We start from the raw sequence: 144,179 nt of genomic DNA on the forward strand, positions 1-144,179 counted from the left end.
GAAACAATTCCTCCAACCTAAATGGCCACATAGCTTGTTTCTCTCTGCCCTCTGATATGACCAAGTGTTCCCTCAGTCAGCATCTGTACAATAGCAAGATATGCCACAGATAGACTAAAAAACAATCATTTGTGAATAATAAATAAATAAATAATCCTTTTATTATGTGACAATGATTTATATGGTAATTGTTTGTTTAAGTGTAAGCACAAAAACAGCTGGTTAGGTTTAAGAAAAGATTGTCGTTTGGGTTAAAATAAGTACTTTGTCAAGGTTTATCATTGTGGTTACAGGAACAAACACTTGGTTAAGGTTGTGAAACAATCATTGAAACAGGTCTGAAACAGGAAACAAACAGCGGTCTCCTGTGTTAAAGTCCAGTGTTTTGTCAACCTGTCCATCCACCCTGACCTCCTCCACTATCTAACGACACCTCACTTTCTCGTTTGCTTCTGTCATAATTACTACTAATTACCATGAGAGGTCTTTGTCACTTGAAGATAAACATACTGTTTTGGGGCATTTGCTGAACATGTTGATGCTGTCTTACACAGTTACTAGATGTGATCTCATGTTCATAAATAGCACTCCACTTTCAAGGACATTTTTGTCTATATTTTTTAAGCTTTTCGCATGTCAATTTGTCCCATGTCTCATTTGACTCCATTTTGGTCAGGGGGTTGTCAGTAGAATAATAATGCTGATGTGAAATGACAAACAAAAAGCAATGACTCACAAAATGACTGAAGGAAATTGGTATGTTACTCAAACAGCATTTAGTGATACCAGGCTGCACTTAACAACAAAACATAACCATGGGTTATGATAAGCTGTTTGTATAAACGACCTGTGAGGTCATTTTTTATTGGAGGACAGTGTTGGAGGAAACACAAACTTACTGATCTAAATGACTACTTATACACATCAGCAGACCATACAGACAAAGAAACAAAGACACACAAATATGGACTGACAAAGGTGGACCTTAAAAGACGTAGTTCAACAGATCCTTTGAATCTTGTGCGCCTTCACTTGCCCCACCTCAGATTATTGTTTGCAAACTTCTGTGGCAACCTACACTTTGCTGATAAATGTAGCTATAAGTATGGCTTCTTTGCTGTCACAGCCTCACTGTGACCTCAAGTTTCCTAGTGGTTCCAATGTGTTTTCCCCTGTCTGTTTCCCTTGTGTCTCCTCCCCCTGTCCTTGTCTCTGTGCTTATTGGCAGAGGTGGAGCCTTACCTGTGGCAGCTATAGCACACCTGCTCCTCATGACTCATCACTGGCAGTATAAGAACCCAGGCTATTATCCCCCCCCCTGTCAGATAGTTCTGCTACACTTTGTGGTAATGCTACAAGGCACACTCTGGTGTTTATCTCTACTGATAACTTACCTTGTGTACTTACCTGGGTAAGTTGCCTGACAGTTGTTCTCCTGTGTTCCTTGCAGAGAATCCACCTGTGCCTCAAGCCACCTCTCTGCCTCCACCTAGTCTCCAGGTGAGACTCTCCATTCCTCTCTGGAAACTCATGTTCCTGCGGTACCCAGTCCCTCCTTCTCCACCTGCCAATTCCACACCACGGAGTCAGAACACTTCTCCCTGAACTCCACCTTCCTGTGCCTGTACCCTCCTCATCATCCCCTCTCCATCTTGACTCATTGTTAACATTAAAGATTCGTTAAACTGCTACTGTTAGTGTTGGTCTCTGTTCTGCTCTGGGGTCCTGTCTGTAAAGCATGACATTTGCCTTCTTATTTTGCAGTTAGTCTAAACACGACAGGAGATTTTTGCCATACTGTAACAACATTGTGCTTCTTCTGCTCCTGCTACTTATAGACGGCATTCATTATTTGCACAACTGCTAGAAATTGCTTGTCAGGGAGACATTAAAATACAATCATTGTAAGTGTTGCAGTCATTTTCTGGAGAAGATATGGAGTCTGATATAGGGAGTGTTGTTGGCTTTAGTTTTCACAAAATTGTAACTATAATTGAATCAAATTAATATAATTCTAACTGAGTAAAGAGCATTTAGTCAGCATTCAAAAACCTTAAGTGAGAAAACTCATCTGGCTTTGTTCACTGAAAACAGCTGCCTGCACACAGTTTTTTTTTTTTTTTTTTTTCTTTACACACCATGGGTGTGTAATGTGAGTAGAGGAGGGCAGGGTTTCTGCAGCACTGTCATGGCACTGAGCCTTGGCTGGGTGGTGGTAAATCACAGTGAATGTGGGGGATTGTGGCATGACATATTTTGCAAAGGCAGTTGCTCAACCTTGATGAAATTATTTTTTCCAAGGTAGGATGATTTTGTGATGTAAAAATACTTTCTCCTGAATTGTCTGTATACTTTATGCATAGCTTACACACACACACACACAAACACACACACTAACAAGCTCTTAGCTCAGTCTGTGTCTGCCTGGGGCCTCCAAATCACTAACACTCTCCTGTGCTTTGACACCGGAGAAGTCATGCTGATCCTGTTTATGTGAATGAGATTAAAGATATACTGGGTCACTGCATCAGAGAAGGCTTATTGCATTGGTTTTATCAAATTGAAAAATATACACCATATGCATCAAAATACATAAACCATCTCACCCACACTCATCAGATACAACAAGAACAATCTTCTTTTGCTGTCCTCTCTCCCTCTCTCTCCCAGAAACTCCAGATTATGTATCATGACTCACTCTGATAATCAAGCTGTGTAATTATCAGCCTCCAGTCGTATTGTCTAATCTGACACTTCACATCACAGCACATGTACAGATGCACATTTGCACTTGTGCACACTAAAACCCTCCACACACTCTTGCTGACACAAGAACTCACACACACATATTTATCACACACGTCTCTCACTGAGGACCTATCATTAACTTTTGGTGCATTTTCTAAACACCTACCTGAATACAGTGGTGTAGTGGCTATTGGGGCAGTTTGGACTTTTCCCAGGGGGCCACTTCACAAAATGGACCAGTGGCTCAATGTGGAAAAAACATGAAACATCAGAGAAAGACAAAGAGAGAGAGATCTTTAAACACCGAGGAAGCCAGCTCTGGACTCACTTTACATGAATAACAAAGTTTTAAAAAAAAGAATAAAAGATGTGGCTTAAAAGCTCAGAGAAGAGAAGTTCAAATCCTTAGTTTTGCATCTAACAGCACTGACTCTGCAGACAACAGAATGGAGGAGCACAATCAAGTCTTACAGAATAAGTCACAAGATAACATAAAGCTACTCTGGTTTATACTCAGAGTACTCAGAGTGTGTGTGATTAGCTCAGACCTACAGGATTTTATCACAGAAAATGAAACCATGTCTGGTGCTTTATTTACTGCTGTACTGTCCAGCTTTGAATTTTAATCTCACTTTGCCTATACCTGTTAACTTCGTAGTTGTAGAGGGTAGAAAGTGAAAAGCAGAAATACAATTTATTACAACTCAAACTATACAGCAGTAAATACCAGCTACCTGACACTTACTTCATTTTTGAGATTGTCACCACCTTGTTTTAGTTCTGTTCTGTAATATGAAAAGTTGTTTCTGCCAGTGTTTTTCTCCACAAACTACAGTAATTAAGTCATCAAAGAATCTGTCATTGAGTTGTGCAAATAAAAACTACACTATAACATTACAAAGTTATATAAATAGAATTTGTGTGCCGAGTGTAAGTGATGGATGCAAGTGTAGCTCTGTGGTCTTATTTTTAAACGTATGCTGTAATATAATTTAGGTTGCACACATTATTTTCTCATCATACATTCAGTTTCCCTTTATGAGCAGGAAGTGTCAGATGGAAAAAAAAATCAGGGCATTCACATGAGTAATTAAAACCCTCTGTGCACTAAACTAAAATAATTATTCTGGGTGCATTCAGATACTACAGCTCCACCCATTCAAATTCCTCAATGTTTTTTGCATTTTGTTGCATCATGACCTACCATGTACCAAGAAACAGAATGATAACCAGTGCAGCCAGCTGTGTTACATATTCGCCAATGGTACAGTTAAAACCTCATCCATTATGTAGGCTACGCTCATAAAACAAGTGCCATATATAGAGAGACAGAGCTCTAAACTATACTGTTACTATACTATACTGGTTATTTGTTTACACAGAAACCATTAATATGAACAATCTATTAGAAACAGCAGATATTCCTCTAAATGTGAAATATTTACTATATTTTCAATTTTCAATTTGTCAAACAGACAGCAAAGCATCTATTAAAAATCTCATTCTGTTCATGCATATGTCATTTCTTTTTTCTATCTCTTAAATACATCCTAATACTATTTTGCTTTGATCAGCTGCCCTCGAAATCCTCGAGGCACTGTAGCAGGGAGATCCTTTTCTAGCCTCATGCTACCCCCTCCTGGAAGAAGTCAGTAATTACAATGCCATGCGGAAATTACACTAAAATAAGTAGTAGTAGTAGTGATACATTTATCAAGTCAAGTCAGTTTTTATTTATACAGCACCAAATCACAACAGATGTTATCTTACGTTGTGTTATTTTGTTTAATCTTTTAAAATACACTGCCCCACCTGCTCCCTATTCTATCTGTGCAAAGCATTTAAGGATCTACATATCACTATCAACAGCTGTTTTCTCACACAAAAGGTGCAACTACAGGCTTTTTTTATGCCAAAAGAAACAGGTGTAGCGGGATAAATTTTTACCATGCTAGGACCTCTGTAACCTTGGTTTAGTATCTCTTATACTCACAAGTTTTTGGTTGTAAAATTTTTCTTTCAAAAGAGACCAGGACCATAATCAAAACAGTTGAACGATAAACTTTTTATTTTGGGAAAATAATTTTCAGGATTGTGGATACAAATGAGGAGGTCTGTTAAGGGGTTAAGCGCTAATGTGTTTAGTAAAATGCCCTACATAGACTAAAAAAAAATCAATCATTGGATGAACGTTTCATTATGCTACTGAAATCCAACCTAAGCAAATCAAGTAGAACCAGTCTCTTGACTTAATATCTCAATTCATTTTTTTGTTTTGTTTTTTTGTTTATTTTGTTTTTGTTTTGTTTTTCCTCTTATTGGATTAAAATGTTTATCCTTAATTAATCTAGTCATATTCATACATTCATACATACATACATACATTCATTCATATTTAACTAATGTCAGTCTTACTGAATGATCTAAGGTGATTTTTTAATTTGTTTTACAAATATATTATTTGTATTGTTTCAGTTGGAAAATGGATAGACGGGGTAACCAATTAAAAATTATTACTTGATGTAAGTTTTTGCTTGTGTTGACACTTGCCCATTGTGACACAATGAGTCTCATAGCTCCTGCAAACCAGTCAAGAGTGTAATACAACATGGAAGTGAAAGCTGTCCTCTGTTTATTTAAAGTGAAAGTGCAATAAAAACATTTTGTCCCTAAGATCAATGAATCATGGTGAAACATAATCATGATCTCACTATTGATCAAAATAATTGCAATTGTCATAATTTTCATCATTTTGGCCATAATCAAGCAGCCCGAGTGGTGGGATACTAAAAAGTTATTAATGCTACTAATATTCATTTTTTCCCCTCTATTTCATAATAAAGATCTGTTGAATTGGAGGAATGTAAATGTGAGCTGGAATAGGAGAAGGCCACTGACAGGAACAAGAACTTAACATTGCAACAAAATGGTGATGGACTGCTGAAACAGGTCTTTTCTCAAAGTGAGTACATTTGTTTTTAATTAGCAAATGAATTATTTTTAGTGTAATGGTAGTTTTTGGTCACTTTAGCTTTTCTGTTTCTTTTTATCAGGATCCTCACACACAGAGAGGATCTGCAGTGGGCTCAAATCTGTACTTTTGTATTTGTCAGGATGGGCCCAAATCAGACCTATTAGTGTAGTCACATTGAAATGTACTTTCTGTTCATTTCAATGGAGAGGGGGTGGGGGGTGGGAGTGTTAAGACCACTGGTTTTATAACATACATACATTTACACCATGTTTACACAGAGTTGTGTGGACATAGAATGATATCATATCATAGTCACGTTCTAGAAGTGTCATTGTCATCACAGAATTTTGTTAGAATTCCTGTAGTCAGAGTGTAATACAGAGAACACATCAGAGTTTACCAAGAGTTCACCAAATCTGGATACAGAAACAATTTACTCACGATCTCATTTTCAATTTCAACCATTTCAACTACCTTTTACATACTACAACAACTAACATTGAAGATGTTTCGCTTGTGCTGTGGGAAGGTTTGTTTTCTAGATACACTGCACTTTCTATGTCATTTCTCTACTGTTTGTGTGACACTGTGAACGGTGAAAGGTGGGACTATTTCCACTTCACACTTCTCAGTGTTTAGTATACACTGTCTGTGAAGCTATGTTATATCTGCTGTGAAGATACATGATGTTCCATTAATTTCCATCCTGGTAACTTTTTCCTGTACAGTACTCAACAGCAGTCGTTGAACTGGTGGCAGAGAAGATCAGAGAGTAAAGAAATTAATAACTATTATATATAACTATTATATCACTATATCACTACTATATATATCATAGTGTTTTCCTGACTGCTTCTTCATCTGTCTGACCGTTCTATGGTTTGTTTCTCTTTATCACCAGTGTCCCTGCTCCCAGCGCTCCCTTTGCCATCCAGGACAACGACAATACAGCCCACGTTGAGGTATCGCCTCTTCGGTCGGCCACTGGTATGTTTGACAGACAGCGTCATGGCTTCATATTAAATAAATTTATGTTGTTTGTAAGTTGTAAATATCATCAAACATCATAATATTTGACAAAGTTTATTCTAATTAATGTCTTTTTTTTTTACAGACAAAAATAAAGAAGGAAGGAAAAGATCAGGAAGAGGACAAGGAAAAGTAAGAACACTCCTCCTGACTATGTTTTTAATCTTTCAGCCTTTTTGTTAGCCCCATTAAGGGCCTTCAAGAATTTGAGGAGTTTTGGAAATTAAAACACTATGCTTCTTTGTCACCAGCGTCACCACAAAGAAGAACAAGAAGGCCAAGAAGTCAAGGCGGTGGCGTTGTTGCAAGGTATAGATGTGTGACCCAGAGTGTAGAGCTCAAGGTGAATCACATATTGTTTATTATTGTCTTTGCATCATTTAACCAGAGTATTTCTTTACTTCAACAGAATAGATGTTGCGTGTCCCCAGCCCCCCAAGAAGAAGAGACTCCAGAGAAGTGCCACTTATCAGCATCCCAACATGAGGTGGTGGCTACCAAAAGACCAGTGGAGAAAGAGGAGGAACCAGTGAAGGACGACAGGTTTCCTCAGGCCCTGCTCACCAAAAAGGACAAAGTAGCTGTGACCACACAGAAAAAACTCAGGAGTGACCACATTAAGTGTCTTGGGTGAGTACATCTGCATATACACACACACACAAAACTGTAGAGAAGTAAAGTAAGTAAAGTGAAGAATTGAATGAAGAATTGATGATATTGACATAAGACTTGTTATGTTTGTGTGCCAGGTTTCCCAACCCAGCACAGATATGTTATATTAACTCCAGCCTGCAGAGCCTCCTCACACTGGAGGACTTTGTGACAGCCATCAGTCACCAGGAGCAGGTTTGGAGTCTAATACCTGAAGCGGCAGTCCTAAGGTACAGCACCCCTCAGACATAAACACTCATTTTATCCTCATGTTGTACCTGAACACCAAAAAAGTTTAATGTCATAGACAATATCTCTAACAATTTTCCATTTCCTCCAGAACATTCAAGAACATCAGCGAGCATCACTTCTCCAGTGATGCTCAGGAGAAACTCCGCCTTCTTGCCGCATTCAAGAGGGCGGTGGCTCTGTGGGCTCCAGAGTTCGGGGACCATCAGCAGAAAGTGAGTGAGCAGGTTCAATGGGGTGTTTTTTCATCTGATGGTTTCTCCTTTGTGTTTAAACTCTGTTCAATTGTTTGTGTGTGTGTATCTACAGGACGCCCATGAGTTCCTGACAGTTGTCTTTGACCAAATAAGATATTGGGGCCCACAGCTGCAGGTGCTGACTGCCGGCATGGGCATGGCCTACAGCTGTCCAGTGGAAGACCACCTGATGTTTAAAATGCGAAACACCAGGACATGCAAGAGGTAAAACTAGACAGTTACCTGCATCACATACATATTCATAACCTATGCAGCTGAAATATAACAGTACTGTTTGTATTGGTTATATAAAGTTGCGGAGCAGGTTCCACCAGAGAGGAAGACTTTACAAATCTGTCTCTGGACCTTCCAGCTGGAGGTGGTACTGTTGAAAACATGCTGGATAATTACCTGATGGTAAGAAACACCTCTCCTCATTCAGTCACAGTAGAACCCACTGATACAATGTGAAGATATGATAGAAAACATTCATTTCATCACACTATTATTAAATGTGTTAGTATGTGTATGTATGCTGTATGTAAATGTTTGTAACTGTGCATGTAAATCCAGTACAGAAGTGAAAGCATGTTGGTCTTGTGCTGTTCCGCAGGAGACAGAGTTGGAGTACAGGTGTGAGTGTGGTGCCACCAAATCAGGCCAGCGCTCATCATTCGCCACCCTGCCAAGGTGAGTAAAATCAAACTCCTGACCTTAGTGCTCAGCGATGATACTGGTTCACCCAGTGGTATCAAACTGGGTTCTGCTCCTTCTAAGGAATAATTGTGACGTATTTAAAATACCAAGAGTAAGTGTCTCTTTCTCTGACACCTGGTGCTCATATCTGTTCTTTCCATCAACAGAGTGCTGGTCCTGCATTTGAAGCGTTTCCGGTACACTCCAACTTTCCAGCTAGAGAAGATCCATGACGCTGTCAATCTACAGAGGGAGCTGGTGGTGTCTTCAGGCCAGGTAAAGAACTAGATCACCTGACAGCAAACAGAACCATCAGACTGGGGCTGATATAAGTAAATATTTGGACTATATGTGTGGACTAACTCTGATCAACTTTGTTCCCTCTCAGCATGGTGCATGCTACAGTTTAGTGAGCACCATAAATCACATCGGCGCCACAGCAAGAAGTGGTAAGATGAACCATTATTTTCAATGATGTACACCTAATGAGTCCTAAGACAGCCCATGTAACAATGCTTCTCCTGCTAGGACACTACATCTGCGACGGAGTGGACCCCGACGTTGGACCCGTGGACCTGACAGACCGCTGGTTCACATATAATGACACAGTGGTCACTCAAACAAGCGGCGTCAATGTGTGCAACCAGCGGCAAAGATCATCTTACATCCTGTTTTATCGGAGACACGTAAGAGGGCAGCAGTGTCACATGTGCACTGCAGTTAAACATATTATGTGATAGTTACACACACAATGTGAACACTGCTCTTTCAGACAGATTACAGTTGAGAGGACGGATTTAGGAATACATCTGTATTCATTTTGAATGTGTTTCTAGCCAGAGGACTAGACAGCAGGACAGCGGATGAGGACCCAGCGGCAGGGACCAGAGGACAGGACTTGGACAGATGACCTGGAGGCCCAATAGACGTGTCAAATGGAGGGAGCTGAAGGACACAGCCCTCAGGAGGATGGGCCCCCCCAGAGAGCCAGGTTCCTCCCAAGGTTTCTCCCTCAGAGGGAGTTTTTCCTTGCCACAGTCGCCCAAAATCACAGCTCTAGTGAGCAGTGACAGGACTAAATATTTTAGCTCCAGGTAAAAGTTTTACTGTCCTGTCATCCTGTACAGTTGATTTAATCTTCTCTGTACAGCTCTGGCTTGCTCTCTGGGGAGATGGTAAGGTGATCATAAAGGCCTTTGATACGTCTAAACTAGGGATGGGTGATATGGACTTAAAATTTTATCACAATACTGTTTTTTATGGCGATAACAATATAAATGACCATTCAACACCATGTTATCACAGTAATTCCCTTATGATGACTGTTATGGTTAGGGCTGCAACTAAAGACTATTTTCTAAGTCAGTTAATCTGGAGATTATTTTTCCAATTATTATTTCTGTCACACCCTCTATCTCTGTTCTGGGAGGAGGGGTGTTAGATGTCTGTGCAGAAACTTACAGCACTTGTATGAGCTTTTCTTGCTCACACAGAGATGCACAAGAAACAGGAAGCTGGGAGAGAAATGCAAATGTAAACGATCTTTTGATTTTTACATTTTTTCTTTGCTTTTCTTGAGAGGGCGAGGGGACTCATGTCGTATTAGTAATTACATTCAACGGAAGTGATACTGCACCCCAGCACCTCCTGTGCAGATTTCTTTCCCGGTATATCGCCAACAATAGTATATCGCCCATCCCTAATCTCCACATACAACACAAATATTTCAGAGATTACAACCAAAAATAACAGTTAAATAAATCATTTCCTACTCAAGATTATTTGTCTTTTGTATTTTATTTTGTATGAGTGTTATTGTATAATACATGAGTTGTTATGGTACCTGCAGACACTGCAGTGTAAAAGGTGTAAAAGGTAAGTTTGCTCAGGATAAATGGAAAATGAAGCAGTTTATTCTGCTTACATCAATGCAGATACTTTTACAAGGTGAAAAAATGAAGAGATGTTCAAAGTCTCTGATCCCAGGTTCTCAAACATGAATATTCCTCAAAGAAAAATCTCTAGTATAAATAAACTAATATGAGGGAAACACCCCCATTGCTCATTCTACAGCAGAGACAGAGCGATACTGCATGTTCTTGTGACTGGTTACTGCTCAATGTTCCTCCCAAAAAAAAATTATTTAATAAAAAAAAAACGATAAGAATCATGGTGTAATGTGTTTGAGTCACTGATACAAACCACAAACATCTGAATTCACAGTGTAACATATAAAAAGCAGGTGGAAAATAGAACAGAAATTCCTGATGCACCAGTAATTCAGGCAGTAACACTCTGACCTTTTAGTATTGACAATGTAACAATGGCTATGTCATTTTATTGGGCTCATTTTAAAGTAGACATATTTGACTAATTGGTATTCTACTCCATATGACTTGCATGGATAGCTGCCTTTGGAATTATGATTTACAGTGAACTGATGTGATGTGGAAGCATTAATAACTAATTCTGCTAATTCTGCCAAATGATGAGAAGTAAAGTTGCAAAATGACATTATCTATCAAAAACAAAAATTCAATCCAATGCCAATCTATCAGTATGGGAGACATCAGATGTAGTATATGTAAGTAAGTATTTGGAATTTGTGTTATTTTCTCACAGTTACAGTACCAATAGAAAGTATTCACTCTCTTGGATGTTTTCACCTTTTATTGCTTTTAGAAATGGAATCATGGTCAGTGTAATTTGACTTTTTTGACAAGAATTTACAAAAAAAAAAACCTTAAATGTCAAAGTGAAAACAGATTTCCACAAAGTAATGTCAATTAATTAGAAATATATAATGTAAACTAAGTGAAATAAATACCCATCCCCTTTAATGTGACTGGCCTAATTCAACAGAGGTCCAGCAAATTGGTGCTAGTTGTCACACAATTAGTGAGATGGAGATCACCTGAGTGCAGTGAGTGTGTCTCAAGTGATTGTAGTATAAGAACCCCTGTGTCTGGAAGGTCCAGTCACTGGTTAATCTTTGTTCCTGGCTACATTTACACCACGAACACAAAAGAACACTCCAAGCAACTCAGGGAAAAGGTTATTGAGAAGTCTAAGTCAGGGGATGGATACAAAAAAATCAAGTCACTGAACATCCCCTGGAGTTCAGTTAAATCCATCATCAGGAAATGGAAGGAATACTGCACATGTGTAAATCTGCGTTGAGCAGGCTGTCCTCACTGCTGAGTGACTGTGCAAGAAGGAGACTAGTGAGGGAGTCCACCAAGACACCTATGACTCCTCTGAAGGAGTTAAAAGCTCCAGCAGCTGAGACAGGGGAGACTTTATCCGCTCTCTTCTTTAGGAAGCATTTCTGGATATGTTTGAGTTGGAGTATGTGCAACTTTTTTATAAAGTCAGCACTCAGGAAACCTCCACAAGCCAGAGCCTCAAGTGTAGATAATTATACTGTTGTTGCCTTCAGACATCATTGGGGCATCATCTCAGTTTTTAATATCTTTTAGTCATGTGCCGTATTAACAACAAATCTGCAAGTAAATAAAAGCACCTTAAACTAATTTAGATACGAGGCTACTGAGATGATGTCAATCAGCACATCTCTGAACAATATAACTTTCTCACAGTCCAGTGTTGTTGTAAATAATCACTCACTGTGTTGTGAAAGTCTACAGCTGCACATCGGAAAAACAAGGTTTTAAAACCTCCTTTCACAGGAGAGTATGATGATGGTAGGAGTAGGCTAAAGAGACTTGTATCTCTGCATTTTCTGCTACAGGATTGTTAAACAACAGTGTAAAATGGAGGCCCTAGAATTAAGTCCTCACTCTGTGATGTAAAGAACAACAAAATACACTGCAGCTGCACAGAAAATATCTCTGCACGTCTCCACATCATCTGTGTTTAGTCAATTATCTTCCAAAATATGGATAATACACACAAAAAGTGGACCTGAAATGTAACGTGCATTGCTTGAGTATTTTATGGTGCATTCAAACTGCCTGGGCTGTTGGTGGCCTGAGGCATCGACTCATGTGATGATACTTCACAAATGACTGTAGACTGCCATTTTTCTATCTTTTTGTTTATTTCTCTCTGTCTGCTGTCTGGCTGATGACCTCTGACTGTGCAGTGTCTGGTCACTGCAAATCATCATTCATGATGTCACAGCTCCTGGAAGTGCAAAGGTCAAACTCTGACCTCACAGGAAACCTGGAACTAGCTCCATCTACTACACACACACACACACACACACACAGAAACTCCTCAATTTGAGGGCAATCAGGGGTGATCAGACATGACCATTGAGTTTGTCTGAGACCTGGAGGCAGAAACACACAAGCCCCAAAAATAGAGCTCAAGGGATTTTCACAAACACTGAAGCTTTGCTATTCTTTCCTTAACCAATACTGATCTTGCCTATGTGTTGGTAATTTTGCTGCAGTTTCTGCATGAAAATATGTCTGCTGTTGGGAATGTTTCAGTGGTTCATTTTAAGTGAAGGTTGGGGCTAGAGTAATTTTATTATTTGATGACGCATTTCTAATTTCATTAACAAATATTATTACACAAAGATGCCAAATGCTAAGATAAAATGCAGTCCTTGACAATTTTTTTATGTCACCAGTATCACTTACACAATGTCCCTGTTAACATGGTAAGGTTATAACACCTTGTTGTTGACGCTGTCATTAGGGTGCACTGGATTGTACAAGGTGTACCTGAGTATGTGGTGACTAGATGTACATTTGTGTGATAAATTCCAACATCAAAACATGAAATATAAGCTAAGAATGAGCTTACATGCTCAACCCAAAACTTTTTCATGGGGGCAAAAAAACAAGGACAATAAACACAATGTGTTGAGTTGAATGATTTTTATCTTGTAGGCACTTTCCATTCACACAAATAAAACAACAGTGGAAAAACTAAGGAATAAATCACATCCTCTTCATCGTTATGTTCATGATTTTTTGTTTCTGTACAGAAGAAAAGCTAGATCTGGATTGAAGATACACCAATACATTTCTTACAAGCTTCTAAAGTTGCTTTGGAGGGGAAAAAAACAGCAAACCATTTGACCTCAAAGTTCAAGTGGAGTCCCACCTTCTGAAAGGCAGCCATGTCACACAGCTGTAAAATCCATACCCAACATCTGTCTATGGGTATTTATAAATGCACAGTGATACATGGAAAAGTTGACCATTCTCGTGGAACAGTGCTAAAGGTATTTTTTGGAAACTCTTTTACATTTAACCCTGATGTCTGATCTTCTGCTGGAAATTCATTAAGAGTTGTATTATTATCATCAATATTTTCATTTAATCTCTGCAATACTTTAAGTGTAAAGGCTCCATGGTCTGTTGAAAACAGACAGACAAAACAGACAAAACATCTTTACTGTGGTTTTAGGGAATTTTGGAGCTAGCCATACCTGGATACAGTCAAGAACTCCCATCCTAGGATACTTTATTTATGTGCAATTGACACATCTTAATCCTTCAATGGACTGACTCCTCTGGACTCCTTATCAGCAGCATGTAACAATGTACCAGCAGCAAACAAAAGAAAGAAGAACAGGAAAAATGGAGGGACATGTATGTGATTATTAAGCAGTTTTTAGCTTCTCAGAGAAGGAATGAAAGAAAAACAGGCAGAATGTACAAGATGAGATAATGCAGAGACAGAGATGTTATTTTCAGTCCTTCAAGAGCTCTTGCTTTCAAAGTAGCTCTGTTCAATACGTCTGCAGAATGACAACAGGTTGCTGTAGCTCTTGATCCTCTCTGCCAGCTCGGTGCTGGTCAGTCTGGTTGTCAGTATAGTGAAAAGGTGACCAAACACCAAGGCATCCAGCTCTGTAGGCCTACGACACACACAGTATATATTACTGATTAAATTAATAATGTAATTAATATTTCTTTCTGTTTATAATGCACAAAGATTTTTAATCATTATTGTGATCATGAACTATATTTAAAATGTATGATATCATCTATGCTTATACTGAGAAATGTACTCCTAATAATCATTTCATCTACTTGGTTAACCCAGCCTTACATGAAAAATAGGAACTGACTGGTTAAAAGAAGACATGACATCAACATAAGGCCTTCTAAGATACTGTACATTCTTAGGAGGTACGGAAAGAAAATCTTTCAGACAATAATAAGAAGTCTATACAGAATTACACCACAAGATGGTGCTAAAAAAACTGTCAGCTTCCAAAAATATTTGTCCATTTTGGTTTGGGCTGCTTCAGGGTCAGTTAAAGACCACAATCTGCAGGGATTCAGGATACTGCTGAAATACTTTAGTATCCCCTTGCACTATGCCACCCGACTGTCATTCAGCTGTTATGACAGAGAATTAGACAAACAGTCACACACACGTACAGACAGGTACATACTGTTTATTAAAGAAGTATGGTTGTGTTCCCAGCCTCTGGGAGAGAGCCTGGCAGCACTGACTCACATCTTCATAAACCTGAAGCACATGAGGGGAAAAAAAGATTTTTTTCTCTTTGATTTATGTCAACATTTTGTAAGGCTACAAAAACATAACTAGTACCCACGGAAATCTGAAAAGAATTGTAAAACTTGTGAAACATCAAACGCTCATTCCCAGGAGGTTGCTAACCTGCTCGAGGGTTTTCCCTCCCCAGCCAATGGCATTCATCTTCCTACGAACTTCCCACTGTTTCTGATAGGCAAGGATGTTACTCAGAGGCCACGAGTAAGGACTGCTGTATCTGGGACGAGAAATCTACACAGAACACGTACAAGTGGTTAATACACAATGAATGATCACTGTAAAATCTTTTTTTTTTTTAATCCAAAACTAAGTATACAGACCTCAGCAGCTGTAGCGTCATCACACCACTGAATGTACAACTGCAGAGAGGAGAGGAGACTTGAATGATAGTATCCACAAATATTGCTAAACATTATGTGTAATTGTCTTGTGGTTCTAGTATCAGTATTTTTGTTTGGGTTCTGTTAGCATGTATGTGTGGGTGTGGGTGTGTGTGTGTGACTGTGTATACCTCAGCAGTAAGCAGCATGTTGTTGACTAGCTCCATGTATGCTTTCATTTCAGCTCTTTGAACATCATCTAAACCATCACTCAGAGAATGTCCCTGAAAATCCAAAAACACAAAGAGAGAAAATTTGTTGTTCTCCAAGCCTGGATGAATCCTAATTTCCAAAAAATAAATAAATAGATAAACACACTAACAGACTGTGAGTGAGTCCTAAAATATGTCTCTGAGCAATAAGCAAGCAGTGAAGATTAAATTACATCATCAGTGTCAGTTCATGTGTTACTCACCTTAGCTTTAGTGAATTGTACTATTGGCCCAAGTTCGGACACCACCTGGTTCCCTACGTGAATAAAGGGAATCTTACCTACAGAGAGACACATTAAAAAAACAGAGAAAGGGGGAGAGAGACAGGTCAATAAAAATCATTAGACTTACTTTTGAAACACCACAAAAAGGTCCTTGAATCTGGTGCAGTCAAAAATGCTATCTGTTTCACCTTGATCTAGACAAAATCTGCCTACAAAGGTAACACTGTAAATTCTGGACAAATATTATGTAATTTCCAAACCAGTAACAGTATAGAGACAATGATATCTTAGCTTATATGTACATGTTTCAACTGGATCTAGATCCAAACAGTTTATGTGTGAATACAAGATGCTGGATTGGGACTGAAAACAGTTAACATTAATTCTACAGTGGGACAGACCACACCACAAACACTAGGAGGCTGTGACAATGTTGTAATTCAAACTTTGTATTCATTGCATGACAAGAAAGAGTCAAGACAGAGAAAATTAGCCTCTGAAGCAGCATGTGTACTAACCAGAGGGTGACATGTATTCAGCATTTGCTTTGCAAACCACCTGCACTGGTAAATCACACATCCTGAGGTAGGCCTACACAGTAGAGAAACACAACATGGTCAGTTAGTCATGAAACTTTACTGAGAAGCGACTCAATCAGCAAGAGACTATATAAATGTTGATGACCGATTAATCATCTACGTCATCTGTAAATAACATACACATTCACAGAGAGGTATCATGCATGCAGAAATAAACATCCACATAAGATACAGTGATAGATACAACACTATGCAAAAGTTTTAGCTACTTTAATTTGTTTAGATTCTTATCCATCACACAGTAATGTTAGGAAAGTATCTGATCAATCTCAGTTTCATTCTGCAGCTTCATCTCAACATCATGGAGTCAGTCTGGCATTACATGAAGAGACAGAAGAGACAGTTTAAATCCTCAAAGGAACTGTGACACGTTCTCTATGATGTCTGAAACAACCTTAAAAAACTGAGATGGTGTTGTTTTCAATGCAGAGTGGTCACACAGAGTACTGCACTTTAGATGAGGTTAATTGATAATAAAAAACTACTCATGACATTATTTTTTTGAAAGCATCCGCTCTGTACTTTTAGTGGCCTTAACCTTTTCCACAGTACTGTGTATATTTACTGACAAAAAACACAAACAAAAACTCACCTGAACAGCAAGAGATGAGGCGCAGTCTGAAAGCAGAATCTGATCCTCTGCAGAATAAACATATATATATATATATATATATATAATAAAAATAACAGAAACCCAATGTAAACAATTACATTAATAGTGACTATTCATATTGTCTTTCCATTTCAGATTAACACTGATTTACCCTTCAGCGGTTGGTACAAGGTTGCATTTTCAGGCCAAGGCTCAGCAGCTGTCAATGTCACACAACACATACACAAAATTATAAGGTGATAAGTTAACAGAGTTTTTGTTTTGCCTATGAATTTTGCATTTCATATTCAGCTAATTTAACTGTGCAGGACAGTCATAACTGATCAATGTAACATTAATTTCGATATAAGTCATAGAGGTACAGACACTGTACAGAATATCCTCATATTTGGTCTGGCCTTGGTGCCAATCCATTTCAGATATTCAATACAAATTATGTTGCTTAACGTACTAATATTAAAAATGTAAGCCCTTCACGGGACAGGCGGTTATATAAGACGACTAAAATCCAAGATGGCACATTTCTGCTCTCCCCAGAAGGAGTGCTGCTCGTCCTGGACCGTTGGTGGCTGCATTTCATTGCAGTAAATCATGTTTTTTTAACTCGTGACAAGGCTGCCATCTACGTGAAACCTCCTAAACTGCTTATGCTTCCATCCGCTGTCCTCCCACGGGTTTGTAATTTTTAACCTGAATCGTTTATACGCGTTATTTGTCTAAAATGGGCGCCATACACACACAGTTAGCCATCTAGGACAAACGTTAGCGACGTCAGCTAGGTGGCTAAAGCTAGCTAAATAAACAATAACAGAAGCACTGGGCAAAGTCAGCGCATTACCTGCCATCTGCGACACGAATGCATCTGCCGCGAGAGACATAGTGCTGCTGTGATATCCTTATTGCTAAATGATAATTATTATAATAACAATGATGAGAGATGAGGTCAATTTCACTGCCTGCAAGTTTAAGGGCAAGTGCTGCAGTCACCGACTGGTCCGCCCGTGATTAACGTCCCGGGGAGAAACTGCTACTCCAGTTTTCAGTTCCAGAGCTGGAGCAGCAGTTGCTTGTGGCGATTATTCATCTCTGTTGAGTCTGTTTTAAATGATATCCTCGTCAGTTTGTACTGGATGTGCAGTGCGGATCTCTCCATACTGGTACAGTACATAGATAGACCGGACAAAATAACAGAAACACCTCACAATTTATTCCAGTACAGCACCACCAGTGGTCACACTTCTACATCATGTACAGTCTGAACAACTGGACATTGTCAGCTTTGCTAATATCAGTGTTTAGAGCTAATCTGATTAATGAGTAGTTGTTTTCACTCCTTCAGGTTAATTCAGTGTTCTTCTAATCTTATGAACCACAGGATTTGTTATGCCAAGAGATTCTACAACTATTCCCTAATGTTTTCATGTAGGTTGTTTTCTCTAAGTTTAACAGTGATCTGACCCTAAAACTGTAAGTTTACCAGAGATTCTCTTACATGGTCGCTTAAATCTCTTTTTCTTCCTCTCAGGCTGCAGTACTTAGTGAAACCAGACGGTGGCCTCGCTGCTTCACCACAGACAGACTGGAGAAAGGCAGGTTGGTGTGATATACAGTTGCCTACATGTAGACCGTTCAGCAAGAGCAAACACATACATCTCGGGCACTATGAAATATGAAATGTTAAGAGACAGCACAGACTGACAGACAGATGACAACGACGTTTATTGGAAGAAGCCTGTTTTTGCACACTGGCAATGTTCATACGTGTACTGCTGACAAGTTCATTTGTAATATTTTTGTTCATTTGAATTTAGAGAAAAACTCTGTCCGTGAGCATGCAGATATATATTTTTATTGTTTGTGTAAACCTGAAACTTTGAATATTAGGGGCAGAATATGCGATCTAGCACATGCACAGAATAGGATTAGATTTAGTTTGACATTGTTTAGTGTAGGCTATTTTCCGCAGCAGAGCAAAACAAGTGAAGTTTCCCTCATTTTTTGTCTGTAGTGTAAGCTATCAAATTGCAGACATGCAAACCTTCAGAAGCTTTTCGTTTCTAAGTGAATATTTGGGAATTGTTGGCCTGACTGGTCAGCTGTGTGGTTACCACCACCATGTGATAGATATTCCAGGTTGCGCTATGCCTTCCCCGCAGATTTAACCGAGGTCTCGGCCGGAAGCCACCAATTAATGGTTCTTGGCGCTCACTTCCCCTTCATCCTTACCACACGCACACACACACACACACACACACACACACACACACACACACAGGATTTCTTTATGTTGTGCCCGCGCTGTGCGACAACGACGAGTAAAAGGCATAAGAGCTTCCAAATGGCTACATGTATTATTTTTGAACCATATTAAGAAGTTGATAGTCCGTGTGAAATGCAGGCTTCATGTCTGCTATGTATAAACTAACAAACGAGAATAACACCTCAGACAACATTAAAGTCTGCTGTCATATTGTAACATTTTATATGCGACTACAGAAAACGAAGGCTACGTGTTTTGACTTAACATCAGCTCTTGTGTATAATTGTGAGACAGCTGCTACTATATCTCTCTGTCTTGGCTTCAGACAGCGTCTGAGCAAACTGTCGGTCTGATGATAAAATGTTGAGGATCACGGTTTATCTGCGGAATAATTCGAAGCACATTTTAAATCCTCCCACGGGGAAAAATTCGTCACATTTAAAAAAGCATCTCAGCCGAGACATCACGGACTGGATATTTCTCTGGCGGGTTGACACGTAAATTATGACTGCAACGAAGATCGTGTATGATACAGAGGATCACTCTATTTCAGTTTGTTAATTATTCATTCGCCCACTTTTCCCTCATATATGAATACATATTGACAGTGGGGGGGGGGGGGTTCTTTGTTTGAGCTCAAGGTGATGATTATGAATTCATCTATCAGTAATCAGTAATTATACGTCACTTCCGCTGACCCTCTCAATATCCCGTCACCCTCCACCACAGGGGAACAAATCTATCCTCCGCTTAAATACAGTCACAACACAGAGATCGTGTGTGTGTGTGTGTGTGTGTGTGAGAGAGAGAGAGAGAGAGAGAGAGAGAGAGAGGAGAGAGAGAGAGAGATAAGGAAAAGTGCTGACAGCTTCGACAGTTTGAAACATTTTTAATTTTTATCAAAACATTTGCACATATAAAAAATTTTACACGAAGTTTTACTTGTTTTTTGTTTTCAAAAAATGAACACATACAAAAGAACAGAGATGATGCTTGCTACGAAGAATAAAATATGCTTCTAAATAATACAATAAAAAAATAAGTACTGGCGTAGGCTAAAATACAAATCAATAGCATATTAAACTGGAATCAAAGAGAGAACATATTCTTTGAAAATGCAACATTATGCTATTACAGAGAGGATTATTTTAAACCCCTCGGTGCTGAATCACACAAAAACCTTTCAGAAAGTTCTTTTCGTTAAAACCCTGTAACCCTGAGAAAATATGTTGGATTTACAGGCAGTTTCATACATTTAAAAAACCTGCACATCCAATTTGGCTGTAAATTCTCTATTTAGTTCCCCGTGCGTATAAATGTTTGACTTCTCCCCTAAATGAATGGTGTTTATTCACCTTACGGAGAAAACAAAAATCAGCATATGGCTACTTATCCTACTAAATATGCATTGTTTTTGGATGCCCCTCTATGTACAAAATAAAAGCTAAAACATTTGTCCAACCATTCTGCAGGTCAGCCGCCGAGCAATTTGGTGTTTCTGGTCTTCTGTTAATTGTTTTTAGTTCCAGTCTGTGGAAACAACATTTTGGTAATGTGCATATTCATAAGTTAGGCTATTGCATCTTTTAGGTAGCTATTATAAAAAACCCTGTATTATGTTTACCCTGTAGAAATAAAAACCCTGTTTTCTCCAAAAAAAAAGACACAATCTGTCCTCGTTCACGGCAGATAGGAAGAGTTTGGCAAGACTGCAACCAATGATGGGCACCATGCTTTTGTGCCTTTTTCCAGGTCCCTGATGTCACCACAGATGTCAGATCGTGAGTCTTGTAGTTTACCTAAATATATGTAGAGCTGCAACACACCGATTAATCAAATAGTAGAGAGACAGTTGACAATTGGCTAGTTTAGATATTTTGATAATGATAACTTTTTATGCAGCCTTGAGAATTGCTCCTTATCTCTGTTTAATATCATATTAAAATGGATATCTTTGGGGTGTGGACCGTTGACAGGACATTTGAAAAAGTCATCGTGGACTGAGAAACTGAGATACTTTTTAAAACGCTTTTCTGATAGTTCATATTTTTCATATTTCAACTAAACAACTAACCAATGAATTGAGAAAATCATCGGCAGATTAATCGATAATGAAATAATCATGAATTGCAGCCCTAGATGTAAAACGCTAAAGACTCAGGTGAATTACTTAAATATAAAACTGGATGCAACCTCTGTACAACAGAAATATTTAAAAACAATTAAAATAAGAGGTAAAATACGTCAAAGTATTTCTAAAAAAATTTTGCTGGTCTATCGATGGATAATTTGAAAACGGTGAAGAAATGTTTCAGGACCGCAGTTATCCTGGATCAATTCAGAAACATCAGTTTTGGAGAGTGAAGGTGCTAACGTGGCTGCCTCTGACGGCCAAACTGCTCCTACCACCGCGTTCTCACACAGTTATCACCGCCTTCACATTGCTGTCGCTGCTGCTGCTGCTGCTGCTGCTGCTGCTGCTGCTGTTGTTGTTGTTGTCCGTCGCTTTCTTGTTTTTGCTCCGTCCTTTTGTGTTCGGCAGCTTGTTGTCCTTTTTCCAGCGCATGCGCCGGTTCTGGAACCACACCTTCACCTGCCGCTCAGATAGGCAGAGCGTGTGAGCCACCTCGACTCGGCGGCGGCGCGTGAGGTAGCGGCTGAAGTGGAACTCCTTCTCGAGCTCAAGAACCTGCTGGCGCGTGTAAGCCGTCCGCAACCGCTTTGGCTCCGGTCCCACGTGGTTCGGATTAACTATAAAGACCAAAGAAAGAAAGGGAGAAAAAAAATTAGAGCCAGAAAATGCATTTGATTTTACTGATTTTACTTTATTCTATTAATATTAGTGGGCTATTATTATTATTTGGATATATAACAATAGTGTATTCACTAAATCAAATTTAGCCTGAACGTCTAGCATTTAAAAATCTTATTTAAACGTTATCGCAGTTATTATCGATGTTTTTTCGTCTTAATCCTCATTTGTGGTTGACTGGGAAGAAATCCAAGAAACCATTTTTACATTTAACTTGCAGCTTTTTGTTCAGCCCCACAGTAGATGCACACACACACACACACACACACACACACACGCTGCTGTTGGCAGGGCCATAAAACTTTATAGGGGTTGTAATTCTCCCTGACTCTCACTGAGATCATAAATAACTCGACAACAAAAAACGATGCTCACAAATGGACAAAACACTAGAAAGAAAGGGGAAAGAAAGAAAGAGAGAAAGAAAGGAAGGAGTGAGAGTGCATCTGGCAGATAAAAATATAATGAAGGGACTTGGACAAACTTAAATGATGGAGAAATGGAAACAAATGAAATGGAGAGGAGTGTGGAGTTGTGATAGGAAGATGTAAATCTTAAGGCCGTCTCACCATGAGCGACATGCACTTTCTTCATCCAAGGGTAGACAACAATGGGCGGCTTGTCTTTGCTCTGGCAGGCCGTTTTCCTCTGCACCTGAACCGGCTTTGCACAGGTCATCCAGGCCTGGCACTGCAGGTCACCCACGGGGAATCTCTCCTTGCCTGGAGCGTCTGTCTCTCTGTAGCCGGAGAAGGGCGCACCTTGGTGCTGCGAGTGGTCCTCTCCATCCTCCCGGTGATGCCCCTGCGAAGAGTGTTGATAGCCCGTTTGTTGTGGTGTGTATGGAGGTGGAGGGGGCTGCATGGGCTGATAGCCCCCTCCATAACTACCACTGTCCTGGGGGTTGTTGTAATACCCCCCTTGGTCACTAAAATTACTGTAATCTTCTTCACAAGGCGGGAACTGCGGCTCAGCATATTTACAGCTCACCACGTAGGACTCCATGATTGATTTATAGCGAGGCTGGTAGGAGAATACTAATTTTTCTTTCTCTCCCCTCTCTCTGTCTCTTTTTCCCCCTCTGGCATGAAGCCATCCTGCGGCTGTCAAATAGACGGACGGCCGCGCGGGCCACGTGACCCTGCGGCCAGCCAATGAGAGACAGCACTTGGTGTTGTTTATGTCAGACGTAATGGGATAATTTGAAGGGGGGGGGAAAATGTTCATTATAGGACTAATGAAGATTTGCAGGTGGGGAAAATGGATTAAGAATAGATGTTTGTGGACTTTGAAAAATAACGATAAGAATCTTAAAGACTGCTGCCATGTGTAGTGTGATTAAAAAAGAAATTACTGAAATGATCTATCCATCCATCCATCTATCTATCCATCTAGCTATCTATCCATCTATCTATTGTCTCTTCATCTGCACACTCCCCACCCCCTCCCACACACCTATTGAAAATGCTCGGACTGTAGATTTATGACTTTTAGCTGACTGACTTACCCCCAACACAGATGGCCGGAGCTGAAAAATTAATCTCGCCCATATTGAGGGACGGTGGGGCCATATTTGGCCTTGTGGCGAGTCAAAGGACGGACAACAAAACGTGACCGGTCAGAGAGAGCTTTAATAAAAGAATGGGATAAATGGTTCCCAGACAGTGACTAGTAGTTGGCTTTGTTAGGGCTGGGGTCAGCCCGAGGTGTCCCGTTCACCACCATCAACTCGGCTTTTTTAAAGGGGGGGATGCATGCATTGCTAGGCTTAAAAAATGATGCTCGAGCAAAGCTGGACGAGAGAAAAATGCGACAGGGCTAAAAAATGAAGGTGAATTATGCTGGGTGCAAAATCGAAGAAGGTGAAAGAGATAAGTGAGAATATGATAAATTTAAGCCCTCACACGAAGAAAAAGTCATAAGTCACAATGAGGATGCTAGTATTTACTGCATGCCTGAATATTTTGTCCTTTGCTAAAACTCGTTTCTAGAAAGCTAAATCACAAATGTCAAGTTCTAAAAAAAAAAAAAAAAAAATCACCTTTGCATTGAGGAGGCTACACCATAAATCTGTGTTACACCCCTCAGGATTTCATGAGGATTTTCTTCTGCGGCTACAGCTGCTCTCTGAGGATGCTAAAGGTCTGATGCTCAGCCAAAACCTCTTAATAACTTCTGTGATGAGCCATTACTTCTGCCGTATATAGCCTGTAATAATACTCTAATAAAGAGAAGAGGAAGAAAATGTTTTTGCTTGGCTGGGGTATTAAAGGAGCTCATGTGGAGTGTGTAATGGGGTCTGAAGATTTTGGCATGGCTGACAGAGTAAGTGAACTAGAGATTATATTAGCCCAATCTATATGATCTAATGAGTCATTTGTTAAGACCAGCTCAATCTCTGGTTAAATCTCCCTTTTTTGTTAGATTACACAATTTAAACCTTTATTTCATAAGCAGTTTTGAAGTCATGTCATCTAACTAAATAAAAAAGTACATTTTTTTAAATCATTTTTTTTATTTATAGAAAGCAATAGTTCCATTCATTTTGCCCCCACAGGAAGATGTTCAGCCATTCATAAATTATAATGTGTTCAAGCTTTAAGTCCAATCAGACCACAACATTAAGGTATAAGCTGAGATAAAGCAATTTAATTACACCCATGCCGTCCATTTAAATGGGTTGCAGAAGTGATGTAACTCATTTTGGTGAAAATCTTTGAGTTTACACATACACCCTGCAGATCAAGGAATTGCACTGATGTGTGTACTTGTGATGCATCCAAATGTGTAACTGTTCTGATCTGTCAGTTGAGATTTAACTGAGCAGACCTTAATGCTACCGACAAATTAGATCCAGTTGTATATGTGCAAACAATCCTGCTCTGTCTGATCAGTTTGGACACAAACAGAATGATGACTTCACTTCCCCATCACCTAACTGCAGCATCTCTATGCATAACACCATACAAATGTCACTCAGGTGTAGCTTCTAATGTAGGAAAGTGTGGATATGTAGAGTTTAAAATGGAGAACTGAAGAAATACATATCCTTTGTTGAAGCAAAAGCAGTGTAAACAGTACTCAGCTTTTCCTTCCTTTCCATGGATTTTGATGGATGGTTAGTCATCACCCATAGACTCCCCTAGAACCCAATCTGTGACTGAGGCAGCTCCACACACATTCGGTTCTACAGGGTATATATAGGCGAAGGCTCAGTTCACGGCTGGCTGCTGATGACTTCTTTTTGTTGTTGACTTATTCAGAAATTGTTTTTTTCATTGAAAACATATTCTGCTCCACCTAGAAAGAATTACAGTACTTAAAATCACCACTCAAACCATCCCTTAATTTTCCAGAGGTGCATTTATCCCTTGTTCAACATGTGATGTATCAGTGTCTTGTATAATCTATTGAAACCATTAATGGTGCTGTAGTATGTCCTTTTTTGACATCAATAACTCATTGTGGGCATACAACATTACTTTTGATACATATGTGTAATTACTGTGAGCAAGTGAGTCAATCTATAAGACTACAGCATGGCATTGCATGACAGCTAGTGCACTGTGGACAAGGAAATCTGCATGAAATCTGTCTTGTATCACATTAGCAGAGTGATTTACAGAACCAAATAGCAGGAGGGAAAAGCTGCTCTTCCACTGGAAAAAGAACTAAAAGTTTAATGACAATGAAATAATAATTATAAACACCAGCATTAACAACACCAGTGGACAGGGGTGTGACACAGATTTAGCCACCTTTACCCAGTATCAGTCTCATTTGTTAGTAATAATTATACTATACCATGGTGAGATACTTTGAACTCATGCACTGATGTTGTCATTGAGCTCTACTCTTCGATACAATCCAGTACAACAGCTCAGCCACATATACCTTTACAAAACTTATAATGAGAGGTATTAAGTCAGCTACATGGTTATTATTGAGGTCATAGCGATGGTGTTGTACTGGACTTCATTGTATTGAATTGTGTTCCTAATATTCTTCCCCTCATATTAGAAAGACATTACCTTTCAATATAATGCAGTCTAGTTCAACACCACTGCAGACTACAGCCTCAAGAATACACATAGATAAAATGAAACCTCTCTGACAGTGTCAATCAAAACTGAATTTATTATTATTTATTGTTATCATTGTAAAGGTAGAGTATATGGCTTAGCTGCTGTATTGGATTGTATTAGATTTTGCAGGTGTACCTAATAAGTGGGAGAGTGTATGCTTATTTTAGATGCAAAAATGCCAGAATTACAAATACAGTTGTGTAAAAAAAAAAAAAAAAAAAAAAAAAAAAATTACAGAGAAGCCTAATTCACATTAAAATGTTAACACAGTTTGTTGCTGATGCCCTCACTTAGTTGAAGAAGCCTTGTGCATTCTGTTATTTTAAACATTTGATAAACAGCCAGGAAACAATCTATGTCACAGGCCACAGTAGTTTTAAAATCCACCTCTTTCACAATTTCACAGGCTATCCAGGCTTTGTTGATATAGAACAGGATTCCCTAATGACAACTGGTCACCCGCCAAAGTTGGTGGTAAACAAGCTACCAGCCACAGTGAAAACGTGACCAGCATTTAAATGGTGGCTGATGGCAATTTCCGAACTTGGCCTGGACCTCAGATTGGACTGAAATGAGGATCGCGGTGCTTGAATCGGCACGGCCCTGAGGGCAAATCTAAATTGTTTCATTTGAATCCTGCTGAAATGCATTTATGATGGTTCACAGCCCCTATAGATGTTTATAATTCGACATCTGCCATCAGCAAGAGTGGAAGCACCACAGGTTATATCCAAGAATGTTTGAGTTTAAATTGTAATCAGGCAATCTGCAGTGATAGGCAGTTTTACAAGTGATATCAATGACAGCATAGCCATTATAGGTATTGTAATTATCACTGTTCTTGTCTCTTTGTACACTGGTTTTGCTTGGGTACATATTAAATGAAGAGTAATATATATATGTATTGATTTTTATCCCACTCTGTTTATCAATGCCCATGCTGCGCTGAAGGCAACATTGTCCCCTTCTTTTTCCATTCCCACTGTCTTTATTTACACATGGTAATGTGTAAAAGAATACTGGTGACATTTACTTGCAACACATGCACAAATAATAACAGAGGTGTTGTGTTGTGTGTATTTACTGTAAGTTTTTGTCAAGATACCAAAGAGATTTTCTGTTTCCATTTCTAGCCCTTGGCAATTTTCTGTGCTCTGGCAGAGACTCATTTTTGCTGTTTACCTTTACTAAATTCCCATGGCCATATGAGTGAGTGGCTGGTGAAAACTCAGCTCTGAACCATTTGTTGCTAAAACAAAAAAGGCTTGGGTTGCATGGAGTGAGAAGAACAGCAAAACTTTACGTAAAGCAAGATTGGTTTCACATTAGACAGAGGAAAAGGTAAACACAAAAGTGTTTTAAAACTGAGCGAAACATTGATTCTAAACTATTCAGATTCATTTGGTTGAGTAATGAAACTGCAGAAGTCAGAGCACCTTTCTGCAGATGTAGAAAGTACAAATGGTCAGAAATCTATTCAGTTTAAGGCTATTAATCCATGCCTTGAGTAAAAAGGACTTTGACCCAAAACTTTCATTTTTCACAATTATTCCAGCCTAAGTTCTTCTGCTAAATAGGGGGTTTGAAGACTGGAGTCATTAGCTCACACCTTTTGAATGGGGTTCCCTAGCTCTGAACTTTGGTGGACTCTTTTAAGAGGCAACAACAACAACGGAGTGATGTTTCGGTTTTTGAAAGAGCATTCTTCTTTAAGAATGTAGCCTAGCTGCCGTCAGGTCGCCAGAGGGTCAATCAGAATCGTTGACCGCTGGTTCACCGTTTCATTAGTCCTCGCGCTGGACAGGGCCAGGCAGGGGCTCGAGCTGGGGACCATCCAGAGTTCACGCGGCCTGCGGGAGTCGCGAGCCCCATTGTTTCACTGGGTTCTCCCTCCACTTGATTATTGTTGTGCAAAGGCAAACGCTAGTCCCAAATTAAAGGGTTAAAGGGTGAGAAAACGAGGCCATTTTTATATTGAAATATAATCGACTCGTTTAATTTGAACAGATGGGATTTGATGTTTTGTGCTGCATCACTGGCTAACTGTTCATCTAGCGGTAGTTTAATGATCTCTCATATATTTCAGTTATTAGTAGAGCATTGATTAACGTCAGCTCATAGGTTGCAGGAATAGCCTATCTCAGCAGGACAAAGAATTCATCCAATAATCAGCTGTTGTGCACAGATACTTCCTATATAATAACTGAACTGTGGGCCAATTTCCTTATTTTAAATATTTCTTTGTATTTCTTTTTGCATGCAGACCACGCTCTCTATATCTGAATACAGCACTCAGCTCATTGCCACAAACAGCTCAGCAACATAAGCAGGTACTCATATAAACGGTTTGATGCCTTTTAGTAAAACTCTTAAACAAATTCTCTCCTCATGGGTTTGTGATATAAAGCCATTCAGATGTGGCTTTTCTTTCTGGGGTCGTTTCACTTTTTCATCTTAGACAGGCTGACCGCCGGCTCACCCCTCCGCCCCCGGCCCTCTGCCGGGTCAAAGCCGAGCTGAGAGCAGCCTTAACCAGGTTTAGACATTAACTGCGACCTCCAGCCCTGCAACGGGAACCCGCGGCATGCACCGTCTCGGACTGACCAGTGCGAAACGCGCGGGCAGATGAAATGCTGAGGTCTGTTTAAATTGAATAAAACGCAATACAGACGGCCTGCACCGAGTTTGGTTTAAGATTGCGAAATTTTAGACGTTATTGTGACAGCAGTTTCAGCACAAACTTTTTGGAAATGATCTTATTAGTCTACAGGCGTGAGCGAATTGTGATTACAATTTCATCCGATCTATTTAATGACTCTGAAACTACAAGAATTAACGAAATCACGTTACCTCAAATTATGATATTTACAATAAGGAAAAACAAATCTGTTATATACATTAAAATAAAGATTTTTTAAAAATAGAGGTAATTATAGGTGTAGTTGAATGAGTAATATTATTTTTAAAAATTATGTTATTTGTGTATTCGTTTAGTTCCAGAAGTATTATAGACAACAAACTAATAATTAATACATATTAGAATACTTCACCGTGAAGTGTTGAACAGCACGAAAGATATAGACTACTAAACAAAATTTCGTCGCAAAGGCGAAATCTGGGCTCAGAAATATGTGGATGTCTGAATATAGATCATAAAGTCTTTAATGTTGCCCCAGTTCTACAGGGCAGTTTATTATTATCTACATAGAGTAGGTCATAATATAGAATAAAATTATCGTAGTAATTTTGTGTGGTTTATTGCCAACATCAGTACACAACATTTAGCAATGTTTGTGCAGAATCCAGCAAAACCAAAACCAAAGGCTATCTTTAATAAAAGTAGCATATGTTGCAGTATTTGCCAGCAACTAGGAAAATCCCTGCACCAAAGTATTGTGCAACCCTGAACGTTATTTTTTTAAAAGGTTGTTTAAAAGATTAATGTCACTGTTGTCATGTATTTTTGTCTGTAGTGCAGTTATGGAGCAGGGTCCCCAGCTGTGACTATAATCAAAATTTTCTCCTTGTCATAAACCGCTGCTATATTGTTCTCTGTCTCCTCGCCTGTCTTTATAGGCTGTAGAGGAGTGAGGCCTCGTGTCATCTGAGATAGCTGTAAAATTTAACATCTCAAGAAAGTGCCATAACTCCTGATAACTCAGACTGTGTTTACATATCCACACAAACACCAGAGTGAGAAATCATTTTGAATGCTGCTGTAGCCCTCAATCTAACGACAAGTTTTATTGCTAAAGTTGCCAGAGTGAAAACTTGCAAACACACAGCCGCTGCCTGCAGACATAAATACATGTCGTTAGAGCTTCGTCCAAATTATTATTATATTACTATTATTATCATTGTTATTATTATTATTATTATTATTATTATTATTATTATTATTATTATTATTATTATTATGCACAAACATTACATTAGCCTGACAATCCTGAACATATAGAAAAAGGTTTTGCTGCTTAAGAAAATAAAGGACTTTATGCTCACTTAGGAACACACATGCTCCGGAAATTGTGCATACACATACGTATATATGTGTGTGCGTATATATGTGTGTATATACGCACACACATATAAGCCGTAGCATTATAACCGGTAACTGGTCTCAGTGTCGTTGCTGATCGAGGTGTACTGTTTTCGTGTTACGGGCTTCCTACAAAACACGTTAAAACACGGACTTATAGTATCTTACAAACAGAAATCCAAGGATCCAAACACAATCACGGTGATCTGATACTGGTATAAGTCACTTCTACGTACTGTGAGGCTGAGTGCAGACAACGACATTTAACATACAACATAAACAGTCCTTAAAAGGGTTTTTCTGGATCTCAAAATCGGACTAATATTGCTTAATAATAGGCCTACTGTATCTCCAACATTTTTTCTGTATTGAGTAGTGTTGATGTAACAGCAAATTTCAAATTATTTCACTTGACAAGCTCAAGATAAAAAAAACAGCCACAGCAACAAAAAAAGTAGTAACTACAGTGAGTGTCTTATCCATAAACACACCTTGAATTTCAGCAAATCAAGACCTTAAAAATCATTTAATGTAATGTTGAGTGTTCAAAAGAATATGAGCGCCCTTTCAGTCAAAACTATAACCTCTGGAGTGTGGTAATTAGATTATATATTGAATTACAGGTGGATCTGTAGACCCCTTCACTCACGCCACCAAAGACCCTTGGGAGGTCCCCGGACCACCGCTTTAATTTGGGGAACACTCTACCCCCCACCCACCCACCTCTGGTTCTCCATCTGCCCCCCCTGCCCCTTACAGTCATAACTTCATATCTGCGCCAAATATGAAAACAAGATACACTTACTTGTTCTTGCTCTGATCTCGCGTTAAAACGCGATCGTTCGGTACTGTAAAATCCCGTCGGATCGGATCGAAGCTGATTATCGGAACTGTCTCCGTTGTTTCTCTCAGCGACACAAAGAGCATTCTGTTGATTTCGGACAAATATCGGCTACCAATCCCATCTGGCCGCCTGTCGGCTATTCTCTCTGAGTTATATTTTGGGGCTTGTCAAACCGCCGGCAATAAAACACACTTTATTACCGTCACGTGCTCAGTTTTTTTTTTCTCACTGCTCCCACGCGGGTTCATAAATTATTAGGCCCTGCACCAAGAGCCACTTTATTCGATAATGGCGCCAAAGAAACAAAAACCTTTAATCACTGGGGGTTTGTGCCGTTGGAGATTTGAAAATGATGCGTTTTGAGGTTATTTTAACCAGTTCACATAAAGTGGTTTGAAAGGTTGAGATGTATTTTTCCTCTTTTCAGTTTTATTTTTAACCTATTGTTGAATACTGATTTCTCTGTTTTAGGAGATACCAAAGAAACTTGTTTTTCCTTTACTTTAAATAGAAATATTTGTCTTATTTGGTTGAACTGGGATTCTCTGGTTGCTATAATAATGTAGGGTAACATGTTTTTTTATAAGAAGTTGTGTTGGACATTTTGTGAACGGAGAAAACACTGTGCGTAAAAATGATATTTTCTGTGCGTAAAACAGGCAGTCTGCGTGCCGTCACCCTGTTGAGACCCCTTGTGAGGTTTCCACTGCAGCGTTTTCCTCCAAAACAAGCTGAGTCTAAACGCTGTTTGCATTTTTCCGGATGTTTCTGGAATGCTGTTTGGAGCATTTGTTTCCTGCTTTGATTTCCGTAAATGGGGAGCAATAAAACCATAAACGGGCTCTGAGAAAACAGACCACCAGTCTGTGTGTGTGGCTGTGTGTCAAACTGGACACCGCTTTGCTTGTTTTAGCGGCTCTGTGGCTGCAGAGGACATTTAAGTGTCAAAACAATATTAAACCAAAACCTGCACATAAAAAACGAAAATAAAATAGTCCTACTCATTAATGATAACCTAGTAACAACAGACATTGATTAATACCGATAAATAATAATGGTGATGAAGCCAAAAACAGCTGGAATTTACGTTAATCAAAGCAAATTAATTCAGCAATTTGTCTTTAGAAAAATAAAGCTTAAATAACACCAATATCAAGCCATAAATAATGTTTTCTCGTCTTTCTGTAGCCGGGTTTTAGTTTTTGATTCATTGGTGTTTTCAGAAATATTGCAAAGCAAGATGCACAATGTTCATGGACTCCAATTCAAAACAATACGTTTTCTATTATGTTTAGTTTAATGGACAAAGTGCCACCGCCGTTTTTTTAAAACCACAAGCCATTTGAGCCCATGATTTATGGCGTCTTGGCTTGGCGCCCTGCCTAATAACGCCTCCTAGCTGCTGTAACCTAAAATCACATTCAGACCAAACAAAAAAAGGTCCCGGGACAGCAGAGGGGGGATAAAGTCACTCTGTTCGAAGTGCATTCAGGGTAACTGGGAGAAAAGAGTTCTCATGACCTCCGAGCTGAATGAACCCCGAGGGGTGAGGTTTGGTGCTGATGACTGTCTAAATTATCATACTTAAAGCTGTGGCGCCATCTAGTGTTAACAACATACAGACCACAGTGCCTTCTCTGACTCAGAATACAGTATGAAGACAATGATGGATTGAGCACACTGCTGTGTTAGTCTCATCTAAGGCGTTTCTCTACCACTTATGATGATTTTACTAAGAGACAAGGACGATGTAGCAGTATTTTCATTGGTGCTAAGAGCTTTCAGTGGCAGCTGATGGTGTTAGTATCTGTGTGTTTATTACCAGGCAAATGTGTGTCCATGGGCAGGTAAAATAGAGGAAAACTTCATCATTATAACATATCTCGAGAGATGTGCAGCTCTGATTGAGGTCATTTGCTTTGTGCGTCCTTTGTTGAAGCATGTGCAACGTGCACCGCACAGTTTATCACCTGTTTCCTGACTCTTACCACCCCCTGGTGGCTCATAATGATAATAGCACTCTTGGCGTATCACTTAAAAATGGCACACGGTAACCTGAACGTCCATCAACAGTTTCACCAAAGTCAAATTTTAAAACCATAAAATCAAAATGGTGCGATGTGACACAAGATGCGTGTTATTCATCAATCAGTTAATTTGTTTGATCCAATAGAAAACTGGTATACTGTTGCTATGTAAATCTGATGACAGAATACCAGTCATTACCAAACTGATAAATGATTAACTTTTTAATCTAAGCTTTTTATTTTTGTTAACCATATTCTTAAATTTTTTGTTACCTGTATCAGATGATAACAGCCCACTGCCTCACTTTACGCCACTGCTCAAACAGTGAGTTCTGAAAAATAAGTAAAAGAAACATGTTATCAGTTAAATGCATAAAACTGAGCTTCTGAAAACATTGAAGTTGATAGGTAAACATCACAGGGGAGTCATGACAGAAAAGCCTTGAGAACAGTAATGATCATCATGATCTTTTCTTAAATTCAACTGTGCTTTATTTTGTGGCTGTTTTGTGATCTCTGTAAAAATCCAAGCTCTCAGGACAAACCTGCAGGTTGTTCTTTTCTCCATAAATATCCAGCTGAATCTGAGGTTTCTGTACCATCCTGCAGGGATAGAGACATGTATGTTTTGTAATAAACTGACAGAGAACAGAAACACATTTCTGTCTTTAGTCTCTCAGGCTCTGTTTCCGTCTGTCCTGTGTCTTTCTGTCTGTCTCAGGCTTTAATTCAATGTTTGTCTCGTTCTCTGCGTCACTGTCTTCCCTATCTCCCTTTGTCTCTTTGTTTCTCTCTCTCTCTCTCACACACACACACTGACACAGAAATATACAAGCATACACACCACACACACACACACACACATAGATTCCCTGCCGCATTGCAGTGGGTTGTAAATACTGAGTGCCAGCTGAGTTCAACTGAGCAGCACCAGTGAAATACTGTCTTTGTTTCTCTCTATCTCTCACACCCCGCCTGCTGCCCTCGTGGAAGGAAAAAAAAAAGAAATGTAAAATTCAAAAAAGGGAGAAAATACTGCGTTTCAGCCTCTTTGTCTCTCTGACACTCGGGCTGCCCTCATAAAAAAAAAGAACGTCAATGAAAACAAAAACACAGAGGAGAGGATTCCTTCTGTCTTGCTCTGTCCATCTGCCCAAGTATGTTTTGTGGAGGATGAACGGGGGAAAATTCTGCTTCTTTTACGCAGACCTCAAAAGACTTCATATAAAAGCAGGATGAAGAAAGAGGAGAAAGCTAGAATGAAAAAGGATTATTTTTTCTGTTCATCAGCAGATGATGCTGCGATTTGCACTGAGACAACCATTTGTTTCTCATTTTGTTTTCCAGCTGAAGAGACACTTTGTGATAATTAATTTACTGGTGAATGAAACACCTATTTACACACGTATTTGTGAAAATAGCCAAATTCACTTGCATGTTCATTCTGAAAATATTGGTGTCTTATGACCTCATTGAGGACTGCTAAAGACTCAGGGCTGCACTTTGAAAAACAGTCCTTACATCAGCATCATTCATTCTCAAACAATGTTTATGAGATGAATTTGTCTTGAATACATGACATCTGTTAGTTTGTGCACAGACGTATTTAACGTTTTCTGCTGTTCCCTCTTGTATTTCCTCCACAATAGTCTTGTGACTACCTAGGAGCATTTGGAAATCCAGTGAAACAGGACTCCTCTTAACATGAGAGGTGGGTTCCTTAAACTCAACATTCTGCAGATCTGTTCTTTGTATCTCCAAATATGCAGTCTAGTCAAACAGGATTTCTGTTCATATGGAGCAAAAGCCTGAATCTGCTGCTGAAAAATACACATTTTGCTGGTGCCAGTGTGCAGACACAATGGAGCCTACTGTATAATTACAATTACAAATCCACATATCCTGCAGACAGTGCAGTTCCATTGTAAAAGCCTGCTTACTCTGTAAAACTCATCTATTATTTAACACAGAAATTAAAACCTATCGATCCATGGACATTAATAGCATCAACAGAGCAAATCTACACACACAACAAGCATCAGAGTGGAGCAGTGATCCACCTTCACACCATCGTGACTGTTAAATGACAGTTCAAATGTCAAAACTCGGTGCTGGTACCTGATGTGAGCGGTCTGTCAGACTCCATTTTCCTCTGCAGCATCCTGCGATCAACAGAACAAAATAGAAAACACATTTTTTTAAAAGCTCAACGCGGATACTAACGAAAATTCAGTTAGAAAATCGGTGAAAAGTGCATTTGTGCAAAGAATGTTTGAGGAAAAAACAGGCAGAGGAAATGTCCGCATCTTTTTCTGCCTATGAGCAGACAGCTTTTTGTCATAGCCTGTCGGTAATAACCGTTAGTTCATGTCTGATGTGTGAAAACAAGGGAGGTTTATCCTTTAACATTAAAACCATTAACGAATAAATTACACAAATGCAGCTTTTTGTTGGGGAAATACTTCACAGAGATAAATACGAAATGTTGAGAGAAGTTGTTTACCGTATATGGAGGCGCGCGGGTGCCGACGAGCAAGTTCTGTGCTACCGAGAGCGCGCGAGGTGAGGCTGCCCGTGAGGGTATGCGCTGCACGCGCACACATGACCGTTAGCGTCCAATGGCGGGCTGCGTCTGCTCGTAAAACGGTTTTATGGCCTGTGTGTGTGTAAATCGTGCATCAGAAGAGGGAATTGATGGCAGCTGCACTCAAGAGAAAGCTGTATTTCTAAACAAATAAACACACACTTATACGTACAGAAACACGTACACACACACACACACACACACACACAGACACACACGCACACACAATATCTTTGGTAAATGCAGCATAAATACTATCTGTTTCCAAGGCCTTTGCACATTTTTGGCTTGTACTTGTTTTGAAGAAAACGATGCCAAAATAAACTGTGTCAGTATAAACGACGTGTCATTTGTATCCGTCATTTTGGTAACAGTAACCGGAGCCAAAATTACGTTATCCCCTAAACTTTTCAACAATTCCATCGAAACCCAACCACCATCCACAAAACGGAAATAAAGATAAGATATGGCAACATATTCTGCACCCGTGGAACGAAAACACATATGAAGACAAACACATTTCTGTTAAGATTAGACTAAAATACAAATGTATGTAATACCAAGAGAAAAAGGCCATTACTCATTGTAGTGTATTAGAAAATTTGACATCACAAATTTCTACGATTTTTTTTTCGCCACTGAAGTAAATTCTCTTTGCATGGTGGGCCCTGCCACACTAACAAAACGACAACAATACAGGTGTAAGAATCAGAGTTGAACCTCGGCGGTCCGTGGATAGTGAAAACAATCAGACTGACCTTTTCCTTTTCGAAATGACTGAATTTAAGGTGCTTTTCATTTCTGAACATTTATTGAATTATTATTGCACTTGTTTTAAAACAGATTAAGAGCTAACCTCCTCTGAAATATCAACATAAGTTTTAACAATATAACAATAATATAACAACAATATAATATATATATATATATATATATATATATATATATATATATATATATATATATATATATATATATACTTCTTTTTTTTTTTTTTTCAAAATACAGTGTTTCTTCTTCCTGAATAATATATACAGTGCGCCTCACAAACGGCCTTTCTTTTGCGAACTGAACAGTTGACTGCAGAGCATTCGTGCTTTTGTCGTGGGGATTGCTGGAGGACAATCTCGGTAGAGGACTAACTGAGGTAGCATATAACTTAACGAAACTAACACATTGTTGCAGTATTAATTGCAGAATATCTCCTGGACTCGCTGTCTGATTTTTCCTCCAGTACTAAACTTTTCCATGACTCTTCATGTTCGTGTAGCCTATTGCAAATTTAAGATGAAAATATGATATGAAATTCAAAGGTCTTGTATTTGTTAATTCTGGCTTTCTCTATGACTTTAAACCCTTTTTCTGCCCCCAGTGGCCACTGTGCTCTGTAGCAACAAACACAAACACTGGTTTGTCAACAGATGATCAGATCCCTTATCTTTTATCTGGAGCATCTCATTGAGGCATAATAATAATAATAATAACAATAATAATAATTGAAATACACAAAACAATATTTACATTAACACATACATACTGATGCAGTTGCTCTCCAGGTTTCTGATTTTATTATCTTCACCCCTAAGAGAGGTCAAAACACACAACTTTATCTCTTCAAATGAGTGAATGTTAACATATCTCCACTTCTTATTGCATTTTACAAAATAGCTGCAATAACAAAGACTATTGTGTTGTGCTAACCTTTAAGGTCTCAGTCATTTCCATCTGCACTTAACTGAAGTTTTAATAACTGCTGCCAGACTCCTGTGCTCATAATGCATTTACAATGGCTTTTTATAAGTTATTATGGCCTATGTGCTGCCCAGACAACTTTCAAAATGTTTTTTTTTTTCTCCACAAATCATATCTAATCAGAATCAGAATCAGAAATACTTTATTTATCCCTCACGGGAAATTGTTGTAATTGTAAAATTGAAATTTTTAGGTAGTTAAAACAGACACCATAATCTTCTTAGGCACATCTACCATTTTAGTTCAAAAGGAGGCTTGAAAATATAGGACAAAAATAAAAAGCAGAAATCATGCAATCAAGTTTTCTCTTTCCTGAAGCCTCTCTATTGCTATCTGTTTAATCCTGCATTTGTCACCTTGTCCCGAGGAAACACTCAAACCATTTACATACAACTGCCTGAAACTGCAGCAATGCTACACAGCTGGTTGTAACAGAAGATGGCAGTGTTACCTGCAAAACAACATAATTTGTGCCTACCGCTGCATAAGATTACTCAGAATATAACAATGGGACACTGCAACATTTCAAGGGTTGCTGCATGTAAGACAAAAATTCACAATTAATTCCACCTGGTGATAGTTGTGTTCTGTGTTAAGGTCTGTGGTTTGTCTTTTTATAGCCATGCAAACATAAGCAGGAAGCTCTGTGAACAACATTATAATGTTACTATACTACTTTTATTACTTATATTACCTGTTTTAGCCAAAAATCTTCTGAATGACTCCAGACTGCACAGAGCTCCACAGTTAGAAACAGATCTTGCTGACTGCTTTTAAGCTTCCTAATGGCCTTTCTCCCAGATACATTTATGACCTTGTAGCACCATATGAGCCAGTAAGTAGTTGAGATCCCAAGGCAGAGGTCTTTTATCTGCTCCTGAGACCTGGTTGAAAACTAAAGGGGACATGGTGTTTGCAGTCAGGGCCCCAAGGCTCTGTAATGACCTGCCCTGAGGAAATCAGGCTGACTGAGTCACAACTTTTAAATCCCTTCTGTATCACTGAGTCTTTCCTGGTTTTATTTGAGTTTTTACTTTGTTTTATTTGTCTTTTTTACTCCATTTTAGCCCCTCTTTATAATTTATTTTATCTTATATTACTAAGATTGGTTTTTATCTTTTTATCAGTTATATTATGATGTGGATTTTAATATGCTGCCCTGTGTGAAGTACTGTGAAACTTGAGTTTTGAAAAGTGCTCTACAAATCAAGATTATTATCATTATATTATTATTATCATAATACCTTTATTTGAAAACTCAATAAATATTAGTTTTATGTCATACTTCATCAGAGGTGGAAGGAGAGTGGGCTTTTTAAATGACAACTAGAGTAGACTTTCTAGTATTTATGCATTTTAATGTATTTTCTGCATGACATTTATCATGACAAGTTTTATACCATTTTGTAGAGATTTTTTTTTGTTCATGCTTGCCTGATTTTGTTATGAAGTCTTTGCAATTTTCTTGACTCAAAGCAAATTGCTCTAACAGCCATAACTGACAGTTATCTATTCAGTTTTATTCCATGTTTTACAGTTTTATATTATTTTATTTCCCTGCACTAGCTTCGAGGTTGTGAGTGACAGAATGGAGCTCAAGGTGACTGTAGACTTTAAGGTATTGGTTGAACGTTTTATTTTGAAGAAGAGATAGAAAGCGGAAGTAGCATCACACACCCCTCTGACTGCTCCCAGATGCCTTTATATATTTATAACCACTCTTTTCAATTATAAAGGATTGTACAAGATGTGTTTCTTATTTAGTATTAAAATTATAATTCATTTTTATCACTTAATACTGCTCAGTGATGCTTTCCATTTTATCCCCGCAGTTTAATATCTTTCATACAGCCTGAGAAAATGTATTCTTTAATAATAATAATGAAAAATCACATTGTGGCACTGAACAGAGTATGCTTATTTCCTGGTGTCTCATGTTGAATATTTAATTTGAATCTGCAAGACAGAATGTGTCGTGGAGTAACAGCGACTTACTACATGCAGTGGAAACAGATTGTCTACACTTCCTGAGTAACCGACCTTTGCCATTTTAACATTTGCCATGTTTTCAACGTCAGTAGAGAAAGTTAAGGAAGGTTCTACTGAGATTTGAACTCAGATCGCTGGATTCAGAGTCCAGAGTGCTAACCATTACACCATAGAACCACTGTTTGAGAGCAGCTCCTGAAAGACAACACTTCCACCCAGCGGACAGAGTCAGTAACTACACATACAAGCAACAGTGCTCTCTCTCTCTTTCTCTCTGTTGTGTTGTGTTGTGTTTTTGAGTTTTTAAACTCAGTATACATCTTACATTACAAATCCAGAAGCGTCACTTTGAGACAATAAAATTAGCAGGGTCAGCTTGTTGGTTTTCAGATGTATTTTTTTAAAGCCAATTATTTTATTCCACGCTGTGATTCATATAAATTGTATCCCTTTTAAGACGACGCTTACCTTAAAGAACAAATCATGCTATAGCCCGTAGGCCTACTATTTTCTGAAACAATAGACTGAAAAAATGCTGCTGTTCAACAGCGTAACTTCAAACTAATAATCTGAGCCTATAACCTGGGAGGAAATACGTCCCACTGACTAAACAATCACTTCGTCTGTAACTCTAACTTGTTATTATTGTAATAATGAGTTACTGTACTATTGTGAATACGTTTTATCTTGCTGCAGAAATTGCATTGGGAACAACATTTAATCGGGGGCAATAATTCGAGCATTACTCGCCGTACTATTTAATTTCTGCAATACAGTAAGTATCCCCTTTGTTGTAGTTGAGTCTTAATGCGGTTGTTTCGTTCGTTTTATTTTATGGCACCTTATCACATGTTAACCAGAATTGTACAGGCTCTTATTTATTTATTTATTTGTGTATTTAGCCTATATAACCCCAATAATAGAAATAATTTCACATTTACCTATTTTGCCTATACTAAGGGCCTACAGTCATTTTGCTGGGTGTATCAGTATGGTGTGGTTTAACTGACTTTATTTTTGTTATTCTGGTAAGTCAGTAATAAAGAAGCAATATATACTATTTCTCGTCTCTCCCAGCTTGTCCTGGGACAGATTTTTCTTAGTACTGTCCTTCTGTGTATGCCAGTGCTCAGTCAATATCGCAGGATCTATATGGAAATAAGTCACGGTCTGTGCTTAATGTAATCACTGATTAGATTAGTGATTTTATAATTAGGAAATGAGAAGACGTGTTAAGGTTTTCTTATTATTGATCAAAAATAGAACAGAAATTGTGCAATAAAGCATAAAGTGTTACTGATTGGATTAATACGAGAATTTGTACTATTAAGGTTCATTAGGGTGTGTTTCTTATCTTGGCCTCAGACGGCCACAATGAAGTGTTAAATTATCTACAGCCTCTAATCCGGATTTGTCATTCTAAACAGGCCTGATCACGATACAACCAGTCTGAAGTCGGATTTTTTGAAAACAACAGCTAACACTAAAATCCAGACTCAAACACTTTTCGGGCATAAAAGCCTTTGTTTTAGGTTTTAATTCCGTGTATAAAGAAATTTCCTGTGTTTTGTGGCCTTGTTGTGTGTAGAGATGTGATTGAGGCTGTCTGGTCTCATCTGCAGACAATGACTTTAACATTTAGAAGGACAGTTGAGGCTCCGAGGGAGGAAAGAGTGTCCAATAAAACCATATAGGCACGATGACTGTCTGGGCTAAATGACTTTATGGTACCTCTCTCTCAGTGTCTCTCTGTCTTGAGTTGGGGGGAAAGTCACGTTTATTCTCCAAATGCATGCTGTTGGTTTATGACCCTGCAGGATGAGCGCTGAGCAGATTATATGGCCGCAATAAATGAGGGGACCTATGAGGCGCTGCACTGACTTTGACAAAACAAGGAGTCAGAAATGTCTCTCTGTGGACTGAAACTCACACTACATACCTGAGAACGCTGAAACACCTTGACGTTTGGAACAATATAATCATAATAAATCGACCTATAATCCACTAAAACGGTAAACATGACGTATAAATATTATATATATATATATACAGTGAGAATAAAACAAATGTATTATTCTTAGTGGTAATTTTAGTGCAGGAGCAACGATTATTAAATTATATTAGATTGTCTGTAGTTATCAACCAAACGATTGCATGCATTAAATATTTTTATTCTTAATAGTAGTAATAGCAGTATTGGTAGTAGTAGGCTGGTATTATTGTTATTATCATTAGATTATGGCTCAGTAATGTAATAAAATTATACTGCTACGGCTACTACAACTATACCAACTATGACAGACATGTCAAATAAAAGCCTAAAAACTAATGTATACTAAGGGACTATTCGACATAAAATCATCAAAATCCACTGGAAAGCAAAAAGAAAAAAAAACACGGAAGGCTCATAGTTAACAATGGTGTTGTAATCCATCTTTTATTTCATTTTTAAAAAATCACCACGAGCAGCATATTTAGCCTAAATGAGCAGATGAAGGCCTTATTTCTTCACACCTCGACTCCAGTTAAATCACAGCACAGGCCTGCCGCTGTAGGCTAACATAGCCTGTTGTGTTCCCTTTTCTCGCAGAGAGAATGTGTTGTTTGTGAGTCCATCTCATCCTCGTGAAAAAAAAAACACTAAAATCCCTTTAATATTCCTATAATAGTTTAAAGTGATGTTATCGTACTTTACATTCTAAAATGAAAATAGGTTGTGCGTTGTTTCTGAACGTGTGGTCCTTGCAAAACGTCTTACACGGACTGTAGCTGTTTATTCTGACAGGAGGTAACGGCGAAACGTGAAAATAACCATCAGACTGCTGCCACACCATAGCTTAGCCATGACTGGTGTGTGTGTCTGTGTGTGTGTGCGCGCGCGCGCGGAATACAGGCATGACCATATCTGGCATATAAGACCCACAGTAACAACACTTACACATAGCAACGATGACAACAACAGCAACAACAACAACAATAACAACAAATATGACTACATGCACAGTTTATAAAAACAAGGAGAAGGAAGGAAGCTCATTCTGTTTTGAGGAGCAAAATGTTTTAAGTCCCTTCTGAATGTTATTTTAGGGGAGACCAGGGCTGGTTGTAACACATGCCTCTGATACAAAGCACAGGCCTCTCAGACACCTGGACATGCCTGACATACATTCTTTGTTTGTGTTTGTTCATTTATTGGTTAAAGTGACACTGATGTTAGAGCTGTGAGCTGTGTAATAATCTGCAAAGTTGTAGATAGACATATTTTATTATAAGACATATTTCAGCAGGTACCTCAGGTTACAGCTATTTAGCAAAACTATTTTCAGTCCCAGGACCAGGGAAAGACAACAGTACTCATTAAAACTGAAATTGTACTCTGCAGTGAAAAGAGGTAATTTAAATGCAGTATTGGAAAGACAGCCAATATGGCAGAGTATCCAGAGTCACTGCAACATCTCACGTTGTTGTTGTGTGCATAATCAGATACCTCGTGGAAAGAAAATGTCCATCGATCACTTGCACATTTGAGTTGCATGAAGTTGGATGTTTCACAGTAACTTCCATTTTGACACTCCTTCTGTGACGACTTTGGTTTGAACAAACTTTCCCTCACAAAGGAGTGCACATTACATTATCACATTTTGAAATGTGTTTATCACATGTGGAAGACCATTTCACATTTAGGCACATGTGGTTAATCACACGTGGATTTCACGAGTTTCACACGTGATGATTTCAAATATCAGCATATGTTCTTTTCAGGTATTTCACAGGTGAAAACAGCAGTTTCACATGTGGTTTTCTGTGTAAGGGTAATGGCATTGTAAACCAGAAGTTAACCAGAAGCAATGAGACTGAATAGCAGTACAGAAAATAAGTCCAGCCACACTAAATGTGCTTTGTGCACCATGCAAATGACTTACAACTACTGCATTTTAAACAAAGAATATTAACAGATTTAGTCTCTGAACCAAAGCCAACAAACATATCAATAGAGTACATCAATTGCTCATGTTGGTGTACATCAGTTCCCACTGAAACTCATCTTTTCTCCCCAGTTTAGTCTTATTGTCTTGTCTCCATTAGGTCGTTACTTTGTCCTAAAGTATCAGGCTCCTGTTTGTTTAGCAACCTTTCCCACAAGTATTTCATTTTAATTTCACATAAATGCTCTGCGACTATTTTCGGACCATAAAAGACAGGTGCTCAGTCATAAGACCCCTCATGGGGTTTATCTTTGATAGTAGTACAGTCTTGTCTGGCTCACTGAAAGCTGTTTTTATGAGGATGATAGTTTTCGTGTTAAATCTTAAAGCACGATTCGCGTTTTGGCAGAAAGCACAGGCAATTTATGTGAACTCAAGTATGTGTCGAGTGTTTCCAGTTTGGTCATGTGAGATATACAACCTTATCAAAAACAGATGTGTTTTAAAATGAGAAAAGTCTTTGATATCAACTTGTTGTTATGGATCTCTCTCTGTAAATGTTAGCACTTAATTCTTTATCATTATTTACAACTATCCTAGGTTACAGGTTGACTGTCTTCATTTTGTCACATGCGGATGGAAGAATTCTACAACATGAAAAGGTCAAAACACGATCTGATTTGAGGCATTTTTTTAAGTGTTACAACACATCTCGGTCTCCCCCTGCAGAGTTTCACCTCTGCAGTTTTTCCAAGGCAGCCATGTTAGCCCCACAATCCGCTGCTCAGTAGCAACTGATCATGCCAGTTGATGTTAAAGGTGTTGGCCATCTTGGAGCACTGCGTTTCTTTTTTCAGCTAATAACCTCACCACCCCCTCCTATCCTATCCTGGAAAAAAACAAGCCCAGCTCCCTCTCCAAATCTATCATTCATTAATACTCCTCCTCTCCCGGATCATCAGCTTCTTCATCTTCATCCGTCTGTTCTGGAACCAGATTTTGACCTGTCTCTCTGTCAGATTTAAGAGTCCTGCCACCTCCAGGCGCCGGTCCCTGGTCAGGTACATGTTGTAGAGAAACTCCTTCTCCAGCTCCAGGGTCTGGTGTTTGGTGTACGGACACCTCTTTTTCCGGGTCGACTTGGCGTGGATCCAACTAGCTGATGGATTTTCTGCAGAAGAGGAGACAGGGTGGCATAGGTTTCTACTTAAACCACACAGCAATTTACTTTGTGCAAGTTGGTGTGTATCTGCGTGCCTGTCTGTGTGTGTGTGCTGTAAATAGTTCAAAGACTGACATAAAAGTCAAAGAAAATATTCTCAGGAACAAATTTTATGAGCCTGCAACTTTTGGCTCATTAGAAAAAGAAACAATACCACATGCTTAAAACACAGTTCTACAAATATAACAGTGTTTAAGATTCTCTTTCTTAAAAACATATTGCTCCTTTGACCAAAGTTATAATGGTCACAGAGTTTCAGGACTGGGGCTGTTTACGCCCTCATTTTACCCTTGCTTCATTTCAATAATTTAACATAATGTGACATTATATAAAATTAGTGTTTCTGATGCAGCTATTAGACCTTTTAAGATGAAAATGCTTTTGGAAGGACAGCAAGCTGCAATAAATAAACATGATAAAAATAGTCTAAATCTGCCTGAGTGCAAGCTGGCTTGATAAACAGCCAAACTGAGCCTCATTTTTAGAATTATTAAACTGCAGTTGGGGAGGGAAATTTGAACCTTTGACTGATATGAAATGTTTTATTAGCCACTTTAAAAAGTAAAGCAGCCACAGAGTGCTGTGAAATTATAGTTCCGACAGACAGCCAGCAAGACAGCAACAAGTATTTGGTTTGGTAGCCAAACACTCACTCCACTTTACAACACAGAGGACATCTTAGCTCGCTTTTGAATTATTTATTCATCATTCATTTTTCATGAAGTGGACTTTCAGGTTGGCCAGGATCTCCTTGAAAGCTTAATTTAACAATAACTACTATAATGACTCCTAACCATTTAAAATGAATGAAACCTAATTTCTGCCACAAAAAAGTGAGTAGAAGTTCATACAGTTTTGACAATAAACCAATAGCCTAGATTTGCAAAAGAATAAAGCAAAGATAAAATTAGATGTAGTAAAGTATCTAAGAAAGGCAAATTACTCTGTAATAAGATAAAATTGTGTGATACTATTATTATTATTATCATTATTATTATTATTATTATTATTATTATCACTGCTGTTGTTGTTACAGGCCTAGTTGTATTTGCCATTTTCATTTATTCCAATTCAAACAAAAAAAATACATTCACATATCTTAAGTAATAATACTACTAATAATAACAATAAGAAGAATAATGATTAAGATAATAATAACGGTTAATTGTCAGGCTGTTTGACGCATTCTGCATTATTAAGAATTTTGAATATGCTTATACGACACGTTGGCTGTACTGACTATTGGCTGATTTTTGGAAAAAATAATCTTAGAGCGTTAATTGCAAGAAAAACAGACTCACTGTACAAATCTCATCAGAGAAATACAGTGTAAGCCTACCTGCGTTTTCCTATGGTGACAAATTGCTAAATAACAGCAATAGCACCTTAATTATTTTAATGGACAATAAAGTTTTATATTTTACCGTTTACAAGACATTTATAGGGCTATAAAAGTCACACACACTTACTTACTTAGGCCACATTCTCCCTCTCTTTTACACACACACACACTCACACACACCTGTGTAATGCCACTTCTTAGGCGCTAATAAACATTCCTGAGTTTGGTATATCTGGCTTTACCCGGGTCAAGCTGCTGTTGTGTTTTTCTCTCGTCGTCCTCTTTCTTGGGCTCAGGCTTTCTTCCCAGCTCCTCCACGGTCCCAAGCCGTTCGAGGACCACCTCAGCCGGGCTGGCGAAGCTGGAATCCCCGGGGCTGTCGTGTGATGGCGGTGAGCTCTCGGGTTTAACCGCCTCGTACCTCGGGCTCGGATTGGAGAGGTCACCCTGAGCAGAGAGACACCCGGGAAAACTGGCCGGAGCCTGTGACAGAGCGGTCTCCGAGCTGGGAGTCGCCCCCTCCCAGCAGCGGACGAACCTGCCCTCCGACGCGGCCGAGGATGCGAGGTGTTCGGCGGGACTCTGCGTCTGTGGGCCGTAGTAAGGGTGGTGGTGGCTCAGGAGGTGATGTGGGTGAAAAAGGCCGGGAATGGAGGCACCGGGGGCGGACTGCAGCTGCGGAGAAGAAGGCGAAGAGGAAGTAGAGGTGTTTGTCCAGGGAGAAAAGCCATTTAAGCTCGTTTGTTTGTTGGAAAAATGTGAAAAATCCGGAATGTGTGAACCGGGGGTCCCCTGCTCCTCCTCCGCTCCCCGGGTTGGCTTTGCGCAGCCGGCCGTCGAACCCTGCAAGCCTCCCGGGATGAAATGGGCACCGTACGGCTCCTCGGTCTGGAGCCCCATCATGGAATAATAATTCGTTAGCGACATGTTTATTTTATTATTTCAATAAAAAGACACTTAAGTGCGACTGTAAAACGTTAGATGGGCTGGTATAGTGGCTTACATCCTCCCCTAAAATGGTAGTAATTTTTTTCCTGCCCTTACCTTCTTCTCGGCTGCCCATTGGTTACACCGTGGACCACATGGTTAGACTGTATTTACCCAGTATGGGAAATAAATCAAATCATTCTTTTGTGTTCAGAAATGTGATAGTAAGTCTACTAGCCTGCTGCCAGATGGGCCTGAGTGTAGCATATAGGTTTTTTAAAGTGTGGACTTGAACCACCGTTTTACAGGCTGAATAAAAAGTAGCAGGGAGCCGTTTACAAGCTTGTTTGAAGAGTGTGTGTGCGTGCGTGTGTGTGTGTGTGTCAGGACTTAGACTCCTGACTCTGCCAAAAACACTTTCTTAGTACAAAAATGAATAACTTGTAGCCTTCTGAATTTCTAATAAGTGCAGGAACATCTCTTTGCAGCCTGTAGCCTACTGGACTGAGATAAACAAGAGTGGACGTTTGCTTTGACCTTTCCTTGTGTGGACAAGTGATTTCCTTGATCTGTCCATCTTAAAATGAGAATATTGTGTATGTAATTGAGAAGACAGCTCAGTTTTGTCAATGACATGACAAAACTCACGTCATGTCATAGATTTTTTTAAAAATGTATTTAAGCTATTTTCCTGACTCACTTCCTTTTTCTTAACCGATAAATAAAGTCCTACTGGATATTTGTTCGAGCACAAAGCCGCATGAACTTTACATTTCAGAAAGTTTATCTGTCGTTGTTGTTGCTGCCGCCTCAGTAAAAAAGAGATTTTTTTTTAGAGAACTGAAGGATTAAGTGTTCCCCTGAGAACTATCAGTTGTCAGTTTGTAAAATCAACCGGCAGTTATACTGCTGTTGTTATCTGGGCATCACCCTTTATGCAACAATTAAGCAATTAAGTCTATGCGGCTTGTAGAATCTCTCATATGTATATAAAAATAGTCAAAATACCACGTTAAACACCTTTTCTCTCTTCACATTCTTTGTGTGTTTGTGTGTGGAAGTGAACTTTCATTGGCTAGAGAGTGGAGACACAAAAAAAATGTCTCTACCTTCTAACATAGACCTTGATCGCTGTCTCTTGTGCACTGTTAGCGCCATCTACTGGCTGGATGAGTTCAAGCAGTGTACTGGTTTTCCAGGGTAGGGATTCCCAAACGGATCATGTTAAAGATCCGTAAACAAGTCTGCATCACTTAGTGATGGAAAGTCACTTTTGCTCGAGTACTGTTAAACACAGTTTTGAGATATTTTACGTGAGTATTTCCGTTTCATGCTGCTTTATAGACTTACCTCTACTCCACTACATTTCAAAGGCAGATATTGTACTTTTCACTCCACTACACTTGGTTACAGTTTACAGCTATGGTAACTTTTTGGCGAAATAATTTCGATACAAAGAATATGATCTGCTTCTTAATATAAAAGATTTTGCACTGAACAATTTCTTATATTAAGACATTTTAGTCCGGAACTTAGTTATTAAAGTCATATTTTCTTTAATAAAAGTGAAAGCAGATCGTGTGGTAAGAATATTTATATATATACATATATTATATAATTATATATTTATGTTATACATATGACCATATATTTATCCACTTCCTATTCCACATATTCCAGCTACTTCTTCTCTGTATATAAACAACTGTATAAATTGCTGACTGCATTTCACTGGCTTTATACTCTGAAGTGAACTAATAATGTAGTCAGGGTCTTGCAGATAAAATTGCCCAAAAGTTTGAGTAGTAGATAACAATTGTTTCACCTCAACCAACTACAACAGTAAATTACATCACACTACAACAGTAACATTAATAACATGTTGCTGTATCAGTAAAAATAATCTACAATATAATATGTATGTATATATGTTTGTATACCCTTTTATGCATCAGTACTTTTACTCTCTATACTTGAAGTACATTTTGCTGATTATACTTTGCTAATTTCTCTTAAATAAACTGTTGAATGCAGGATTTAAATTCTCCAACAGCCGTTGTCATAGAAGATCCAAGTTTCAGCATAAAGGTTTAATATTTAGGCTGCCAACCCAGAGGACCACTGGTTTGTTTCAGCATGCAGGCCATTTAATACCTTTTTATTTAGCACATTATCCAGTTAGAATAAGTTCTGGAAATTGGTTTAGTAATAAATGAAGAAGCACATGAATCAGCACTTATAATTTAATCCAGTTGGACCCATAAGGATACAGGCCAGTAGGGACAAATTAGTCAACGACTGAAAGAAATCTGCTGTAACTACCTTTAGGTGGCAGCATCATCATGGCTGCTCTGGTGATGGAGTATTTTGCTGTTAAAGAATCTGAAGTGTTTGCTGTGTTAAAGTCATGCAGGCTGCCATTTAAATTTATATGACAAACCATAAGAAGTAATGGAAAGATGCTGGAAGCGTTTTCATAGTGCATGACCACAAGCTGATGCCAACAAGTTTTAGAGATGAGCATAAGAGATGAGCATGAAAAAAGCAATTAGTGAAGTATTACTTTTACTGCTCTTTATCAATGCAATCACACTATATATTGCAACTAATATTATTCACATTACTTTTCAGTATTCTTATGATTTTTTATTGACATTACTTTTACTTTACTATTACATTACTACTTTTTTCTATTTGCTTGTATTTAAGTTGCCCTATTTTGCATTTATAAGCAGATACAAGTTTTGTATAAATGTTTTATGACACTGTAATGTTAGCTGTTGTAGGCTGCTGTAAGGACCTTTAGAAGAATTAACTGATGTACAGAATTTGCCAACAATTATAACTAACTTCTTTTTACAACTGTGTTATAACTATCATTAATTATCTACACCAGCCCTCCCTGCCTGAGTGAGTTATAGTACAGTTACATTATAGTATGTTATAAACCATTTATTAAATATTTAGATAGTGGTTATAAATACTAAAGGGGTGTTGGGGGTTTGGGAGGGGGAGTAAAAGAAAAGAGTTTCCTTTTCACTGTCCACTGTCTACTATGACTGTTTTTGCAACTACTACAACACAAGCTGTTACTGCTAGTACAACTAACTGGTGATTGCTGCTGCTGATATTAATACTACTACTGTTAAAAATTAAATGTCAGTATTACTACCAAGACTTCAACATACTGCTACTGTTTCTACTTCCAACAAAAATGTTGCTGCTACAACTGCTGCATGCCACAAATACTGCTGCCGCTGCTGATAATGACACTTAGTATTGCTTCTTCTACTACTATTGTTAGTATTTTCAATACAATAACTACATGAATGCAATTGCTACTTCTTCTACTAGTTCTGTTACAAGGTCTAATGTACTTTTTATTAGTCTACAACCACTATTGTGATATCCATTTCTTTAAAACTTTACTTAAAAACAAAATGTATATTAAAAATACATAATTCTAATTAAAATTAAAACAACACAATGCTTAGCAAAAGTAAAAATATATGTATGTAAATAAATCTTTTTGAAACATGTCAGTGGCTCAACAGGCCTGTAGTCAGGTTTATTGAGGGCCATTAGGTTGAATGCCTTTAGTTCCAACCAGAAACACAATCTCTCCTTTCATCTCCCTCTTTCCTTTTACGTCACACACAAATACACACTCATGCACAGTCCCGCTCACACACAGACTGAGTGAATGTGTGAGACAAAGAACAGGGGAGACAGCAGACTGTCTGTATTGCCCCAATAAAAGTAATTTAGCTGAGGGAATGGTGGTTTTGTGGCGGTGTGGTGTGTTGTGATCAGTTTGCGGTTCAAGGTTCATTAGCAGCCTTGGACTCACTGTGTGTTTCTGCTGTCTGGTCCCATGTTGTTCAAAGTCTGGGTCGGGACCCCAGAGTGGAAAAAGGAGAGGATACATACCAAAAAAAAAAAAAAAAAAAAAAACCTGCTCTCTGGTTTTACTTATTTTCTTCTTTAGTTTCTGAGTGTTGCATTTTATAGTATTGTAACCTGGGGGCATAATAACCTGCTTTTCAGTTTGTATGGTTGTGTTTACGATTTAGGCATCATCCAACTAAAATGTGAGCCTATTTAAATGTGCTTCTGGGTGTACTTTTTTGTTTGCAGAAGTGATCACACATGACATTCATTTCATTTTATTGCTATACAAAAACATTAAGAGAACATCATGTGTATGGCTTCGGATGCCATTTTAACAAACTGTCATTTGAGTTAAACAACGTTTGTGAAGCTTGTGTTTTTACTAGTTTGTGCCTTTCACAACTTTAATTTATTACATCACATTTAGGTTTACACACTTTCTGGCTGATTTCAAAAACCTCCTCTTTTCAGGTTGTCAAATTTTTTAATATACTCTCTTCATTTATTAGGTGTGCTTGTATATAATAATAATAGATATTGAAATTCAAATTGTGTAATCTTGCAATAAATGCAAGAACAATGTCAAAGCACACACATGACATCAAGAATAGTAGATACCATTATCAAATATCAGAATGATTGTCTGTGCTTGCCTAAAATAATTCATGCTAAATTGAAAGTTACATTTAGTTTTATGAGTTAATTGTATTGTCAAAATGTATTAATGCATGCCAGTTATAAACACATTCACATGAACAGCAAGCAGATTTGGATAGACAGATAGATAGATAGATAGATAGATAGATAGATAGATAGATAGATAGATAGATAGATAGATAGATAGATAGATAGATAGATAGATAGATAGATAGATAGATAAGGAGCTATATCTGTATTTGATGTTTACCTATTTGCTTTCAAAGAATGAATGTCCCCATCTCTGAGTGTCTAAGGCAGAGAGAGGGTTAATTTATTCACAGTAGGCCACATGACTTCAGAGGGAAGTTGGGTTCAAATGAGGAAAGAGGAGCATTTTGAATGTTTTCTTGATGAAAGAGAGACAGAATATTTAAAAGAGAAGTTGCTGCTTCTGATGCTGTGTTGGTGCTCCAGAAAAACAAGGGACCTAAATCTGAGCCTTGGAGTTCTCCTTTAGAAGGAACAGGGTTTATTTATTTGTCAACCTGCCTATGTGATTGGAATGAAATAGTGCTGGGAGGTGTTTGCAGAGTTGGCACACAGTTTAAGGGACCATCTCGCACTTCCTTCACCCTCATCCATCCATCAGAACAGTTGGTATCGTGCGTAGTACTGCAGTCTCTCTCTTTTCAGTTTCTTCTCTTTCATTCTTCTGTTCTGGAACCAGATTTTCACCTGTCTTTAAAAGTATAGCACAGAACAGGAAATGTTTTCCTTTGTGCTGTTATCGCTGAGACAGAGTTCATTTAAAAACAGATTAGCACAGAGACACAAGAAACTGCAACATGAAGTGATTCTGCATCAGCAGGATCCATTTAGTGCAAAACAAGAAGCTGCCTTTGTAATTAACATACCAGACAGATTATTCATAGAGAATGTAATTTGCATGATGTTCACCGCCTAGAATTTATGTGCTAAATAAATATGTTATGGTTAAGTTTAGAAACTAAAAAATGTGGTTATGGAAACATCATCAGCTCTCTTAAACTACCCAGTATATATCACCTGATCTACCAAATAGCCAAGAACCAACCAGAATGTTTTGAATTTTTGCATATGACATGACTAAATAATCAACTGATCATCAGAGTAATTGCTGATTAATTTTCTAATTGTTAATGTCCTAAAACAAGCCCTAATTTACCCTGATGGAGCAAAGTTAGATGTGTTCCTGTGCCCAGTCAGATGTTTTCCTGCATCCCAGTCAGCAGCTTGTATTTTACAGCTTTTTCATTTGTGAGTCAGTCAATCAGTACTTGTATCCAGACATACTCATTTTACAATCTAGCAGATAACTTTCATAAAATAAATATCAATAAGGAAAATATTCCAGCATGCACGCACCGATCTGTGAGGAGCAGAAGGCGGGACAGCTGCATGCGTCTGTCCTTGCTGATGTAAATGTTGAATAGAAACTCTGTCTCCAGCTCTCTGATCTGCTGCTTTGGAGTAAGGACAACGCTTCTTCCTTTTCACAGGAGGCATTGCTGGAGAAAAGATGTAAAGATTAACTATGAAATGGAAAATAAAACATTAAGTTTCTATATGTAATAGAAAACTGTTACTACTAGCACTAATATGATTACAAAAATAGGCCCGAGAAATAAATCCAGTAGAATAAGCCCATCACAAAATCCAGTGAGGGTTGCAGGAGGCCCATCTCTTCCAAACATCCAACAGAGATGAGCAACAATTTGACTTGACTTGACTTACTTTAATAAATGAATAAAATCTTACTGGCTTGAATTGGAACTGAATTGATTAAAATTTTTAATTTAAGGTGAATGTCAAGGTCTAAGTCAAAACATTCTCAAGTCAGCTCATTTCCACACATTATTATTACTATTACAGTATTAACCAACCTTACCTGGTAAATTGATGAGCACATTTACCAGCACTACGTGGTTCATTAACATAAACACAGAGACACACAGACATGTACAAGTAAAGAACGCCCAGACACTTATTTTTTTTCTGGATTATTTGTTCTAAAACAGTTACGTTGTAATATTAATTCCTGTGTCCAGAAAGGTTTTGTTTTGAAAAGACGAACCTGGTCAGATTAAATCAGTTTGACTGAACAAACACAGGAGAGTGGGATAGAATAGATAACAGAATAACAGATAAATAAAGACAAGCTTTTGTAGCCTTTAGACAAATGATCCCTTGACTGTCCATTGTGGCCCTATTCTGGCTCTTGGCTGCATTTTGTGTTCATCTGTGCGAAGCCTAAAATTCAAAACGCAGATATGATCATATCTAATGTATGCTTTATTTTTAATTATACGCGTAGGATATGTCTCGTGACCCTCAAGAGACCCCAGGTGGAGTCATGACTCCACAAACTGTTGGATTATTCAAACGACTCCGTGTCGTTTCATTAGGAATTTAACTATTAATTAACATTTTCTTAATAACATCATAATATTGTATGACTTCCACTTACTCGGGTCATGCTTGCTGTTTCCTCCACCTCCGCTGGATGACGGCGCATCCTCCTCGTCCTCCTTCCCAGCCAGGAGTGACTCTGACCCCGCCCTCACCTCGCTCCTCTCCCCGCTGTGACAGTTCGTCCACTCGGACCGAAGCGTCTCCTTTTCACGTTGGTTCCCAGCTGCAGTGCCCGCTTTCTGATCCTCTGCGTCTTCTGCGTAGTTCTCGAAAAACTGGTCGAAAACTGGCGGCAGGATTCTGCTTGGGCCTGCCGTGAATTGTGAGTCCGGGGTGTACGTCTTGTATCTTCCGGGGAAACTCCACGGGTCTCCGGCAAACGCATGAGCGTGAAAACGGGGATCAGATGCGCCGTAAACCGTTCCACCGTACAAAAAGCTGTCTTTACTGCGGTTGAATATCGTCTCCGACTGGGACCGTAAGCCCCGGTACTCGTGATAAACAGCTTTCCCCGGCAAGTTTAACGATGGCGGCGGAGAGGTGGCCTGGTAGAGGGTCCATTTGCCTGGCGGAGGATACTGCTGTCGTGGCTCATGGTAGCAGTAACCCCGGTACTCGGACAGTCTCCTCGCTGAAGCGGTGTTATGGTCCGGCAAAGCTTTGCCGTTCTCCGTTAAAAACGGCGAAGTAGTGGAGCCGAAGTCAAACTTTGACGGATATGTGCAGTTTGGTAAATACATGGATAATTTAAATACAAATTTTAAGAGAATAAACCTAGAAAGAGTTTTAAAGTAAGGCAGGGTGTAAAACTATTCCCTATTTCCACACCGGGGACAGCAAACTAGTTGTTGCCATGTAACGTCACAAATTCAGCAATTCTAATCAACATAAACTTCATGCAAACTTAGTTCTGCACCGTGATATAAGCACTGAAAGTTAAAGCAAGAAGTACCAACAGGATATAAATAAAAAGCCTATCTCCACATCTCTTCATGACCCCCCAGGCCACAATGAAACCTCCTCTCAATGTCCTTTAGAAAGTCAGGAACGCTTAGTCTTTGACCTTGAGCCTGCCCAAACTGGGTCTGTTACAATTAAACTTAAAGGCTGAGCTGCACGTTTTTGTAGTCAGTTCCATGTCAAATCCAAGCCTGGTCTGCCCCCCCCCCCCACACACACACACATGCAGGCACACTATCAAAACTGCATGATAGTACTACAGTTAAGCCTTTATTACATACTGCACACAATATAGATACATTGCCAGGATATTAAATTGAAATCTAGCCCTTACATCTTGGTCATTTCCTTATAAAGTACAGTATATAAGGAAAGGCTTGTGCAAATGTTCCTTGTGGCATTAATAAAGTTAATCTTATCTTAAAGGGACTTTCCCATTTTCCTAGTTCATGCATTCACTGATCATGAGGACATTTTACAGAAACACATCAGTCTGATGTCCTGATAAGAAAGTCACTGACACTTTTCTTTTTGATGTTCTTGTTATATAGAGACCATATAATGTCTTTAAGTCTAACATGCCCTCTCATCAGCCTGTAGGCCCTGCTGATTATATAAAAGTTGCTGAACATAGAGGCATGTGAACTGGGATGACTTGTTACAGAGACAGAAAAGAATGTCTCATTGAGGTCGATTAACATGTGTGCACATACACACACAGGCCCTCACAAAGACCATAATTAAATAGTTAAACTTGCAGTCTAGGCAAAAGAAAGACCTTAAACTTAACTATCCCAGAACACAACCCGAAAACAGGACTACCAACCAAAATCAAAATAAAGTATGTTAATTATAAGTCTTTGTGGTGATGGGGAGCTCAGCTCTCTCTTTCCTCTCCACCTTGTGTAGCCTGTCGACATATTTAATTAGAGACTGTAAATGTGTTGGAGATGTAAATTATGGCCTGAGGTAGCTTCTTGATGTACTGTTACAGGACACCACTGTCATGAAATATAATACAAAATGATGGCATGTATGTTGGTTTTTTATGACTGTCAAACTATACACATGTCCCATACCAACTAACTGGTCTTTGTAACAGGAGACATTTTAGATTGTTACAGTAGGAAAAGCACTGATGTAAATAATAAAAGTATGGCTGCTTTTATCATAGCTTACTGGGACACCGGTATAGAACACGACTATTGTTTATGTTGTTAGCAACATGACAAGTCTACTGCTAAAAAGGTTATCTTCTTTGTCTTCTTTGTCATTGTGTTGGATGGTGTGAACTGACACTTGATTGCCATCTTATGTTGTGTCGGTCAGTGATACATTGTGCTGTTACAGTTCAGATCTCCATGACTGGTCTGCACAGCTGAGCCACTTGTGGCATCCTACTGTGCAGACATTGGTGAGTGTAACATTAAAAGTCACACTTGTACAGTGTTAAAATTAAATAATGTTAAAAATGACTGCACTCTGCAGTGCTTTGGTTCTGGTTACATTTGGGTGAAATGACAGTGCAGATGAAAACAATGCAGGGCTGTAGCAGCCACAGTGAACTTTTCTGTGTCACATTCAACCAATGAACAAACCAGATGGAGATGTAAATGTGCATTATAGCTATATTTAGGACATTGCATATCATAGGCAGATGGAAGTCTTTAAATGAGAAACACCTGAAACCCCTCAGGAAAAATGAATACAGGCGCCTACAGGAATATAAATATCTTAGTGGTGCATTGGGTTTTCCCCATTTATTACACAATAAATATTTATATCTAATTAAAAGACTTGGGCTATTTAATGCTCAGCAGGAGGACTGCTGAATGAAATATGCACTGTCCTAATGGAAAGGTCATACTTCAACACATTCAACAACGCTTTTTTGATCTCATTATATGCTGAACATGTTATGCACTTAATTACTGGAGCACAACACTGTTGTTCTAATGTTTAACATCCCAGAACACACGTGATGGCCTGCAGTAAACATGCTGTTTGGAAGGCTGAGGTCTCTGCCTCAGCATGACGGCCTAGAGCCGTCACGTGAGCTTTATTTGTGCATATGTTGTATGGTAGGTTATATCAGGTTCTGTATGTTTAGATAATTACACCACCGACATTAAAGTAAACTCAGTATGGGCTTAAAAACGCTAACAAGATATGTTCCACTTTATGTTTTATGTTTAGTTACGATAACCTAGAGTGACACAGGGTAAATGACCGAATGAAGGTCATGGTTCAAAGTATAGGTTAAAGCACGCGGGTCTTCTCCTGTGTTGTTTGAACTTATAAGTCATTTTAGTATTAGATCTAAATCGACGAACAATCCGGATTTAGACCATAGGTGCATTTTCAGACGGTCTTGTACCATCTGAAAAGTCCAAACGTGAAAGGAAGCAGATTAACGTCCTTGTCCTTGATCCTTGTCCCTGTTCATCTAAAATGTACACCATCAGGAAATAAATTACTTCAGGCCTGTAGCAGTCCTGAATGTATTTAGATCAATAAGTAGGTCATCTTAATTTTTCCTCCCATGCAGGGACAATTACTAAATCTTCTTCTTCTTCTTCTTCTTCTTCTTCTTCTTCTTATTATTATTATTATTATTATTATTAGTAGTAGTAGTAGTAGTAGTGCAGTGTAGTAGCGCGAGATTTTTTCAGGGATATCGCTGAACTCAGCCTCAAGTGAGTTTCCCTATTCAGATATTACATCATACAAATTATCAAATGAACACACATCAGCTCCTATCAATGCGCGCTATCCTGTAGGATAAATAGGCTAAATAGCCTGTATAAAATGCAAATAATTTGAATTTGTAAATAGGTCGAAAAGTCAGGCTCACTCTGGTGTAATTTCCTTATTTAAACGTTAGATTGCTGTATAGCAATGATTATACTGATAGTTAGAGGGCCACATTTTCTCATTTAAAGTAAACGGATAAGACCTTTTGAGCCTACATTAAAATTCATTCATTGCTTTATACTGCGTTGAAAAGTGCAGGCCAAAACGTACAGCGAGGAGTTAATGAAAAATTAGGCTAAGTGATACGCAGGGCATTTATGGAGAAAGTTTAGGTGCGCTGAAAGCGGAATACAAAAAGAACAGAGAGCACAGGGAAATAAGAGCAGACACACAAACAGAAATGACTAAAAATCACTACATATTCTCAGTCCTGACTGAATGTAAGAAACTGAATGGCGAAATTAACTGTGCGGACCAACAGGTCCTTATAAATACTTGAGCTCAGCAGAATAATATGAAGGCTTACCTTGTTATGTGGGTGAAAGGCCGAGCAGCACCACGTCCAGACCAAAATCACTGACTGCGAGTCCACGTGGACTTCTATCCTAAAGCAGGTGTCTCGTTTTTTGACAGCCACACACTGATTGTCAAGTCCAATAAATGCCCCCCCCTCCAGAAAAACTAAAGCGTCTTTGAACCATGTGTTGTCCACTGGAAATGCGCAGCCAACAAAAGAGATCCAGACAGCAAATGGTGGCTGCGGGCCTCTCACTCTCACTGCAAAGACCTATGCGTGAATTCTAATAACAGATGGAGGGAGACAATACTGTTATACCACTATTATAATCATACCATCTTACCACAGTTCTAATAATATAAATGTTAGAGGTTTTGAATTAAGAGAAAGTAAGACTGCACGAAAACACACACCAAGACATCAAGATTTAATTAAGCTTGTAGGCCTGTAGACTATGATCAGTATAAAATTAGTGGATATATCTCAAAAACATTTGCAAAGATTTACCCCAGTGTTTCATTTCTTATAGAGTTTTAATGGATCAAGGCCAATTACACATTAATTTTTTGCCACACAGCGGAACATACCTGCTGAACTTGCATTTATACGTGTATTTTAGATTTATCTGTAGCTTATAGTCTCAAGCACATGAAAAGTGCTAATCAAATCAACGAAGGCTCACTGACTATGTTTTTAAAAGTAAGTAATTCCTGTTGCCGCTCTGAATTTCAAAATCATTTTAAGATTAAAACACACAAACACAATTTATTTCATGCTCACACATTCCAAAATAATATCCACTTAATAATTCATTTTATTTGTATTTTATTTTCAGTCAGATAGTCTACATGATGTGATTACTGTTTGGTGTTGTGCGGCTTTGCAACCATCCGTTTGTCCCACTACACACCCAACACACACTCAGTGTATGTGCGCATCTGTGTGTGTACTTTGTGTAAGTGGGGTACAGGAGAGTTGGAAAGATCCCTGCTGTTCATTTTCATTCAGTGTTTAATTTATTACGGGTTAATGAATCGGAAATAACATCAGCATCAGGATTACTCATCAGCTATAATATACATCAACAGCATATCGTGTGTATGTGTGTGTGAGAGAGAGGGAGAAAAGAGAGGGAGAGAGTTTTATTAGGCTCATAACTCTTGAGACTCTAGAGGAAGCTGTAAGCATTAAAGCTGAAGGCCAAATCTCTGTACACTGCAGCCTAATCTGAAACAGCTCAGATGGGAGTTGAGAAAATGCTGCTGAATATTAGAGATATGCCACAGCTTCACAACATTTTCTCCGATGTGATAATAGTGGAAACAGTGGAAACACTTTTTTTGCACTTTCAACTGAATTTTAATACGAACATGTAAAATGATTAATTTCTCCTGTAAATTTATATATCTGCTGTACAGTGCCTCACTCAGCTCTTGTTGCATGCAGAGAGGAAGACGGGTCCATTATTGTCAGAGTAAGTGAATTCGACCTATTAAAATAAATTGTGATTGAGATTAAATGGGAACGTGTGGCCACACGTGAAAATGGAAGAAAATGCATGATCACTAAAAACATATTATTCTCTGTCTATTTGATCAGCTCACAGTGAATGCGGCACTGAATAATGAAACACCACGTGAAATAATGAAATTGCGACATCTAGGGGTCAAACATATAATATCAAAATATACAGAGCATGAAGCTGCATTTGTGTGGGGGCTCTTTTAGGGTTTTACTTTTGTTTTACTTGGTTTAAATTCTTTTAAATCCCATTCATGTGTTTTTATATATTACTGTGTGCTTCTGTTCTTTGTTGTAATTTAATGACGTTAAGTCTCATGCAAACCACCGTGAATCGCTTTGTTATTGAAAGGTGCTTTACAAATACATTTGTCTTATCTTGCTTTTTTTCATCTTTCTATATTTAAAGACTAGCTGTACACCTGTGTATTTTTATGTGATCGCTGACATTTGACCTGTTGATTTTTTTTTAAACTGATGTTTGACTTTTCTTCATTAGATGTGAACATTCACTGTCTGATATTGGTTTCCCCCCCTTTTTAAAATGAATATTCGGTTATTCTAAGGTGTGTGGGGCTCTAGTGGCCCACTTGCTGTGGTGGAAGAAGTACTCATATCTCTTAGTTTAGCAATGCCACCGTAACAGTCTTGTGTTCAAAATTTTACCTAAGTGTAAGAACAAAAGTAATATCGTCCAACCACAGACTGTATAGGCCAGAGAGACCAGTCTGATAAAAAACAAACCAAAGACCAAAGAAGACTACAACGCGAAGGACTCTGGGAAAAAAATCAGACTCGGCGCCCTTACTTACGTCATCCATGGGTTACGTCTGTTACGTCTCAACGCCGCGCCAAACTCTCGCTTGCTTGGCAGTTGAGATGTCAGCTCAGGTGACAGCGAAAGTCTGCAGTTTGCTTGTTTCTACGTTAACTTGACTGAATGAGCGGCGAACAATAACATTTTAACGGCGCATAATGTAAGTATTTAGTTAACCTGAATACTAATTTGAAAAGGCTAAATGGAGATAACCAACCATAACGACAGCGTGTCTATCTGCTGTTGACGTCGGTCCTAGCCATTCTGTTGTTGTTGCTGTAGCTAACTAGATGTCAGTTAACAAACACTTAAGAAATGGTTTCGTTTATTTCACTACAGAGGTATTTGAAAGTTTAAAACTTACTTGGATGACTAACTGTCTCTTTGTCTGGTACAGTAACCGTTATGCAACGTTACTTTCGCTTGCTTGCAGCGGAGTAAATTCTCCAATGTTTTAAGATGCAGCTAACATTAGCCCTACTGGTCGCTAACATCCAGTGATGCCACATGTGGACTTAGGTCAAGTCATGCGTAAAGATTACTGAGTCATGTTCTGATATATCTAGTCCACAGGTAAATCAGTCCTGGATGTCATCATTACCAGTGACCAGATGCTGCCCTTTATCCAAAGTGATAAAACAAGGACTGTTCATAGTGGGTCGTTATCGACCAAGCCGTATATGTGACGAAGCATATGTCAGTCCATAGGTGCTACGCCCTACGTCACTGTCAATTTTCAATGAAAGTCCAGCCTTATGGCACATTTGTCAATACTGTGAAGCCTTATGTATAGTGTATACACTCAGTTTGCCGTTTATTAGATACAGAGAAGTGTTGATTCAACTGTATGATCATTTTTGTGGATGTAGCTTGCTGCTTTTGAAAAATACTACATCATACAGAGAAGTATGAGATAGAATAATAAAAAATGACCATAAAGTCAGAATCGACACCTCTCAAAGACATTTTCAACAAAAACTGAACACTATAACCCTCAAAAAGCAAGGATTTATTGCAGGACTGTTGTATTACACTGCAAATAGTTTAAGCTGAAGTTGTACTTAATAAACTGCCAACTGAATGTAGTTATATAAGGAATAAGTAAATATTTTCTCAGTAAATCCGCAACAACAACAGCAACCATTGTGTCCAGTGATTCTATAGGCAGCTTGCTAAATCCTCTGCTGATGTAAATGTTGTGTAAGTTACATAGTATAACATGGGGCTTAATTATGGTGTTAAACATCAGCACACATTGCGTAAGTGTAACAGTAAGGATTACAGTGCATGCTTCTATGTTTAACAGAGATTTCTCTTTCTGTAGTAAACCAAACGGAGGCAAAGAGGAGACTGCTTTAATTTAGAGACATGGGGGCTTTGATATCTCGGTGGAAGGTAAGTGAATAAGGGAAGAAAGAGTTCAAATCATAAAAGCACATTAGGTTTAAGGACAAACATGAAAAGTGAAGTAGAGGTATTAACACAGCAAATTAAAAACAGGATGAAAGATAGAAAACCATACTACTCAACAATTATGAGACAAGACTAATACATCTCTCATTAATTGTTGTTTTAAGAAGGGATTTAGCTAATAAAAGTTAACTACAAAGTCCTGGGACTGACATTTAAAAGGTTTCCTATATCACAGATATTTAAATGGTTTGATATACTGTGTAATGTGGAACCAAACCTCACCCAGAATCAGTATAATCTTAAAATCAATTACAAAACATACAGGCATCGATAGACAAATCAAATCTCGCTTGGCTAGTCAAGTTTTTATGAACAGCAATGATAACCATCTAACAGCCAGAAGGTTATTTTCTGATTCAAAGTAGACTTTTTGCTTTTGTTCACCATAAGTGATGACAGTATTTGAGACAATTTGGGTGTGTTAGCTGTCAACCCACTGAACCCTGTGCCCATGCTAGATGAAATTCCTATACTATTTTTAGACATACTAGAGAAGTCAAAGGGAAAGAGAGGGTGGCAGACAGAGACAGCAAGAGAGATTCAGCAAAAGAAAGCACAACTCTTGAATTCACATTATCTTTGCATTCATTCATTTTTCTGAGAGTGAGAGAAAAGTATACATAGAGGAATACATGTAGGTATGTGAAATTGTACAATACATTTGCTTGTATTTACATGCTGCTGATATTTCTCAGTGAAGCAGGAACATACCCATTAATAAGTCACAAGTAAGCATGTGTTTACAGGAAGAGGGTTGATTGTTTACTGACAAATCAATCAGTTCTGAAACTGTTGGATGTGAGTGACACTGTGAGGACTGGTGTTAATGCTTCTGATGAACACAATAATGATTTGCCAATCTTTATCCTCAATCCAGGCAAAGCCAACCACAGTTGAGCAGCTGGAGAACTTGGACAAGGTACTGTTTAATCTTTGCACAGTGCTTTAAGCAGTAGTAACTTCTCATAATGGAGATATATAATCAGCTGGGACCTTCTTATAAACAGGATTATTGAAATAGGATGGCTGTAACAGAACATGAGAAAGAAATTCTGTGGTTTACTCAGCATAGTTATTCAGCTAATGTCATTAAACTTGCTTCATCAAAAAGGTAATTGTTTTATTCAAGTTGGGATGTGGCATTTACTTGTACTACCAAAAACATAAACTCAGACAGCACTTCAGTATCCCAGATGATATCATGACATCAAATAACCTTTAACCTCCATGTTTCCCTTATAGGACATTAAAGATCTGGAGGAGTTTCGAGCCAAAAACCAGCGTTTGCAGAAGGTAAAGTTAGCAAAGCATCAACGATGTGCTGTGATATTCTTAAATTGTAGTTACTTTTACCTCATCAATGTGTTTGTGTGTATCTGTCTGCAGCTGTGGGTCGGTCGATTGCTTTTCTACTCGTCAGTCCTTTACCTGCTCACCTCAGTTCGTTGTCTACTGGCTCTACCTGCCTGAACAATGGTTGCACAGACTAGCCATGGCCCTGCCTTTCTTCATATACCCTGTGCTGTGAGTGCCCACATTGTTTTCTTAGGTCCTTCACAATCATTTGTGTTATTTCTAATCTGGACGATAGCACCTTAGAAGTGTCATCCTAAAATATTATTTTGACAGCTTGTTCCTTGTATAAAAGGTGTTTTTGCATTTTATTTAATTATTTTCCAAGTGCTTGTGTTAATTGACAAATTTGAAACTGAAGCTTATGAAGAATAACCACATTTCTCACCTAGCCTCTCTTTTTCTTTCTACTTCCACAGAGTATGGTTCATCAGGAAGTTACTGATTTTCCTCTTTTCCAAACGCACTGAGAGAAACAGTAAGTTTTCTATCAGTCCCTGTGGTGACTTTTGTGTTGTAAACATCAGAAATCAATCACTGTGATACAGTGGTATTTTTTTACTGCACAGCTAAAACCACAAATCTACCTCAATGATAATATAATGATACACACTGATTAGCTTAATAGCATGCTAAGTATACAACATTTCCAAATACAGTATATTTGTCAGTATATACACTATATTTCAGTGACTGATTTAAGATAAAATAAACTGACTAAAATTGTTCATGCTTCTGTTTTTAGATGATAAGCTAGAAGATTTAAAGGCTGCCAAGAAAAAGATTGTAAGTGTCCATCTTTCAACAGTGTTTGGATGTTCTGAGTTGATGCTTAGTCATTGCAGCGGCGTCCCAACATTTAATTTTCTTAGCTTTTTTTGGTTTGTTCTTTTATATGTAGTGTTTCTCCTCAACTTTTAGATTTTGCAAACTCCAGAACAATCACTGGGGCTTTGTTTATTACCTCTCCTCTTTTGTCTTTTAACCAAGAGAAGACAATTCAGTCTGCATGATACAACTAAAGTTTCCCTGGTTTGTGTTTCCAGCTGGAGGAAGTGATGGAAACAGAGACGTATAAAAATGCCAAACTCATCTTGGAGCGCTTTGATCCAGAAGCTAAGAGGAAAGCTGTGAGTGACGTCTGGATTTTAGTTTTATCTGTATGTTTGTTAGGGTTGTATAGTAAGTCTGTCTTTGTTGTATCTGACTTTTGTTTGTTTTGTTTGCTGTTGTGTTGTAGGAGCTGGAGTCAACTCCGGTGCGTCCTCAGATGACTCCCAGGCCAGGACAAGGTACGGCACACATCAATACAAAGTAGAAAGATAACGCATCACATTTGAAGTTATGCAGTGGTACAGGATGGGCCTCTGGTCAGAGTGAGACAAGAGCTACAAACTGTAAAGTTTCAACTGTAAAACAATACACAGATCAAATTCTTGCCTTTGCAAAAGAACAAATTCTGTAATTAGTTCCTCTCCTCTATGCAGAGATTCGACAAAGAGGGGTGGCAATGAAACCCATGCCAATGGGCACCCCGGCTGCCATGGCAATGACACCCCTACCTGGAGCAAGACCCCCATCAGGACCAGGGGGCACACCTGTGGGTAAGGGGAGACACAGAGATACTTAACATTAAGTATCACAGTTTCTAAGCATCAGATATTATGCTGGATCCACACAGTTGACTGTGAGGGCTCATCAGTTGTGATGATTCTTCAAGAAATAATTCAAGACAAATCAAAGTGTGTCTACAGAGATTCTCAGGCATCCAGATCATGGGCGAAGAAGTCAAAGGCAATTGGAATGGACTGCAATTCCAGTTACCTTGGACTTGGTTCTTTTAGACATTAGTCTGTGTCTTTATCCCATGTTGCTCTCCCTACAGAACCTGTCCCTCTCTCAGCTCCAGGAGGACCACCGGAGAGATCTGCTCTGTCTGCCTCAGTTCTCCAGGGAGCAATACCCAGGACCCCCTGCTCCCCTATACCAGGTGTAGGTAGGTTGTCAGGCCTCTGAGTGCATCTTAGCATAAATGCTTGTATGTGTGGAGCTGGTTTCTGCAACTTGAATTTGTGGTTTGTAACACCCATTTACCCTAATTTAGGCAGCGCCAGTCTAAGTGTATGTTGTATTGAAGCAAGCAGAGCTCAGGATGGTGGCAAAATGTGAAACACTGAACCTTTTCTAAACCACACAGATTCATTGATGTATTCTTGCATTCTTCCTGCTCTCTGCAGGTATGCATCCCCCAGGTCCTCCATTAGCAAGACCCATTCTGCCCAAAGACAGGGGAGCTGTGGATCGAGTCATTGAGTACTTGGTAGGCGATGGGCCACAGAACAGGTGAGGACCCCTTTTAGATGTAAAGTCCTGAGTGGAAGTGGTAGCTTGTAATTTGCTGCCAAACTCACGTTCTCATTTAGCAGTTTGCAGACTCTCCACAAGGGAGTGGTGTTCAGTCAATGTCATACCAGGTCTACCCATGTCAGAACTATCTGTAGGATTTGGAAGCAATAGCAGCAGCAGCAGTTTAGCCCTGTAGCCCCTGTAAAAATCTCAGTCTCAGACAGTGCACACTGAACATCTCATAATTCTTGAATCAATCCCTCCCTCCTTTCCACCTTTTTTTCCCTTAGATATGCATTGATCTGCCAACAGTGTTTTTCTCACAACGGCATGGCTCTGAAAGAAGAGTTTGAATACCTGGGTAAGAACAGAAACACACCACTACATTTAATAAGAGGTAGAGTTTTTGAGGTTGAATTTGTGATGCAAACTGGAATTATTAACATTTGGTAAAAGTGTTGTAGTTTTGTCACAAATTCTGTCTCTTCTTATTTCACTTTTGCTCTCTTGTATCCATCTCTCTCCCTCCAGCATTTCGTTGTGCGTACTGCTACTTCCTGAATCCAGCCAGAAAGACACGTCCTCAGGCTCCGAGGCTACCAGAGTTCAGCTATGAGAGGAGGCTGCGAGCAGAGTCACGTTCCCCTGGACCAACACTACGTTCTGGGACAGACACAGAGGAGAGCGCGCCCCCCTCTGGAGGTACAGAAAAATACAGATACACAGACAGAAACAAACACAAGCAGCAAGCAGGAATAACCAAGATCGGGTCTCCTCAGGTCTGGATTGAGAAAACAGTGAAAGGGGTTTGTGGTTAAGTTAAGAGCACTGCTGAAGGTGGCAAGCACTAAGACTAACATTAAAACTGTTGACAAATACACGTCTGTTTTTATTCATACACAAGCTGAACTGATATAAACACCTGACATAAAATGAAAAGTAATTTAGGTATAAATCTGAGACTTGGTTGAGACTGGAGACCTGAACATGTTTGCTGCAGACCTGAAGGAGTCCTGTACATGTGCATGCACTCATACTCACACTGTTCTGTGCTTCTTTATGTTACTCACGCCATGTCCTAACCTCTCGTGCCAAATGCTTCTTAGAACAGGGCTGTAGTTAACCTTTTTTATTTGTTTGTGTTTGATTCTTTTCCCAACTGTAATGATGCCAACTTTTATCCCTTTGTAGTAGTTGATTAAGGAGTCAGCAGAGGTGAGACACCACCACCTTCAAATATCACCTTCCTTTTTCTCTACAAGAAGCAACTGTATTCAAGAAATTATGATTTCTTAAATTGAGAACAACTGACATGACAGTAAGGCTACCACGCCACTCATCTCTCTCAGAGTTATCTCAGTATTTTCCCTCATCTTTTTACCAGATGAAATCAGTTGAGAAGTTGAATCCTGTTGTTGACCTGGTTTTTGCTGGGTGCAAACAACTTGTCTATTGTCATTGTGCTCCAACACAGTCAAATTAGTAACCAAAACAGCTGCAGAAAAAACGGAAAAGAATGCAAACAAATTTCTGCTTGCTCACCTTTGAACTATTGTTAAATAGTGCATTTCTTGCCCAAAACACTAATTAATTAGTACCATCTTGGAAATTGTTTCTGTACTTATGGCAGTAATCGGACAAGTAGAACAGTACAACAGAGACAATGATCAAAATGCTTTAACATTATAGTTCAACAAAATGCTTCATGCGCAGTAGAAGCAAAAACAACTGAGCGTGTCTTTTAGTTCCCTCGACAGCCTGCATTCATCAAATTCTACTTTCAACGAAGCTCCACAGCACATTTCCAGGGTAGCATTACAGTGACCAGTGGGTTTAACAGTGTCATCTTGCCTCTAGCCAAGGCTCCGGCTCCGTGGAATTTGGTCCACAGTTTCTCCAGTTTCCAGATGCAGCAGAGTCCAAAGAACCCTCAGACCCGACCTCTGCAGAGTCCAGGTTCCCCAGTCCCTCCTCTCTGTGCACTGTCTGATCCGGCTTAATTTGAACTGATTTGATCAATTTGATTACCCCCTGAATGGGTCCATTTTCTTCGCTGTAGAATCCATAACATTGTAGAATGCAGCCCAATGCCTATACCCAATCACTACCTCTAATCTCACTCAAACAACAGTGGGTTTTAGCAGTTACTGGGTGTCTACACCAGACTTGGGTCAAATAGTGTTTACAAGTTCATTTTATACAATTTAGAGGATTAAGATTCATCCTGGAAAATTTTTAAAAATCACAGAAACTCTTGTTTCTTATTGTGAAAGTTGTGCTCCTGTTGATGTAGTATTGTCTGAATTGATTTAATGATTTATAACAGAGTATTGGGAAAAAACGTATTTGCCCCAGATCTGGTCTTCACTGTGTGTACAAAATATTTAGATTTGCTCTCCAATCTCTATAGTTAATATCTAAATTATCTCAACAAGCCTAGCATGTTTTATTTACCAGTTTCTTGTTCTATGTTAAGTGTAAAAATGATCAGTCTGTGTCCGGGCAAATCACCTCATTAAAAAAAAAAAAACAACCAACAACTAATATTTTGTACACAAAGTATCATTTTGTTGCTAGTCATTGAACCTCCATTTGGATGGGATATATTTCTTTGGCGGGGGTGCTTGGGTGATTTTAATATGAGAGAGATGTACCACATTTTTACCCAGTCCCAGTTTTAATTTCAGTGCCCAATACCTCCTATTTTTTGTACATGTTGTTCATCCCATAATTAGAGTACCATCTGTACTGTACCTTTTATTTAAAAGCGTATGTCCAAGTATTTACTCATTCAGACCTGTGCGCACCTGTGCACTTATTTTCAGTTCATTAACTTACACGCATCATGTGATTTTCCTATAGAATATCCTTACCTACTACAAACTACCTTGTGTAAGTGGACAGTGTGGTCCACAACAGTGAAACTCCTTGAATATTAATCCTGTCTGAATGGGGCTCAAGTCCTCCTTTTGCCACTGTCTGGATTTATGATCATTTTAATGTCATGGATGAATCTGTGTGCAAATGATGCTGCAATTAGATTGTGAATGCAACTTGATTTTTAGATCCCCAGTGAATCAGTCTAATCATTACATTAAGAAGCAGTGATTCTAAAAATATAATTATGTTCTTAAAACTTGTGTATCTGTAACACAGTCTCTGGCATTGGTTTTGATGCTAAAGGGATTTGTGTTTGTATTGAACATATCTTTCAGTTTTAAGTATCCTCCTGAAGCTGTGATGTTGATGGGAGGAGGGAGATTTTAAGAGATGTTAGCAAAGCCTCTTACCTTCTCTACTCCTACCGGCTGTGTTTTTCAGTCTTACTTAACTGATGTTAACTTTAACAAAGGGAATGCTACTCATTTTCTTTAATTCATCACTGATTTTAACTTCCAACATCCAATCACTTACATTGCAAATTATTCACATTATCTTGAATGCTCCCTTTCTAGTCTGTTTTTCTGTGTCTTTGCGTGTTGTTATATAAATGTCTTACTAACGTGTCTTCTTCTCAGATGAGAAAGAGATTGGAGAGGACGAAACACCCACTAAAGAAGTCGAGAGTGAGAGCCAATCAGAGGAGCAGCAGCATCAGGAGGCAGAAGAAGAAGTGGTTCAGGAGGAGGAGGTAGAGGAGAAATTGGAGCAGAGTCATGGCGCCCCCAGTGAGACAGATTCACAGCCATCATAGCTGCAGAAAGTCCAGAAGACGTCCAGTGACGTCTGGTCACACTGTCCAAACAGAAAGTATTGGTATTGGCCATGATAGACAGGTGGCATTTTAAAGCAATATAGATGGACAAAGGTGATGAATGATATCTGTCCTCCTCAGAACCAAAAACGTAACTAACTTCTGTTGTGTTTTAATGTACAGCTTTTAGTTTCCATCATTTTTTTTGTCATCATCATCACCATCAAAAGACCATCATACTAAGACAACATACCTTGATGAGATTATGGAGATGATGCACTCTGTAAATGGTGTGTATTCTTAATGAAAAACATAATGGGATATGAGTTCGGCAGATTTAATATTTAAATTGTCCAAAAATATTGCTTAAAATGATGCCAACATATCATGGTGTTGTCAGTTTGTAGGTGTAGGTGTTTGAAGGTGTCAGATTGATGATTGTAGTTTTAATCCTAAAGCTGTTTCTTGATAGAGTAGTTGGCTGCTGATATTGCTCTATCTGTGGTAACTTACACAATGACTTAGTTAAATATTTTAAGATTCACACAGTTTTTCTTTGTTTTTAGTATAGCTGCTGGATGATTCATTAATGAAAAGTGTTAAGGTTTTAGATAAAGCTGCTGGTTCACAAAGGGTTTGTCCTCAGATGCAGCAAAAACAAATTTTAATTACTTCCCTGATTTCAATCATTTATTTTTTCACTCTGCAGGTCTAGTTTTGGCATATTTTACCAGGTGATATCTAGTTTATTATAATGCAAATCATACATGTTATTTATTGTTTTGTTGGGTAGGAAACAAAAATGTCTCACTATAGTTGGCTGGAAAAAATAAGATCAAACTGTGTATTTTAAGACAAACCTTTAGTGAATCAGGACCTCATCAGTTGTGTTTACAGTGTATGCATACCAAACGTACGCATACAAGTATTTCATTATGTTTAAGGGTTCTGCTGTGGCTTTTTCCCTCTACTAGTTTTAATCCTTTATACAAGCTTTTAGCCTAATAGTGGAACACCAAGGAAAACCTAGATATACTCACATTTTACCAAACACTGATGCATGTTCATATTTTATCATGCTAATTTGTGTTTTCCTCATGATGTTTTAGCAGCTTGTCTCAGAAAGTTGGTATATGGGATATGAACAATTATCCAGAAAACCACAGTGCATTTAAACAGTTGTTGCACTCTCTATTTGAACAAAGGTGTTGATGTTGTTGGCCAAAATAGAGGAATAGACCAGGATGTGTAGCAACACTTACATCACTGGTAAAAGGATGACACTAACCAGTGAAACCAGCTTGTGAGCTCTGACCATTGTGTTAGCCACTCATGCCTTTGTTTCCTTTTTGTTGTTGAGAAAGTTTGATGTAGTCTAACTCTTTGGGGCCAATGTCATGTTAAATGTCCTGTGTAATGCTGCAGTTACCCAGCACACTGTACGCTGAACACTGTGCCCTACACAGTAACTGAACTCAGACCAGCTATGTGTGTTTGGGAAGAGGCGCTTCTGTGTTAAGAGGCTGCTCTAGATGCAGGGTAGAGACTATTTTCACCATCCACAGTACCCGTGCTGCTTTGTCAGTGAGATCTCCTGATAGAAACATGTGGACTCTACAGATTTTGATACTGAATCAGACTTTAACAGAAATAATTTGACTCATTATTTTTGTTATGTTGTTTTGCAGTATAGAAAAAATGAACCTCTACAATTGTTTAAGTTGCTGGGTTTATGAAGATCTTTCTTTGAGACGGAGCCTGTCTACTAAGATAACTTATTATCTTGAGGACAGCATCAGTGTTGATGAGCAACACTGACAATGAAGCATTTTCTGAATAAACTGAACCTCTAAACATTTGCAGGAGAAAAAATATAACAGATTGGAGCTACAGCTGCCATTCATAGTTCTCTGTGTTTATCATTAGCCAAATGCACTATTGTTTTATTTGAATCTCCTGACATCATTTGCACTGATTTTATCTTTGTATTTATTTGGCCATATTGTGTTTTAATGAGTAGTTCAGGTATCGCTCCTCTGTTTTTAACATTTAGACATGGGATATTTAACTGCCATGGTACTGTTGCAACTATTTCAAAGTATAGGCCTGGTTTGGGTTCTGTAGCCTCCAGGGTGCTTAACATTAGCATTCATTGACATACTGAAGTGTTTTATTCTTTGTGCTTATATTGATTATAAGTGTTGTAAATGTGTGCACTCACAGTAGGTACCTGGTGCCATCCTAATGCGTGCCTTGGTTGTTACTGGTATATTCATTAGTTTACAGCGTAATCTGCCCAATGTCTAACTACTGTAGCAATATCAAATTAAGATGGTCCATGGGTCCCTCGGTCACCACTTGCTCCAAGTGTTTTGGACAACAATTTATTCTGTTATTAAATGGACCCAGAGGAAGTGGTGAGTGTCTATGCAAATATGAATATGTTGCATCACCTGTGTTGTACAGGTTTGGTCCTAGAAACACACCTAGGCTAAGTGGGCAAAATATTCTTGTGGGACACACACACACTCATATATATACTGTAAAACTTTTAAATTCCTTTTAAAGTTTTTCACAACTATTCTGTTTGCATTTCTTATTAGTTGTTGACCTCTGCAAGCAGCCCAGAATCATTTGGCATAAAAATAGTTGTAAAGTTTTGGACGAGTCTTCTGGTTGTGAAGAGACTTCATGTTGAGAAGAGACCACTCTATGAATTGAAAGTTGCCTGACACCAAGCCCTGACCACAGCTTGACATTTTAATTTTGTTCCATTATTTCCCTGCAGCAGGCAGCTGTGTTTCCAGAAGTTGCAAAACGTTGCATCATGGTACCTGTACCAGCGTACTGATTTGTTGTTAGCTGAAGGCTACCAGTGTTAACAAGCTTTTTATCCCCAATAATACTGCTGATGATGAAAAAATTTTAAACACGAAGCTGTCACTTAAATATATGAAAAAACTCCTCAGACCCTCAACAGAATGTGTCACACATTGACATGTGTAGCACCTGGTGACTTTGTATTTGCATTTTACTTTTTTCTGCTACATTTATCAGATACATTTCTGCCAATGCTGGTTGTCAAGTGTGCGCATGGCACGTTTAATAAAGTTTTTTTTTTTAACAACAATGTAAGGCAATAGTTGTGCTGTTGTGGTTCCCCATGTGCTACTAATTTATAGGCCTCATTAATGATAGGGAATAAGATGGTTATGTAAAAAATGTAAGGTTCAAAGATATGTCAGTGAAGTCTGAGCTTTGGATAACAAATCTGCCGCAAAAATAAATAAAGATAAAATGGCATAAACTAATCTTAATGATTTTTATTTTTCACTCTATTCCATATCTACACAACTACAAATATAAAAAAACACAACAAACAGTCAGTGCAAAATGACTTTACAGAACTTTACTGTATAATTAAACTGAATTAGATGGTCTTGTCTCTTGTCTTAAGAAACCACAGCTGCAAAATAAATCAAGTTGCCTTCAGCTCGTTGCTTTAAACACAGGCAGCAACACGGCAGCAGTGATAGACAAGTTTAAATGCCATGGAAATTTTCACTTCCATTTCTTGCTAAACAATCTTCCTTTGCTATGTCGTAGTTTCTTTTATTTGCTATGGCACAATTAAAGCTGCAAAAAACACACAATTATCAGCCTTAATCCCATGACCCTTAAGGGTAAAACTACTGTTTCACTTAATTAATTTGAATTGCCATTTTAATATCTCGTATGGGAACTGGTGGAGGATCTCCATGCACAAGTGACAAGTGACAGATCTAAACTTACTAAAATTGAGTGTTAACAGCACAGACAGGTCAAGTCACCTATGCTGCTATTTAGAGAAGCAGCACATCACCAGTAACTCTACCTGCAACAAACTTCATGTCTGTTGTCTTTAGTTCCTACAGATATTAGCTGAAAAATATGCAGATCAGGTTAAACTGATTTTCAACCACAGTCCTTCAGTGTGATTTGAAATCAAATAATTTATCAAAAAATATATATTCAAAACTAATGAGCCCTAAACATACTGTACAACAGAGTTAGGAATTTACATGCATCAATGACAAAGCAAATGCTGCCGGTAACCCATGAATATTTGAAGTAGTTTTCTATTTCTGAAACAACACCTGTGATCTGAATTTTACACCACATTTCACATTTCCTTAACCCATAACTATAAATGAGACATTTAGAGGTTGGCTGAGTAGCAGGCAAAACCAAACAATAAAACTTCCAGGCAGGAAATAATCTTGCCTGCACTCAAAGACCAAGACATTGTCATCATTCAGAGTCTATATGACTAGCAATAAAATGCAACAAAAGTACTGTTATATGCCTTATGTTATGCCTCGAACAAGCTCAACACATCCTCTTCTCCCTCGTGTAACATCCAAGTCAGACAGTGACTAAACCCTCAACTGACCCACAGAGATAATGTTCTGTTCACTCAAATTTTTATTATCAATATAATGTAAATGTATTTGCTAATGTTGTATCCATTCTCAGGTAAGTCCTCAGTTAAATCTTCTCATGTTAAAGTAATGTTTTTTCTGTTTTAACGTTTAAGAAAATTGTCTGACTCAGATCTTAAATCAAGCTGCCAAAAAAACAAAAGGAAACAAACAAAAAAAAACAAAACAAAAGAAATCTATTATTACTGTCATGGCTTTTTCATAAGAGTATTAAATTACACTCAGAGCCCACCAGAGTGATGGCAGCAATAAAACACTGTAGAAAAACACGCAAAAAACAGACAAATTGTTAGTGATAAGTATAGCTTCAAGTATGACCCATCTATATCACCAGACTCGTGCCTTTAAGATTCCTGGATTTGCCCTTAACTGCAGTCCTTCTAGCTTCAGTAAATACACAAACTCGCGCATTTGAGTGAGAGCATTTTACAGCAATTAAAAATCAACTCAAAGTGTGTCTGTCTGTCTGAGAGACAGAGAGAGAAAGAGAACAAACACAACCTGAACCAGTCCATCGATGGAAACTTTTCTCAGGCAACTCCAAGTGTGACATCTATTCTGATAACACACATAATGTACTCCTCCATGGGTCAGGCCTCTACAGCATGTTGAGCTCGATAAGCCTCCCAGCAAAGACAGCAAGCGTCCCGATGATGCACACGGCCATGAACACGCAGAGCAGGATGTGGTCCAAAACCATGGCAACAAACTTCCACTCCTCTGCTGCCTGGGGATAGGACGAGATGAGGAAGAGAGAAAGGCGTGTTTGATGACCTTTGACTTTGGATGTCAACAGTTTGAGTATGTATTTATTAGTAAGTGACACTCCGATGAAGCCATAAGTCATTTTGAACTAGTTTGGCACCACCTCTGTTTACCTTTATGTTGGCACTATGGTTGATGTTTTGATGTATGCCTTACAGACACACGTGGTAAATAATTTAATAATTAAAAATGTCATAAATTTTTTTTTTCTATTATCACAATATGACATCATGCGGATTGTGCAGGCCCTGTAGACACTTTTCGAATTTTCTAAACTTGTATGAATTGATAACCTTGTATCCATTATTCATGGCAGGTGTTGTCTTACATTGTTAGATTCCTCGTCCGATTTCATGGTCTCAGCGATGTACTTCACCCCCTCAATGGCGCTGCGAACATCAGGGTTTTTAACGATGGGAGACTGGTAGGTGACACTTGTGGGGGTGGGGTTACCTGCAGAGGAGAAAGCAGGGACAGGTTGTAGTTGTGGGGGCACACAGAGATATAACATTTTTAAGGTACACTGTCTTCCCCAGAAATTCTCCTATTACTGACTATTTTAGTGTAATTTGCCTTTTTTTAAAATCAAGAAATACAATGCAAATGTCTCCTTTAAATTTTTTAAATTATTATTTCTTCACATCTGAGGTCAGCTGGCATTATCTAAATCCTTCCTACTGACACACCTGCCTGTTACACTGACATGCCAACAGTATATAAAAATCTGGCGAAAATGTTCTCTGGGATCTGTCATTTAGCTGTAGCCTTGCCTGAGATGTCAGAGATGTCCATGTCAGTAGGGAACAGTCTCTTCTGTCGGATCTCCTGACTGGGGCGCTTCATTGTTGAGAAGAACATCATGTTGGGAATGGTTTCAATGAACACCTGAGACAGGCAGATGCAGGTACTGATTATATTCCTTTCAAACTTTTTAAATTAGCCACATACAACAACAACAACAGTATTTCTTAAATTATCACAGGTAATTAATAAAAACTAAATACAAACTTTACGGATCCACGCAGGCATGGTGTGCGTGCTGGGCGAGCGGTGATGCGTGTTAATAACGATGACAGTGATGATGATGGAGGCGATGACAAACACCATTGTGAAGAGCATGTATTTCCCTATGAGAGGAACAGCACTGGAGGTGGAGGGGATCAGCTCCACAATAACCAGCAGGAAGACAGTCAGAGACAGCAGGACAGAGATGGAGAGAGTCATTTTTTCACCTGGAGACAGAGACATGGACACACAAAGACAAGACATTCAGGCTTCTTTAACACTGCAGGTCTGAATATCCAGCCTCACATTCCTGCCTACGTATAAGTTTTAAAGACTTATTGCCTAAAAACCAATACATATACATAAATAAAGTAAATAAGATTACTGTATTGCCACTCACTGTAATGTACAATTGTGACCTGAATTTGAGTTATATTATTGATTGTTGATTTTTTTTCCCACTCATTATTATATACTGCATTTTAAGCTGTATTTTGGCTTTTACTAAAATACAATGGTATCAGTGGTCCCAAAAAGCATCTGAAAATATTTCACTTCATGTTTTCCACAGTTTCCACATTCATAGTACATATCTGATGTCTGCTACATGTGAGTAAATATATTTCAAATGGGATAATTGTACCAGCTGGTGAAACTGGGCCATGATTATGCCTACTTGATGACTGAATAAGTTTCTATACACTCTAAAACCCACCAGGATCTACATACCAGAGTCAGTAGGTAGGTAGAAGACCAGTCCGGTGAGAAATGAAAACAGCATACAGGGAATGATGACATTGACAATAAAATAAAGAGGCAGCCGCAGCATCAGGAAATGGTAGGTGATGTCCAGGTATGGTGTGTCAGGACAACAGGTGTAATAAACCCAGTGTTTCCAGCTCCTGTAGTCCTTCAACACCCACTCTCCCGATTCCATGAAGTTACTGAGGTCTGGACGATCGTTGTCCTAAAAGACAGAGAAGGATATATTGTACTACAATAGAAAAAGATATTATGTAGGGTATAGGCATTTAGATTTGAGGGCTATATGCATTAGGAACTATAGATTTGTACATAATTCATTAAAAATAAAAACATGCTTACAATCCTCAGGTATACCTTTTTGTTATACAAGAGGAGTGATAGGATGGTTAGGTTATTTATTTTCAAGATGGATAGTTTTGAAATTTGTAGTATATTCAAAGCAGCAGACACCTCTGTTTATTCTGACAGTTCATGCTGATCTGTCACAATAACTCTACAAATGTACAAGTTACACTTACTGGGTTGATGACGACCAGCAGTCCATCATATGTCCAGGTTCCCAGTTTCATGCTACAGTTCTGCAGGTCGAACGGGAAATGGAGTACAATAATCTCACAGTAGCTCTTAAAAATGGCCGGAGGATTCCATGTTATCTGTCCAGTGCTCTCCAGCAGGACTTTTGTTTCATGGATGATGGCAAAGTCACCATCAGCACTGTGGAGGAGGAGGAGGAGGAGGAGATGAGCAGTGAGATGTTTAATGAATGCTAAATGTATGTGTGTTTGAGTATATATCAAACAGACAGGAAACGTGTGCTAACTTGTTGTATAGGACCAGGTCAGGTTTCCATATGTCGGTTGAAGGGACTCTGATCTTTTTGATGCCTCCGTAATCGTCTGGATTCCACTTCAGGTTCACATCTATCCATTGCTGGGATGAAAATTGGAAAACTTTAGATGATTAGGTCTACTAATGAACTAATAAAGACCAATTAAGTCATTTTATTCCAATCTGAGCATTACACAGAAGTTGTCCTGTACAATACAAATACAGCACACAGCAAAGCAAAAGAAAAATAAGTGACAGTTATGAGCAAAGGTAAGCATTGCATTAGTTCCTAAACATTACAGTAACTTTGACTAACTGTAGAAATAGTCTGGCATATTTTTGTTGACATGAATTCAACAGCAGCGGTGGAAAGTCACTAAGTACATTTACACAAGTACTTTACTTAAAATACAACAAACGTACTATACGTACAATATTCAAGAGACCATATTACCGGAGTATTTACATTTTCTGCGGCCTTAATCTTCTACTCCACCTCTTCAGAGAGAAATACATGTGCTTTTCACGCCATAACATTTATTTGACAGCTATAATTACTAGCTACTTCCCAGATCAATATGTCATGGTCAAAACATATGGTCAGCTTATAAAACATACACTGTTAATAGTAAATAAATAAACTAGACTATCCAACAGCATAAGTTGTTAAAATTAGCTTCATTTTGACAACATTAAATTTGCTGCTTTCATATACATTACACAATGACAATAATGTATTTCAATAAAAATGTGAATAATTTAATAATATAACACTGAATAGCGTAATTTTGCATAACAAGTACTTTTACTTTTGACACTTGAATTATATGAATGCAGGACTTGTACCTGTATTATGATATGCTACTTTACTTATAAATATAAATATATAAATAAAAGATGTCAATAGTTTTTCCATTATTGTACAACGGTCACATTTACCTGTCTTAGCCGGACATTACTGGTCACAATCTGGTTAACTTCATCCTGAGAGGTGTACAAAAAGACAACAGGCAGAGACAAGTATTTTAAAGAAATACAAGAATGCTTGTAATCATCCATTTTATGTTTCTAATCTCTCTGAATCATTTTAATTATTTGAGAAATAATGATAAAAAGCCTAACATGTTCACCTCCATTTCAGCTTCACGTCAAAACGACTGCGCGCGCGCAGGCGCCCTTTGTTCCCAAACTTTAAATATTAACCGTCGAGCAAACGCGAATTTGACATTGGACGATTAAAGTTATTTTTCCTGTGTTTGGTTGCCTCAGAGAACAATAAACTAGCTTTAATTGTTTTGAAATAAAAATAAAGTGAGAACGTTTTCCACACAAGACGACGTCTTTGGAGATGGACACCGCTGCCGTGGCGTCCAAACTTGTCGGTAACATCAGAGGTTTGTTCAAACTTTTGTCGGAAATGGCTTATGATACTAATGATAACGGTAGCTATTGTTACTATTAGAACGAATGATTAGTAGTTCCGCCAGCAGCAGCAGCAGTTAAGTTTTTTAAGATAACACTGTTAATGGTTGTAAATTGTTGTCCACTAGCCACGGCCATTGGGAATGCTGGATACTGCGACCCGGAGAGAGAAGAGAAGAGGACTTTTACAGCTTTTAAAATGGAGTAAGTGTCTTCGACGGACTGCCAAGAATGAATGTCAACCCTGATCATCATCTCTACAGATTGGTGTTGCTAGCCAGAGGCGCAGAAGGAGAGCTACGAACAGTAAGAGCGACTAAATCTTATTTGCACTCTGCTTCTGTTGTGCTGCTTGTGTTTTGAGGCCGCCGTGCCATCACTGAACCTGTATACTACATGTTGTGACCCTCGGCCTGTAAAGTTGTTCTCATTAAGGGAGTGCGGCTGGATTTATGTGAGCAATAGCGTTGGTCTGTAGAGAGTGCCTCAACCAACCACATTGCTGATTGTTTTACATCATTTTGGCTGCCATGCCATCACATGGTGTACGTGGTTGTGACTTTGTATTTGACACATTCATGGAACGAAATCTTGTTTCTTGAGTCTATTGCACATTAAGGAAATAGGAAGAAATACCTGAGGTATTTTAGGCCAACCTGACAAGGTTGTCAGACCTGCCTTGTTTATTTCAGTACCAAGGACAGTGGCATAGATTTACTTTTTGTGATCCAGTGGTTGCTGTGACTTCTTTTACTGGAGAGCAGCTTAGGGTTAGGGTTAGAGTGCAGAAGGAGAGCTGCAAACAGTAAGAGCAACTAATTTTTACTTGCATTCTGTTTGTGCTTAGAGTAACTGCCCTGCCATGATTGAACCTGTATACTTGTGACCCCCAGCATGTTAAGTTGGGGCTTAACCTTAAGGTCACAGTCTGTTGTCGTTTAGGTCACTGTCATCTTGTTGCACTGTGTTCTTACTAAGGGAGTGTGGCTGGATTAATCTGAGAGCCTTGGTCTTTACAGTATGCCTGTACCACATTACTGATTGTTTTGCATTATTCTGGCTGCCATGCCATCACATGGTGTCTGTATGCGACACACTCACCGAACTAAACCTTGTTTCTTGAGTTTATTGCAGATAAGGTAATTTGGAAGAAATGCTAGAGGTGTTATAAAATGTTTTCTTCCGTTATGTCACATCACTTGCCTAATGCATTAATGTCATCCTTTCTCTATTGACTAACAAGGTTGTGTGACCTGCCTTATGATCCATTGGTTGCTGTGACTTATTCTCTTATCAGCAGGACTGCTTCCTTATATTTGTAATTATGTGTTTGCCACTTCAGGATTGTTGCCAGGTTTCCCAAACACGCTATCCTAATCTAAAAAATAACAACGGCCGCAGCATGGTGTGGAAGGCCCCTTTTGCAAAACGTTGAATATCTTGTCTATAGCTGCATTAACTAAATACCCTGCCATGTAGTAGAATGAGAACATTTTTAAGTTTGCAAATTATGACAAATTGTATTTAAAATTGTACAGTAAACACATTTCATGGGATGAAAGTGCTACAGTATTTTACTAAAACAGCAGAAATTATATGGTTTATGAAAACTACTGCAGCAAAAGTAAGAGTCATAGCCCTCTCCAGTTCACTGATGGTCTTGACTATGCTTTGTTCACCAGGAGTTCACAAAGGGAAGGGAAAAATGTTATAGTATATTTCCAAAAAATACACAGACAAGAAAGAACTGCTGTCTTACAGTAATGGTAGATTTTTTTCTTTATGTAAAAACAGACTCAATTTCTGTTTTGTTTCTTCACAAACAAAATGCTAAAGTATTTGGAGAAAGCCTGAGAGCTTCAACTGCAAAATATAATGTCATACTTCTTAAATCAAGTAAATCTTTGCTTGCCTTTAAGTCTCTCCCTGTCACTTACCACACTGATAAGCTGTATTAGCTGCAGTCCCACTGTGACTACTACGGCTTCACTGAAGTGGTTAACGGGACGGACCACTTTGTTGTAACCAGTAAACAGGGTTTTCACCAGACGAGTCTCATCTTCTGAGCAGAATACTGGGCCTTGGACAAACAGACAAAAAAAAAAACAAAACAAAAAACAGTCACACTGTCAGCCTTTTTTTTATTACACAGTCTTTGCTTGATGCACAGCACAGTAAAGTCAGAGATCAATCAGACTGAATGATTGATAAGGACAGGAAAATACTGACTTGGGGGCTGTGGAGTTGATGGTGAGGAAGAATTGAACTTATAAATCCTCAGTAATGTACATATTTATTCTGTACACAAATTCTGCTACAGACATTCATTACAAATTTTATTTTGGGCTGAGGTACACAGTGAGTATGACATGTTGCCATATACCCAGCTGACGCCAGTGTCCCCACAAATTTTTCACAACGGAAGTGAAATCACAGCTGAAGCAAGAGGGAAGCCAACAGACTGCATTTGCCAGCAACCTGAAACCCTTCACTGTGACCGGGGGAGGGAGGAGGGGGGAGAGAATATGAACAGGAAGAGAGAAAGACAGGAAGAGAGAGCAATTATCAGTTGAGAGAGGCAGGGACAGGCAAATGCAGACAGAGAGAAACAGCAACACCCGTCAGATGACTGGCATTCCATTCTGGTGAAAAGCCTCTGCACTGTATGTCCCATGAGCTGTCTAAGTACTGCGATCAAGTCTGTTTCTGTATAAGTCCTTGGAGTGAACCTAATCTGAGTGCTAAGAGGGTGTTTGGGAAAACCAGCTCTGGCCAGTTCACTTGACATTAAGTATGGATCAGTTAGAGTTCAGAATAGTTAACCTGCATTTAACACCTCCTCATACAAAATGTGTTTCCAGCTCACAGACTTACAGTTTTTTTTTAAGCTATGCCTTTAACACCCTATAAATTATGAGACATGCACCATGAACATGTACCACAGCCCACTATAGCCTAGACCAGCTTCACATTGGTTGGTTTCTGATGACTGAGATTTTTGGGTAGCTTCAATGATAAAGAAAATAACTAATTAAGTAGTTTATTAATTACATTTTTTGCTCTTTACCTCTACAGGCTGTTAGGAGGCATTGTATTGACTGCTCCATTGAACCACAAATCTGGCATTACAGCTGTTTCTTCAAATTCATCTGGAACGCACAACATTGGGTTGTTGATTAGATTCTGGCAGTTTTACAGTCTTTCTTTACACTGCTGAAGTTGGTGGTGTCTGGATGTTTATGACAATGGCACAATAACATGAAATCCACCACAATTTAGTTGTGCTAATTCCAGTTAAAACAAAGGCTATGCTGTAGAACTGGATTTTGCCCTTTTGACTCTGGGAACAACAGATTATGATGTCTGTTCATTACATCATCATCACCTATAACTTCAGACTAGATGTTTGGATTCTAACAGACTAGATGTTGGCAGTAGTCAAAACCTCACGCTGCTTTCCCATGGTAAACTGATGAGTACTTTTTGACCCAAAAAGGTTTTGAATCAACATGGCCTTTAATTTTTCATCATTCTGGTTGCAGGAGCTCAGCATGTGTGAACATAACATTTGTGAATCTAATACTATACTAATATTGTTATACTAATATTTGATTCTTAAAAAGCTCTGCCATTATATATTGCCAGATATAAATGTTCTTCACATTAACATATTTGGCATACATCCCTCAAAATTGGTTATTTAAGAATTTATGACTACAATTTACAAAGACATATCTAAAATTAGTCTGTACCAGCTAATAGTATATGCATAATATTAGGCTTTAAGTATTGTAAAAATTGTAATGTCCATATCTCATGTCTGGCAGCACAAATGTGATTTGGATGTTTCTTTTTCTGGTCCAAGTGTAGGCACTATTACTGTAGACGTATGTACTTCATACAACAAGTGGGAGTGGACTGCGGCATTTCCTTTGTTCATGTAGTCACACATACAGTCACACAGTTTTGTTATAGTATGACCCAGCAGATTAGCATAGTGCTACTTGCCAGGTTGTGACCCAAGTTACATCCTTTGCATGTTATTTCTGGAATCTGCTGGTGATCCACACGCCTCAACTGAGCAGACAAGGATCTTGTTTCATTTAGCCAGCAAGATCAGAGGACACACACTCATAGGCAGTTTGTTTTTGGATTTGGGATCTTTCTCGAAGATCAGGATAAGGAGTGTATTAGCGTCGCAGATGCTGATGTTCATTTCCTTGGCCGTCTGCCATTGTCTCTGTGTGTTGCTGGCTGCCTGCCCCCTGTCTGTTGTCCTGCTAGCATGCTTTGATCTGGCCACATACAAAAATAGAAGGGAAGCAGGACAGAAGAGCCACTTGGAGCTGTCTATCATTGCCCACTCTCAACTCCATATGATTCTGAACTACCACTGCCTCTGCTCAGGCTTTTTCCATTTTCTGCCACTTTCTAGTTGAAAAGTAACAAAAGTGTGGATGTGGAGGTTATTTTGAACTGCATTTGAGTCCATAATGAAATAGAGGAGACAAGGCAAGCTTTTGACCAAATGTCACTGGTTTCAGTCAAATGATTCAAGGCTGGGAAAACACTGTTGAATCAGTGTTATTCTTACAATGCATTAGATCAGGGCTTTGTAGGAAAAAATAGAGGTACCCGCTTACTCTCAAATTGCTTGCAATTGCTATCTGCTTCCAGAGGATGGGCATGAATTGTTGGATTCAGTCAAATGTAGCTGAATAGGTACGGTTGGCAGTAGATAGTGTCTGTGATGACAGCCACACTCCTTACTCAAAACACAAAATATCGCTGCATTGAATTCTTGTCCATTAAGGCTATCATCATTGAAATAAATGCTCCTTCTCGATGAAAGTAATCTGTATTGCATAAAATGTAAACATTGGTGCAAAATAACAAGCCAAGATGAGTAATTAGTTAATTCCAGACAAGGGCATTTAATCATAGTCATAGTTTTGTGTGCTAATGATGTGGTCATATTACCAGCACTGACACTGGGATGGTATCACGTGATTTACAAGTAACAACTACGCTAACAAGATGTGGGAATAGTCAATTGTCGGGAATAATTTACAAATTTGAGAAGATGACCCCAGAAAGTGTCAGATATGCCAAAGGAAACTTTCATATCATAAATTTGCAAAATTCAGCTTGGCAAATCACCTGAGAACTGAAAGACACACTGAGCCATCTTGCAGCAGCCAAGATGCTCTTTTTCCTATTACAGCTGATGTTGGTGTGATCTGCATGCAAACCAAGTATAATGTTAAAGTCCGGTTCCTCATCTGTCTCGGCCCTGAAGCTTCCATTAATCACAGATAATTCTCACTGAAGCCCCAAAAATGTTATTTGGGCAGCTCTCTAAAAACAACTTAAATGAAATACATCTTAATGTAGGTTATTTTAACATGCTTTGATTTGGTCCCTTCTGGCCCTTCCAGAGCTGCGAATTCAGCCATCAAATATAACACCCTTTCTTAGCAGCCGTTTATTATTTCTTGTCTGTGAATCACTTTAAATGGCCACATCTGTATGAGAGAGTGATTTCATATTTACACAGTACAGTAACTTAATAAACATAATGATGATTATTATAAACCACTAGTCACTGTTTTTATAGGATCATGTATACATTTGCCATGTTACTTTATAGTCCTTCATAGGAAAATAGGCAGTCTGGATGCAATTGCTGTGGTGTTTTCAGAACAATGAAGATGAGGAAGATACCAAACAATTAATTTATGCTACTCATACATTTGATGGTATGACAGGCCACAGTATGGTTTACTGTACAGTTACATCATCTGAGGATCTTGATTTATTTAACCTGAGACAAAACAATCATGTTTTGAGGCTGGAATAATCTCTTTGATATACTGATGTACAAGCTTCAGCTAGTAAATATTTTTCAAGTGAACTCGTAGCATCTGGGAATCAAGCCCCTCAAATGATTTACTGAGCAACATTTTTATTGCACATCTGCAGTGATGCAGATAATGTCCAACTGGTGGGTTACAGGCTGCATCCATTCATCCTGACACACCACCTCTATCTGGCCATCACATCAATTTGTTATCACTGTGTTTCATAAAATTTGCCAGGACTCAGATCACTGAATTAGAGAGGATTAATAAAAGTAATTGCTTTTGAAATTAATGGACTGATAATTTCTCTGCTGCAGACAATGAATGCTTGATATTGACAGAACTAAGAGATAAACACTGTTTCAGTACACGATAGTCTAAAATCAGGTATGCTGCCATGATGAATTGACCATTTAAATGAAAACTACATAATAAAGCATTGACTAGAGCAGTTTCAAAGCTTTCTATTAAGACTTGGTCAACACTCTCTGCTAGCCATTTGAGTTTTAAGTGGAGTGAGTGGGGAGTTCATTCTGTTCATTCCAACTCTGTGCTGATCCACAGTAACACTTGCTCTTGTGATCAATACAGAGGACAGTGGGCTAGGCTAAAATCTCCTGTTTCTTCTGCCTAATGTCTTCTATAGTTAATCTTAAATCATATATTCTTTTTGAGATACTGACAAAATGCTTCATGACAGGTAGAAGTGGATCATGTAATTTGTGAAGTAGATGTTTTCAGTAATTGAAGTCATGGTCTCTTCATTTGGTTTTCACTGCTTAACAGATAAACCAGTCACATTATGTCATAATTACTGTCTTCCTTTCAAAGTCTGTAAAATACACGGGTATGAGTGTTTAATTAATGTGTAGTGTATTAATATGTAGGGATAACTGAATGAGGATAAGTAGACCATGCACTTCATGGGCAAAACATTTGCCTAAATGATATAGATAATCATTAAAAAGATGATTTAGGTCAAACATAGAAATATGTAACACTTAAAATCTGTATATTTGAGATATACAGATTTAATAAGAGCTCTACATTTAGGGGAAGCAGGGCAGGCTTAGTTGTTAGACTGCTCAGTATGTGAAAGGACACAGGTTTAATTCTGCCAAGAGGCAGTGTGTGCATCAACAAACAAGTGTCCTTTATAAGTGTCCTTGAACAAAGACACTAATCCATACTTGCTCAGTGGTTATAAATCACTCTTGAGGAGAACATCAGCTACAGTAAATGCCTTAAATATAAATGCAGTAAGGAATGCTGAGCCTCTTCTTTTAGGGTACCTGAAGGACAAATGCACATTCGTTTCTGGAGGTGCTTTACACAGAATGCAACAGGCTGGATATCATATAGAAAGTTTTGGCTGGGTGACGATACTGTACACAGTTAAGAATCACCAAAGATACAAATTATGAATCCTATGTGAGTGTGTAATGTAGCTTTTTTTTGCTTGCCAGGCCATGTGTCAGGAAACTGTCTCCTGTTTCTGAGCATGGTCACTTGACACATTTAAATCCACAGAGATCATGAATTTATTAACACACAAAATACCTTAATCAAATATATAGATGGTTGTCATAAAAGGACAGTATAGGAGGTTGTTCTAAATGATTGGTGAGGCTTAATTTACACCCTCTTTGACAGCTTAAAAACATATTTTTGGGCTGTACTTAGTATTATCATTCAAAGAGCTTTGGTCCCAGGGGACAAACCTTCAGTTTTTTTCTTTACTGAGAAGTTTTGAGGATCTGCACTGCTATAGCAAATCCAAAACATAACCAAGAAAACTGAAATCTCTCTCTCTCTCTCTCTCTCTCTCTCTCACACACACACACACACACACACACTCACACACATACATACACACACAGGAAAACTTACCGGCAAATGCACTGAGAATCCATGCCAGCAAGATCTTGATCTTAGGAAGGTTCATATCTCCACTAGACCTTTGTAAAAACAACCCTGAAATTTACATCTGTTTAATAATGTTGTTAGCAAGTTAGCAGGTCACCAGCAAACCTATAAACAAACTTTACTCAGAAGCAGACATATGCACTAAAGCCATAGCAGTCACTTTGGAGTCAAAGTGAGTAGTGGGAAGGTGGATTGGCCAGTATGTGAACTCTGAGCTCTGGTTTCTCATGGCAAACTCCATTCCACCTCCCCCACCCAACAACATCCCAACCTCTCAGCACGCTTCAAGGCACGAGAGACAGGTGGGAGTGTGTGTGTGTGTGTGTGTGTGTGTGTGTGTGTGTATGTGTATGTGTGTGAGGGGGTGTGGGTGCATGTGTGTGGGTACATGTGGGCCTTGAAAATTCATAAATCAACACTGTCATCATTTCTCATACATGTGGAAGTTTTCCTTTTGGGACTGACTCAAGTATAGCGTCTTATATCTCTGAGATAGAGAGGCAGGGGGGCGGTAAGAGGCATAAAGAAAGACAGTGCACGGGACAGGATGAAAAGACAAAACAGATGGACAGATAGGCAGTGTATAGGAGAATGGGAGACAGACAGAGACAGGGAGGCGGACAGGATGACAGCTGAGAACGGCCACTGATGGAATGAGAAACATGTCCACACATGCTACCCTGTAACACACACACACACACACACACACTCACACACTCACACACACACACAGAGTACCCACCACCTTACCAGCATGCATGCCATGACAGGAAACTCATCAGTGAGTCAGACTGAACAACTGACCAGTTACAAATGTTACAAAGAAAACAAAGGTTTAAGGTTTTACTCTGTATTAAGGTGCCATCTTGTGTAGTTAAACAATTACTCTGATCACCAATCACTTGATCTAGACAATTTACCCCAACTAAATGATTTACATTTAATGTTGCATATAAAAGCATTATAGCTGTCGGTGTCTTCATGCAGTAAAAATTCACTTGCTGCACGTGCTTATGTTTAGTTCTCACATAAATTTGGGCTTTTGTGGCTTGTAATGCACGTTCGTCAGCATTTTTATATTTTATATCGATTGATTGATGGATTGGTTAATCAAAAGAGTAATCGAGAGATTAATAGTGAATTTTTTGGTTGATCCAGTCAAAAAAAAAAGAAAAAAAAGAAACTTTAAACAGGACCTCCCACATGTTTATAACCAGGTCAAGGTTGTTATGTTGCTTTTCAACTACTGGATGGCAGGAAGAAGTTTAGGAAACTCAGCCCAGAACAAAAGCTCAGAGCAGCAAATCAGGAACAAATATGACAAATTAGGCCTTCGGGTATGTTTTCTTGTCAGATTAATAGCGTGAAACTAATTGGATCCAATATTTATAAAACCTCTAAGATAGAGACTGCACATGGTTAACAGCTAAGGCATTTCAGTGGGAGCAGCATATATTTTTATATTTTAACTGCATTCAAATCAAACTGGAAATGTACTTCTTTCTCTTCCCCAAGACAGCTTGTCACAAGCAATATTCCCCCTAATTGTTCATGTGTCTGAGCATACACACAAACTCCCTTAGAATTCCTTGGACCACTGTGAGCAACATCAGATGTGCACACTGTCGCACACTGTAATTTTATGCACTACATAGTTTTGCTGTGCGCAGAGAAAGCGGGAGCAGTGCGCGATTTTGCTGCGCGCAACTTAGAGGGAACATTGGTCACAAGCCACCATGGGAAATAGTTATGTAATTAGTTTCCTCTCAAAGCCTGAACTGGAATGGACTAGAGAGTAGATTATTGCTTACTTTGGTATTAGGCCATTATCTTCATTGCTTTGCAGCTGCTATGGACAGTATTTTATGGTGATATTCTTCAGAGAGTTGCACGCGAAGGTAAAAACTAGACTGTGTAACATTGTCATTATTAACCTTTGAACTTTATGACAAGAGTTTTGATGACTTATAAACTTGGCATAGATTAACTTTTCTGCCCCAGATCTGTCAAACTTCCTCTGTTTCTTTCTTCTTGACTTGACTTGATCTCAATATACTGTATAGGGATGCACTGATACCACATTTTTTCAATCCAATTACACATACCAGTACTTACATTTGAGTACTTGCCAATATCGCGTACCAATATGAGTACTTATTAATGCCATTACAGTTCGTACATTTACTTGAAAACATATTTTATTTTCATAAGATATTGTTTGATTCCCTGGCTGTAAGAAATTGTTGTAATTGACCCTAACCCTAACCCTCTTTGAACTCGGCATTGTGTTGGTTTTTTAGATGTTTTATCAGATTGCTTGTGTTGAAAGTACTTGCTTTTGTCCTTCCTCTTGACAACTTTGCAGAGCACAATTTGCAGTCTGCTTTACTTTTGTTACCATCATCCACTTTGAAATGCCTCCATACCGTCGACATTGCTCCTCCTTGCTCTCAGTTAGCACCTGACCGCCCGAGTACAGGAACAGGGTATCGGACAGATACCCGATGCTGGTATTGGTATCAGTGCATCCCTAATACTGTAGCTCTGAATCTTTCTGCAGGCCATACAAACAGCACATTTTCACCATGTGGTGATATAGATGTCGAGCTAATCTTTTCTTTTTTAGTTGTTGAGACTTTTTCTTACCAGTGTGTCCCTTACTCCTTATTAGGTTTCAACTTTTGACTCACAAGAATCAAAGATTATATTTTGTGATGTAATTAGCTCATGGTAAATTACTCAGTTAAAGCAAGTATTTGAATAAATACACACCTGAATTGAATCAACTGCTGTATCCACTAGATGGCAGCACAAGACTAAGAAACCATAGGACAGAGCAAAGGGCTTGATGACATTATGGTCTACATAAGAGTGGATGTGTAAATATAGTTGTGTGTGTTTGTGTGTGTGCGCGCGCTCAGTCTGTTTCAGTGTATTGTGTCTGATGTCTTGCACTCTATGGTATACTTCTCCCTGCCAGTCTGTACATTTCCCACCAACTGTTTATTTTTCTCCTCTTCTCTCTCTCTCTCTACCTTTGTGTGTGTCTGTCCGTCACGCTCTTCTCATGAGCCTGTTCTTGTTTTCCCTCCAGTCTCTCTGTCTCTGTTTCTGTTCAGGAGACACAGACATGCACACAGTGAGTTTCATTTTTTGCTCTTTTCTCACTCATACTTGGGGTGAAAATTGAGACTGAATTTTCAAGGAAATATGAAAGAGCACTTTGAGGCGAGTAATTTAAGCCACCTGTCAGTGTCTTATAGAGACCTCATATTTCAGAATTTAAGGGCATTCAAAAATACCATTATTTCCATTTACACAAACCCCAGGTTTGTTTGTGCATCTGTAACATGTTGAAAATAAACCAGTGCACTAAGGCTTGTCAAGACCTTACATTAGAGAAGTTATAATGGAGGAGAACCACTGATAACACATATAACACATATCCTGCCCCTCCCCTTAAACAGATAGTTGTCTGCTGAATCATGAAACATATCAAGCCAGTTGTGTTGTTGCACCGACACGTCCACACACGTCCACACACTATCAACACTAAAACTTGTGTCGCGCATCAACTTAATATAATACAATATTATTTAAACATCAGACATAAACTCTTGCATTTATTCAAGGGCTCTGGTGGGAAGAGCTGATGGCATCACATCACAGCACTCTGGATTGAACCATAAAAAAGGCTGGTGTCATGAAACCTTGCGCATGTGTATTAGAAATATAATGTGTTTTAAACCTAACTTTTTAGGTAGTATTTATCAGATTTAACTGGTGATTCTATAACAGCAGGTTTTATGTCCCAGTGTCCCTTGAAAGCAAAGTTATTAGATAGGAGCCTAGTCCTGTTAGCCTGAAATAACTGCCTGAGGATGTTGCCAAGATGGCTGCCGAGTGGTGAGACTTGCCTAGAAGGACTTTACCTAAACGCTCATGTGACAGCAAACGACAGGAACAAATACCAGACAGCTTTGGTGACTGAAGTGATTTTAGACAATATGCAGTTACAGCTCTGAAAGAACTAGTCTGTGGTGCGTTCTTGATGAGTGGGGCTTTGGAGGTAAAGTTAGTGCATCTGTACACTACACTGCAAAAAACATGACTTGACATGACAGCATATTATTTTGGTTTGGGTGGAGGTCACATGTTAACGATGACATCACGACTAAACAACTTAAATTGGCTGGATTAATCAACTTCAAAAAGTAATCAAAATGCACATCCCTAATAAAAAGCCATTTTTCTGATGGAGAAGGACACAATTTGTTATGCAGCAGGAGGCTTCATGAAAAATATTGAATCTGAGAATCAGACACAGACACGGTGCTCTAATTGGCAAAGACAAATTTTTAAGTTGGTGGGAAAAGAAGCTGCAAAGTTAGCAAGTATTAGTGTATCACAGGGGATTAATTTACTTTTGCTGTTAGAGGAAGTTGTCAGGCTGGTTAATGTACATCCTGTAAGGCTCAAAACAAGCTGTTCTATGAGGATGACATGCACATTCAAAAGCAGGTTAAAGAAAATGTATTCTTTTAAATGTATTCTTTATATATACACCACATATAGACAAGGTGTGTGCAGTTCCAATGATGAACTGGTGCTTTGACTGGAGAGCAAAATGGCAAGGAATAAGGGGATTTAATTTTGGTTTTTGGTTGTTGTTCTCTGCTTTACTGAAATCTTTCAATGCATATTCACAAATTTCAAAAACGGGAATGTCGGCTACAAATGCTTAAAAGCAATATTAAAGCTATTCTTTTAAATGCAACCCCACTTAGGATGAAGGCACTCTTCAGTGAGTAGAATATGGCGATGTAAGCCTTTGCTAGTCTGAACTGACATTTATCCTTTATAAGTGCAGCTAACTGTCAAAGAAAAGGAGCGGCCAAAGTAAATGAAGGATTTTATTTGGGCTGCACACAATTCTTTGAATGTTATACACTAGAATAAAACTATTATATTGTAACAAAAAATGTAATGTCTCTAATATGACTATTTGTCATCATCAATTTGTAACAACTGAAACAAGAGTTTTTCAAACTATTCTTAGTTATTATAGGTTGTGATTGTTTCTATGTTTTGGCTATGATTCTGTTTTTTGGCTAGGTACTGTATTTACACTTGAAGCTATAGTGTAGGCCAATTTCAGGACTGGACCTGATTTGTAATTTGTTTGTTGGGGTCATATATTGGAGGGATTTATTGTTAAATGTATAATTTTCTTGAACAGAGGTGTTGATGTTCCTAAAGCTGTTGAATGGACCCAGACTGGAACACTGGAGTAGAGGTAGATATAATAGGTCACTCATGTAAGATGCTTGGAGACAAGCTCTGAATGCTCTTAGATTAGAGGGAGGGAGCAGACTTCACCAGCTGGCTGAAAGATGTCTGGTGCAGAGCTCACATTCCAGTGGTTGGAATCTGAAAAGGCAAAACAGAAATATGTTTAACATATGTTGGGTGAAAATTCTCTCAGTTTGAGGAATCTGATGTTGATGATTAAAGGAATGTGTATCAGCCTCTTCAGTCAGGTTGTCGTTGATCACTTATCTTTGGTCACTGAAGCAATTGATTATTGCACGGAAAGGGAAAGTTAGTAACAGACAAAGTAAAGAGAGAGAGGAAAAAAAGGAGGGACTGCCTTCAGTGTGAGGCATAGTCACATTTTGAATGAAATCTATATTAAGTGCTTTTGTAAAAGGCCTTTCTTGTAAGATATCATCAGAAGAATTACAAGAATCCTTCCTTACTAGGAACAAAAAATCAATTTCATGTTGTGGTCTTTGTAAAGGTGGCTTTGTGTAGCAGATGTTTTTGTGTCATACCAATGCTACCCTAAAAGGATAGTTATAAAAACAGGAAAACATGTGGATGTCTTCTTGAGTGTTGAATGAAAGGATGGAAATTGTGTACTTTTTTAACACACCACATTATGTTATGTCACATGCTCCTACCTACAGAGATGTCAAATTACACAGAGTAGTATCTATGAAGTCATGAGAAATCTAAAGCAAATAAAGTCCTGCTGAAGGACAATTCAGCAGGGTGGCATCTTGGCAGGAGCAAATTGTGGGCAGCAGGGAGGGAAATGGGAAGAGAAAGACTACTGATGATTTGGAGACTGTTGTTATTAAAAGCAGCAAGCTTTTGTGTTTAAGTAAAACTTTTTGGACCACTTACTTATCTCTGTAGGAGAGAATTTGCCTGTCATGATCACTGAAGTATTACATTTATGTCTACAAAATTCAGACTCTGCCAAGAAAGGATTTATTCAGATCATATGTACTCCTGGCATGAAAGTACTCCTGTTAACATTTGTATTTATTCTTTGGCATTAATTATTACAAATGTGTCTGAACTGCTTCCAGAGGTTTCCTGCCTGGTTTATTGGATAAGGCACATACCAAACCACATGTTCCTGGCTTTGAACTGTCCAGGGATAATAATGTCACCTTCTCCATCACAAATATATAAATTCAAATAAGGTGCGACCAGTTTGGTGCTAAATCTTGAACAGAACTGGGACCTCTGGCATGACAAACCATCTCTTGACTGACTGCTTTGTCAGGTTAGGCCACAGTCCTTTCTCACAAAGTAGATACTGAACACAGGTTGGCTATTACTAGATTATAATATATTCACTGAATATTGTTTATTTTTGGCTGGCAGATGTCTTTTAAATTATATATTAATATATATTTTATATAATATATTGTATAACATTTTTCCATATTTTCTTCTTGCTTCAATGTGACAGGGGTATCAGAGTATTTGCAGGCGTGCAATCATACATTCCATGTAATGTTTGTTGAAAAGTTGTCAACTGCAAAAAGGCCAAATAATAATTTCTTTCTCTGACTTGGGTGCATATATATCTTAATTTCTGCAGAGCTGAAATCCATCCAGTTGCAACATTGTCATGAGGTTTGATCTATTATGAACTTGAGAATGTTTGTTGTTGTTACGTGTTTGCATTCTAGGACTGTGAACAAAATCAACTTTGTTGGAAACAAGTTTAGTAAATCAGCTCTCTGACTCCTCGCCACTGACTGCAGCACAGAATGAAGTGACATACCCCTAACTTCCTGTCCTCCTTCTCTTCTCCTTTGTAGGTTTGGGGAGGTGATTCTCTCAAGTAGCCTGTCTGCAAGTCTGACCTGCTCTTCTGTTTAAATGACAGTATTTAAGAGAAGGGAATTCCAATGTAAATGTCCCCTTGAACTAGCCCCAGGTGAGAGACTTAGTTTAAGTCCCCAAATGATAAAAGTCCTAGTATATTTTAATTAGCCTGGATTCTTTGTTGAGGTACTATATTTACTTGCATTAAGCCAGTGTAAGATGAGAGCACTGATTTGTTTTTAATTTACCTACATTTGTTAAGGTTTGGTCCCTGAAGGACAGGTAACCCAGGTAATATGATTGGGTCCAAAGGAGAACATCAACATTTACCTGATTTGGTGATAAAAACATGAAAAGGTTTATGTTTTTAAAAAAAGTTTTTGTTCAAAAAAGTTTCATTGAATTGCTTTGTGTAATTGGGTTTGTTAAGGTTCAAAGTCTGTGTAAATTGAAGGGAAATGGCATGTAAACATAAGTCACACAAACTGACAAGTATTATGTGGATGTTTTTGTCAGTGTTTTTAGCAGTTGGAAAAGTAGAATTTATTTCCTTGTGACTTAGAATGAGTTGAGTCACTTTGAGTGGCAATCCCACACAGAATTATCACCCAACAGTTTTAATTTTAGATCTGTCTCACTGTTCTGTGATGTTAAATGTTAATGTTATTCAGAGCAGGAGGCAGCTGTTGTCTACTTTTTAGTGCAGAATGGCAATGTTGACAAAGTTAGTAACAAGCTGCTGACAAACATCTAGCTTTTATAAGAGGCAGATATTTTCCTCTGAAGTTAGTTGAGACCAGAATAAAAGGAGAGTGAATATTTGATGCACATCCATCAGGTAGACACAACCAACAGGAAGTCCAGCAGAATGATAATTTCACATCAGCTGGTTGTGTAAAATGTTGGATAATGTGTTGGCCAAAACAATGTATTATGGCAATTATATACACATCACAGGTGTATTGTTTCCTGTTGCTGTGTAGTTCTTTCCCCAAATGTCTGCCAAAAAAAAGAAAGAGAAAGAAAGAAAAAAAAGACAAAAAACAAAACAAAAACAAAAAAGTAAAAAAAACAAAACAAAACAAAACAAACCAAAAAAAAGTGGAACATGTGACAAAAGTAGTCAGTTCGGACAGTTAAATTATTTTCATTATATTATATCCTCTGTCTGTTCTAGATCACATACCACATCCCAGTTCACTTGAAAAAGAGTGGAAATTAAATTTTCTTATAAAGTAGAGGAATATATAATTTAGAGTTATATATATATATATATATATATATACACTACTGATATATGCAAGGTGTAAAACTGCCTGATGCAAAAATAAATACTCAACTTTAATTCTCAACATGACAAGTGCATTAAAAGTTTCAAAGTGACTGGGAGACAAAGAGAGAGACAAAGAGAGAAAGTGGTATCCCATATGCTATTTGTCAGCCACTTTTGTTCACTTGCTTTTCTAACCTTTATTCTCACCTTTAAAACACAAATGTAAAATTTGCCAGTGCACATAAAGTTAACAAATAAATGAGATAAAACTTTATTTCTTGTCTGTCCCTCTTTATCTCTCTCTGTTTCTCATATTTACACACACACACACACACAGAGGGAGAGAGAGTGAGAGAGAGCGCGCGCGAGAGAGAGAGAGTGAGAGATGCACATGTATAATATATATGTAAGCCATTAAGTACACAATCAGACCACAACACCACTTCCGCTCCCACAAACTTTCACACTAAAGGTTACTTTGTGACCTGTGTATAATGGGGTCGTGACCCCTCCAGCCACTGCGACTGCGCTCTGAGCTAAGTACACCTGACAGGACTAGTTTTCTTTCTCTCTTATACACACACACACACACACACACACACACACACACACACACAGATTATCTTCACACTTAACACTTGCAGAACACAGCCACATTGCACACACAACTTCATACATCTGATAACATGCACATGAACAGCACATCAAAGACATTTTCACAGATGGATGTTTAAAAATGAACACATGATCACACAGAGTATAATCCATATACAGCCGTCCTCTGGGAACAAGGCATCCTGTGTGTGTGATTGTGATTATCAGTGCTGCCTGGCGCGTGTGATAGGTCTGACCTGCTCTTCTGTTTAAATGACAGTATTTAAGAGAAGGGAATTCCAATGTAAATGTCCCCTTGAACTAGCCCCAGGTGAGAGACTTTACCCTTCTCTAAGAGAAGATCATACAACTGAAAACAGCCAAAGTTTTACTACAGACATCTCACAGTGGAGGGTGGCACGGTGGTGCAGTGGTTACTTCCTAAGACGTGTGCATTAGGTTAATTGGTGACTCTAAATTGGCTGTAGGTGTGAATGTGAGTGTGAGTGGTCGTTTGTCTATATATGTTGGCCCTGCGATGGACTGGCGATCCGTACAGGGTGTACCCTGCCTCTCGCCCAATGACAGCTGGGATAGCCTCCAGCCCAGATAAGTGCTATAGATAATGGATGGATGGATCTTACAGTGGCTACTCATGAGTGTTGTTGATTTTATTCTGGAATTCATACAGTAGATGGATTGATAGATTGATGTTTGTGATTGGCTCTTGTAGTTACCTTCAGCCAGTCATTACACAAATCTAGCATATTTTATAGGTATTTTTTTTTTAAATTTCTGAACTAATTTTCATTTCTTTTGTTGGTTTTGTATGAACATAAAAATATTTTTTTTTTCTCAAAACAATGCATGCACTCTAATAGAAGTTAAGCACTTTGAACTTTTTAAGATCTGTAATTCCTGGTGTTTTTCATTGATTTATTATTTTATCCATCTGTATAGTGGATTGTGGTGAAAAACCAATAACAATGTATATTGAAGGTAGTCGTCACACCAGAGATACTGGAAAACACCTTTATAATCTTAAAACTTTGATTAAGCTATTTGGCCGTCTGTTATATTTTCATTGCCTACCAATGAGGCAGAAATGCAAGTTTAGATGTTGATGAACATGTAAAAAGTGAAGATTGCAACTGTGAATGCATCTCATGAAAACCCAGTTAATTGGTACAAACAAAACACCAAGCTGTGAACATCCAAAGAAATACTCTTTTTGAGATGTGTCTTGTGCCTTATTTTCTTGGGTTGCTTATTTTAATGTTTCAATGTGCTTATCAATGCTGACATTACAGCCTAAGACTCAGAAATTTTTACATCTTATTCATCCTTATCTGTCTGTCTATAGTGGAGATTACTTCTAACGCCAAGAATTCAGCTGTAGACCTTTCAGTCAGTATGAAAACACCTGCAGGCAAATGAAAGGCTACAAGTGAAATGCTATTTTTAGATTTTTTGTTTCACATCACTCTTTCACATCTTTAACTTTTCCTTCCCTTAGTGTAGAGCTCAAAGCATTGATGGAAATGTTTCTCCATGGGGTGAATATTCCTTTTTTCTCCATAATTTTTCCATACTTCTCTTTGATGCATTTCTTCTCATAACTTCTTAATGTTCTTTTGTCTCACTCTTTGTAATGTGTGTATACATTTCTATTCCTTTGAATCTGTCTTTATACCCCTTTCTGTCTTGTTTTTCCCCCTGACTTTCATGTAACCTCTGTTTTGACAGAGGTGTTAACATGCTGTCAGTGGAGAGTTTGGGAGGCATCAAGGACAAGAAGAGAGACATACCATACTTATGCCTAATATGAGTTATTGAATTCTGCAGCACTCATTTTCAACATCTTAAAAAAACCCTTCAGTGCCAGGAGCGGAGGAATGGAAAAGGTCCTCTCTGCCATCTGGTTGCAGTGCTAAGCTCAATAAAGCTCAGTCAATTATAGATGAATTCATAGGGATAAATTTTATTGGCTTAAATTGTTAATAATTCTTTTTGATTTAAATAGTTGAATAAGGAGAGTGAGGAAAAACAACTTGAAATATACACTCATAAATCTAACAACTAATAACTAGTAGTGCTGACATACTGTACACTTCACAAGGCTGGCTGTAGGGTCATTTAATCCTTTAAACTGATGTAATTGATGAGGGAACTTCCAAAGCCAGTCTGAATTAAACAGAAATAGGAAATTGGGATTTGTTGAGTTATAACTTATGCTTATTTAGTTGACAATTGAGGCAAACAAGGCAGAATTAACATCATTAACTGGTTGATATTTTGTCTGAATTACCTCCATTGATCAATCATATCAAATCAGTTAGATGTTTGGGGCCAGATGTCTGTGGTTGGCTGTTCACAAAAACATCCAACTTTTACAATTTAAACACCAGTAATTTATGTCTGATTTGTATGTTTCAACACAGTAATAGCACTTTCCCTTCAGAATGTATAGAAAAGAACTTACCTGTTTCCTTCCTTACCCGATAAAAGGGGACAGACGAAACAGGGAAACAAAAGGTGGCAGACAGTGTTTGGCTGCAGAAAGATTTTACCAAAACAGGGAAAGGAACAGAGAAGACAGAAGAGAGTTGTTGTAGAAATGCTCTTGATGTTTGATATGGATGAGTTGTGATGTTCCACAGTGTAAAACCTCACCTAGACACAGCACCTCCCTGGGGCTTCACATGTCTGCTCTCCTCTGTTGGTCTGTTGATCTATTTCTGTTCATCTGCCTGTCTTCTTGTCTGTCTGGAAGGTGAGTTTTACAAAGTCAGAAATCTCAGCATTACTTAATTTATGTACATTGATTAATGACCTCATCAAACCATTTTCTGCCATAGCTCAGTAAAAATCTAATGCTGATAAAGCTATTTTGGTATGTTATTGATTATTAACTTGCACACACATACATATGAAGATAATGTACAGATCAGTAATTTGTCCTATAAAACCTGCTTGTTTTAGACTATGTCCTAAGAGGTGCATAATGAATATAAGAGTAGTAAAGCTTTGTTCACAAACTAGGCTATACAGAGTCAAAAACTCTGAACTTTAGATATAGAACAATGTCTAGTACACAGTGTCTGAATCTGGTTCAGATCTGGTCATAGTGTTCAAAACAAAATGCTTTTTGATGTCTGTGGCAGTGTACTCTGGTTATCTTTGTGCCTGCCAACAAAATGTCAACTTGTATCTTTCCTGAGACTGCTGGAGGCCAACTGTGATGTTCACCCTCAGTCAGTCTCATGGCTAGCACAGGCGAACCATAGGACATGTGCATGTCAGTTTGGCAAAACATGCCTCATCTTCTGTAAACAGCTGGAAGCTGTAGGGCTAAATACTGTGTAACCTTGAGGAGTTTGATGCCAGCGTTATGTATGTCTTCACCCCCGCAGTGAGCGTAATTTAACTGATTCCCCTGGAGCACATTAGCAATGCACGGGGGGTCAGTTCGTTTGACCCAAGCTGTCAGACTAGCAGCATGTAGCAAAGAACCAGAGGAAAAACTCTCAGAGCGAAGACAACAAATGGCAGACAAGAGTGATCTTTTCATCCTAACACAGAAAACCTTGAAAGAGTGAGGGAGAGAACAGAGACAGAAAATATCTGAAAAGCATGGGAAGGAATAAATCAAGGCGAAAGACAACCATGTGATGAACAAGGAAACAAACAACATATCCTCTCATCTCTGTTGAAAAATGAAAAAGATGAAGGTACGAAGGAGTGAAGAGAGAAAAGAGGAAAAGAGAGAGACAGATGACCACTGGCAAAGTGAAAAACAAAAGTTGGACAGAGGCAGAACCAAGGCAGTGAAGAACAAGAGTGAAGAGAAAACGGAAAGAGGGAAAAGGGAGAGTAGGGGTGATGGAAAACCGGAAGCAGCAGGAAACAAAAACAACTTGTAGTCTCATCTGTGATTCACTCCTGTGTATTTGGCAAAGGAGAAAAGACAGCAGAGAAAGTAAGAAAAGAGGAGGGAAATACATGATTAAAAACTGGATCATTTTCTGTGTGCTTGTTACACTGGATTTGTGAAGGCTCTTCAATTGGCAAAAGCAATACAGTTTACACAGAAGATAGTGGTCAATCTAGGCACGATCATGTTTATTCCTAAAAAATGACATTTGTACAAGGAGGATCTCATCTGAAAGCAAAAATATTTGATTTCCTTGTAAGATGTACAACTGCCTCTAGCTGTCATTTCCTTTGCTGTGGAAGGAAGCAATCAAGCCCCAATCACTGTTACAACAGACTTACCCAAGTCAACCCATGTAGTGTGTCTTACTGTAATGATTGCTCCATCTGTTGCTGTCAAATGATGTCCCAGCAGTAATAGCGTTTGCCCTCTGAGGCTCACTGAAGCAATCCCCAGAAAATCCCTGTGTTTTGTCTTGGAGTGTTTGAAAAATACCTCTGAGTAGCTACGAGGGACACCCTGCTGTATCATGGGAACAGAAATCAAAATAGGTCATCTTCGAATTACGTAATTGACGTTACTTTAGTATAATTACCAAAAGCAAGGAGGACAGAGAAAAGTGTGTATCATATTTCTTTTGATCCTATGTGATATTAAGTGTGTGTGCTGTTGGTTGGTTTTTAGAGGGTCAGTGATAAACAAAAACACAGTGCCAAAGACAGTATGGAAAAGGGAAGAGGTTCAACTCTAAATTTTTCACTAAAATGTTCAAAATTAGGATAATGCGTTGACACAACCATTACTGGGAGATTTTGCTGGTCACCACACCATAAGACAAAGAGCTATAGTGAAGATGCGTTCTGTAATTCTGGACTCAAATTTCTCACTCCACTGATCTATAACCCAATTTATTTAGACTGAATCAGATATTGTACTAGAACCTAGAAAACATTACCTTTCTAGCATGGATGAAGCTGTTATTATCTTACTGCCTATTATTCTAATTGTGGCTTCTCTACCATTATTGTGTTTTAAGCTTCTTTAACTTGGGTCTCCTGGACACAGAGGTTTACCAATATTGTCTGGATTGCGAATGTGTTGATTCTTTAGTCAGGGTTTGTTCCCCTTGGATAACCATTCCATACAAAGAATTTATTGTTGTCAAATGATTTCAAATCAGTAATAACCTTCACCTTCTAAGGCTGAGTAAAAGTCTCTGATTGACATTTAGCTTCTCAGGAAATGTCAGCATAGAGATTAAGAAGGAATAAGCATATCTGCTTAAAGCCTCTTGTAAATGTGGAATGGCTACATGTTCCAAATAAGTGTCTCATTAGCGTGGAGAGAATATGAGCTACACTGAAACTTATTTTAAAGGTAGGATAAGTTTGTGCCATGCAACAAGAGTGGTTGAAAGCATCAAGAATTAAGCTTGTCTTAAAATTGCGGAATTTCTCAGAATAAAATGTAATACTTTTATTTACTAGGAGCTCATAGCATGTGTCACTGTTTTTGAACAATTGTCTGCCTCTGTTGTCAAATTAATCTTTATCAGTGTAACTGGCATGCCTTCAGTTTAAATTTTATCATGATCCTTTCTTGTGTATTCTGCTGCTGCAATGTTTCCATGTTAAGGAAACAAAATGGTGATAAAATTTCATTTTATTATCATTTAAAGCCAAAAAAAAAAAAAAAGTAATTTAAACAAATCTGATGAAAACTAGTTTGACCCCTTTGTTGGGTCAACTCCCTTGGGAGTGATGGCATTGCAGGAGACATGACAGTCACTGAGCACTTTATTAGGAACACTTAAAGACTGTGTAGGTCCTGCCTCTGTTCTCCTATGCAGATTTGTCAGCTGCATGTTGATTCTGCAAATCTTCTGTTCTACCACTTCCCAAAGGTGTTCTATGAGATTCTGATTAGGTAACTGGGGAGACCACTGAGGTATGCTGAGCTCATTGTTCTGTTCATGAAACCAGTTGGAGACAACTTTTGCTTTGTGACATTATGCATTGTAATGCTTAAAATAGCTATTAGAAGATCGCAAAATTGTTGCCATAATGGGATGCACATGGTCAGAAACAATACTCAGACAAGGTGTAGCGTTCAAACCATGATTGATTAGTATTAAGGGGCCCAAAGTGTGCCAAGAAAACATTCCCCACATCATTAAATCACCACCATCAGCCTGGGCTGTTAACACAAGGCATTTTGGGTCCACAATGCCAAATTCTGACTCTAGAGTCTCCATGACTCAGCAGGAATCCACAGTCATTAGACCAGGGCACATTTTTCCAGTCTTCAACTGTCGAGTTTTGGTGAGCTTGTGCCCACTGCAGCCTCAGATTTCTGGTCTTGGCTGACAAGAGTGGAACCTGACGTGGTCTTCTGCTGTTGTAGCCCATCTGAGAGGTTTGATGTGCTTTGCATTCTGCTCACTACATCTGTGGTTATCTGAGTTACCATAGCCTTTCTGTAAGCTCCAACCAGTCCGGGCATTCTCCTCTGACCTCTCTCATTAGCAACGTTTCTGCCCACAGAACAGCCGCTCACTTGATGTTCTTTGTTTTTTTAGACTATGTGCTCTGTGTTGAAAAGCGCTGCATGCAGTGGCTTAAAACTATCTGGAGATGAGTACTCATTGTCTGAAGCTGCAGCTGGCAAAGACACTTCAGAGTTCGAAGCTTGTTCAAAGGTAGAAGGAGGATGCTAAGAAAACTGTGGAAAGATCCTAGGCCCCCATTGAGCCCTGGTAGAGGAACACAGAGTGGATACCAGGAAGATCAAAGCTGCCCTCAAAAAGGCAGAAGATCTGCTGGAGACTGAGCTCCTCTGCTTGCAGCAGGAAAAAAACTTCCTTGAGGAAGAGGCTGAAAATTCCATCCATCTGGCTCAACTGGACAATGAGAAAGATGAGAAAAATAATGGCTGCTCTGGAGGAGGCAGAGCAACAAACGAGGACTCAGTACCTCCAGTGGCAGGAACACAAATCTTCCCTCCTGGTAGAGCTGGAAAAATCCCACGGCTCCTAACTTGCCCAGTTGAAGATGCATGAAAAAGAGGCAGCCATCCTGGATGAGATGAAGAAATCCATATCTGTCTTTGACAATCAGAAACATGACAACAATAACCTTGTCACTGCTCTGATGAAGGCTGAGCAGCAGCTGGAGAGTCATTGTCCACAGAGGATCTCAAGAAAGCTCTGCAGGAAAATGGAGCAGGAGTGGGAGACAGCAGAGAGCTGTATGAGGGCCTAGCTGGAAGAGTTATATCGCCAAAAACACAAAGAAAAAGAAATGGTACAAAAAAAGGCAAAAAACACAAATACACTGAAACACACATGAATACACAAACATCTGCCCTTGTTATTTGTGGTGATTAATAATTTTAGGTTTAAGAGTTGAATTTACACCAGTGAAGAGAGGCCAAAATGTCCTCACTCGTCTGGTGTAAAACTGAAACTGGTCCTCACACAGTCTTACTAACTTTTAGGTTGGCTCAACTGATTTTATACAGTATGTTGGTTCTAATATTGTTCTTTGTCTAATGATAGTCATCCAAAGAAAAGAAAACTAAAGAACTCAATTTCAAACACCTGACCATTACTCTTGAGCTCTCAAAGTGATTTGAGAGGCAAAAAACACAAATGTACTTAAACACACATAACTTAAGTTTTATTTAGTGCCACAGCACCTTCTAAACAGCAGAGTTTCATGAGAAAGAAGTGCATTTGACTAATAGATAATGTGTAATGAAAAAGGTGATTTGGTATTTTTTTATGCATTAAAAGAAATTGTACACGTCTTGGCACTGAGATGAGAGGGAAAGGATAATGAATGGGAAATGAGAAAGGATGATATAGATCCTTTATCTGTGAGACAGTACTGATAAAGGGTTGATTTTTTTGCAGGTTTTTTGGTACATTTTTCTTAGCAATGTTGCTCTCACACTCTTCCAGCTGGCCTCTCATCTCCCTCTCTTGCTCCATTCTCTGCAGAGTTTTCTTGAGGTCCCCTGTGACCTGAAGGAGGGATGTCTTTTTATTTTTTACTTCATTCTGAGTAAACTTTAGGGAATGTTGTATGTGAAAATCCCAGGAAGTCATCAGTTTCAGAAATACTCCTGAATCTCTTCCTGCCTCTTCTGTCCTCTCTCTTTTGCCTGTCCATTTTGCATCTCATCTCATCTCATCTCATCTCGTCTCATTCTGCCTTCCCTTCTCTTTTCCTCTCACATTCTTTGTTTGCATAACCCCCCTCCCTCTCTACCTCTCTCTCGCCCATCCTCTGTCTGTGCTCTAATCTAGCTGTCAGTCATCTTGTCATGGTGGTTCCAAGGTCTCATTTCCTGGGCAGAAATCCATTAGCAGAGGGCTGCTCTGCTATTACCTGCCGAATTACCAGGCTGTCCCTGACAATTAGTTTGGAGACAGGGGACACCAGGCTGCGGTGGACACAGCCATCCTGACAACTGGCATCCAGCCAGACACTCACACAGAGGGCCTAGAAATACAGGGCTTTTCCAAGAATGTGCATTATGTCTCCTTTACCTCAAGAATTATTAGGGAAGTTCAACAAAAGTCACAGGTTACAATGGTGGTGTTATACATATTAGTATTTTCAAAAAGAAAATCTTTTATTGCAACCTTTGGCTGGACAGTTCCCTTTTATCCCTGCTGGCAGTAGAGCCTGTGGATAGCAATCAGTCTGTTCATCCAACACTTTGGTTCAGGAGAGCTCAAGTTTGCTGATTAGACTGTGGTGAAGATTAGTATGGATGTTTTCACAGATGTTCCCAGTGATATGAGGGCCCACCAGGGTGAGATTGCATCCACACAACATTATTCTGAAAACCACTGGCAACATTTCTCAGTATTTCATAAGACTGACATTGATAATTGATCATTTATAATATTAAAACATACACAATGTAAACTTTTATGGAGACAGAGTTTAGTGTAAGCTTAGGCTGCTTAGGCTACATTTTAAAGAAGCACTCTGACTTGACACCTGGAGTTTATTTGTCATGGTCAATAATACATTGCCTTTGAAAGCTGTTTTATGATTACAGTAACCCTGTTGATGTTATCGGGCTTGGGTTTAGAGATGATTTTGGTTTTAACTGAAAATCTGTATTACATTCTAAGACATGGAATCTGAAAGTTGTGGGCATTCACAAGGGTTTAACAAATGATTTTAATTGGCCTCTGCTGCATCAGTTTTTCCCTTTTTTTCCAATGAATGTCTTCTATGTTTCCCATCCTTCGGAACATGCAGTGTTAAATCCAGTACCTGGGACCACACAGTAGAAACACGTTTTGGATATGTGCAGTGACCTTTCCTTCTTGATCCAGCTTCTGTCCTTTACACTAGTTTAAACTGCTGGATGTGTGGGCAAAGCCCTCTGCCCATTTGTGCATATAAACCTCAGTGGTGATTAACCACAGTGATTCCTGGACTTCATTGTCAGTTGCTGACTCAAACAAAAAATTTGCAGCTGTCCCTCTGTGACCATATGCTGTACCTGTTCTGTCTCTGAAGGCATGACTGTGCATTATCAATGCATGCACTAGTAGTCCCTGTTGGTCCAAGCTTCTCCAGCCTCTTCATCTGTTCTTTCTGTGGGGACACTGCTCAACTCGCAGCAGCAGTGCCCTCTGGGCTCCCTCATTTCACTCAAACAAGAGTGAATGAGGTGGGACTGAAAGTGTTGTTTATTTTTTAGATTTAGTTTTCCACAGTAATACCACACATTTGGGCAATTCACCAACTGTGAATCTGTAACGGCAGATGTACGTGAGTACAAAAAGTGCAAATGCAAAAAGATCTATCTTGGGATGTTCAGTATTGATATTGGATCATTCAAATGTAAATTTTGATTAATCTGACTTTTTTACATTCTTCTTCTGTTGAGCCCCATGGCAGCAATTGTTATGCAGTGTTGCCATTCTTTAATATCTGATTAACATTCTAAGCCAGCCTTGGTCTGTCAACATGTGACTGTTTGAAGCTTGATCAGACAAAGAGAACAGGCTGGACATCAGACCTTTGATCTGACTGCCCTGTGTGTGCATGACTGAGTGTAAAAGTACGAGTGAGTGTGTGTGTGTGTGTTTTGTGCTCTGGCTATTCCACATTAAAGAGACACACTTGAGAGAGAAAAAGGACAGGTAGAAACTGGCCTTTTGATCCTAACCCTGGATGAAGAGACAGTGTGTGTGTGCTTCTGTGTATAGGCTACCATGTAAAGAGATCATTGAAACCGGAGCTTCAAGTCTTTTTAAGTAGCTGTAGTGCAAATGAAGGAAAAAAGAGAAGTTAGACCATATTTTTAGAGTGAGAAGAAGAACAAACAGAGTCCTGCCAAAGGAGATGAATGACAAAGAAATCAGGGAGAGTAATCTGAGACTTGAATTTCAGATTAAGAAAAATGCATTTTTTTGGGGGGAGATTTTGTAATTTGGTTTTAGAGCAATGAGCCTTTGAACTACAGTTTATTGAATTCCAAATAAGCAATGAAAAGCAAAGCACACACACACACACACACACACACACACACAACACAAGTTTGGCAAAAGCATCCATGCAAAACTGGCTGAAGGTAAATTGACATCATGAATCGATAATGAATGAAGGTGATAAATTCAGTGTTGCGCTTAATGGAGACAGAATACAGGTTGAAATTTGAGCAACTTTTTAAGCAAGGAATATCTTGCTTGACAGCACTAAGAGGATAATGATCTGTGTCTGCATTCTCCCAGCTAGACTATGGACTCAAACCAGCAACCTTGGATCATAAGCTTTCTTCAGCAAGAATTGTAAACCAGAACGGAAAAGAGAGGCCCCTTTTTGTGATTTGCAGGCACTGAATACAGACAACCAAAGGCGAAAAATATAAGACTGCTCAGAGAGAGCTTGAGCAGTGGTCATTTTCACCCAGCCATATCCAATTGGTACTCTGAGTCAGTCAGAATCCATTCCCTTAACATCAGCTTTGAAATACATCATACTGCAGCGTGTACACACATACACTGACTCCATTTCCACTGGAAACATTGCCGGGCTGCGTATGTGTGAATGAGTGTGTGTGGGGGATACCATTTGTACTGGTTTTGTTGTCAGCAAGGGAAATAAGCATTTTCATCATGTTGTTGTCCCATTCCGTTTTAAAATGATATCAGGACGTCATTAAGAGCCGACCCATTCTGTTCTGTTCTATTGCGTTCAATCCCCCGACATCACAGAGATTGATAGTACAAATACTCCATCCCGTCTCTCCTGAATCCAAATTACACTTCAGGTAAAGCAAAGGCAATGGGGTCAGCTTGTAATCTGCTAAAGCATAATCACTCTCATGCATAATAGAACGGTCCTGCGGTGTAATAATAATGCAGACATGGAGATAGCTAGTTGCCTGGGCAATCAGTTATTTGCTGCAGACTTTTCCATTTGACGTCTGCTTTTATCCACAACTACTTACAGTAAGGACGCAGGCAAAAACAAATGGGAAAAAGAGGGCCAAGTCTGTGCCTCCTAACCTGATCAGTAACTTTCTTTATGCTTTTATTTTCTTATTTTTGCATTTCCTGCAGGTGATGCATGCGGTTGTTCAGAGAAACAGTAGTGGAAAATGAGCCTGTCAGTCAACTGTGAATGTTTGACTATTTTTAAGAGGTGACAGCTCAGGATGAGTGGCAGCTTTGGAGAGATAATGCTTGTAGTACTCAGCAAAATAAAATAAGACATGCAGAAAAAATGCTTCTTGAACTTCTTGAAATCTCTTAGGTGTTAGCAATGTGTGTGTGTGTCTGTACCTGAAGTTAAGTGTTTTCCCTTCAGTGATGTGTTGGTCAGCTACTTTGATTGTCTGTGTTGTTCAGATGTTTGTTTGTGTGTTTGTGAGCATATACATGTAATGCCAAACACTAGCACATGTACCCTCACAGCCATTTCAGTCTAGTAATTGCATGGTGTACCCCCAGACTCCGACTGATTTCCACTTGTCTGCCATACATTTAAAAATAGCTGCTCTTTAATTTCAAGGTCCTCCACATAACCATGTGAAAGAGAGTGAGAGAAGGGCAAAAAGAGAGGCGAATTAAAACTTAAGAGATTATCATCTTGATTCTATCTATCGTCTCCCATCTCACACGTTTCTCACATGGACATTCTCTGATGTGTGCTGCACGTGTGAAAGGGCAACACTGGAAAATGTCCGGACTTGATTCTCTGGCTATAGTTTTGGAAATAAATACAATTTTACATGATGTTTTCAACCTTGATTCTGTCAGTATGCTAAGTCAGCCTTCAATATGTATTCTTCTTCATTTATTAGACACTATCAAGATGCCTTACTAATAGAATAAGATCTACCTCCTGAAATAGCAGAGACCATAATCACAGCAGAGAGAATAAAAGCACTGTTTTTGAGGGACACAGGTGAAAAATCATAAACAACCATCAAAAACGGCTGCCGATGCAGATTGTCCAAACTTGCGTTTGGGTTCTTTGTTCGAATGTTTATCATGTTCAAAGACAGCAAAAATTTCCTGTTAAAGAATACTCTCTGAACTGGTTTTCTCTCTTGTTTTTCTCAGCTGTTTCTTTTCATGCGAGTGTTAGAGGGAATCAAAGCTGAGTGCTCTGCTCCCAACACAGTGATCAGTGTTTTCATGGAGACCCTCTTTGATGCCGTAATGATCCCAGTGTGGTAGGTTATGATTATCCAGAGAGACAGCGAGCGGAGAAAAGATAGATGGAGAGACATAAAGGGAGAAAGGGGGAGGGAGTGAAAGCAAGTCAGTGGGTGGCATGTTTGGAAGAGTTTATCTGAACTCAAGAGCAGTTAGTTTGACTCATTTTAACTGATGAGCAAAACACATTTTTAACATATAATCATTGCACAGAGACTGCATGAAAGTCAGTTGCAGTTGTATAATGAAAAAAGATGTAATGTACAACGTTAATCTAAAATGGCTCAGGTTTGTATTCAGTGATTTATCAGTGGGTTCTGATCTGATAAAAGACAATACAAGAAAATAATGGTGAAGCAAAAGCAGAATGTTTAAGGTAGGTACAATTAGATTATTAAAAGTCTGTCCTCCTTCGGAGCCAATTCTGTGTCAATGTGTAGTTTTTTCTACAAGCCTCATTTTATAGACTGACAAATCAATGCATTACAAGTAAATAAGCATGCAGATTCATGCACAAGACTGTTGTAAGTCAAGAGCTACTCAGTGCAAAAGTAGTCAAAGTAAGTAGTTTGCCCTTTTTCTCGCACTGCAAGGTTGCGGTAATTAGGGGTGTTTTTCACCAAAAAGCAGGCAGTGTTATTATTCCAATTGGAGTGCTGAAAAATCACCCAGTAGCACTTTACAATGTTATGTGGCGTAGGAAAAGGACAGGGAGCGCGAGAAAGGCTTATCTGAATAAAAAGCTCTTATCATGTTGTTTCCGCCTCTCTAAGCCTTCGGCGTATCCCCAAGGTCAACAGCTAAATAAATGTCTTTATGTCTATGTTTGCCAGTTCTCTGCAGAAATCTTGCCCAATTATGCACTTTTTAACTCTGACAAGCAACATGCCACCCTTTTGCTCACCTGCTACACACGCATGCACACACACGAACACACACACACACACACACACAAAAATACATAAACGTGTGTTTCTGACTCTAACCCCTACACAAATGTATTTCTCATAGAGTTCATAAGTTGACTGCATTTCTCATTTAACAAATCATTTTTGTGCTGCATGGGACATGTAAATGATCTTTTTTTAATCGTTTTTGATCGTTTCTGTTGTTGACAGTCATTCTTCCAGTTATGATAAAATTTTAACTTATTAAGATAAGATAAGATAATCCTTTATTAGTCCCACAATGGGGAAATTTACAAAAAATGAGGAACACTTCACGAATTTGCGTGTTATTAAGTGTTGAAGTATGAAGTTATGGAGACTCTTGAGGCTTTGCAAACTGAAGTGATCAGATGTGCTCAGTTAAACCCCATAATCTAAACCATTTGTTTGAAAAGGAAATAAGACTGATGTAACGTCACAGGTTCATTGTAATAGTTGATTGCATTCATTAAATATGGTAGGTCAGTGTTGCACCACAGTTCTGTATAAATGTGAAAGTTAATGTTAGATAATCTTAGAGAAGTAATTCTTGCCATCATCCTCATCAGTCTATCCCTCACTCCTCTGTCATGCTACAGATGTCTTCACAAAACAAGAGCGCTTGCACACACAGACACACACAGACACACACACTCACTCACACACACACACACACACACACACACACACACACACACAAACAAAGGCCACATAGCTTTTTAAGCTAAGCTCAATCCTGCCTCCATTCCCCATCAAACACACATGAACACACATACCTACACACTCAGCCATGCCTGTATATAAACACACACATGCACGCACAATGTACACGTCTCCTCCTCCCGGTAATCTCTCCTTTTAGCGTCTCCTCTGTCCTATTATGTGGGGATTTTCCTTCTGATGGGAATTCCAGCAGCAGCCACAGTGAGAGACTGTCTAATTAGCCATAGATGGACGACTTCCAATACAAGTAAATGAGCAAAGATCTGCCAGTGGACAAATCATTTTAACCCTGACAAGAAAGGGGACATCTAGTAGTGCTAATCACATTCACAGGGAAGCACTCTATAAAAGAGAGAAAACACATCTGCTCTGAGGCTGCATTTGCATTGGGGAGAAGAAAAAACAAGTTTTTCTCTCTCTTTGTGGCTCAAATCTGGTCTTTTCATGGCTGTCCAAACAGGTTACAAGGGCCAGGGAAGATTTGTGCTGATTTTCTTTTCTTTTTTTTCCCCAGTTGCATCCACAATTCATCAGGACCAACTTTACAATTCAAAAAAAGCAAACACATGACTTTCAGGGCAGTGTAATACAGCACTCGGTGGTCATGTTGAAAGTCCTCTCTCTTAGTAACCAATATGTGAGAAAATCTGATCAAGTTTTATAGCTGAACACTGCAGGATTTTCAAAAATCTTTCTGTGTATTTGTCAGCACAGCCACAAATCTATGAACCAGTCAGTTTAGCGCAAGGCATGGCTTTGATTTAATTGGAGTAGACTCTGACTGACCCTGGTACCAAGCAGTGCCATAATGGCTTGTCCACTGCTGAGGCTGTAGTTGAAATGCATCTAATCATGGCTTACATTCAGTTATTGCTTAACTAGTATTTTGGAATTGAATTTGAATGTAGTTACTTCATATAAGAAATGTACCACTAATGTACTTGATTATGTAATTGTTTAAGAGCTTAACTTCTCCATGTTCCTAAAGATAAACTCAGTGAGGGTTCTGAAATTGACAACCCTGGGAAGACCATTGACAACTTTGTGCAAGTGAACAAAATTCATTGAGTTATTATTTTTTATTCGAGTAATTGCCATTGATTTTCAAAAAAAGGATTGTCAAATGTACAGAAACATGTTGCATTACCATGTCAGTCAGCAAATGTGATCTATTATCCCATGAATCATATTGTGGGATAATTCCACATTTTAACAGGAATTTTGTAATAATTATGGTGATGTTTATTGATTGTTTTAGTTTTTTAATGCAATAAATGGCTGCCCATCCACATTGCTACTATTTGGTTACTTAAAGTTATATCCCATCATGCCAGCTTTTAGAAAAGCTAATGTTATATATATTGAGATTGTCTTCAAATTGTAAAACATGACACAATGCCTTAGTGGTCATGATCTATGGTTACAAAAAGTAAACAGTAAACTAAGATGACTGGGTTCTGGCAGGAAACACATTATAGTGTTGTCACTCATGCTTTCTTAGGTAGAAAAGTTGAATGAAAGCAGAATTAGCACACTGTTAGCCATCAGAGTGATCCTCTCAGAGAGCCAGAAGCTGTTATTGGTCCTTTGGCCCCTATCCGCTTCTCTAGAGCACTGTTAAATACCCCCTCTTTCTACCTATATCCATCCATCTTTCACTTTATTCCCCTTTCTCTCTGTCTGCCTTTACACCCTGTCTTCCCTCATGACTCCCTCTTCCCCTCTACTCATTCATTACTTTATCCTCCATTCATCCATCCTTTGACCTCTGTCCATACTCCCATCCATGCATCCATGAAGGGGTATACAAAGCCTTGAATCCTAGGGATTACCTCTACAGATTTCCTTTCTCCTGCCTTAGTCTGTTTCCCTCCCTTCATGCCTCTTTTACCCTCTATAGCGCTTTACTTTTCTCTATCATTTACAGTCTCCCTCTCCTTTTACCAACATCTAATTTTATTTCTTTCCATCTCTCTATCTGCCTCACTGTCTCTCCCTCAGTGAGTAATCCCTTGGTCTTGGGTAGCATTGTTGGACTGATAGAGAGGATGCAGCGCTTTTTGTTGACTCTCAGTGAGGTAATCTATGCTGTGATGTGGAGAGTTTGTCTGTGGCTAAAACGATTGGACAGAAAGCTTACAGAGGGAAAAATCACTCATGGGAGATGAAGGGATGGTGTGGGTTAGCAAGAGAAGAAAAGACAAAAAGATTTTCTGATATGGGCCAATGCATCATCAATACACCCATTACAAAAACACTGATTCAAGCTGTGGTCTCAGTTGCAAGTTTTCAATTCAAGGGTATGTCCCTTTAAAAATATGTCATTATCACTTCATACAGTTCAGTGTAGATTTGGAAATGTAAACAAATAACCATAATCCAACACTACCCACAGTGATTTGATCTTTTGTAATGAAAACAGATTAAGGTAACAATTTAATGTAATCTGGTTTGCAGAAAGTCCCAGCAAATATTGTTGAGCCTGAAGAAAAATAGATAAAGATTTAAAAGTGTATTTAGTGTGTTTTTTTAAATATAAAAGTAGTAAGAATAAGAGTTACAAATGTGCAAATAGATACACGGTATCTGTCTTTGCCTTAATGGTTGTATTGAACTCAGATGCACAAATGAGGAAAACTCAAGGAATCAGTGAAATGTGGTTGTGTGTGCGCTCTGTGCTAAAACTTGGTGCTGAATTGATTTAAAAAAGCCCCTCAACCTAAAAATACAAACCAATGTGACAAACAGTCAGAATCCCAACGCCAACAACATGATGGAGAGGATTATTACAATGGGAAGAATAATTTCTCTGGAACTCAAATTAGGATTTTGAAAGGGAACAACTGTGACTGAAAGGAAATTTTTCTTTCTGCTTGCAGTCAGCTTGTCTGTGTATTGAGAAAGGTTTATACATGTACACCCACAAGCCAAAGCAGCCAGACTCATGCTGCTGGTCTCTCAGGCTCCAAGCTCTCAACATTAAATAAATCTGGTGTGGTAGAAGTCTATTCATTTGTAAAGTGTTGGAAATTTGCCCATGGAAATGAACGGACTAGAACTTTGATTGGATGTAAACAAGAGGTTGTTTCTGTTACCATCTCAGATTTATTCAGATCGTGACTTTGGTGGATAGTTGGTGGTAAATTTGACATTTTAACAGCAGCAGTTTCCACTTTGAGAGTTAGAAGCAAAGACCAAAGAGATCCCAGCATACAGTGTTTTCACCCAGTCCTAGACAGGTTTCATGATGTCGTCTTGACTGAAGGATAGCGCTGTCAGCTCTGAGTTTGAGTGGTGTTTGTCTATAGCAGACACCTCTTCAGCCATTGCAATTCACACTGAGTGAACCATAGCTGCAATAAGTCCCAGAAAACACTGTTCTTACCAATAGCTAACACAAAACACAACCAGCAGTGAAAAGGCACTGCACATCAGTTAATGGGCCAACAAACTGATGGCTTAGAAAAAGTGGGGAGATGCTGTTAATGGATGAATGTTGCTTCTTTCTCCTTCACTTTCCAAAGCACAAGGCAAAGCAAAATTCATTAAAGACAGCAAACACAAATTCACACAAAGACACTGAATGATGAGGGAAAACACATCCTACATTATGGTATTGAGGTGCACAGGCATACACACTCATTGGTGCTTCTATTGTTGTGAGGACACTTGACATAATGTAGACCCTAGCCTTTTACTGTAACCCTGACCATCATAAGTAAATGTTTAACCCTCTAACCCCCAACCCTAACCCTAACCTAAACCTTATCCTGCCCTTTTTAGCCTTCTCCCCCTCCTTTTGTTTTTAAAGAAGTGTAGTGTGTGTGTATGAAATAAGAGCAGAATAATTTGTCAAAAAAACAACAGCAGATTTTATATATATATATATTTGTGTATATATTTAGTTACCTATTTAGTTTTTTATTTATTTTTATTGTTTTTCTCGTATATATATTTTTTCTTTCTTTGCTCTTCTGTCTTTTGTCCTTCCCTCCTCATCATCCGCCTCCCCTTGTACAATCGGGGTCTGTAGGCCAGAGCACAGAGGCCTAACATGGCACCCTGAACCCCAACCCCAACCCAACCAACCCCAACTCCAACCCTAACCTAAACCTTATCCTAACCTTAATATTGCCATTTGAAGGTCTGTCTGAAAGTGAGGACTGACGAAAATATCCATACTTTCCAAAAATGTCTTCACTCCCAAGCTTCTAACAAAGAGCCATGCACACACACACACACACACACACACACACACCCACACAGATTTCTGCTGTTAATTTTGCATATGTTGGCTGTGATCGATGGGTGTTCGGGCTAATGGTTATAAATGCATTAGCACCGAGACTTAATCAGGCAGACACACAAGCACACACATTTGTGCGCATAGTTGAGCAGGCATGCACACACACACATGCGCACACGCACACACACGCGTGCATTTTCTCACCCCCTTCTAATCTGGTTCAGAGTGGGGCGAGCACTGTGTTCTTCTGATTCAATTTCCTGTTGAGTTTCATTTCATTACTAAAACATGAACCTCCATGTTTACAGACCCACGTGGCAGTATTCCATCACGTATGAAATAAGAGCAGAATAATTTGTCAAAAAAACAACAGCAGATTCTGCACTCATTAAAATTTTGTTTAAGTTGTAATACATCTGCACCAAACACAATGAATACACTTAAATGTAATCCATGCTTGTGTTTCTTCAGCCTGTTACAGTGTTTACAATGTCCCTTGCAGTTCATAATGGTGTGTAGAGAAGGAAGTGGTCTTACTGCTGTCCTTGTCCTTAAATTACTTTATGAGTAACTCATGGTTTAATGTTTTTCCTCTTAGTTCTACATTGTTTATCTCAGAGTCTGATATAAGTGAAGCTCAGACAGACGTGTATGATGTGTGTGTGTGTGTACTGACTGTAACAGACACTGTTGGTTTCTATCGAACATTAAGTACTCCGCTGGCCTTCGTAGCACTACATGTTCTCAGGAGAATGACAGTAATGACCTTGCACTAAAATGTCATAATCTTTTCTTACAAAAATGATAGCTAACCTTGTCTCATGATTAGCATTAATGGGATAATAATGGAAAATAGAATCTCCACATTACTTCTGTCCAACTTAACTTTCTTTCTAACTCAAAATCATCCACCAATCAAACATCCACAAATCAAAAATTAATAAATTTAAGTATGTGCAGATTTCAGTGTGCTTACAACTGCATGGGAACTATGGAAGGCCAAAGGGATGAGTACCAGCACTAGGGCATCTGTTCACAGATACTAAGCCATAAAGCATAAGTATTTCATTTTCCCAAATATAAATCCAGTATTTTCATATATGAATCAACAGGGCATTGCTCAAAATAAATACAGTGTTTTCTTCCACAGCCCTTCTGTGGCAAAGCTGGATTTTTAATATCAGACTTTTGTTTGCATATGTAATGCCATCTAAGCTCATTGTAGAAACTTCAGATTAATTTCTGAGGCTAAGATGAGGCTTGAATTATAACAGAGAGCAGAGGGGAGCAGGGAGAGATAAAGAGGGAGAGAAATAAAGCAGACGCAAACAAATAAAAAGACAGGCCACGGGACAGAGACAGGCATTATCAGAAGAGTATTACTGTACCTCATAGGCTTACAGGCACACAGCTCCAACAGCTCTTGTTATTGATAGAACAACAACCTCAGTTCCATGCCAAACAGAAAAGGTCACATTATATAATTTATGGATTAGAAGGCGAATATGTCACCTCCAAAAGTACACTGAAAATGTCATGATATCATTCCCACCTCATCGTTAGAGCAGTGTTTTTTATAGAGGCGCTGTTTGCATGGCAGGCTGGACACTGTGAGGTGTTATCTTACAATTGTGGGAGCTGATCAATATTTGTTATAAAATTGTAAACCTGGATTTGTTAAAGGACCCATGACATTTTAGAAAAAAGTGCTTTAAAAAAATCTAATTTTAGGGGATGCACTGTATTTGTTTATTTAGAAGTGAACAAGTCAGTTTGCTAATGAAACTGAATCATTTGAACTGACTTCAGTTCTAACCAGCTGCTTAATAAGCTTAATCAACAACTTATGTGATGATATTGAACTGACTGCATGATTTGGACAGCAGTCTTCCCACCAAAAAATAAAAGAAGGATAGAACGAGAGAAGAGGGGAAAAGGGGAAAATAAGAATCATTATTTTAACCGTTGATAAATCTGTTTGAAGATTAATGGACAAAAAGTCCAGTTTTTCACTTGCTTTCAGATGTGCGCATAACATGAAAAGTAATATGAGGTGCAAGAGCAAAAAACTGAAAACAAAAGAAAACTGTCAGTGCTCTCGAGCTCTCAGCATCATAACACCTCTCATATTTTACAACACCTCATAAATGGTATGAATTGGTCCTGGAGTTAGGTCCCATTTTATGAAGATAGTGTGATGTCAGCTGCCAGTTAGACAACTTGTGATGTGAGATTGTTGCAGTGTCAGTACTGGAGTTTTGCTTCACAGTTGTATATTGATTGATTGCATATGTGCATATGAATGAGTCCCTGTGTATTGTTGTGTATGTTTGTTAAAGCAAATGAAAGTGTATTTGTCTGTCTGTGCAACACATGCACATGGTATGTGTTGTGTATGTGTAAGAGTGCAGTTTTAATATGTACTGGTAGAGAGACTGAATTCTGTGCCTAAGGCATTAATCGTGTTTGTTATAAATCATTAAACATTAATCACATTCAGAATTGCTCAAACATGGAATCAGGTTCTCAGGATGCTATTTAGCAAAGTTAATTACAATTCCTGGAATCATAAACAAACAGAGAGTCACAATGAAAAGTTGCACATTAGAAAAGTAAGGTGAAACCGCACTGTGAGGGAACCATTGTCCAGTTTTCTTTGACCTCATATTTTTATTAACTGTTAAACTAAAAATGAATAGTCAGCTAAATTAATATTATGTGAATGGTTGGAAAAGTTGTAAAAAGTTGTCACTAAATGCCATAATACCCATCACACTGTCAGTAATTAAAACCAGTGATGTAACAGTACTGTTGAGTAGAAAACCTTAATCATTGAGTGTTTTGTTCCCTATACAATGGTTAGCTAACATGTAGCCCACTAAATAAAAAGCTCGCTTCAGAGTACTTTTGCCTATACATGCTTAAGAATACAAAGAGGACAAAGGAAGATAGATTGCCCACTCAAAACGTACAGGCACTGTATGGCTATGTCTCTGAATGCTTCAGTTGTATCAAATTAAGGGGAAAAAAAAACCTTTAACTTTGAGGTTAGTTACATTGAGTCTTTTGAGAAGTTCCAGACTGGCTGTAGAGCTCTTCATCGCACTGAGACAGCTCTTCTTAAAGTGATGAATGACTGCTGTTTTAGCTATAGATCTTAATGCATCTGTTGACAGTGTTGATCATTCCCTCCTACCAGTCTCAAGCAAGCAAGCAATCAAACGTCTGAAACTCTGACTCAGCAGCTCAGATAGTCTCCTGGACTGACTTTAAACCTGTGTGCACAACTATCACCACATAATCTTTACTGATGAGGTTGTGAGTTGCTGTGGCATTCACAAATGGACAGGTATGTGAATTATGAGCAATTTCAGGTAGAAATCTTTGACCACATTAATAATAACTTAATCAACTAATCAGTTGTTAAACCATATAAATTAGAAATATCTGTTTTTATTTGACCTTTAATTAATCTTTTGGCACTATTTTTGTAGCTCAAACCTAATAAACTGGGTAAATGTAAACAAAATAATTTTGTCACTTAATTTCTTACTGCTGCTCTTGCTCTGCCAGTTTTTATTCAACAAATTGCCAAATGATGAGACAAAAAATTAAATACATAAAATTGAATTTAAAAAATGAACATATTAATTTTGAGCAATTTACTTGCAAACAGTGGAAGACATAAATAAGAAACTTGTAACTTTTAGTGTGTTCAGTTAAGTTTTTTTCTCTAACTGAATACAAATTCTGTTTTTATTTACCAGTTTCTACTTTTTAAACTTATTCGATTAACATTTATGTAAACACACTTATCATTAAAATTTTTTTAAAGGGATATCGTCTTACAGAGTGTTTAGGTAGCTTTTTTCCCCCCAGCAGCTCAACAGCCTCTCGTCTATGTCTAGCCAAACATATTTTTTCATAATAAATAATGATCCTGTCTTGTGTGACACAACAACAATTTCCACCAAGTTGATTTAACACATAACTTCCCTTTGTACGGCACATACTGGTTGAAAAAACAATCATTGTTCTTTTTACATTATGACTTATGAACCTGACTTATGGTTTACTGTAACATGAACATCCAGAAGCCCAGCAGTGACTGATGATGCAGAGCTTCTGTGGTTGTTACCACGCTGGCTGTATTGAATTTTTTATTCAAAGATTTACAGTTAATTTCATGGTTTGTCAGAATATTTCACATGGATGAATATGATGCTTTTTTCTGACGTTGTCATTTGGTTTTTCACGCTACATTTGCAGATCAGGTTGGTTATGTCATTATTACTTATCAAGTCGTAGTGACAATGAGGATGTGTCACACTTTATGTATTGTTGTTGCATTTTGTATTTTCAATTGCCTTTTTGGGAAGGGTTGGCTGGTTTATATTCTACTCTCTCTGATAAAATAGAAACAAACATCACCAGATAGATTGAATTTTGTGAGGGGTCATGATCCCATTGTAAGGTTCTGCAGAGTTTTGTCAAAGAAATGCAGGCTGACCATTTGACCATGTGGTTAAAGCTTTGGTTTTACAGCTTGCAACTTGACTATTCTGGTTCACTCCCACTGCTCTAATGTGTGTCATTTGCAGCTGTGGCAGGCAGCTGTTTCAGTGAAGAAGTTCAGATAAACCAACTGTACACAACCTGCCCAGCAGTAATGTCAGGCAGACAAAGTCAGTGACTAGCTGGTGGATACAAAGAATCATTTATCAGCTAAAGAGCCAGATACTTCCTTCAGGAGTTGACAGAAATGAAAAGAGCTAACAGGAGAGTAAATATTCACCAGGTGAAAATCAGTGTTTTTGTTCCTGCTCTGTGTAACTGTTTGCTAATATATTACATGCTTTATGTTGTGCTTACAGCTAGTTGTGCTGCGCCTGAGAGGCCAAAAGGGAAAAAAAAAACATAACATGCAGGTTTAACATGACAGCGCAGTTAAGAATGCAGTTCAAAGTTTCAAAAGGTTCACATCTCTACACTTCCAGTACATGTGCAGACTGGAGAATGAATGACTTATAATAGGCATCAACAGTTTAAAACCACAGAAGTCAACAGTGTTGACTCCAATGTACAATTTCTTGTACTTTTAAACACAATTGCTCACCACACTAGATCGCTAATGTTGGAGCCACAGACCTATCTGAAATGTAATTGTAGAAAAAGATGCATTTACCTTTTTATCTTGTTTGATTAACAACATATTAAGGAGACTGTGATTTTTAGCTCGTACCAAGTGGGACCTCAGTGCAGCATTTGACACCATTGATCATGGAGTGTTAATTGATTGCCCTAAGCAGTAGGTGGTATCTCCGGTTCATCACTGAGTTGGCTCAGGTCCTATCTGTCAAACAGAACATTTTCAGTGAAAATAGGCAATTCTTCATCTTCTTCAACCTTGTGGGGTCCCTCAGGGCTCATTTCTAGTCCCCATCCTTCACTCCCTCTGCAAGCCCTCTGTTGCTAGTATGATTAAGAGATTCTTCTCCTGCTCCCACCACACTCTGAAGAACTGCATAGCTGACAGTAAGCGTAGGACGTCTCAGACCTGAATCATATGAATATGAACTTATCATATTTGGCCTATTTTTCTCACTAACAAAGCTAATGGCTGAAGATCTCTGACAGTGATCTGACTATGAAATTATAGTTCCAGACACTGTTTTATACTATTAATTTTTTAAAATTAATTAATTCATTTTTTTTACATGTGAATCTTTTTCATGCTTTACACATATCTCATTTTGAGTTCTGTAGCATCCACTTTTACTACCTTGCTCAAATATTGGTCTTATACCTCAAACATTCTACTGTACTTGGGGTAGTGTATGAGGGAAATTGCAAGTTTTGATTATTTGATATTATTAAAGCACCACAAAATCTGTCTGTAATTGTCTGCTTTTCTAAGGGAAAAATTTGTTCTGGTTGCTAAATCGTCGTTTTTTGTGTTGGCAGTGTATTGTGAATATGTGTACAGAACTGACAATGTATTTATGTGTTTACTTATTATATCACATGGCAGTTTATTCGCATCTTTTTTGTGTTTATTGCTCCACAGTGGGGTACATGCAGCAGGATTATAAAGGCGAAATATGTCAAATATTATGCAAATAAATTTATATAATATTCTATAATTTCTATGTTGGCAGTTATCATTATTGTTATTAAAACTAGTATACATGACTGATTTAAGTGTGAAGAATTGTTGAAACATGGGTGCATAGATTTCTGTTGTCAGTGGTCTGGCTGACTGAGCAACCTTACTTCTTGAGGAAACTCCAGCTGTGACTCAGCATAGGTTTCACGGTACGCTTTTAACAATGTGGGTTTGGATCTGCCTCAACATGCTCAACACTTGACACACTCGTTCTCTCCCAGCAAGCATCCGACAGAAGGCAGCTAGCAGGAGGTGGCCAAGTTCAAAATCAACCCAGTCAGCAAGCAGAGAATTTTCACGCTGATATTATGGCAGAAAAAGATATGAAAGGATAAATTCACCCTGTGTCACTCATAATCTGATGTTCAGTGCATTCAAGGTATTGTTTTGAGATGAAGTTTTATAAAGCACTTTTAGATGTTCCGACCTCTATTGCCTGTTTCTATTTTAGTTTGTGATTTCCTGCATTTCTCAGAATGACTTTCAACAATCTCTGGTAATGGATTCCTATTAGTTTCATTCACCTGTGAATTCTGTGTACTGGTGGGTAGAGAAATGCAAGGGGCAAGGGGAGAAAGTTTTTCCAGTAGTTAAAAAAATAAGCTGAGACTTTTACCTTAAACCAACCACATGGATGCACAATGTATGTTGTCTTCTGTCAGTGGGGGGGATTTGAATTGTGTTCTTTTCTGTGGTGGATTTTTCTCTGTACGACTGCTGAAGCTATTTAGTTGATCAGTCTATCCAGGAGAAAAATGAATCCTAAACAATTACGATCATCAATGAAACAATCATTAGTCAAGTACTGATGCAAACATATGCTGGTTCCAGCTTCACAGATGTGAATGATTTGCTGCTTTATTTATAAACATCATTCTAAATTGAATGTGCTAAGATTTTGTGCTTAGTTGGACAGCACAATCTCCAGAAAGAAGTGTTTGCTCCTCTCCTTGATACTGAAGTACAGAAATGTCTAGAATATAATTTGCTGATAAGCTTTCAGTGTTATCTGTCTGTTGCAAATTATGCATGATATAAATAGACTTTAGATAACAAGCTGAATTGTAGCTGCTTTTACAGTGTTTTTAATTTATTTATTTTTTTTACAACTTTTAGACAACTAACAACATTAAACTGTTAGAATTGATCAGATACTAATGTTTCAGTTTCACATTATTTGGGTAGCTGCAATGGATGACATCTCTTATTGTTTCAGTTTTACCATTGAAACTTAAATACATATTTTATGCTCAGAATTAAGGAAAATTGATTTATCAACATGTATGAAACATGATTGCCTTTTTTCTCCACTTTTGTCAATGCACTCTATATATTCTACCAAAAAAACAGTGAAAAGCAAACTGTGAGCATTTAAAAAAGTCCGAAAGCGAACACAATAAGTGAGTCATCTTAGCTTGGCCAGTTCATGAATCCACCGTCATAAATGTTTCTTCTGAGGAACGCAGCAATAACAGGGCTGTTTGGCTTTTACTGCTGGCAGTAAAGTTGAAGCCACAACAGAGAGCCTGACATACTGGTCTGTGGGAGAGAGCTTCAATTCACTAGCACCAATGACAGAAATATTCAATTTGCATGCATTTGTATCTAAGCTAAGAAAAGAAAGGTGAGGGGGCAGACAGAGAAAAAAGGTTGAGGAGGAGGAGAAACAAGAACAGAATGTGCACTTCTATATTTTAGCTAACCCATCCTGTGTGCGACGAGAGGATGAAATTGGTTTGTTTCTAATTAAAGCCATAGATTGTGCAGTTACAAACCATATCTACTGGACTGGAAGCAGCAGGCAGCCAGGAATGAGAATGACAAATAAAGGCAACAGATATTCAAAGTTTTCATTTACTGAGGCACTTCTGCTCGTTATCTTGAGCAGGACAGTGTGGATTACAGTGTCGCTGTTTGTACAATAAATGTATTTTTTCTCTGTAATTTTTGCTGCCTTAGTGTCCAGTCTTGGTAATTCAGCAAACACCAACTCAAATAATCAAAGAGGTCAGCCTTATGTAGTGCCAAAAGTTGTTCAAAATCAAACACATAGAAACACATACAGTCAATGGGCTCAACCTTGTAATTTCATTGGCCACTCCAGTGGGTGGTGGCATGGTGCTGCAGTGGTTAGTACTGCTGCCTCACAAGCCCTGGTTCGGCTGTTGATTTTCTGTGTGGAGTTTGCATGTTCTCACTGTGCCTGCATGGGTTTCCTCTGAGTACTCCAGCTTCTTCCCACAGTCCAAAGACACGTGGTTAAGGTTAATGGTTGTTGGTCTATTTGTCAGCCCTGTGACAGACTGCTTACCTGTCCAGGGTATACCCTTCATCTTGCCCAATGTCAGCTAGGATTGTCTCCAGAATACTAATAGCCTTACTAAAGGTATCTGCTGATGCTGAGTATCTTCCAGATACCAATGATCTTTCCCTCAAAATTAAAATCTGTTAATCTCTGAGTGGAACTTATTCAGATCATTTTTCTGAGGTAATGCGAGTGTCAGCTCGTAAAACTTTTATGCATGTCATCAGATTATGCATGTCATTAGGCTACCAGCAGCATCAGGATATGGACTCTGGCAACACTCCAGAAAAACTGCAATTTTATATTTATTCCCTGGATTGGCACATCTCAGACGACTACTACTTCTGTCTTTGTGCTGCATGCGGCGTATGCGTCAAATAAGGAGTCATATTAATAGTCAGTGAAGTGTCAGTTTGGCTTCCAGACTTCAAAAGAGTATTTTAAAATATTTAAGCTCCAATCATAACTTGTTTTAGAGAAAATCTAACCTGATCTTCACATTCTGGCATAAGAAAATCAGAGTCAGCAGTGGCAGTCTGTTTTTGAAAGTTCTCTTGCTATTCGTAGCATTTGTTTTCTTACAAGACTTTGTGTGTTTTTTTTCTCTTTGAGATCAACACCGATTCATTATTAACCTAACATGTTCACATCATGTGTTCTGTGAATGTGTGTGTGTGTCTGCCTGCCTTTGCCTAATGTCTGTGTCGACAATGTGATAGATTCAATACATGCAGCAATAAATCACTGCATCACTACTGACAGAACACACAGACACACACACACACACACACACAGACACACACACACACACACACAGACACACACACACACACACACACACACACACACACACAGACACACAGACAGACACACACACACACATGCTACAGATGTCAACATGACAAGGCTAGATGTACGTGTCTGTTTGATGTTTTGTAGTATGTCCAGATGGGACAGTGCTGGAAATGATCAAGAGATGAGACAAGATGAGAGATGGAGAAAATGTGGTGGGAAAAAGATGTTTGTGTGTAGTTTTGAAAGGGAGAAATAACGTGAGAGCAGGGAGAAAATAGTAAAGCTGCATAATCATCAGTCAGTGATTTGTTAGACATACGAACAACAGCTGCGTGAATTTGCGCATACAAAGACAGGAGAATTAAAAGAGAAGTATCATCCGACATGGGAGCAAGCATTTTTAGAAAGGTTTTTTGTCGTTGGTTGTCAGTGGAAATACAGGAAAGTTTGTGGGAGACAAAGGGATAGAGGCCGAATTAGAAAAAGCTGTTTTTTGCAACTTCACATCAGATTTAACTTACATATGAAAAGCATTTTTCAGGATGTGGCTGCAGATATTTTATAAAATACCTCAGGCTGAACAAAGCCGCAGTGTGTCATGCACCTGTAATACATAACTGGCAAATTAACTTATTTTTGAAAACAGGTCAAATATCTTTAAATTAATTCACCACAGGTCAGTCAGACATACAGTTATTTTGTTGAACACTAATTATCTTTATTGTAAAACACCTTGAAGTTAATCCCTCTTGGATTTCTTCCAACTCAGTTTAACATGTTTCTGTGCAAAATATCTTCCTCTTTACATAAATCTTTGAAGATTTACATCCCTTTTAAAATTAAGCTAATTTCCAATATTGATATTAGTACTGTAATCCATCATTATGTTTAGAAACATTATTTGAATTATAATTATGCAATGAGCACTCAGCCCACAGTAGAGGGTCAAACTATTGCCCAAATATTACTGGATTTTTAAAGCTAATACCTCTATTGATATTTGGGATGACATATCAACCAATAGTATTTTATTCAAAAAATCTTGACACAAATCCATTCTTTAAAAATCATAACCAATAGATATATTAAGCGGAACAGGTTTCCTTTTCAGAAGTCAGTTGTCTGTGCTCTCTGGTGTATATAGGCAAATATATCGGCCTAGCCAATTGATTATGTAATGTGCCAAATGTGTCAAATGTGACAAATCCGAACATCATGAGGAGCTGTCATTGTTCCCATGGTGCCCAGCTTTTGCTGTCAGTTTCCTGCAATTAATCAGACTTGATTGTGAAACCCTTATGTAAACTCTGTGAAGACTCTCAGTCATCCAGTTCATGTTGTATAAGGGCAACTGGCCTTGCTATAGATTCTTAAAGATGCTTCACATCCCAAGGGCGTCTTCAATTCTGACTGACTGGTGGGGAGCCACATAACCCCTGTAAGACCTACAGACCATTAGCGTGGTTGAGGTCACATGTGGCTTGTTAGTGCACCTGGCTGTCATGTGAGAATTGCATTGCAAGGTATGAATGAGCCTTAAACTGGGAACGGAACGTCAGGGTGGCACTGTAATGACTGATAAGTGGTGTTGTAAATTGCCTCCTCTGTTGACTGATAGTTGTTTGTTTGACATAGATGGTTTCCTTCACTCCTCTTTCAAACCACACCTGTCCTCTCTGTCTAGTATGTGTCTGTTGTTGATGTTAGATGGAAGTAGACCATCTTGGTTCTCCTTTGCTGGGACCATGTGCTTGCTTAGCAGGTGTTTGGCCTATGCCTTTATGATGTTCTTATCAGGCATCGTTGCTGTTTCGATGAAAATACACCCTAGATGGACTGTATATTAGTAAAATCCACATAATTTAAACAATTTAATTTAAACTTGTAACAGTTATTGTGGGTCCTGTGTTCATTTGTGTCTGCACAGTAATGTTTATATGTCTGGTGTACAGTACAGGACTTGAAAGGAACCATTAACATTCATTATCTAACTGGGTCTGATTTTTTTGTTTGAATCACTTAGTAACAATGAGAAAAACAGAGTTTCATAACTATACTCTCATAATTTCACACAGCTCAGTGATGATGATTCGTTGTCCTTGACCTGCTGCTGTCTATAACAGTAAGGCCCTGGCTTTTAATTAACCCTGTTACCAGCAATGGCTGTTAAAGGGGATATAAGATATCGTTTTGAAGACACCAGCTTATGATAATTAGCCTCATTAGCAAATGTGACCTTTATAAAAGGGTATTTTGTTGCCTTGAATGAAAACCACATTACTGCAACTTTGACCTTTTTTTGATTACCTTTTTAATCGAATCAAAGGTTTACCTGACTAGTGATGTGCTGAGTCAGTTTTATCACCTAGAGCCTATAAAATCCATTAACAGCAAAAATTGTCAAGGTCATCAATATGAAAATTAAACCACTTTTATTTGTTAAAAACACATTTTAAAGATTTTTCTTTTGTGGCAACTGTAAGTTTATATGAGGTTATTTTATAGAGGCATATATTTCTCTGTACACAGCAGGACACTGGTCTGTTTAATTTAACCCAATTAATGGGCTAAAGTCCATGCTTCTAAGAGACAAATCTACCATTAAAAAGACTACTGGGAATCTTCTACTGCAGAGAGAGATTGACTTCTTGGAGGTGAATTCCTCTGGCTTGAGACCCATAATATATTAAGACAGACCTCTTTCTGTCTGCACAACAGTCGTTCTAGTTTAATGAATCTGGGTCCCTCAGGTATCTGTGGAATGATCTTGAGGTGTGCAACATATAATCTGGAATACATAATGAGTATTTGATTTAATGATTCAATCACAGCGGCTTACATTAAATTATCAGCACTTTACGTGCACGAGGCCTTGTACTCACTCTGACATTGTTCAAGATGTGCAGTGTGTTCATCCCAGCTGAATGTCTACAGTGGAGCATAAATTTTGCAGAATTGCTGCTGCATTGCTGCATCCTACTCTCTGTGTCTCTGAGAAGTGAAGTGAGGAAAGTCAAAGTCCAGGAGGACTTTCCCTGTAGGAAGAACAAAGAAAGCACATTTAATGCCATGAAACAGAATGTAAGCAAGGCGCTTAAAACACATGCAAACCTATGTCAAGATCAGGGAAAGTAGGAAAATGTTACCTAAATGTCAGGCAGTTGCCATGCATCCTGGCAGTCAGCTCTCTGCTTTCTCTGTAGTGTCTGTTATCTTTTCCCACAAAGTAATGCCAGTCCAATGGGTATGCTGAACATGAGTTGACTGTTGACTGTTGCAGTCATTTCAATCATTAATATGCAAATTCAGTAAATGTATCCCCAGCTTAGTCAGTCATATCATGTACATCCAGTCTATGTGGTGGACCAGATGCAATTAACAAAATCACCTTCATCATAAAAATCTGAATACAAAAGCTGTAATCAATGAATTTTTTTGTGAAATGGTGTAATGGTGTGATCAGTTTTTGATCAAGAAGTCTGATGAGTGTGTGGGAAAGTAAAAGACTGTGCTGTATACAGCTTTTACCAAAAACTGTTTTGAAAGCAACTTCTCCAATAATGAAAAGAATGGCAAGGCAGAGGTGGTAGTGATGTAAAGAAGACTAGGAGATGGAAAAATAAGGATGGATGGGTGAAAAAGATGGATTAAAAGAGGAAACAGAGAGGATAAAAGGTTAATGAACACTATTCATAGAGAACGATAGCTGAATTCCCCACAGGAAAATATAACTGCTGATTTTAACCCTGCCTTATCTAAATCAAAAACCTTTACATTAAACCAGCCTTTCAAAAAGGCATAACTGGATTACACAGGGTTTAAGACATTCCATGCAGCGTTGTCTAAATATAGGTCTGTCATATTCAGAGGATTTTGTGAACAGCAATCAGTTCTACATGTTACTGAATAGACACATGCGACTAATGGCTTCCAGTATAGCTGACTACTTACAAGGAGGAATGTGAACTCAGATCCAGTTTGTTCCAAAGCATTCAAAGAATTTAATTTTAAACTTCCTTGAATGCAGATAAAAAAACATATAGAAAAGTCCTGTAAGCTGAGTAGTTTTAATTGAAGCATTTTTATCTGCATTTTTTTTCTTACAGTTACAAAAAAGAAAAACATGTCAATGTCTTTTTTATGTATGTTCTTGCTTGAGAGTGTTTTGCTTGCTTTCTCTAAGAGATTCTAATATTTCTCATACTTTAATAAATCTGCCATTTTGTTCTAAGTGTAAACCATGGAATAATCTGACGAATCTTCAATTTGGAAGCACGTGACTGCCAAGGGCATTACAGCCTCTGCATAAACATTGCTTCTCTATTTTGCATGAGGGTAGTCTTGATATTACAATGAATGGCTGTGATTTACAGCCTGTGATTAGCTGATGAATGGGGAGCAAAGTTGCAGAACTAAAAGCCCTCCAGCCAACTGGAGGAGTCAAGATAATCACATACGCTTAGCCATTTAATATCAATACCGTGGATATGAATTTCCTCATCCGGAAAAACAAACAGAAATGATGAATCGAGGACAGAATTACCATTAGAGGCATTAAATGTAAGAATTCACTGAATAATTCATGGTGTTTGTTCTTGGAGGAAGCCACAGTATCTGTGTGATTGAAACAGTCATACAATATTAGACACATTTCTGAGGTGTTATTATGTGCACACAGATCACACTCGGGCATTTATATAATTAGATGAACCTTTCATGACATCCGCTAATGTCTTACTGTTGAAGTTTACATACCTTGTAAATACTGGTAACCTTTATAAAAGCATTCTCACTAAAAAGTAGTGTTCTCGCTTAACAGTATATATTAGTTTATGTTAGGTATGAAATGTGCCTCTTTTTAAACAAACTGATGAGTTATATTGAAACCCTGAAGCTATTTATCAACAGTACAAAAGGTTCCTTATTAAAATTTTATATTTTGTGCATTTTAGATCTGCAGTCTGTGTATAGTTCTTCTATTTACAATAGGTAGGAGTTCAGTGTCTTGCTCAAAGCTGTTTCTTCTCATCACACAAGCTGGTTAAAGAACAAGATCCATAACTGTTGATGTGGAAGCAGGGGTGCTAAATCAAACCCCCACTAAAAGGATTTACACTCATCCTCTACTTCATTCCAGGTTGTTAGTGAGATGCTAAATAATATTTTAGTTTTGATCTGATAATGTTTAATTCAATTATGTCATAATTTACTATTATAAATGGAGTCTTAGTTAAAGTACTGTTAACTTTTAAGTTACATGTAGCAGTGTATCCCTGATAATAATCAATCTCACCCCTACTGCATGCACAATGCTTTCAACATAATGTAATAAGCTTATTTAATATTAAGTCTAAGGCACAAGTGACCTTAACACATGGTGGACTCAACCGTGCATTTCTCTGTTCTCGGCTAAGATGAATGACATAGTGCTGCATTAGGCTGGACTAGTATGTTTTTTATGACAGTAACTGCCTTAATCCCAGATGTTCCCACATTAATCCATTTATCTGAAGTATTTGGATCAGTTGCAACTGTTTTCCAAGTAAAGTAAGTACACATTTCTACTATTTGTAACAAATAATGAAAGCCTTTCCACCAAAAAACATCCAAGTGGTCAGCTATTTGGGTCTAGCTCTAATTATGATTGGTAAGTTTTATTTGCTGAGAAGTCGTGTTTTGTCTGTTAGATCTGCATGACTGATGGTTTTAAATACTGCAGTACACATGAGCCCCGGCTGCTGTTGCTGTGAAGAGCAATCCTTTCAATATACTGATAAAATTTCAATTTACGGCAGTTTTTATATCAAGATTTAAATGGAATAGATCAACTTCAAATGACAGTCTGATCTCCTGCAAATGTGATCTGACTCTTGTATCACTGTGGCCTTTACCTTTACACAGCTGTGTATTCTCAGGTGAGGGAGAAAGAAAAGGCTCAGACCCACGGGGTTATCCTAGCCAAGAAAAACATCCGTATTCCTTAAGAACACCCAAGTATGAAGAACAGAGGTATATGTTTTAATTAGCCACCAATGACGACTGAAGGTAACATGTTCTAATTAGGCAGCAATCAACACAGAAAGTATTGTATGATTAAATCTGCTATTTCTGACAATTGAAGGTGCTATATGTTTTAATTAGCCAGGAACAAAAAGGCTGCGGATATATGTTTTAATTAGCACTGTCTCCTGTGGCCTTAAGGTCTCAGGGCTTAAACAGTAGGTAGAATGTTAATCAAACCTGAAGAAATGAGACTAATTGTTTTCATGAAGCAGTTCTCCTGTGGCATGACAGAAATAATCCTTTCACATTGCACATTGCACACTTTCTTTTTTTTAAGTTTCAATAGTCAGAGTTAGGTACAACTAGTGCTGGTTGTCCTACTTTTCATCTGCTCCCAAGTGACCTGTGGGCTTCTGCAGGAATGCATACAACTCTGTGCCATGTAACTGATTGCATCCTGTTTTGATTTTCACAGGAGCACAAGAATTGTCACTTGTAACTTTGTAGGCATGAAATTCTACTGCTTCACAAAATATCAATATCTGTTTTATAATTCTCAACACATAGAAGAACTCCTTTATCCCTGAACAAATTTGATTTTTTAAATACATTTTGCATGAACTTATGTTTGTGTAAATTACATTATATACTTTGTAGGGGGATTAGTATAATATAAGTGAAGTATAATGGCAGTAAATTAGCTTTTGGATGATGAGCAACTACATTGCAACCTGCACCTAACTGACATGCAATGTTCTTTTTATGTTTCCATATAATAACTACATTCAACTGTACAATGCTGCACTGAAATGTAAACTACAGATCATCTCATGCAGATTTAAATTATTTGTGTTATGACTTTTGTTGATGTTGTTATCATTTATGACTACATTTGCTGTGTAATACAGCCCTCCTTACCCTAGTGAAAACTCATGATTGACTTTAATGAGTCAATGGACGTGAACTGCATTATGCTGATCATTATCTTGTTCGCACATGATAGCATACATTATTTTATCCTTTTTTATCCAACAAAAGTGTTGCAAGTCTCTCAGTGTATGCCACTAGTGCCACTAGTCAGTTGTGGTTTTCTCCTTTTCTACTGAGTAAAATGGATGAATCATAAATCTCTCTGCAACAGTGTTTTTAGAGAGAGATGGTGCAACTGAGCAAAGTGACAAGTTTAATGTGAAACTAACTACTAAAGTTAGTTATTAATGTTAACTCTGAACGTCAGCTCAAACTTGGGTCCATCTGGTTCAACAGGTGGCTAGGTATGTAGTCCATCATAAGGAGCATTGCTGAAGTTATGACACAGTTGAATGGTAGGTGCACATGTAAAACTGATGTCAAAAGTTTGTTTTCTGCAATGTGTTAATTTTGCATACTGATGCAGCACAGACTTAAATCAATCAAATCTTGACAACTGCAAAAGGAAACATTGTGTTTGCTATGATGGATGACCTATTTCAATTAAGTTTCAAGTCCCAAGTCTACAAGTTAATTTCCATAATGTATGGAGATGAGTTGGCACTACTGGCATCTGGAAAGGTAGAAAGAAACACATTCAAAAAACCTAAAACACTGTGATATGGAAAATTGCAAGCAGTGATGTTTGTGATTTAGGGAAAATTGGCTAAAACATGCATATAAACGCTAGTTCGGTCCTTTAACCCCAATTAAGATGTGAAACCATTTTTTATGCAAGAGAACAAGCTACACCCAATTGCACACACACACATGTACAGTCATGTTCATACAAGTAAGGTTTAAATGACAGTTTGAGGGTTAAGATGTAATTTTAGGGTTAGAATTAGGCCAGTGTTATGATTAGGGTGAGGGGTAGGCACTCAGTTGTGATGGTTAAGGTTAGGGTAAGGGGTAAGGGAATACACTATGTCAATGATCGGTCCCCACAAAGATAGGTATGTAAAGATGTGTGTGTGTGTGTACAGGATTGTTTGGTTATACATGGCTGGTCTTTAACAAGGAGTGTTGTTGGCTTGATGGGTTCCAGAGACCCGCTCTCTGTTGCATTTGCCGACACACACACACACTTTTTTTTTTTTGTTTCTCTACCTCACCTTCTCTCCTGTCCAGCCAGTTAAATTGATATCACCTCCACTCAGCCATATGGCATAGTGTATGGTGTGTGGTGGCTGCGAGAGAGAAAATGGAAAAAGAACAGTGCCTGAGTTGAAGAACAGGTGCAGACAAAAAGACAGAAAAAGAGATAAGGACATAAAGAGAAGCAGTGTGGCAAAGAGAGAGAAATAATGAAGAGAGAATAAAAACACACAGATTTAAGGAAAATAGAAGATGGAAAAAAGTGAAAGAATGGAGTTAGACTGTGCTCTGCCCCCATTACAGAAAGCAAATACCTTTTTTGATTGGATTTCTTTCAGCACCACTGGTGTGTGTGTGTGTGTATGTGCGTGTGTGTACTTTTTAGGCGTAATCTGAAAGGAGATATTCATTCACAAAAAGTCATGTCCTGTTGCTGTCATATTAGAGTTTTGAAAAGTTTAGTTTCAAAACTTCCAAAAACGTCCAAAATTAGTTCTGTTGAAAAATAAATAACTTGATGGTTAAAATTATTGAGTCACTGGTCACAGGTGTGTTTCTCATTTGGTAAAAACTTTGTTCACATTTTCAAAATATTGGTTAAGGTCGAATTTATTCATCTTTCCCGCACGACCCGCCTGCTGATCTACCAGTGTGGGGGCGAGGGAGGTGTGGGTGGAGACCAGAATTGCTCTGCCACTGCAGATTGTATCCCTCTATAGCACCTTATTGCAGCACCATATTTGCTATGTTATACCCACTCTTGAGTGAGCCAATGAAATCTATTGGATAGTATTTAAATCCCCAGAAATACATATTCTGCCTCACTCTCTTTTATTTGTGGCACATGACAGTAACACAGATAGAATTTTCAGTGTCATGTCTGGAGTCAGACATCATTGTACTGCAATAAAGAGAAATGAAAAATAATACTAATAGTGATAGGAATACAAGCAATGCTAATAATAATAATTTGGATAAAGGAAAGAAAACAGATGTCCTCTTATTCATTAGCAGAGGACACAAACGATGACAAATGATGGTGGTTGTGGTATTATCCGTGTCAGCCAACCCTGTTGCTCTGTTCAGGGTGTAATAGCAGAGGATAATAGCTTCTCAATTATTCATATTGTCCCTGCGCTCTATGGAGAATACTGTCACACAGTCACTATATATCTTGATCTAATTAGCTGGAGGAGAGACGGAGCTGGGAGGAAGTAAAAAGAGGGGATGGAGGGATGGGAAGGAGAACAGCAGAGCAGAGAGAGAGAAAGAGAGAGAGAGAAACTGAGAAAAGGGGTAAAAGAGGGAAGGGAAGAGGAAAGAAATCAAGAAAGGAAAGGAACAGAAGTGTGGAAGTCGTGTTTTGCCTGGAAGCTTTGTAAACACTCTTCAAACAGTGTTTGTTGTAGAGTACTTCCTGAGTCTACGGAACTGTCTTTGCATGACTTCCACATTATGTGGAAATTGTGTGTTTGTGTGTACATGTACTTGCACTATTCATATATAGGCTACGTCTCTGGAGAATAGTAAAGTAACTTCATCATCATGTTTACAGTCATGTTTTTGTGTACTTGTCTCTTTCTACCTTCCAAACTCAATCAGTCAATCCAGTAATTAAAAACAGCACCCAAATAACACACCAGCTGAAAAATAATAAGTTGGTAATTCAAGTTCAGGCCTGATGTTCTCTGTGTATCAAATAATCTCATACAATAAATGTATGTTTCAGTGAGAGGATTTTTCATATGAAACCCACCTGTTCTGTACAGATTTTACATTTACATTTATTTTATACCTGTTTGACAAGCCCTGAGCCACCAGGCCACCCCTTGGACGGTTTCCCCTCCCCCATGTAGTAGCTTGTTAACTTGGCCTCAGTTATGCATATTTATCCATCAGAATTAGTGAAGCAAAATGGCATAACTGAAGAGGAAATAAGCTTGTGGGAAAAATTAAATGTTTGTTGTCAATGAAAGAGACAGAGCAGCTTTGATATAATTGTCAACAGTGAAAAGTTTGACACCATAACAACATTCATGTCTTAATATAACTTATTATTATTATTATTATTATTATTATTATTATTATTATTATTATTAATGTTATATTGGGAGTGTTCTTGCTCAATAAATTCTGTGCTGCAGAGGTTCAGGCTCAGGTTGGCCTTAGTTTTGGCCTTACTGCACCAAAACCCCATCATAATCACAGCCTCTGTTTCCATGCAGCTGAACTGTTACTTTGTTTTAAACACAGATGCAGGGAAAACTGGACTGACACACAGACCTACCATATATCTGTTGTTAGTGCAATTTAACCAGAGCTGACAGGTAGAATAAAGCCTGCTGCCAGTTATGAGGCAATATCAGCCTGATTCTGGGAAAACAAGCTTTGGAGATACATGAGCATGAATCAAGACGTGAAATACAGTATAAATAATAAAATAGGGGTAAATGAGGTGTTATGAAAGCAGATAAATATATACACAGTATATATGCAGTGTTGTCAGTGGGGGCTGATGGCAGTGGCTGCTTGCAAACTAAAGACAGGAATGGAGAGTTAAAAAAAGTAAAACAGGACATTATTAGAATGCACACACAAAGTGTCGGAGAAACACAGGCTTGACAGGAATCTACACTCCAAAAATAAAACTTTATGTAAAAGAAAGTAAGGGAGGTGAGAAGACAGGCACGGCACAGCCTCCCTCTGCATTACTGAGAGATGAAATGGAATCAGAGATCTTAATTGTCAGTTACACTGCAGTCTACTCTAGTGTCCCTTTTGAATTGTCTTCTGCATTTTTGTGTTTACTGCAAAAATCCTGCAAAATGAAGCCGACAATACATTTGGCTTACTGATTTCTATTCTATTCTACTCTACTCTATTCTATTCTATTCCAAGCCCTCAGTCTCTGTTGATAAATGAAGTGGCCAGTCAGGTTATGCTAATTGATGTCTCCTCCTTTGCTTCCTTCCTCTTTTCTCCAAAGTTCAATTACACTCATCCACTGCCATCCATCACTGGAATGAAGCTGGCTGTGGGGCTAAATTAAATGTGCCAATTTCAATTAGCCATTGTGAGACAGTGCAGGGGACAGAGGTGACTGTGGTAGAAATTGGTTAGTGGAGGGGGATTCAAAAATAAGGGTGGTGGTGGTGGGAGAGGGTTGGCAGTGTAGTGGGGTGTTGCTCAACGCTATTCTGTTTATTCTTTAGGTTTTTTGCCAGCTGGGTTTGAAAATACACAGCTCACTAAAGAAGTATTATGCAAAGGAATGTGATGAAGATCTGATGAAGACGCAGTGAAGTATAAGGGGAATAAACTTGTTTAGAGAAGTGAGGAAGTGTGAGAAACTCCGAACAACAACATAGTAAAGCTGTTGCAGGAAGAAAATTACGTACTTTATTGTGGTGGATGACCAATCCCTTTCCATGAGGTTTCCACACTTAATTGAATATCTCAGGCCTCGCTACATGTTGCCAAACCAACATTAAATAGCTGTCCCACATCTATGCACGCTTATGAATTCCTCTCAGAATACTTGGAAAATGTTGCTGTGGTAATTTTAAAAGCTGACATGCAGAGCTCAAACATGTGTTCTGTCATCAAGTTTCACACAACCAAATAGTCCCTTGTAGTTTTGCATTGCAGAAAGGGGTGCTAAATGTTAAACAGATTCATGTCTTGCACACACTGGAATCCACTGAGGCAGCAATTGGGGGGAAAACGTGACAGATCTGAAGAGTGAAGTGCATGCCAAATGACAATGCTCGGAAACTGCAAGTATATCAGTGGATTATTAATAGTTATTAACTAGAGAGGGAAAAAAATCATTTACACAGGGCTGGTACAACATTAGAGAATGAGAGCACATCAAAATTTACCTGAGGGATGAATTACATCTTCCTGGTCTTAAACAGAACATTGTAAACATCACAAATATATTTTTATTTCTGAGCTTTTTGACTGGATTACTTAAAATGTATTTTATTGTGTCATTATTAACATTATGAAACACCCTTGTTGGAAATAGTGCAAATAAAACTCTAATTTTTTTAGTTTGTCATTTGTGGTGCTGATTTAATACAAAAATCTAATTGTTAATGAATCTTTAGATTAATTCCTCAGATTATGTCAGGTAAAAAATCAACCAGCCCTGCCATCAACTCATTGCCTCCAAACCTGATGATATATTGTGCTCGCATGTTGAAAGGTGTGCCATCGCACTACAGATCCTATCCCAAAATAAAATAAAACTGCCTTCACCTCGGCTTCACGCACGTTGTCAAAGCAGCTTGTTTAATAAGCAGCAAGCCAAAGACATTTCTTTGTTACCAGCTTGTTATTAAAGCTGCAGCGGCATGACGATGACAATCAGAGGAGTTTCTTTGTGTTGCTGTTGAAGCCCCTCTCACATGATAACTAGAACTCTCTGGGCACCAGACAGGAACGACTGATAAATAATCTGCTCTTTACTGAGGACTGGCAGACAGCAGGGCGGAGGAGAAATAATAATTTCCCCCCTTTTCTCTCAGTATCCGCGGTGACGGACCTGGTTTTAGCCATAACCCCCCACCCTCCCTTCCTCAGGCTGATACTTTACAGAGAAGTGATTTCAAACTTTTAAACGGTTTCTCTGTGACTTGTATATCCTCTAATTGTTATTCATAGCTCTGTCAGGAGAGGAGGAGGAGAAGAGGGAGAGGAGAGAATGAGAAGAAGAGAGGGGAAAATGTCGAGGACGGAGGATGGAGGGGAGGGAATGAGAATGGAAAGAGAGGAGAGAAAAGGAGGGCGGATGGGCGGACCAAAGGAATGAAATAGAGGAGAAAATGAGAGGAGAAGAAATATAAATGGACGATCTCAGATGGTGAGGAGGAGGTAAAAAAAAAAGGGTAGAAGAGAGAAGGAGGGAAATACAGAAAAAAGAAAAATGGCAGAAAGGGACACAGACAAGAAAGGAGACAAGAAAATTAGGTGAATCTGTGCCCTCTTCCTCCTCTTTTTTTCTTGTATATTATAATTATCACTCTTTAAGCCACAGGACTGCCATACAGGCAGACAATTAGGACAGCTTGCTTGTATCAGCCACTGAGTATGCTGGTTAAAATTTCCTACCTGTGAATTTAAATTCGGGTCCTGATTTCATTACCAACTCCTAGAGGACTAGTGTCTTAACCCAGATGTAAATAATCATAACTTAGTAATTTACAAGTGTTATGAAGCCTCAACTTGTCATGAAAATGCAGCAAACTCTCTTTCAGGTGTACATTTCCTGTATGTGCTCAGCTTATGCTTTCAACTCTACCTATGTTACTGTGCATCACTTCACAGACCTCACACTGAGCCTGAACTGTTGAGACTCAACAATAGTTGAAATGAAAATGGCACAGTAAAAATTCTGTTCAATTTGGAAATCTGGAAAGAAAATGGGTAAGGCATCGCAGAGTAGTCCTAACACAACAGTGTTTAATTAAAATTTGTTGTAATAATTCTGAACTGTCAGCATAAATTAACATTGCTTGACTGTACACTGCATGATACCCTTCTTGGAATCCTGTGGTTTTGTCTGTTGTGGTGATGATTGAGAAAAATCTGCTATCAACTCATATAAACAGTGTCTAATCTTGGTCCCAGCAGCTTTGCTAAACTGTTGATCTGCATCTTAAAAGCCATGAAATTCTGATTTTCAAACAGGAAGGACTAAGTTTCCATCTTATAGTATTGAATACTAGAACGGACTGTACTCAAACTACTTAGTCCTGACTTTTCCAGTTTTTGTATAAAAGTGTGTTTTTTAACAAAATCGCACAAAAAAAGTAGCATTTATACTCACTGCTTAAATCGTCAGCTGCTTGACATCTCTATAAACACCCTCATTCGTCTAACATTCCACCTGTTCATTATTTATTCTGCTACCCAACAAGCAAAACCACTGTCTGACACCAAATTCAGCCAGGTAAGGAACTGTTTCCATGGATAACAGTAACTGTTTGCAGATGTGAATAGGTTGAGGTTCCTAATTGAGCCTCAGTTCAGACAGCCTGATGTGAAATAAGACTCATCATGGAATTTGAACTGACTGCAGCACTCGTTGCATCTCTCCTAATGTTACCTGTGTGCTCTAAGATTTTGTAGTAATTCTTTTCCTCAGGGTCACTTTCCTAAAGACACATTCATGTTGCACATTTTTAAAAAATTTGAAAACATTTTTTGTTCAAATAAGAACTAATTTGTGCAACTTAAAAAGACAAAGCAAAACAAAATAAAACAAACAAATAGTCATAATTCCTACTGCAATATCCTCAACACCTTAAATTCCTTCATATCATAATGTGCTCTCAGTATTTAGAAGACTGTCCTTTTGTCTTTCTTTACCTCTATCCCATCTGATTTAACCTGAAGGAAAAGGTGAAGAAGGTGGTGATGGATGAATTTTCCTGAAACTAGATCCCTGCAAATCACAAATGCGAGACATTTAAAACAAATCCTAACCAACCAACTGATTAATGCAGTGTCATACATCAGGCACAGCAATGTCATATCAACCTGGTCTGAACACAGATTTGACTTATTCTTCAGTTTTCTTTGACAAATCAATTAACAATGTCTTAACTGCAGTTACTGTGTGCCTGAAGCTTCAATTATACACCTCAGTATAACCTGTCAAATCCAAACCTCTAGAGACATCACCATGTTCTAAATTAATTTGTGTAGCTGAAGGAACATTTTTCTTTTTATGTTGTGGATATATAGGCACACAGTGAAAAGAGAAGTATAGCAAGAAATTAAGGGAATAGCAAATATTTTTCAAAATGGCTTTTTTTTTTTTAAAAGAAACCTTTCCTATAATGCCCAGATTGGCAGATTGGTTGAGAGAGAAAATAGAGTTAATTGTTAATAGAATGATCATTTGCAATTATATACCAATAGGCTGGAAATAATATTTTTATTCTCGTGTGTTGTCTCAGCAGTGGTGAAACCATCTCTGCTAGAAATTAAAATGACTGTGAAACTGAGAGACTGTAAATTTAACCTAATGAACCTCCAAACCAGAGAGCCTATTACGCATGTCTCTCTGTTGTATTTACTTTTAGTAAATTACATCTAAATAACACAAGCTGTTACAATGTTACAATATTTCATATTTCAATACAATATTTCACAGATCAGACTGGTCTGTTTTGACTTGGTATTCTGTTGTGGATGATGTCAGATTACAGAAACTCATTAATCCTGTGTGTCACTACTCCCTTTCCAACTTTATTTTTAGCAAAAGTAGCACTTCATGTTTTATTTATGAAAAGCATTATGGTACAAATGCTGTCGTGTCCCATTTTATGGTATGATGTAAGCATTTATGACGCAATATAGTGTGGAAGTAAAAGTGCAACTTTGTTGGAATGATGCAGTCATATAATTTTTTAAAATCTTTTATTTCTGTCATCAGTGTACAAATAAAATAAAACCCACGCCATCTGCCTCTGGTTGCAGATTTGTGGTGAGCTGCTGTGTGTTGACGTCATGCCCCTCTACACCATCTAGACAACAATATGATATTTTCCTGGAGAAGCTTCTTTCTGTTTGTTAAGCTGTTGTTGTCATGTGTCACTGATTGGCAAAGCTGTTTCAGAGCTAGAGTGAATGCATTAATCACCACACCCTCTGATTTCTATTCCACCTCAGCCAGCCATTTTGTTCTTTGCAGTGCTGCACCTACATGAACCAAAAAAACAGGTGTGCTTGGAGACACCCACACAGTCTGTGCACCCAAGTCCTTCTGCTTTGCATGTCTTGTTGCGCTGGTATGGATAAAATAAGGCCCTGACAGTTAATGAGATCAACAAGAAAATGTTTTTTGTGTGTCTAAAAGTGCATGAATTGCAAAAGTAATGAGTTGAAAATGTTCCTTATATTAAGAGGGAAACGTGCTTGGTGGCTCAGAGTGCAGAATTAGCTTTTGCAATTTGGTCACAGTTCTGGATTTTATGAAGGAATAAACTTTATAAAAACTTTTTTTAATCTAAAATTTTAAGGTAGACAGCTCATGCTGTTACTGTGAGTTAACAGCTGTTGAATGAATATTGCTGAAACTCTGTTTGACATACATTGAGTTTCAGGTTAGCAATCAGTGACAGCTGATAGAGGAACAGACTGATTACTTTAAATGAAAAAATGTGTTATGTTGTTATTTTTTTAAACAGACGCACCGTCTCTTTTCATGATCGTTTGTGGCTGACCAACACTGATTAAATCCTGTATTGACGGATTGTCAGGAGTGAAGCTCTGTCTGTTTACACTGCAGTCATCTCTAATATGAGTTTTTGCAGTAACGTAGGATGTCTGGCATACAGCATATCCAGTGTATATTTTGAGGAAAGAGGAGGTATTTTCATACATGCTAGTGTTCTGCATATAATAACCAAAATGAAAGCACCAGTGTTTCTAACTTGCGCAGCAGGCAAAAAGCATGACAGTATTAGGTTTTTTGTGCTAACGTTGTGCTTTTAACTTGAACCCAAACTCTCTGTTTATGACGCACACAGGTCATTTCTCTTTACCTGTGGAGCTGACTTTGTGTATAGCCTGGTTTAGGATTATCACTGCTATTAGCTGCCGTTTGTCACTGGAGTATGCATCACGTTAGCTACCAGAGTTGACACAAATGTCTTTCCAAGGTAGTGTGTAGTTAAATATGTGTCTATGTCTCACTATTTTGGGATAACATTGACACCTCAGGATAACTTAATCCCTGAGGATTAGATAATTGCTTCGTTTCATGCAAGGCATCTCAATTATACAGCATTACAGTAAAACCAGAGGCAGAATAGAGCAGCAACAGTTGTTAGAGTTTTGCTAGTGGTACTGTACTGTTGGTGTTATGGTGTGCAGTGTCCCTGGTTTGCCATAAACCTCCAGTAAATTATTTTACCATCTGGATGACTGATTGAAATTACCGGTGTGCATGGGCAAAACCAAATTACCGGCCTCCCATGGTAATACTAATATCCAGAGAGGGCTTCAGCCTGCATTTATGTGTAACCATTAGAAGTAAAGCAACTCCATGGTCTAGAGGTTAAGTCAAAGTTATGAAGGCAGGTCCAAAGAACATGACGTCAGAGCATCATAATGAAGAAAATACAAACAAACACGTCATGGTGCTGGGTTCAGAATGAAGGAGCAATGCACAAGGAATAAACTAAAATGTTGAAAACAGGGCAAGCAGTGATACCATTTCTTACTTTCTATGTGACTGCCCGGCTGGCTGGTTGTCACCCTATTCTTTAATCTGTTTAGGGTCTAATTGTGAGTAATGACGCTGTTGGCTGATATGGCTTGTAGCTCAGCCAGCCCCTTTGTGCCCACTCTGCATGTCCAACCCATCTGTGAGCCACACACAGCCACAGCAGAGCCCTTACCAATACACACACCATAACAACTGTCATGCACACAGCTGTACAGATACACATATCACTGCAGCCTGTCTCCCTTTAAAACACACACACACACACGCACACCACAGCATCATCATCACAACCATCAGCTTTAGCACGTTGGCTAACCAGCAAAGAGGATTCATAACACACCAAATTAGCTTTAGATTTGCAATGAAAGATCAGTTCATTAAAAATGCATTAAATATGAATGGGTTCAGTTGATGCTAAATGGAAGAGGGGAGGGGGGGGATTAATCGACACTGTCTCTCTTCCCTGTCCCCCTTTTACATTCTCCTCCACCCTTTCCTGACGCCTTTTCTGCCTCTCTGGAGCCAGCAGCATTGCAGCTCAAATGGCTGTGATATCTTCTCTTGTGTCAGAATCAGTGTCGCGTGTAACTATGGTGCAGAGGTATCCTTTCAGCCTGTCCATCCACTGGAGATTTAGTTTACTTTGGCCCAGCTGTTGATCAGATGGGTCTGGATGTGAACCAGTTACGTGCTAGACTTTTATACTGGATTCAATCAGATAACAGGTTTTTGGTTGCACCAATCAGAGAGTTTTGAATTTGGCAAATCAAACATCAAAGGTGCAATTGTTCCAGTCAGAAGATAGATGTGGTTTGTTTGTCAAATATTACTGAGCTATAAGCGCGGCCTGGCCTCAGCCCCATGTTTTGCACATTTTCATGATTTACCCGGTGATACCAGAGACACACACTTTCAGTGTATGCTCTAATTGCAGAGATCGTTGTGTGCTCACTTGCCAAATATTTGCTGAATGCATTCAGGTCTGCATCTGCATGGCTTTTTTTCTGCTCTTCCTTTCAGGCTTTCTCCCAGACTGCAGTACCAAGTATTCTTATCACAATGCAAACTAAGGTTCTTCCATGTGTGGTACTGGAAATCCAACAAAAATATGAGCAAAAAAACATTTTTTTTTTTTTTTTTTGGCTCCAGACCTGTCACCTAATGCCAGTATGATGGGATGATAGAAGTCACAGGCTGAAGAACTGGCTGTAGTTTACTGAGGAGACAGGAAGGCAGTTTGTGTGCTAGATTTTTGTGAGACAGGAGGAGAGGAAAGTGAGACAAGTTCTTCACACACCTACTCTTTCTTTGTGCAGGTGCCAGTGGGAGACAATGAGGTCAGTAAACTCCTGCATGCTGAGCTATTACAATGTAAGGAGACAGCGCCTTCATCTGAATGACTAATAAAGCCACAAGAATCTGGTCCAAGCATAAACAAATCCAGTTTATTTTGGAACATACAAAAATAAACAAGCATGATGTCATTTAGAAATTTTGTCACCAATGTCATATCCATGCACTTTTTTATTTTTTATTTTGTGCAGTCCTTTAGTCTGAGAGAGGAAATAGGATCTATCTTGGCAGAAATTAGAATTTAAAGTTAAGATTTTATCACTGCTGTGTGGTTTTGATTCCTTCAAGTATGATACTAGTATAATGCTCTGTCCAGTCTCTGGCTAAGAAATTAAACAGGAGCATCTACAGGCTTTTCTCCTAGTATACACAGCTTGTAGAAATGCATTACATGGACTTACTCTTACCTAAAGTGGTCAGAAGGAGAAGAATTTCTCTAACTTTTCAAATCAGAGAATCTGACAATCATGTCCACTTCAAACAGCAATTGGCCAGGTGCACAGATATGAGAAAGTAATCAGGGAACTTCTCTCGAGCTGTCTCTTTCATTCTTTACACAACTATTTCTGTCAAATGTTGATGAATGCCTGCTAGGGGAGACTGTCAGAAATTATTGCATCTTACCTATCTTTATAACGGCAGGCTTTTCACCCCACCTTTGAGTGAGTCTGGGCAGTGAGACTAGAGGAGGATAATGGGCACTGATCTGGAGAACAGGACGAGAGGAGACGAGGCTGTGGTCCCCACACAGACTTATTTCACTGTCTCGGACTGGTAGCTCTGCTGCAAAGCAGTGTGGGGGATCAGGGAAAGAGAGATGATGATTATGGAAATGAGCAAGTTCTCTTTCTGAAAGATTAAACAGGCCACTGATTGCTTTTACATAACCTTCACTCATTGACACACAGGCTTGCACAGTCCCTCCTTCACTTTCAAACACACACACACACACACACACACACACACACACACACACACACACACACACTTTTTTCTTCTCTCATTGCTTTGTCTGTTGTCTCTCCTGTGTAAAAGCGCCCTCTTGGTAACCTCCCCTTTATATTCAGCTTCAGATGCACACCAGACACCACCATACACACAATACCAGAGAGCTGCTATTTGATTTATCAGACTCCAGAGGTCAATGCCACTCCGTCAGAGAGCCTGCTGCGCCCTCTCTGTGTGTACGTGCATGGTTTTGTGTGCATGTAATTCTTGTATGTGACTATGTGGTGAGCTTTGTTGGCAAAGTAACATAATTTGACTCCACAAGCGAGATGTCTTATCGTGTGCATGTGTGTGTATCTATGGAGGCAGTGACCTCAAGACATGGATCTATATAGGAAGAAACAGGAACCTGATAGTGATTTTCATTTTTCAAATAAAGCAGCAATCAGTCACAACACTATGTATTTGATAGATGGACATTAAGAGATGGAAGAGCACAAGATGAGAGGAGGATAGACAGACAGACACATCCACACCACATCATGTTGAGGTAACTCATTACATGCATTATAACGTTGACATTATGAGATTTTTCAATGCATTCTTTTCCATTTTCTCAGATGGTATGCATTATTAAAACATTTTTGACAAACTGGGATTTCCTGCACACTGCATCATTCATCATTTGGAGAGGCATTTTTAAAACAATTCTGCCTATAGGCTTGAATATGATTTTGTCCTCAGTCATGTGGGGATCCATTTAATCTTCCCATGACACAGCTTTGAGTACCAACCCTGATTTTGACACATAATAGTCCAGCTGGTGGCTTCAAACAGTGCTTAAGCTTTTAACTCAACTAATTGCCAACACAACCTTCAATTTCTCTGAAATTGCATGAAAACCCCTTTATTCCTCATATTTCCTCAGGACATACAGCAGGTGCACCACACAGCTGAGATTTAGCTGCTGCAGTACTGGGACAGAATTGGCTGCTGTGTTGGTCCTTGTGAATTAAAAGAAAAAGTTTCCACCTGAGGGCATGCCTAACAGTGTCAACAATCAACATCATTATCAACAGTTTTGACTTTCAGCCTCAGCAAATTTATTAAATAACAGCCAGAACGGCTTTTAAGGATGAAATGTATTACCTAATGATTTAATGTTTTGAAGAAGGTATTGATTATGAGCATTTTTGGTCACGAAAGTGGTTGCGGTCGAATGATACAAACTTCTAAATGGACTGTGTTTATATAGTGCTTTTATGGTCTTACTACTCAAAGCGATTTACGCTACAAGTTAACTTCACCCATTCATACACAAATTCATACAGCGTTTCTATACAGTGCGTGTTGTTACACCGTTATTACACGTTACAAAACTGT

The 144,179-nt window shown here is 38.6% G+C and overlaps 7 protein-coding genes, 1 long non-coding RNA gene and 1 other non-coding gene across 11 annotated transcripts; 3 read left to right on the top strand and 6 right to left on the bottom strand.

The window, feature by feature from the left end:
- The first annotated feature begins 6,112 nt into the window (after positions 1–6,112).
- On the top strand, positions 6,113–10,355 carry LOC108895163 (ubiquitin carboxyl-terminal hydrolase 37). 3 transcript variants are annotated; one of them, XM_018693799.2, is made up of 15 exons: positions 6,113–6,251; positions 6,451–6,494; positions 6,624–6,709; positions 6,837–6,883; positions 7,003–7,060; positions 7,161–7,381; positions 7,501–7,632; positions 7,743–7,866; positions 7,961–8,112; positions 8,202–8,304; positions 8,501–8,577; positions 8,751–8,859; positions 8,972–9,032; positions 9,112–9,269; positions 9,420–10,355. In XM_018693799.2, coding segments are annotated over exons 2-15 (1,341 nt in total). In that variant the 5' UTR covers positions 6,113–6,251; positions 6,451–6,493; the 3' UTR covers positions 9,432–10,355. The 3 variants fall into 3 exon arrangements, with proteins under 3 accessions (XP_018549315.1, XP_018549314.1, XP_050932656.1); XM_018693798.2 differs by having other exon boundaries at positions 9,112–10,355; XM_051076699.1 differs by lacking the exon at positions 6,113–6,251 and having other exon boundaries at positions 6,279–6,494; positions 9,112–10,355.
- Positions 10,356–13,418: 3,063 nt separating this feature from the next.
- Positions 13,419–18,136, bottom strand: mtx2 (metaxin 2). Its single transcript, XM_018693804.2, has 10 exons — positions 17,957–18,136; positions 17,270–17,317; positions 17,098–17,144; positions 16,425–16,497; positions 15,886–15,962; positions 15,602–15,694; positions 15,411–15,449; positions 15,196–15,321; positions 14,966–15,042; positions 13,419–14,422 (listed from the first exon to the last, which is right to left on the bottom strand). Exons 1-10 carry the CDS (start codon positions 17,994–17,996, stop codon positions 14,263–14,265), a joined length of 780 nt encoding a protein of 259 aa, XP_018549320.1. The 5' UTR covers positions 17,997–18,136; the 3' UTR covers positions 13,419–14,262.
- Positions 18,137–20,260: 2,124 nt separating this feature from the next.
- LOC108895165 (homeobox protein Hox-D4b-like) lies at positions 20,261–24,473 on the bottom strand. Its single transcript, XM_018693801.2, has 2 exons — positions 22,760–24,473; positions 20,261–22,129 (listed from the first exon to the last, which is right to left on the bottom strand). Exons 1-2 carry the CDS (start codon positions 23,415–23,417, stop codon positions 21,795–21,797), a joined length of 993 nt encoding a protein of 330 aa, XP_018549317.1. The 5' UTR covers positions 23,418–24,473; the 3' UTR covers positions 20,261–21,794.
- A 15,142-nt stretch (positions 24,474–39,615) lies between these two features.
- Positions 39,616–39,687, bottom strand: trnaq-cug (transfer RNA glutamine (anticodon CUG)). Its single transcript has one exon. It is a non-coding gene; the product is annotated as a tRNA-Gln (tRNA).
- A 2,234-nt stretch (positions 39,688–41,921) lies between these two features.
- Positions 41,922–47,368, bottom strand: LOC108895168 (homeobox protein Hox-D9b). Its single transcript, XM_018693803.2, has 2 exons — positions 46,243–47,368; positions 41,922–44,607 (listed from the first exon to the last, which is right to left on the bottom strand). Exons 1-2 carry the CDS (start codon positions 46,925–46,927, stop codon positions 44,363–44,365), a joined length of 930 nt encoding a protein of 309 aa, XP_018549319.1. The 5' UTR covers positions 46,928–47,368; the 3' UTR covers positions 41,922–44,362.
- A 3,098-nt stretch (positions 47,369–50,466) lies between these two features.
- On the bottom strand, positions 50,467–54,953 carry LOC108895166 (homeobox protein Hox-D11b-like). The gene is made up of 3 exons (XM_018693802.2): positions 53,964–54,953; positions 52,862–53,004; positions 50,467–52,196 (listed from the first exon to the last, which is right to left on the bottom strand). The coding sequence occupies exons 1-3, from the start codon at positions 54,646–54,648 to the stop codon at positions 52,092–52,094; spliced, it is 933 nt and encodes a 310-aa protein (XP_018549318.1). The 5' UTR covers positions 54,649–54,953; the 3' UTR covers positions 50,467–52,091.
- A 6,824-nt stretch (positions 54,954–61,777) lies between these two features.
- On the top strand, positions 61,778–72,654 carry lnpk (lunapark, ER junction formation factor). Its single transcript, XM_018693800.2, is given in 16 exon segments — positions 61,778–61,872; positions 62,828–62,869; positions 63,193–63,243; positions 63,337–63,396; positions 63,398–63,474; positions 63,723–63,781; positions 64,049–64,089; positions 64,350–64,433; positions 64,544–64,595; positions 64,791–64,907; positions 65,189–65,299; positions 65,541–65,646; positions 65,940–66,010; positions 66,181–66,351; positions 67,507–67,605; positions 69,168–72,654. Coding segments are annotated over 16 exon segments (1,344 nt in total). The 5' UTR covers positions 61,778–61,845; the 3' UTR covers positions 69,344–72,654.
- Positions 72,652–86,630, bottom strand: chrna1 (cholinergic receptor, nicotinic, alpha 1 (muscle)). The gene is made up of 10 exons (XM_018693796.2): positions 86,361–86,630; positions 80,547–80,689; positions 78,127–78,171; positions 77,180–77,289; positions 76,878–77,073; positions 76,324–76,561; positions 75,598–75,821; positions 75,360–75,474; positions 74,918–75,042; positions 72,652–74,551 (listed from the first exon to the last, which is right to left on the bottom strand). The coding sequence occupies exons 1-10, from the start codon at positions 86,413–86,415 to the stop codon at positions 74,423–74,425; spliced, it is 1,380 nt and encodes a 459-aa protein (XP_018549312.1). The 5' UTR covers positions 86,416–86,630; the 3' UTR covers positions 72,652–74,422.
- Positions 78,228–94,651, top strand: LOC108895170 (uncharacterized). Its single transcript, XR_001962915.2, has 3 exons — positions 78,228–78,581; positions 78,738–78,915; positions 93,518–94,651. It is a non-coding gene; the product is annotated as an uncharacterized LOC108895170 (long non-coding RNA).
- Positions 94,652–144,179: the final 49,528 nt, after the last annotated feature.

This window comes from Lates calcarifer, linkage group LG16_LG22 (genome assembly GCF_001640805.2).
Source record: "Lates calcarifer isolate ASB-BC8 linkage group LG16_LG22, TLL_Latcal_v3, whole genome shotgun sequence".
Classification (NCBI taxonomy): domain Eukaryota; kingdom Metazoa; phylum Chordata; class Actinopteri; family Centropomidae; genus Lates; species Lates calcarifer.

Bases quoted from the DNA above. Each gene is read 5' to 3' on its own strand.
- LOC108895163 (XM_018693798.2), top strand. The intron at 8,860-8,971 runs GTAAAGAACTAG...GTTCCCTCTCAG, and splicing joins TGGTGGTGTCTTCAGGCCAG to CATGGTGCATGCTACAGTTT. The intron at 9,033-9,111 runs GTAAGATGAACC...TTCTCCTGCTAG, and splicing joins CGGCGCCACAGCAAGAAGTG to GACACTACATCTGCGACGGA.
- mtx2 (XM_018693804.2), bottom strand. From the start codon at position 17,996: ATGTCTCTCGCGGCAGATGCATTCGTGTCGCAGATGGCAG. The intron at 17,145-17,269 runs GTAAATCAGTGT...TTTATTCTGCAG, and splicing joins CTTGTACCAACCGCTGAAGG to AGGATCAGATTCTGCTTTCA. The intron at 14,423-14,965 runs GTATGTACCTGT...TGTGTGTCGTAG, and splicing joins CCATACTTCTTTAATAAACA to GCCTACAGAGCTGGATGCCT.
- LOC108895165 (XM_018693801.2), bottom strand. From the start codon at position 23,417: ATGAACATTTTCCCCCCCCCTTCAAATTATCCCATTACGTCTGACATA. The intron at 22,130-22,759 runs GTGAGACGGCCT...TGGTCTTTATAG, and splicing joins GAAAGTGCATGTCGCTCATG to TTAATCCGAACCACGTGGGA.
- LOC108895168 (XM_018693803.2), bottom strand. From the start codon at position 46,927: ATGTCGCTAACGAATTATTATTCCATGATGGGGCTCCAGACCGAGGAG. The intron at 44,608-46,242 runs GTAAAGCCAGAT...CCTCTTCTGCAG, and splicing joins ACAACAGCAGCTTGACCCGG to AAAATCCATCAGCTAGTTGG.
- LOC108895166 (XM_018693802.2), bottom strand. From the start codon at position 54,648: ATGTATTTACCAAACTGCACATATCCGTCAAAGTTTGACTTCGGCTCC. The intron at 53,005-53,963 runs GTAAGTGGAAGT...TCTTTTCTCCAG, and splicing joins AAACAGCAAGCATGACCCGA to CAATGCCTCCTGTGAAAAGG. The intron at 52,197-52,861 runs GTGCGTGCATGC...ATACTTTTAAAG, and splicing joins CTTCTGCTCCTCACAGATCG to ACAGGTGAAAATCTGGTTCC.
- chrna1 (XM_018693796.2), bottom strand. From the start codon at position 86,415: ATGAACCTTCCTAAGATCAAGATCTTGCTGGCATGGATTCTCAGTGCA. The intron at 78,172-80,546 runs GTAAGTGACAGG...TACACCTCTCAG, and splicing joins TAATACAGCTTATCAGTGTG to GATGAAGTTAACCAGATTGT. The intron at 75,043-75,359 runs GCAAGGCTACAG...TCTCCTCTGCAG, and splicing joins GGACATCTCTGACATCTCAG to GTAACCCCACCCCCACAAGT.